The sequence below is a fragment of the Gordionus sp. m RMFG-2023 genome, chromosome 5 (genome assembly GCF_954871325.1).
Source record: "Gordionus sp. m RMFG-2023 chromosome 5, tfGorSpeb1-WG-v2, whole genome shotgun sequence".
NCBI classification, from domain to species: domain Eukaryota; kingdom Metazoa; phylum Nematomorpha; class Gordioida; order Chordodea; family Parachordodidae; genus Gordionus; species Gordionus sp. m RMFG-2023.
In genome coordinates, this window is record NC_088779.1 from 15076080 (window position 1) to 15185304 (window position 109225).

At 26.2% G+C, this 109225-nt stretch overlaps 3 protein-coding genes and 3 long non-coding RNA genes across 6 annotated transcripts; 2 read left to right on the top strand and 4 right to left on the bottom strand.

Moving 5' to 3' along the window:
- The first annotated feature begins 5944 nt into the window (after window positions 1–5944).
- Window positions 5945–88900, top strand: LOC135930386 (sodium leak channel NALCN-like). Its single transcript, XM_065467181.1, has 38 exons — window positions 5945–6066; window positions 45041–45347; window positions 45447–45530; window positions 45574–45713; window positions 46851–46982; window positions 48202–48347; window positions 51432–51679; window positions 51727–51810; window positions 52184–52312; window positions 58329–58499; window positions 60751–60939; window positions 61491–61628; window positions 61684–61758; window positions 62703–62806; window positions 63036–63304; window positions 63345–63447; window positions 63514–63690; window positions 63740–63922; window positions 63966–64160; window positions 67783–67903; window positions 68775–68906; window positions 69059–69226; window positions 69313–69417; window positions 69459–69562; window positions 69619–69739; window positions 70964–71062; window positions 74497–74590; window positions 74636–74739; window positions 74781–74975; window positions 75015–75083; window positions 75134–75282; window positions 77364–77587; window positions 77700–77815; window positions 77862–78019; window positions 79691–79841; window positions 79883–79996; window positions 88511–88727; window positions 88778–88900. Exons 1-38 carry the CDS (start codon window positions 6041–6043, stop codon window positions 88861–88863), a joined length of 5427 nt encoding a protein of 1808 aa, XP_065323253.1. The 5' UTR covers window positions 5945–6040; the 3' UTR covers window positions 88864–88900.
- LOC135929973 (uncharacterized) lies at window positions 14530–15202 on the bottom strand. The gene is made up of 3 exons (XR_010572685.1): window positions 15079–15202; window positions 14749–15036; window positions 14530–14685 (listed from the first exon to the last, which is right to left on the bottom strand). It is a non-coding gene; the product is annotated as an uncharacterized LOC135929973 (long non-coding RNA).
- On the bottom strand, window positions 21210–22158 carry LOC135929277 (uncharacterized). Its single transcript, XR_010572549.1, has 3 exons — window positions 22054–22158; window positions 21370–21481; window positions 21210–21322 (listed from the first exon to the last, which is right to left on the bottom strand). It is a non-coding gene; the product is annotated as an uncharacterized LOC135929277 (long non-coding RNA).
- LOC135929708 (uncharacterized) lies at window positions 23351–29704 on the bottom strand. The gene is made up of 5 exons (XM_065466412.1): window positions 29565–29704; window positions 29387–29449; window positions 28724–29094; window positions 28450–28645; window positions 23351–23416 (listed from the first exon to the last, which is right to left on the bottom strand). Exons 1-5 carry the CDS (start codon window positions 29595–29597, stop codon window positions 23351–23353), a joined length of 729 nt encoding a protein of 242 aa, XP_065322484.1. The 5' UTR covers window positions 29598–29704.
- LOC135929709 (uncharacterized) lies at window positions 35147–39754 on the top strand. Its single transcript, XM_065466413.1, has 4 exons — window positions 35147–35229; window positions 38493–39165; window positions 39249–39584; window positions 39626–39754. Exons 1-4 carry the CDS (start codon window positions 35147–35149, stop codon window positions 39752–39754), a joined length of 1221 nt encoding a protein of 406 aa, XP_065322485.1.
- On the bottom strand, window positions 46534–64710 carry LOC135930387 (uncharacterized). Its single transcript, XR_010572755.1, has 3 exons — window positions 64612–64710; window positions 48171–48316; window positions 46534–46721 (listed from the first exon to the last, which is right to left on the bottom strand). It is a non-coding gene; the product is annotated as an uncharacterized LOC135930387 (long non-coding RNA).
- Window positions 88901–109225: the final 20325 nt, after the last annotated feature.

Consider the following 109225-nt stretch of genomic DNA (forward strand, 5'->3'; position numbering starts at 1 on the left):
GAAAACTTTCCATATCATTACCATGTTGACAAACTTTTTATTAAACCCGTCTACATTGAACTATGATTTTAATCGAAAATGACCAACAACCCGTCTATATTGAACTATGATTTTTAATATGACCAAATATATATCATTACCATGTTGACAAACTTTTTATTAAACCCGTCTAAATTGAACTATGATTTTAACTGAAAATGACCAACAACCCGTCTATATTAACATACTTACAATATGACCAAATATATTCGGAAACCGATTTTATTAAACCCGTCTAAATTGAACTATGATTTTAACTGAAAATGACCAACAACCCGTCTATATTGACATATTTTCAATATGACCAAATATATTCGGAAACCAAACCCATACGAACCCCCCCCCCCCCAAAAAAAAAATAAGACGCTTCTTATTTATCCCAATCTTACATGATCGTGATGACGAATCACAGTCACCCCTGTTATTAACAACAATCGGGCCCAAACCTTTTGTCACACGGCAAACCGTACCCCTAATTTTACTTCCATTGAGGTAATAGTTTTCTTCTTTGGTTTTAAGAAATCCAAAGGACCCCGTGTTCGCCTACCTAAAAATAACTCGACAGGCGTAACTCCCTCTCGATTACGAGAATTGAGGTAATATAATTGACATGTAAGCCTCCTCTTTATGGGTTCCAGCCTTTTTGATCCAATTTTTAACAATGGCTACCATCCTCTCAGCTTGTCCATTCGAGCTGGGATGATATGGTGGAGCTAGAATGTGTTTTGTCTGTGACTCAACACAAAACTGTTTAAAATCTTCACTGACAAAGGCGGGACCCCCGTCAGACACTATCTTGTCCGGAAAACCGAACCGAGCATATAATTCTCTTAATTTTTTAACAACAATTTTTGTGGTAAATCCATGTACTTCTGCATATTCTATCCATTTAGAATACGAGTCTACCACTAAAAAATATGTTTTATCAAGATCAAAGAAATCGATGTGGATACGTTCCCAAGGTTTCTTTGATTTAGGCCAAAATTGCCCTACCTCTTTACGGGGCATAGGAGCACAGGCATTACAAGGAACGCATTTCCTGGTAATCCGTTCAATATCCTTGCCCATACCAGGCCACCATACTGTCGTAAATGTGACATTTTCTAATATAATGTCAATCAATTTATATATATATATATATTAGTTTTATCAATTGTATATAATTAATGAAATGTCAGTCATTTCTGATAAATATGTTGTTGATTTTTTTTGACAAATAATCACTTTTTAATTTTTCATGTTACAATAAAACTTTTGAATTTTCACTTACTGTGACTTAATAAAAATATAGATCCAAGTTTCAGTTCCGTGTTTTCTTTTAGATTTTTCTATATTTTAGAATTTCGTTAGTTTTAGTAATTTTTTATATAGTTAACATTTGAAGCTTCCTTTTTGTTTTTGTCACATACATATTCTCGAGCCCAAGACTTCATCTTGTCTTGACCTTGATGACCGGCGTGCAATAATTTCATAATTTTACTCCGTAATTTATAAGGAATCTATAATGACATATTTTCAATATGACCAAATATATTCGGAAACCGATGTTATTAAACCCGTCTAAATTGAACTATGATTTTAACTGAAAATGACCAACAACCCGTCTATATTGACATATTTTCAATATGACCAAATATATTCGGAAACCGAACCCATACGAACCCCCCCAAAAAAATAAGACGCTTCTTATTTATCCCAATCTTACATGATCGTGATGACGAATCACAGTCACCCCTGTTATTAACAAAATTTCACTTAATTTCGAACCCCGGTTCAATATGACCAGGGCCGTGATTCCTTATAAATTACGGAGTAAAATTATGAAATTATTGCACGCCGGTCATCAAGGTCGAGACAAGATGAAGTCTTGGGCTCGAGAATATGTATGGTGGCTTGGTATGGGCCAGGATATTGAACGGATTACCAGGAAATGCGTTCCTTGTAATGCCTGTGCTCCTATGCCCCGTAAAGAGGTAGGACAATTTTGGCCTAAATCAAAGAAACCAACGTATCCACTTCGATTTCTTTGATCTTGATAAAAAGACATATTTTTTAGTGGTAGACTCGTATTCTAAATGGATAGAATATGCAGAAGTACATGGATATACCACAAAAATTGTTGTTTAAAAATTAAGAGAATTATATGCTCGGTTCGATTTTCCGGACAAGATAGTGTCTGACGGGGGTCCCGCCTTTGTCAGTAAAAATTTTAAACAGTTTTGTGTTGAGTTACAGACAAAACACATTCTAGCTCCACCATATCATCCCAGCTCGAATGGACAAGCTGAGAGGATGGTAGCCATTGTTAAAAATTGGATCAAAAAGGCTGGAACCCATAAAGAGGAGGCTTACATGTCTCAATTATATTACCTCAATTCTCATAATCGAGAGGGAGTTACGCCTGTCGAGTTATTTTTAGGTAGGCGAACACGGGGTCCTTTGGATTTCTTAAAACCAAAGAAGAAAACTATTACCTCAATGGAAGTAAAATTAGGGGTACGGTTTGCCGTGGGACAAAAGGTTTGGGCCCGATTGTTTGACAATCGGGCAACCAAATGGGAAAAGGGTTGGGTCATATTGAACCGGGGTTCGAAATCAAGTGAAATTTTGTTAATAACAGGGGTGACCGTGATTCGTCATCACATGTAAGATTGGGATAAATAAGAAGCGTCTTATTTTTTTTGGGGGGTTCATATGGGTTCGGTTTCGGAATATATTTAGTCATATTGAAAATATGTCAATATAGACGGGTTGTTGGTCATTTTCAGTTAAAATCATAGTTCAATTTAGACGGGTTTAATAAAGGTTTCCGAATATATTTGGTCATGTTGAAAATATGTCAATATAGACGGGTTTAATAAAAAGTTTGTCAACATGGTAATGATATATATTTGGTCATATTAAAAATAGGTCAATATAGACGGGTTGTTGGTCATTTTCGATTAAAATCATAGTTCAATGTAGACGGGTTTAATAAAAAGTTTGTCAACATGTAATGATATATATTTGGTCATATTAAAAATAGGTCAATATAGACGGGTTGTTGGTCATTTTCGATTAAAATCATAGTTCAATGTAGACGGGTTTAATAAAAAGTTTGTCAACATGGTAATGATATGGAAAGTTTTCTTCGGTTTGGTTCGTTAAGGAATGTTCTTTGTCTGTTTTGTTAAATGAATAACAGATTTGTGTTAATGTTATCTTGTATTAAATAAAGTTTTGTTTTCAATGTAATGAAAAGATGTTTGTATATTGTCTGTTATTAAATGAATAGAAAGTTTTTTTTGTGTAATGAAAAGATGTTTTTATCTTTTATTAGATTAATAGAAAATTTTTTTTTTAGTGTAATGAAAAGATGTTTTTATCTTTTATTAGATTAATAGAAAGTTTTGTTTTAAAGGGTATTCAAATAGTTAGTGATTTTAATGTTGATCAACTTAAACATTTGGTAAGAAGATGGTTGATGTATTCAATATTTGTTTCTCCTAGTTCTATGGTTGCAAAATTTTTCCTTACTTATTTTTATTGGGGGATTCGCGTGAATGAGTTAGAAAGTATGTTATTTGTTTCATTTGACGCTCACACCAAGGGATATTGTAATAAAATTATTGAGAAAATTGAAGCACATGGGAGAAATAGTTTTTATTTTGATATAATGTGCTTTGCGCCGTGGGTCTAACTTAAGTGGAAGGGTGTTGCATTTTTGCGTTACAAAAAAATGCATTATGCAAATCGTAAACAAAAATAAAATCCCCGTCTATGTAAATGAGAAAAAACGCGTGATATTTGTAGATTTTTTCATACTTTAACAGTAGAACTTTTTATTCTTCGCTAGGGAGACTATGTAAATGTTGATTAAAGAAAAAGGATATATAATGGATAAATTATGATACGAAAAATGATCAATTTTTTTAACTTAAATTTACTTTTTAATTTTTTACTTTTATTTTTCTTAGATTAATTTTAATTTTCTTTTATTTTGATTATGTTTCACTTTGTATTTAATTATATTTATTATTATTTAATAAAGGATTCAACTATAACATTATATATAGAAGGTGTTTCTATATTTTTAATCATAAAATTTTTTTTTTAAAAAATAAGATAAAGTAATTTTTTTTTAGATTTTAATTATAAAATTTTATATAAAAATTAAAATTTTTTAAAAAATTAAATTTTTTTTTTAAAAGAAAATATAAGAAGATGATTTTTTTTATTATCTCCCGTTGCATCTGATATCCAAATATTCCAGACTATAAGTCACATGGAAACTACCAGCCGCTTAGTAGATCTGGGATCATGTTACATTCAGGTCACCTTGATACCCAAGAACACCGGCATGACGATACAAGCCCCGATGTCGCAAGATAATTCTATGATGTCTGGGGGTCTCCGTATAAAGAAATGCTTCCATTGTCGTAGCGATGACCACATTCGAAGTCAGTGCGCGAGCTTAGGAAGAGATGGACGACCGCCTCTAGCCCCGATCAGTGACAATGCCCTGGGACGATCGACCAAACATCATCGAAGGAGAATGGTGGGCTCAACACAAGGGCCAACTCCCTTTTCTCAGATGCAAACGGCTCCGTCGGCCAACCGGGGTGCTCTAATTGGCACCTTCAATGGTAGTTTCAGCAGTATATCAAACCCCCCCCATCGACAATATTCTGCAGCGAGCCGTCGATAGTATCCACGGGCCTGCTCCGACGACGTCCGCCTTTTCTGCGGAAGCCCCTCGTATCGACGATATGGAGTTGTGGGAGAACCAATTGCTGTCGTGAGGACTCCCACAAGATCCGTGCATCCTAGCTTTGTTAAATATCTCTATATATATATTTTTTTGGCGAGCCCCAGCCCATAAAGGGGTGGCATGTCGTAAATGTGACATTTTCTAATATAATGTCAATCAATTTATATATATATATTAGTTTTATCCATTGTATATAATTAATGAAATGTCAGTCATTTCTGATAAATATGTTGTTGATTTTTTTTGACAAAGATTGACTTTTTAATTTTTCATGATTTTTTTTAATTACAATAAAACTTTTGAATTTTCACTTACTGTGACAATAAAAATATAGATCCAAGTTTCAGTTCCGTGTTTTCTTTAGTTATTCTTTCTGAGTTAATTCTTACTTTAGAATTTCGTTAGTTTTAGTAATTTTTTATATAGTTAACATTTGAAGCTTCCTTTTGTTTTTGTCAGGTTGGTTGGAGTTCCTGAATGGATTATATCAAGTGATGCTAAGATTAAAATTTTCAGGTTAACAAGATAGCATATTTTAAATTTACCTTGATTAGTTGGAGTTCCTGAATGGATTATATCAAGTGATGTTAAGATTAAAATTTCAAGGTTAACAAGATAGCATATTTTAAATTTACCTTGATTAGTTGGAGTTCCTGAATGGATTATCAATTGAAGCTAAGATTAAAGTTTCCAGGTTAACAAGATAGCATATTTTAAAGGATTATCAATTGATGCTACGAAGAAAATTTCCAGGTTAACAAAATAGCATATTAGTAATATATCTAAGAAGAAAATTTCCAGGTTAACAAGATAGCATAATAGTAATATATTCTATAATTTACCTGGGTTGGTTATGGTCTCAAATGATGCTGGAGAAAATATTATTGAGCAATCAGCTTGTTAAATTGAGCATACAAATTTTAAGCTTAAGCAAAATTTAGCAAAAAGTCACGCGACAAAACATCAAAACACAAAAAAAAAGTATATCATGCGGCACGATACGTAAAAATCGAGCATAAAACTAAAATTTATTAGCATTCATATCTATAAAACATATGATCTGAATTTAAAAAAATCGATATATCGATGATTATTATATCATCAAGATAATCAAACATATGGCTGATAGGTATAAAATAATATAAATTTAGCTAATTTAAGAAAAATAAAACTTGTAGAATTTTACAAAGCTTTATATATTTTTTTTTATCAAATTCATTAATAACACAATTTATATATAAAATATATATTATGACTAATTCACATGTTTCGATAAAGTATAATTATTATTAATATTTTAACATATAACTTTAAGATAATCATTAATATTGGGATGAAATAAAGTTATTAATTTTCTTACAATATTATTTTCTAACCTTAATATATATTATTAAATTTTTTTTTTCCAATATTTTCTTATTCCAAATGCTTACATATGATCTAATTATTAGCAATAAATTCTCATCTATACAGTGTGAAAATAGTGAGATAATCTCTGAACAAATTTTTATTTTTCTGTACCATAGATACTCATTTAACAACAATTAATATATATATATATATATATATATAAAGAGGAGGATCTTTATCTAAACTTTTATAAAAATATCAAAATAAGTTTCATTTTTTTTGACTAAGATTTATTAACTACAATAACCCTGCAGGGTGATTTTTTTTAAGGCCCAGGCTTGTTAAAATATTTTTGTCAGAACCCAACTTGAGCATAAATTTTTAGGCCAACTCAACCTAAGTTTGACTAAATTTTTTTTATAATTTGGGTTTTTTTAAGAAACAATTGAAAATTATATGTATTTATTTACATATTGCCATCTTAATAAAAATATATTTAACCCCCATAATCTAATTAATAATTATATAAAGTTGCATTTTATTTAATTAGTATACACATAAATTTTATTTAGTTAAAATATTTAAAATAAAGTTAAAATACAATTAAATTTAAAAATTATTGTGTTTATATAAAAATAATTTCCATGATTAGTGTCAATAAAAGATGATATTATTGTTTATATAGAGATAAAATTTCTAAAAAATATAGAGACATAACAATATAATTTTTATGAAACAAAATGATCATAAAGGATATTTGTTTTATTGAGGATATTTGTTTTTTATTATTTATTAATCGGGTTAGGCTTTTGTTCTGACACTCTTACAGCCCAACCCAAGCCTGAGAAAAAGGTCTTAAATGTCAAACCTGACCTGAGGCTTGAACAGCCCAAATAGGATTAACAAAAATTTAAAGACATATAATGATAATTTAATCATAATTTTTAATCGAAAATAATTTTCAACATGTTTCATACATGATACTAAAACAATTATATTATTCAATTTAGAAAATTTGATTTATTGAAAGACCTAGAATTATTCATTTTTAACAATTTGATGCTCACTTCCTGTCAATTCTCATTTAGCATCACATGTTCTTCTTTTTATGAAAACTTTTTGTATTATAAAAGGGACCCGGAGTGAACCATAATGAACTGTTAAACCATTATAAACCGTTATAAATATCTGAACCTTAACCGAACCAATATAATTATTTTTTGAGTCTAAAATTTTTTACATGCCCTCCCATTATTTATAAAAAATTTTTAACCCAAGCCCGCTTATAAAATTTAATTATGGTCATTCTTTCATTTTTATAAGCATCTAATAAAAATATTTCATTACTCCTCTACAAAAGTTTATAATTTAGGAAATTAATATAAGTATAAAAATAATCAATGTAAATTATGGACAATTTATTTGATCAAATTGAATATTTATGAAAAAAATATAATTGTAAAATTAATATTATATGATGCAAAAATAATAATGAATCGACATTTTCTGGATTCAAACACGTTCTTCTTTGTTCTAAAAATCTTCCAGCAATGCTAAATCCGCGTTCGGAAGAAGCACTAGTTGCAGGAATTGGCAATATTTTTCTTGCTAATCTTGATAGCTTTGGCAAATCTCTTTCTTGTCGTTTCCACCAAAGTAGGATATTCGGTTGAAGTATATCCTCTTTCTCAAGTGAGATCTTTAAATAAAAGTGAAAAAAACAATTTTAAGAGAAAAGTTTTATTACATTCCCATAAAAGGAAATTTTTAATAGACAAAAATGTTTATTTATTCTAAAAAAAAAGTTTTATTGTTGTGTTTATTACATAATTTAGTTAGGTAAATGTTCTCCACTTAAAAAAAACGATTGGTATAATAAAAAAAGAAATATTGTTATAGTTCATTTAAACAATTATTTTTTTTAGTTTATTTTAAATTTCCTTAACCCGCCCGCCCATTGTTCAAATTTCTTAACCCGCCCGCCCAGCCCGCCCATAGTTTCAATTTTTTTTAACCCGCCCGCCCAACTCGCCCATATTTTCAAATTTTTTTAACCCGCCCGCCTGTCCATTTTCGAAAAATTTTTCACCCGCCCACTGTACAAACTTTATATTTTCAGGCCCGGCCCAGCACGGATTTTTTTAGAAAATAATTTTCAAGCCTGGCCCTGATTTTATATATTTATTTTTAATTTTTATAGCTAATAATGGCGATTTAAAATATTTGGTCTTAGGTATTTAATAATTTTTTTTAGGCCCTGTTCGGGTATATTTGAAAAATTAAAACGGCCCAGCCCATGTACCCGTACCAGGCGGGCTTAGGGCCGGGCCTGCACGTTCTGATAAATCTATAAAATAATACTATAATATAATTAGACGATTTTGATTTTTAAATTTAACATAAATCAATTAAAAGATAAATTTTGCGTTATTTTTTTTCATATATGCCATTAAAACTAAACTTTGTTTTTGTCTATCTTTCATTGACTCTCTAAACAATTGGAAGTACAACATTAAAGATCAAATATTAAATAAGTTACTAAGTCTTATGGATGTAAATAATTATTCTAATGTAAGGTGTTTACCTATCCGCCCGGTGCCTGAGGGTGGTTCAGTTACATTCCACTACGAAAATTGGTATTTTAAAAGATTCATTCACTTCATAGTAAAATATTCGCCCTCTTTATATAAGTTTTCATCCTCTTCAAATTATATATATATTATTTTAATATTTGATATGTATTGATCCATAATTAACTTTTAAGGATGATCGCGTGAAATACAGGAAGTAGTTTGTCAATTTCAATATCTTGAACTTCACTGGAAAGATAGGTACTTTGAAAAAGTATAAGTCTTCTTCATGTCATAATACTTATTCTCTTTCAACTTTTTGAAACTATTATATTATAAATTAACACTTTTGTTTAAGTATTATCGCTTGAATAGCAGGAAGTAGTGCTGTAAACGTTACTACAAAAAAGAAACGCGTTACCATTACTCGTTACATCTGAAAAAGGAACGCGTTATCGTTACTCGTTACCTTTTCAAAAATGGTACCGACTTTTCAAAAAAGTAACCGGCTACTCGTTACTTAAAAAAATTAAATATATACAAAAATAATATTTATTGTTTTCCGACAATATATATAATAAAATAAAACTATACAAAAAGAATATATAAGATCATTTTATAAAAAAAAATTAATTTATTTAATTATAATATAAGTATAATTATACAAAAATAATATATTATAAGATAACATCTTTATGTAACAATTTCTTATTTATTTTTATCAACAATTAATTTCAAAATTTGCTCAGACAAACAAGAGCGCTTAGTGCTCAACACAGCTGGTTAAATAATGGGATGTTATATTTTATATATAGTATTTTAATAATTAAACAAAGTTTTTTAAAATCCCTATTTTTTATTCTTTAAATTTATTAACAATTATAGTCAAAATAGAAGATATAAAAAACTCAATATAATATTTTGAACCAATACCAATATTTTGTTAATCTTGGGTTTTTAATGTTGGTTCCCAGCTCAATACTATAGTATAATTTAATTGCTTATATTTAGAGCTGTGCCGATCCACATATTTTTCACCGATCCCATCCGATATTACTTCAAAACCGACCCGATACTGATAACGATTCGATATTTATATTGATTTTTCACCACCCCCCTTGAACCATATGTAGTTAAGAAATTATTATAAATCATTATTTTTTATGCAAAAAATCAAATTATGCATTTTAATTTAATTTTTCTTATTTCTACAATAAGACTATAATAAAAAAAACATACATTTGATAATATATTTATTTTATGTTGATATGAATTATAAAATTGTATTTAACATATAAAATTATAGTATATTAGATTTTTTAAAATAAATACGAGATCCTCTAGATTTTCTGGCAATAAGCTTCTACGATATAGAGTATCTATATCTCCTGCCGTAAAGGTAAACTCAGATGACTCCGCAGATAACGCATTTTGCAAAATTATTTTTGTCTTTTGTAAAATATTTCTATAATTCTGATACCATATTTAAAAAAATTCTTTTATTTAAAGTAAAAATAATAAAATTGGCGTTATTAATTAAAAAGATTTAAAACAATAAAAACTTTGGGTGTTCCTTTCTATTTTTATAAAAATTGAAGTTGGCCGAACATTTGGAAGCACTAACGATGAATCATATGTCATTTTTTAGTGATTCGTTAGTGCTTATTAGTGCTTCAATCCGTATAGTAGCCGAATTTAAGGAAAAAGTTATAAGCAAAAATAAAAATTTGTGCCAACTTCACGCTTAAAAGTTGACTGAAAGCACTAACGATGAAACTTATATCATTTTTTAGTGCTTAGTTAGTAGAGGTTAGTGCTTCAATCACTTTTGTAGCCGAATTTAAGAATAAAAAGTTATTGGCGAAAAAAACAAAAATAAACAAATATTGGCGATGTGCCAAAACAAAAACTAGAGTAGTACTAAACATCCGGTTTTCGCCATTTAGTGCTTAATTAATGTATTTAAATTCCGTTATTAATTTGGTTACCGCCATATGGGAAAAAAGTTATAAGCGAAATAAAAATTATGACGTCACGATTTAAGCGTGAAGTTGGCCGAATTGGAAGCACTAACGATGAAACTTATATCATTCTTTAGTGCTTGTAGGTAGAGGTTGGTGCTTCAATCACATTTGTAGCCGAATTTAAGAATAAAAAGTTTTTAGCGAAAAAAACAAAAATAAACAAATATTGGCGACGTGCCAAAACAAAAACTAGAGTAGTACTAAACATCCGGTTTTCGCCATTATTTAGTGCTTAATTAATGTATTTAAATTCCGTTATTAATTTGGTTAACCGCCATATAGAAAAAAAGTTATAAGCTAAATAAAAATTATGACATCACGATTTAAGCGTGAAGTTGGCCGAACTTTTGGAAGCACTAACGATGAAACTTATATCATTCTTTAGTGCTTCGTTAGTAGAGGTTAGTGTTTCAATCACTCTTGTAGCCGAATTTAAGAATAAAAAGTTATTGGCGAAAAAAACAAAAATAAACAAATATAGGCGACGTGCCAAAACAAAAACTAGCCATTATTTAGAGCTCAATTAGTAAATTTGAATTCCGTAAATTTGGATAACCGTCATATGAAAAAATCGTAATACGCTAAATAAATATTTAGAGGTCAAATTTTGGCCAGAAAATTATGAAAGCACTAACGATGAAATTTATATCCTTCTTTAGGGCTTCCTTAGTAGAGGTTAGTGCTTCAATTACTTTTGTAGCTGAATTTTAGAATAAAAAGTTATTTGCGAAAAAACAAATAATGGCGACGTGCCAAAACAAAAACTATAGTAGTACTAAACATCCGGTTTTCGCCATTATTTAGAGCTCAATTAGTAAATTTGAATTCCGTAAATTTGGATAACCGTCATATGAAAAAATCGTAATACGCTAAATAAATATTTAGAGGTCAAATTTTGGCCAGAAAATTATGAAAGCACTAACGATGAAATTTATATCCTTCTTTAGGGCTTCCTTAGTAGAGGTTAGTGCTTCAATTACTTTTGTAGCTGAATTTTAGAATAAAAAGTTATTTGCGAAAAAACAAATAATGGCGACGTGCCAAAACAAAAACTATAGTAGTACTAAACATCCGGTATTCGCCATTATTTAGTGCTTAATTAGCAAATTTGAATTCCGTAGTTAATTTGGTTAACCTTCTTTATAAAAAATTGTAATACGCTAAAGAAATGTTTAGAGGTCAAATTTTGGTTTTAGAAAATTATGAAAGCACTAACGATGAAATTTATATCCTTCTTTAGGGCTTCCTTGGTAGAGTTTAGTGCTTTAATTACTTTTGTAGCCGAATTTAACATAAAAAGTTATTTGCGAAAATAACAAATAATGGCAATGTGCCAAATCAAAAACTATAGTAGTACTAAACATCCGGTTTTCGCCATTATTTAGTGCTTAATTAGCAAATTTGAATTCCATAATTAATTTGTTTAACCGTCTTTATAAAAAATTGTAATACGCTAAAGAAGTGTTTAGAGATCAAATTATGGCCAGAAAATTATGAAAGCACTAACGATGAAATTTATATCCTTCTTTAGGGCTTCCTTAGTAGAGGTTAATTCTTCAATCATATTTGTAGCCGAATTTAAGAATAAAAAGTTATTTGCCAAAAAAACAAAAATATACAAATAATGGCGACTTGCCAAAACAAAAACTATAGTAATACCAAACATCCGGTTTTCGCCATTATTTAGTGAGTTAATTTGAATTCCGTAATTAATTTAGTAAACCGTCTTTAAAAATTGTAATATACTAAGGATTATGAAAATAAATATGTAATAAAACCTAATTAAAAAAATTGTAATTTATAAATTTATAATTATATAATTAAAAATAAAATTCTATAATTGAGTCCCCAAAAAGGAACCATAATTGTGTCTAAAAATTTCTATTTGAATTTTTTGTCTAATAAAAAGAAATTCTCTGGGTTCATTTGTGAAAAGTCGTATTTTATTACCCAAATTTTTTAAAAACATAAATGTTGAAGGCGAAAAATGCCCGTTAGTAGAAGTCACTACTGGAGTGAATATGAAGTTTTTAAAATTTTTGTATTTGTTTGCCTTTTTAATTTCTGCCTGTCTTATTAAATTGAAATTTATGTTTGAAGGGAATGATGAGACACACGTGTAGTCCCAAGAGTGATTTGCCGAGGGCCCAAGGTATGGTTGTCATACCACCAGGTCTTAAACCATCTACTTGAGATAAATTTGATGGTTCAAGATTGTTTGGAATGTGTTCAGCTGTTAGGCTTCTATTTATTATATGGTTTGCAGCTGAGTGTTGATTTATTAATCACATGTGGAAAATTCTGTGGTTAATTTTTTATATTACTCAAAAAATTTTTGATTACTTGTAAATTTTTATAGTATGTAACACATTTCCGTAATGTGAAACATTCTTATATAGCTAAATAACTTTCCATAATTATTGTAAAAAACATTTTGATTTTGTGATAAAATTTTTAAAAAAAATTTTTTAATAATTAAACTTTAATAAAGACGAACGTCAAATTTATGAATCGAATATAATTTTTTAATGTTTTGGTCTAAAATTTTCTTAGGCGTCGAGAAAGGTGTCAGAAAATTTGAAGGATTAATATGGCAATAATTTATCGAATCAGGGTAACTCTCAGAAGTCCTGCATAAGTATTAGTGATCTGCATCGAGCCTAATTTTCCAAGCCCGGCCCGGTCCGAAATTTTTTAAAAAAAGTTTTGCCGGCCCGGCCCGAACCAGAAATTTTTTTAAAAAAATTTACCGAACTAGTAACGGTACCTAGTTATGTTTCAAAAGTATAATAATACTTCTTTTTATTAATATCCGTCGATTCAAAAATTTTAACAAAGTTCTAAAAAAAGGATGTCTTTCAAAAATTATATTTATCGTCTGCCATTTTATTTACTTAATTTTTAAAATATTCCATTTTAAAATATAAGATAAGTAAGTAATTTTTTTTTCTCACAATAAAAGTTTTCATCTATATTATTTTGGGTTAGGGTACCTTTTCAGGGGCAATTATTTTTGTTATTTTTTTATGTTATTTTTTGTTATTTTTTTATGCGATTTTTTGTTATTTTTTATGCGATTTTTTTATGCGATTTTTTGTTATTTTTTTATGATTGGTTCATTTTCTTATTGGTTAATTTTTTATTTAAGATATTTTTAAATTAATATATCTTTTTTTATTTAAGATATTTTAAAATAATTTTTTCTAAAATTTAAAATTCGTACAATTATTTAAAGGAAGTGAATGGGGGCAAAGGCTAGGGGTAAGGGGTAAAATTATTAGATTATGTACAATGCGGGTAGGTTTGGGGTTAAATTTTTGATAGATGAAACTTCGCTATTTAAAATTTATTTGGTTGATTCTTTCTATACAAACTTAATATGATTTCTTCTAAACAAACTTAATACGATTCCTTCTATACAAACTTAATATGATTCCCTCTATACAAACTTAATATGATTCCTTCTATACAAACTTAATATGATTCCTTCTATATAAACTTAATATGATTCCTTCTATACAAACTTAATATGATTCCTTCTATACAAACTTAATATGAATAATTTTTTCTAAAATTTGTATAAAGAATTTAATTTTTTTTAGTGATAACACTATAATTAAAGGAAGATTCCAAAAATAAATAAAATTTAAGCATAACAATCGAAATAATTTATTCATTAAATTGAAATATACTATTAAAATTTATACAATCATTAATAAAATGAATAAAAACATCAAAACGATTTAATAATCTATATTTTCGAAAATATCTATATTCAAGAAGATATTCATGAATATTATCCCGATCCCCATGTCTTTTATAATTTGCCTTTAGATCCCGCCACAGCCTCTCGACTTTTTGAGTGTGGATCGATCTGTCATTTGGATCAACAAAATTTTGCGAATGGTTGATCCGATAGTGGAAATAGTTTGAACTTTCTAGCCGATTATATCTAAGATAAATATATTTACATTTATCACCACTTTTGCTTTATTGAAAAAATAAATTCACATACCCTAACCACGAGTCAGTCATTATCGTGGAATCTTGCATAACATTATCTTTAACCACACGATAGGTGGTATCTTGATCTCTTGTTGTGGTGGCACTTAAAAATATCTAATTTGTTTCCCGACATATACCACCAATAATCCATATAGCCTCGGAAGTCAAATGCCGACCACGGTTATATTTACGCTTCCATACATGAGTTTCATCAATTTCAATAACGTGGCCAGGCCCCCCGATCTTTGAATGATTCGAGGCTATATGGAATCCACATACCTTTCGAAATTTTTTAAACCTATATAAGTGAAGTAAAAAACCATATTATACTTTAGATTACCATCTTGAAATTGCCTTCTTATCATAATCTAACTCTTTCGAAGCAGTTAAAATTTTATAACGGCCTAAAAATAATTTTGTTTAATATTTTTTAAAGAATTGGTACTTATGTACAAGTACACTAGTCTTAAAAATCTCCCAACATCATGAATTCCTTCAAAAATGGAATCTAAAAATTCGTCATTTATGATATATATATATATATTAATATTACCTTTCCATATTGAATACGTTCTACGACACCTACTGCATCGATATCGTAAACTCTTATTGTTTTTTTCAACCCGCATTACGGAATTGCAACAAGTATGTTGTATTCCAGGCGGTATAAATTGATTATTTAGACAAAAATCATAAGCTTTCTCATCATTTTGAGTATAAACACCAACTTCAAAAATATTCATTTTAAAAAAAATGGAAGGAATTATATAATATATATTGGAACTAAAAAAAAGGGAACCAAAAAAAGATTTATACCAAAAAAAAAATTAAAAATGGAAAGTTTCGTCTACTAAAAATCTTACCCCTAGCCTTCCCCCTTATTTGCCCCCATCACTTCCTTTAAATAATTGTACGAATTTTAAATTTTAGAAAAAATTATTTTAAAATATCTTAAATAAAAAATTAACCAATAAGAAACCAATCATAAAAAAATAACATAAAAATAATAGCTTTCATAAAAAAATTGGTATCGTCCCTCTAATTCGTATGAAAATTTAGGAAATAGGTTTTTTGTCGTATTGCAATAGTTCGTTCCCAAAAAAAAGCCAATTTGCAATAGTTCGTTCCCAAAGTAGTTTGTTCCCAAAATAATTATGAAAATCCAAGAGATTAAAGCTAAATCGCAACAATTATCAATAAGAAAATTGTAAAGTATATATTATTTAATTTGCATATAATAATTAATTTTTTTAGAAAACTAGGCAAAACAAAGAGTGCATATAAACAAAGCTATTATTCAAATTCTAATAATCAAATGGTTCAATATAGTTTGATTAAATCAAAATACAACAATAATATTATCTATTCTAACAAAATTTTAATTCAATTTATACATTATCATGCAAAAAAAAGAGATTGCATTTTTATATATTAATTAAAATTTTTATTATGAGATATTTCATATAAATTTTAATAATGTTATATCAAAGATATATTTATAATAAAGAGTTTGCTAAAATATTGTAAATTATCTGCTATTTATATCATTTTTAAACAAAGCTATTATTCAAATTCTAATAATCAAATGGTTCAATATAGTTTGATCAAATCAAAATACAACAATAATATTATCTATTCTAACAAAAATTTAATTCAATTTATACATTATCATGCAAAAAAAAGAGATTGCATTTTTATATATTAATTAAAAATTTTATTATGAGATATTTCATATAAATTTTAATGATGTTATATCAAAGATATATTTATAATACAATTGTGCTGTCTATTATATATTAATGGATCTAGAGCATTAAGAGTTTGCTAAAATATTGTAAATTATCTGCTATTTATTTTTTAATATATACTGTTCTTGTATTAATATAAATATTAATTACCATTTAGCCATTTAAATTTAATTTAAAATAAAAAGAATTTTTTAATTTTGCCAAATCTGTTACAACGTTTCAAAATTATACAATTTTATATCGCTTCAAATATATTTGTGGCCATTTTAGGTCATTTGACGTTTTTTCACAAATGTTCATACGATCTAGTGGACCCTAACCAAAAAATTACATAAAAAAAAATCGCATAAAAAAATAACAAAAAATCGCATAAAAAAATAACATAAAAAATAACAAAAATAATTGCCCCTGAAAAGGTACCCTAACCGATATAAATATATGCGTAATTTTTACGAATAAAATAAAACTATGTAAATAGAACAATTTGAATTAAGAATAAAAAATTTCTGAGAATGTTTTTAACCATATCATTCAATGACACCTCAGAATAATAGATGCTGGAGAAAAAATGTAGTTGTTACAATAAAATAATAAAAATTATATAATTATTACAAAAGAATGGGGTTCAATGGACCCATTTAGGCAGTAGTGGAAATAATATTTTGTGACTTGGTTATAGCTATTCATGTATTTTGGGAACCTTAATATATATAATCTTCTGAAACATTATATTAATCAAATGTGGCAGATGATCTACGGAAACATTGATAGGTTTAGTGCAAAAAGACAATATGCATTTTTTAATTACTTGGGGTTTTTAATCAAACTAATTAGGGTTTAAATTTTACAAAATAAGTACTAAATAATGGTGAAAATAAAATGTTTGTCGCTGATAGATTTTTTGTTTATTTTGTTAATAACTTTTTTATTTTAAATTAGGCTATTAAACTGTTTGAACCAACCTCTACTAAGGAAGCTCTAAAGAATTATAAAAATTTCATTGTTAATGCTTTCATAATTTTCTGGCCAAAATTTGACCTCTAAACATTTCTTTAACGTATTACATTTTTTTATAAAGATGGTTAACCAAATTAATTATGGAATTCAAATTTACTAATTGAGCACTAAATAATAACAATACCGGATGTTTATTACTACTATAGTTTTTGTTTTGGCACGTCGCCATTATTTGTTTTTTCGCAAATAACTTTTTATTCTTAAATTCAACTACAAAAGTAATTGAAGCACTAACTTCTACTAAGGAAGCCCTAAAGAAGGATATAAATTTCATCGTTAGTGCTTTCATAATTTTCTGGCCAAAATTTGACCTCTAAATATTTATTTAGCATATTACGATTTTGTCATATGACGGTTATCCAAATTAATTACGGAATTCAAATTTACTAATTGAGCTCTAAATAATGGCGAAAATCGGATGTTTAGTACTACTCTAGTTTTTGTTTTGGCACGTCACCAATATTTGTTTATTTTTGTTTTTTTCGCCAATAACTTTTTATTCTTAAATTCGGCTACAAATGTGATTGAAGCACTAACCTCTACTAACGAAGCACTAAAGAATGATATAAGTTTCATCGTTAGTGCTTCCAAAAGTTCGGCCAACTTCACGCTTAAATCGTGACGTCATAATTTTTATTTAGCTTATAACTTTTTTTCCATATGGCGGTTAACCAAATTAATAACGGAATTTAAATACATTAATTAAGCACTAAATAATGGCGAAAACCGAATGTTTAGTACTACTCTAGTTTATGTTTTGGCACATCGCCAATATTTGTTTATTTTTGTTTTTTTCGCCAATAACTTTTTATTCTTAATTTCGGCTACAAAAGTGATTGAAGCACTAACCTCTACTAACTAAGCACTAAAAAATGATAGAAGTTTTATCGTTAGTGCTTTCCGTCAACTTTTAAGCGTGAAATTGGCACAAATTTTTATTTTTGCTTGTAACTTTTTTTCCCTTAAATTCGGCTACTATACGGATTGAAGCACTAATAAGCACTAACGAAGCACTAAAAAATGACATATGATTCATCGTTAGTGCTTCCAAATGTTCGGCCAACTTCACGGAGCTTTTAAAATACTATATATCTATTTAAAAAAAGAATAAAATTTAGAGGGTGTTGTGCATTTGCATTGTTTAAAAAAAAATATTTAGAAAATATTATAATAATGTAAAATAAATATACATAACATAAAATAACAAATAAAAAGACCGGATCGGTATTTTACAGGTATGGAACCGATCCGATATTTTTGGAAAACGCTAAATATCTGAGCCGATTCGATATTAAAATTCATCTTTTTACCTTGAAATGCTTTTTTAAGTCTGATCTGTTGGACATTGAGGTTGAAATAATTGTGTTGGGATTATAATTTACATTTACAAAGTGTAGACTTCCATTAATTTTCTTTATTGGTTTTAAATATATTTCAAATTGGGACCAGAGAAGGGTTAAATCATCATCTGAAGAAGTACTATGGACATAATATTCTTAAAATAAATTATAAGAATAATAATATCTTTATTAACATTTACTTTTGAATTTTGATTGAATATTAATTTTGACAGAAAATTTAACGAGAATTTAAAATAAATATAAAAGAAGTGGTTGATATGAATTAAAACTCGACTTAAATTATTAATATTAAGAATTAAAAAATAAATAAAATAATACAATAAAATATGTTTTGCGTTACCGTTACTCAAAAAAAAGAAATGCGTTACCGTTACTCGTTACCTCTAGAAGAAGATAACGAATGACGTTCCTTTTCTTCAAAAAAGTAACGTTAGTACGACATTACTTTTTTGACGTTACTTCACAGCACTAGCAGGAAGTAATTTGTAATTATTATCTATAATTTATCTTAATATTTTAATTAATAAAAATCTCGCTAACATTGACTGACTTACCATGTTCAATAAGAGGTTGAGAAGAATGATCACGGGAACTGACGAGTTCACCAACACTAGCGTCTTTTTACCGAGGAATAATATTGTTCGTTATTTTTTCATTTAATGGTTAAGGAGTGAATGGATATTTTATAGCCAATATTTTTATAAGTATTTTTTTGTTTGTCCAATTAATTTGGCTAAATAAAATTTTAACTATAATTTTTCTGTGAATCTTCTCTTCTCTTCTCTTCTCTTCTCTTCTCTTCTCTTCTCTTCTCTTCTCTTCTCTTCTCTTCTCTTCTCTTCTCTTCTCTTCTCTTCTCTTCTCTTCTCTCTCTCTTCTCTTCTCTTCTCTTCTCTTCTCTTCTTCTTCTCTTCTCTCTCTCTCTTCTCTTCTCTTCTCTTCTCTTCTCTTCTCTTCTCTTCTCTTCTCTTCTCTTCTCTTCTCTTCTCTTCTCTTCTCTTCTCTTCTCTTTTCATTTAGATTTAATTGTTATTGGCTTATTATAATTCAATAACTAATATTTTTTAAAATTTGGTGCCCCTGCCCATTTATGGGGGCCGAAAATTTTTATCAATGGGCCACTGGGGGCGAATGGGGGAGTAAATTTTACTTGGCTCTCTAATCATCCACACTATTCAAAAGTTCTGTTATTTTCTTTACATACTAAAATTGGCATGTTTATCCCTTTTTTAAAAATTTGTTTTAGGGTAAGTAATTTTTCCAGGAGAAAACAAGTGTCCTCTTGGTAAAGAGTATAAAAAAAAGGTTATCATCAGAGATCGAAAATTTAAAAGCACAAAATGAGTGACCGATTACTCCTCAAATTACTACTGTGAAGAGTGATACCAAAGCAATTATAATAAAAAAATTAAATAATCGAAATATTTAGAAAAAAAATTTACTGTCTAAAAAAATCCTTTTTATCATTTTTCAAAATATATGATTTGATATGGCGGTATTGATACTTTAATAGCGGTGGCATAAAAAATTAGTCAAAGATACTTGTGATATATTTGGAAAATTTGATACCAATATAAGATAGAATATTTGTAAATGGAAAACGGTTACAATAGCTGATTTTTAACCTGCAGGCCTAAAGCCCGGCTCGGGTACACGGGCCATGACATTTTTTATATTTTTTAAATATGCCCGGCCCGGGTCAGCCCTGAAAATATAAAACTCGGGCCGAATAAAATTTTTGAAAAAAAATTTAGGTAGGGCCGTGTAAATGGCAGAGTTGTTAAACGCTATTTTTAAAAGTAGCGCGCTACCGCTATAGCTATTTGTCAAAAAAAGTAGCGCGCTATTAGCTACTTTTTTTCAAAAGTAGCTTTAGCTACTTTTTATAAAAAAAAATTTAGAAACAAATGAAACAAATTTTTTTTATTTTTTTTTTGCTTATAATGTAAATGTATAATAAATAATATATAAAAATCAACATTTATAAATATAAAAATATAGTTAGTTTAGATTATAAAAAAATAAGCAATATAAATAAATATTTGATTTGGAAATGAATCATTATTAATTAGAATTACTTCTGTATACTCTTTTATAAATGTATGCTCTTCATCGTTAATATATTCAATTTCAACAAGATCACAGAGATAATTAATCTCTAATCTTCTTTCCTCCAGAAAAAAAGCGATTAGTTTTATTGCTTGGTATACAGAATTCCATCTTGTACGATTAGGGGTTAATAAATACCTCCCTAATTTTTTTTTAAACATGTCAGAACTTTTAGGAGATTTATTCTGCTTATTCCATAAAGTTTGACATTTATAAAATGTCGATCTTGACACCCTTTTAAAATCTTCATCATTTAAAGCTTCTTCAGCATCTACTGTTGCTATCAAATTAAAATTATGACAGGAGCATCTCTGATGGCTGGGTAACATTGTGGAGTTAGTTGAAGATCCTATAGAATATTGATTAGATTAACATGTATTATAAAATAATTTAAACCTTCTTCTAAGATCTCATTAATATCATTGGTATCAACACCTATTTCCTCCTCTTCCAATACATGTTGACTATCATTCTGTATCTCATCTTCAGCATTATCCTCACAAATATTCTATATTCATATTAAATATGACAAATTAAATTATTCATCCAGTTTTAATAGAAATGTCTAGTAATATTTATCAAAAATGGTGTGGAAAAATCATTTCTTAGTATTCTAAATTTTGAACCTCAGGAATTATAATGAAACTAAGCAAAAGTATTTTATCAAATGAATACATTGAATGAATTCCCTGTACTGTATATAAATTGATGGCAATTAATCAATAAGAAATAAATATAGTAAAAATCTAATCATCCATGAAATATTCAATAACCATATCTTATTAAATGTTAGATTAGCTCAATGACACTGTACAATAAAAATTAATGAAATAATCCACCTCTGTTTTATATTTTATTAGTTAATTTCACTAATTTTATTTATAATTTGATATAAATTATGATAATCATAATATTACTAAAATATGTGTGTATTTAGTTAATAAAAATTCTATAAATAATGTGAAATATTAAAATACTAAATATTTTATAGATTAAATAATAACCATTCCATTCTGATTAATTTACTGCCCAAAAAATCATAACTTAAAATAAATATTATAAATAAATTTGTGATATAACCTAAATGCCTTCAGGTAATTAGACCCATTATCAGTAACCATCTTGTAAACTTTATTATGAATCCTAAAAGACTTGTGGATGTCAATAATTTTATTTGCAAGTACGTCATATGTCTGGCATCCTATAATCTTTTTAAGGGCTAAGGCTACAGATCTTCTTTTTAAAGTCATAGGGTCTAACCAATGGCCTGTGATTCCCAAATAAGTTCTATAAATATTTAATCAGATCAATTTATAAATATAAATAAGTTTTTACCTTCTGTTATGTGTCCAACTATCTGCCGTGGTACATACATAAGATATATCTGATAACTCTACTATTAGAGCATCTTTCATCACTTTGAAGTTGTCGGCTATTTTATTCATTTATGTCTGGCGACATTAAACTGTTGTGCCAGCGGATAAAGTTTTAATCATCATAGTAAATGATGGATTATCAACCAATGGCTGAACTGTGTCAATAATAAAATCAACAATTACTTTATCAGCCAATTTTTGTGAAATATTGGCATATTTATTATCAGTTAATTTGGTTTGGATAGTATTTGTCTTTTTGAATGAAGATTCTCCTATACCAAATTTTTTTTATATGTTTCTCTATTTCCTTATAGCAATTGGCGTGAACAGTCTAATAAAATAAATAATATTATAATGTAAAAATAACAATTTACCTTTAAGTGTTTCTTCAGGTTATAGCTGCTCGATTGATTTGATGATATATTTTTTTTACATTTTAAGCACAGGAATTTGAATCCAGATTTTGTTTTAATATTTATTTTAAAAAATTTTTCAAATTAGGGAATGGGAAATCGTTATTAGAGCTATTAAGTACATTTTCTTCCATTGAATCTTCCATGTCCGAATCACTTTCAAGGATTTGGTTATCCATGGGCGATGCCATTTTAGATTATTAACACAGATTGAAAATACAAATTAAAAATTGAAAATATATTTAAATTTCAAAATTAAATAATATATAAAAATTATAATTAATTATGATATTATATTTAAATTATCATGTTTATACTTACATTCATTATATTTTTTTAAAGTAGCGAAGTAGCGCGCTACTTAGCCACTTTTTAAAAAAGTAGCGAAGTAGCGCGCTACTTAGCCACTTTTTAAAAAAGTAGCGCGCTAAAAAATTAAATATTTAAAAAAAAGTAGCGGCTATTAGCTATAGCTACCAAAAAAGATAGCGCGCTACTTTAACAACTCTGGTAAATGGTACCTCTGGTATTTGCCTCAAGCTCTGTTGAGCGATTGTTCAATAAAATAATATTAATATCAAGTGCCCTTTACAATTGAAATCCGAAAAGATTAAATGTCAATCCCATACCAATTATAGCCTCTTTGGGAGGCGTCTTTTTTAAATTTTTTGTGCATTAAATATTGTTAATTCAAAAATAAATTTTTTACTCACTTTTTTAAAAAAGATGAAATTTCCTATTTTATAGAATTTGAAATGGATTTTATCAATTTGAAATGAAAGCAAATTTTCGTATCAATATAAATGTATTTAATCATATTTTTTTATTCCCCCTCTGTCTACACCATTGACTAGAGTACTTTTTCAAAGTTGGACCGGTAAAAAAAGCCAAATAGATTTTTAAATAGTGTATTTTTGCAACATCACACCGGACTTAAAAATGAAAAATTTTAGAATTTTGACTTTTGCAGGTCTGTAAAATATTAATAATTCTTTGCAAAGTTAAAAAAATGATATTTTGCTATTTCCACATGACATATAAAAAACGTTGCCTTTCAGCAGGAATGAGCTGGTTTGTTTAAAAATTTGAGCTGCGGGATTAATTTTTTTCGCCAGCATGATGAGGCGGGAACTGAATAAATTATTATGCCTGCCCCCCCCCCCACATCTAATTACAACAACGTTTCACAAAATCAATTAAAAAAATTTTGATCTCGTAAAGAGCTCAAACAGGATTTTTGATCAAATTTTGCTTAAATTCAAATTTTATAAATATTATTTACGATTTTTGTAATTACAATTTTTTAAAAAGAAAATCTTTATCTTCAAAAAAAATATTCAGTTTTTTTGAAAGATTTTTGCTTAAAATTTTGGGGAAAAAATTAACCATAAAATTTTTATTTTAAATTTTTTGCATATCATTATTTTCTCAAAGTACTTGTAGGAATATCAGAATTGGAAACCATTAACATTTAATTCCCAATTTAAAGCGAATTATTATTATTTTTTTTAAATGTCTTCGAAAATTAAAGAACTTTTTAAATTTGATAAACGAAAATAGTGTATATTTATGGTATTTCAAGATCGCTAATAAAGAACGTTAAATTACAAGTCTGCAACGGGCGGGTTATTATTAAACGGAATGTCGGGCGGGTAAGTTTTTACTTTTTTCATCATTAAATATGAAAATTTTATTAACTAAGATCATTTTTATTATAAATTAAAATATAAGGCTGTGTCCTAAATAAACAAAAGTTTTAAGAAATGCACAACCTTTGTGAGTTTTTAGAGATACTAAACATGTCCCGAATCTTCCATTAAATTTTCAAAAGTATTGTTAAATTCTCCATTTCTATATTCAATTTTAAGTCGCTATTACCACAGAAATTTGTATTTTATCATATTCATTTGCCATTTTTCTCGTAAATATTTTACAAATGATAAGATTTTAATGATAAAATGATTAAATATTCACGATTTGTAAAACTTTTAAGAATCACAAAACATTCGCGGATTATAAAAAATTATTTAGGCCAATATTTTAATTTTACATTAAAAATGGTTTATATATTTGTTTTTCACTAAATTCGCGTAATTTTCGAGATTTAATTTTTAATTAAAATTCTTGCGAAATTCAATCAGAATCACACTATTATTTTTAATCTTACATAATTTATTCATTTACGTAATTTCCATTTCCTAGTTCTAAATTAACACTTTGTGACTACTTAAATATTATAACAATTCATATTCTGATTCTAAAGATATGTCTCTTTAATATTTTCATTATTATTATATATAAATTAAATTAAATGTCATATATTCGGTTTTGCAACTTTATTTGACAATTTAGGTGGCAATTTGTGAATAAATATACACAAATTCTAATTCTAAAATAATTTGAATCTTTGGGCTCCATGCGCTTGCGAGGCGGGGAGGGGGCAGGGGGACAATCCCTATCCCAACCAAAAATTTCAGATGCCGGCTAAAATATTTTTCTAAAATATTTTTCAAAAATATTACTAATTTCTATCTCTTTTCGCATATGTATTCCAATTTACATCACATTTACAGCAGAAATAAATACGCTACTAATTTATTCTATCAATTAAAATTTCTAATTTTCCTTGGTTCTCACCTTTTCATTTGAATTTTTTCACTGATCTAGTCAAAACTATGAGAATAGCTCAATTGAAACTTAAGGAAATTAGGGAAAATGTAATAAAATATGTCATTGTTGAGCCAAAAGCAAGTTCTATGAATTTAATATTTGTCTAGCAGCAAGGCAAGCCTATCGCTCCAATATTAAAATAGGGTTAGTAGTTATAAAATAAATCTCCTTATTTCCATCTTGGATACCTCAAATGAATTAAAGTTTCTTGGTTAATAAGGCAGCACTTACAAATCTGCAGATATTATTACCTCAGAATCCTTCCGAATCTATTTCAAAATTTGATAGAAATTTTTTAAAATATTTGACAGATTTTTGAGTATGTTAAGGTATCCCATGATACATTACTAGCTTTAAACTATAGTATGAAAGGTTAAATATGATTTAAAATGTTCTAAAAAATCTAGACTATTTTCCTAATATATCAAAATCATTACCATTTTCTTCTCTAACGGATAAATACATATAGGAGAATTAGTGTTGTAAATAGCTAAAGTTTGTTAGAAAAATATTGCCTAAGCAGCGAGATTTCGCTAATGGATGTCCAAACATTTGTGCCATCTATGAGCAAAATCTTATGACTTGTGTAATATTTTTCTGGATGAAATATTGCTCTAAGTCTCGAGTTTTCGCTAAGAAATCTCTAAAATTTTGTACCATCTATGAGCAAAATCTTTAGGCTTGCATAATATTTTTCTGGATAAAATAATAAGTTTGTCATTAAGTTGTTCAAATTGACCCCTTTAAAAACACTACTGAGAAGTTCTATCTCTGAAAACAGATTGAGCTGTTAGCCCTTTTTAATACATAGGAAATTGATACCAAGCAATGATCGATCTTTGGAAAATTAGCTTATCCTAAAGAAGATTGAATTTTACATTATAAATTTATCACATATATCTTAATTCTATTTTTTCACATTTTTTAATACACCATATTTTTTCCATGAATAATTTGAAAGTTTTTATAGTTGCAATAATTCTTAAGAATATTTTTTACAAAGATATAATATACATTTAATATTTTATTATTAATTTATATTTAAATTTGTTTATTAAAAATTGTCAATATTTTAAATTTTCTGAAACTTAAAATATTCTTAAATAACTCTTAGAATAATTCTAAAAATTCCTGCTTACGCGGGCTAGGGTCGGACTCGTATAGCGAAATTTTTTTAAAGTCGGGACCATGAAAATTACTTTACAGGATTTTAGCTGCAGGCTAAGGATAATTAATGTACCAAGGTTCTTCATTTATAAACTCTTTATTGAAAACTTAAATACAGGGCCGTAGCCAGGGATTTTCACTTAGGGGTGCCAAGTGCTTACTGGGGGGAGCACTATTTTTTTAAAATCAAACAAATAATTACGCATTCATAGAAATTTTTTCCTATTTTTATTAAAAATTTAATAACAAAATAATACTATATATGAATATACAAAACAAAATAATACTATAATATGCATATACAAAACAAAATATTACTATAATAGAATACGGCGATTTTTATTTTTAAATTTTAATATAAATGAACTAAAAGATAAATTCTGCGTTATTCTTTTTTCATACGCCATTAATACGAAATTTTGTTTACGTTTATCCTTCATAGACTCTCTACTGCTCGATAAAACTCTCTTTAATGTAGAGAACGAGGCCTCACAAGAAGCCGTTGATATCCCAATGATTATCGCTGCTGAGTAGCATTTATATAATTCTTTAAATGCATGATTATATTTTTTTTTATACATAATATGTAAGATATTTTCAAAATTATGATTTTCTTTAGCTTCCGAAGCTAGCAATCCTTTTGCTATCTTCATTTCATGATGCAGTGTTTCCATATTTAAGTTTAACAGGGATTTTAATGGGGCCATTTTATCTGATAAAAAATAATCAGGGTCAAGGGGGGACAATGTATTAAAAGATGAAAAAAGATTAAAATCATCTTCTGTAAATCGATCTAAAAAACGATCCACAAAGTTATCTATAATTTCATAATATATCCTTTTTAAAGAATTCCAATTGGAGTCTTTTTCACAATTGAATTCTAGTTTGCTATCAACTAAAAAATCTTGGAAATTTTTAGCGTTTTACGTAGCCGTGATGATTTTTGGGGAGTAAGATTAAATTTTGATAAAAGTTTTTCAGCCTTAATCATAATCAAAGCAAAAGAATTATCACTTCTTTTATTTTTTAATATATTGATAGTAGAATCAATACAATTTTTAGCATCCACTAGATTAGTACCTACTGATTGTAGATACTTATTTAGTGGATCTATAGTAATTAATATCTCATAAATTATGATGGCTAATATAATGTAATTTATATTAATACATTGAGATAAAAGACCAGAAGCTTCGACTGAATCATGAATTAAAACCTCTGAATTAAGAGTTCTATTAGAAAAGTAAAATAATACTTTACCAATAGCCTCAAAATTCTCATAAATAATGCGAGATGTTTCCAAATGACCTGTCCACCTCTGGTCTAAAAGTCTCTTAAGGGTGTGGCCTGTATATTTACAGGATACGTTAAAACGCCTGAAAAAATTATACAATGCATTTGATAAATTTAAAAAATTAGAAATAATAACAATATTATTATACCAATTTTGAACCACAAGATGCAACTTGTGGTTGTAGCAATGTATAAAAGGAACATTTCTATTAATTTTTTTTTGAAGAAGTGTTTGCACTCCTCCATTTCGGCCAGACATAACGTTTGCACCATCATATGCCTGGCTTATTATATTAGCTGAATTAATATTTAGATCATTAAGTTGCTTTAAAATGCAATCTGTAATGCTTAATCAGCATAAAGACACTCTAAATTAATGATTCCTATTAAATTTTCTTGGATTTCTCCAGAAAAAATATAGCGAATTATTATGCTCAGGTTTTCACAACCTGAAGCATCTTTTGTCTCATCAGCCTTAAGACAAAAAAAAGGCATCCGCTTTTATTATATTTGTCTGAAATATGTTCAAGCACCATATCTGCCATAATGGATATTACTTCGTTTTGAATCTGTGGTGATGTATACTGGGCGTTTTGGGGTATCAATTTCATAATTTTATTTAATTCAGGGTCTTTTTGGATGGTGTAGGAAAACATTGCTATAAATAGCCCAGAAGAATAAATTATGCTTTCATCTTTTGCAGCATCCGTAATATTTGTTGAACCAGTCCCACGGAAAGGTAGCTCTTGTATGCTAAGAAATAGCATCAAATCAAATATTGATTTAATATAATATTGATTACGATTAATTTGATCACCCCCCCCCCCCAACATTTTAGTTATTTCTGTACCTTTGTTTATATTATGATTTTTATCATGCCATATTGTAATTGAATTTAAATGAGCTTTTGAGCTCTCGTGTTTTAGCAGTCCCTTCTTGGCAGCTAACGCATTTTTCCAATTTCTGAATCCCGTTTGTCCAAATTCATCACTTGGATTACACAAGTATTTCCTACATGGAAAACAAAAGGCAGCGCCAGCTTCTACACTATACTCCAACCAGTCTCGGCCTCTATACCATGATTTTTGAAATGATCTTTGCCCATGGATATCTTTTTTCGCGTAATTGTTTAATTTGATTTGGTTTATTCTGGCCAAGGTCACCTGGGATTTGAATTGAACCATTAGAGGACTTTTTTGGCACTAAAAATATTATAATTAATAAATTGTAATGAGGGAAAGGGTTATAAATAATAATGGTCATCAGGATGGGCGAAGGAAGGGCATGCTGAAAATGAACAAACACAAAATTTATCTTGTATTTAAGATACAAGTATTTGCTAACTGTAGTGCCCAACCCTGATGAAGATTATCAGTAAAGTTGATCAGTAAAATTATAGATATTCAGTATTAAAAACTAGAAAAAGGTCATAAACATTATATCTTTAAAGATTAACAAAAAAAAATAATATTTTGATATTTATAAATCAATTACTAGTTGCCTCTTGACAATGATAGACTGAGCTGCTAGATGAAGATGATTGAGTCTCTTCTTCGTCTTTATTTGTTTTAAAATCAAAATGTAATAATGAAACACCATAATCTCCTACTCCTATTGATATTGTCAAAAATATATAAATAGAAAAATTTGGGTTAAATTTTAAACTATTTACCATCTTCCTCCTCCTGAGTGTAGTGAGGATCATTTTCTAGATTATTAGTTTCATTCATATCTTGAAATATGAGTGAATATATTTATTTTAATAATTAAAATTATTATACAAAAATGATAATATTAATAATAAATGTCTGTTTCTTATCTTATATAAAATAAATATATATGAAATAATAATATATAGGTATTGCCCTATATCAATATCGTATAAGTCATGAAATAATAATATAAATTTATACTAACTATGAGAAGAATAAGTTTCTGAAATTTCTGATGTAGTATTACTAGTAGTTTGTAGAGATGATGTTGTTTGACATTTGTTTAACTTTAACTTAAAATAAGAGTTAATAACTGATTGTTTCTTCTTTTAAAATAAACGCTGTAAAATAAAATAACTGGTTATATATTATAATATAAATGTGATACCTATAGAGAATGTTATACACAACAAAAAAAAATGAAAAAAAAATGAATGAATGATAATTTAATATTGGGTAAAAATAAAACAGGATAGAAAAAAATTTACAAACTAGACATGTTTGTAGAATAAATATTCAAAATTTATTTTAAAAATATAGAAATAATCAATTCTAAATAGACATGTTTTTTGAATATTTTTGAATAAATATTCAAAATTAATATTAAAAATATAAAAATAATCAACTCTAAAAAAAATTTTCAAATTGGGGGGGGGGCAAAAAAATTTTTGGGGGCCACTTTTGAGGGCCAAAGATTTTTTCTGGAAACCAGCCGTTGCAATTTGCAGATCTAGATTATTGGATTGCAAATATTTTAAAACGGCGTTACTATTTTTAATAGATCATATTAACAATGTGAAGTTGCGAGGCTTAAGTTAAGGGTAGTATAGTAGGTGACACCTCACCAGTTCATCAGGGGCGGACAGGGAGACTAAAGGCCCCGTGGGAGATTTCTAAGAGAGGCCCCATAGTTGGGGGCTTCGCCCTCTAACCCCCCTTCGCAGGCCTACGGCCCGCTTTTACCCAGCCTGCACATTTGAAATCTACTGCACTATGTTAAAATTTAAAATAATTTTTATCTTTTTAATATTTATGTATGATCCATTTAAAAGAATTACTCTTACTTTGAGTTGAATTTAATTTATGAACTTTTGTGATTATTTTAAGGTTAAATTTCCATCAAGGTTAGCTTAACAATTTTCTCATTAATGGTGAACATTTGCGCAGATATTCATGAACTCACTTAATTTTATTTCTTCTAATAATATCCATTCTACCATCACAAAAGGCTTCTAAATAATCCTGTCCAATATTTGCTCGCAGTCTATTTTTAATTTTCTAAAGGTTTGTTCACACTTGTGAAAAAGATAAAGTGAGTAGATATTCATATACTATATATAAATGTGTTTATGCAGATCTATGCATATTACATCGGCATAACGTCTCATATACACATATCAAACATTGTTTGCATTTTAAATTGCATTTTGTTAAAAAATCTCCATTGCAACTTTTTTTCATAGAGACATGTAATCACTATCATAGATGAAATTTTCTGTGAGTAAATTGCTATATATTCTAGAGAATGAAATTAGTTCTTCTCGCAGTTTATCCCTATCTACCTTGCTAACGAAGAGATTCTTTTCAAAGAATCGTTAATTATACCTTCCCTGTTAATTTCATCAAAACTTCTAGGATGGAAATATTGAGCATCAATTATTAAATGTTGATTTTTCGAAAATCTTTCTGTAAAACTAGTTACTATCTTATCAATGATATCGCGAAACACTTCAATTCTGTAAATTTTAATAGAGTCATTAGGACGTTCATCTAAGCATTCCTCAAAACACATCTTCTTTACGACTAATTCTACACTGCGGTATTTCAGTTTCCACGCACATGTTGATTGATAATGCCATATTTGTAGGTTCCATATGTATTGGGAGGAAATTTATAGAATTTAAAGAAAATCTAGAATCTTCAACCATTTTCCAGGCAGTCAAAATATCTGTTTTTTGTTTGTAAATATCTTGATAGAGGCCCAATTATTTCAAAAATATTTGTGCCGTTAGGAGTGTTTTAAATTTGCATAACTTTTCTAATAAAGCCTCGGATTCTTAATGCATCAAAAGAATGTTTGTTATATATATAATGTAAGGCACTTATTGTAGTAGATATTAGCGCATCTTTTTTATTAACATTCAGAAAAACTGCTTTCTCGCGTGCCCACCAATTGTTTCCCCAATTTTTTGAAGCCTTTTTAATTTTTTTAAACCAATAAGCGGTCACACTTGCATTCGTCCAAGCTTCCATTCTTTTATATGATTCATGAAAAAATGTCGCAAGCCTATTTAGTAATCCAAATAGATTTTTTTGCCTCGAGATTACCACAAGATTCTACATTATATTATTTAATTGTAGCCCTTGTTTATAGAAACAAAAACTTAATAAATCAAAAAGTCCTTTATCTGATAATGATGGATTATTTTTTTAATATGTGATTTATGTGGACTTTTTATGGTATGAATTACAATGTCGGGCAGCGTTGTATTATTGCTTTTTTTGTAGCATAAAGGAGAGTCTAAAGAAATTTCAAGAATTGAATATGTTTCTGATAAGTTTGTAATTATATTGAAAAAAGTCAACTTTTGCTGTTTTGGATTTTCACCAGCTATCTTTAGTTCTTTGCAAGATTTATCATAAAGTTTTCTGCTGCCCTTTTGTATTTTCTTTTTTTTATTATATATTTTTATGCAATGATAAATATAAAAAATATAGATTTTAATTTAAAATTGGAATTTATTTAATAAAACTGCTGTCAAGGTTATCTATATATTTTCTATTTATATTAAATGATCTATGTCAGATAAAATGTTGATGTTATGTTTGAATTATAAGATCATTAATAATCAATATATTTTAGGTAAAAATTCCACTCTAGTCCAGAAAAATCCTTAAACATTTACATTGGATTATGTTTGTGAAACAAATATGACTCATTTTAGTTGGGGAGGAGGGGCATAAATTTTCTTAATACTTATACTTAGATCTGGGTTAGAATAGTTAATTTCATTTTAAATTAAGATAAATAAATAAAATGATATGGATATGAAAAAACATAAATTATTTTTATGGTGTTTATATTTACTTGTGTTATTTATTATTTTCATTTTGGTCCATTTTCAATGTGTTTTATATATATAAACATAAACTTTAAATAAAATGAATGATTTTTTTTATAGTGCTTTTAATAGGTTTAGATAATTAAATTAATAATTATTTAAATTTCTAATTTTTTTTTAAAAAAATTTGTATTTAAACATATTTATATTTTATGCCAATTTAATTAAAAAAAAATTTCTTTACTAAGGAGGCCTCTAAATTTGTAACTCGAGGCCCCGTGGGAGATTTTCCCACTAGGATTACTGACCAGTCCGCCCCTGTAGTCTATCCATGGGATCGAGTATGAGTCATAGATTATTTAAGAAAACTAAAACGCTCTAATACACTATAAAGACAAGTAAAACTTTTTTATTAAAAAAAATAAATTAATTATAACAATTTATGAACCAAAAATATATTGTCTATAGCAGAGTTGTTAAACGCTACTTTTAAAAGTAGCGCGCTACCGCTATTTGTCAAAAAAGTAGCTCGCTATTAGCTACTATTTTTTAAAAGTAGCTTTAGCTACTTTTTATAAAAAATATTTACAAACAAATTTTTTATTTTTTGCTTATAATGTTATTGTATAGTAAATATATAAAAATCAACATTTATAAATATTAAAATATAGTTAGTTTTGATTATAAAAAAATTTTATGTAATAAAAATAAATATTTATGGTAATTTGTTGCATTTTAATAATAAAATCATTTCAATATTATCATCCCCAAGTCTAGAGCGACGATCAGAAAGTATAAGTTTTGCCTTTTTAAATCTCTCGACACTAGAACTTGAGGGTAAGGACGTATTTAATCTTATATACATATTTTTAATATAAGACAGATTATCAATAATTTTATCTGCAAGTACATCGTATGTCTGGCATTCTATTATCATTTTGAGGGCTAATACCACAGATCTTCTTTTTAAAGTTCTGGGGTCTAGCCAATGACCTAAATATAAATAAGTTTTAACCTTCTGTTATGTGTTCAACTATCTCCCGTGGTACATATATATGATATCTCTGATAACTCTACTATTAAAGCATCTTTCATCATTTTAAAGTTATCTACTATAAGTGTCTGGCGGCATAAAATTGTTGTACCAGGGAAATAGAGTTTTAATTATCATGGTAAATGATGGATTATCAACTAAGGACATTGGCTGAAATTATAAAATCAACAATAACTTTATCAGCCAATTTCTGAGAAATATTGTCATTTGCATTATTAATTAATTTGGTTTGAATTGAATTAGTCTTTTTGGATGTAGAGTCGCCTATACCAAAAATATTTAGATGTTTCTCCATTTCCTTAAAACTCATGAACAGTCTTATAAAATAAATATTATTAGAATGTAAAAATGACAATTTACCTTTAAATGTTTCTTGAGGTTATAGCTACTGGATTGATTTGGGGAAATATTTTTTTTTACATTTTAAACAAATAAATTTGAAACCAGTTTTGGTTATATATTTATTTAAAAAAAATTTCAAATCTAGGGAGTGGGAAATTTGTATTATAGCTATTAAGAACATTTTCTTCCCTTGGTATCTTCCATTTCATTAATATCATTGTCTGAATCACTTTCAACGATTTGGATATCCATAGGCGATGACATTTTAAATTAACACGTGATTTAGGTTTATAATACAAATTAAAATATAAATTACAAATCGAAATTATATTTTAAATTCAAAATTAAATAATAAATAATAAAAATTATAATTAATTATGATATTATATTTAAAATATCATGTTTATACTTACCTTCATTATATTTTTTAAAAGTAGCGAAGTAGCGGCTAATTAGCTATTTTCAAAAAAAGTAGCGCGCTAAAAAATTAAATAATTACAAAAAAGTAGCCGCTATTAGCTATAGCTACCAAAAAAGTTAGCGCGTTTAAAAACTCTGGTCTATAGTAATAATATGATTTTTTGTAACACATTTTCATAATGTGAAAAAACATTCTTATATAGTTAAATAACTTTCCATAATTATTGTAAAAACATTTTGATAAAATTTAAAAAAAATTTTGATATAATATTTTTTAAATTTTTTTTAATAATAAGAGTTTTTAAACTTTAATGAAAATTAACGTCAAAGTTATGATTCGAATATAATTTTTTTATGTTTTGGACCCAAGTTTAAGTGGGAAAATGAGAATAAAAATTTTCTAAGATTTTTAAAATAATTTTTTTTTTAAATGCATTGTAAATTTTTTAAATTTAAAGTATTATTACAATACAATATATTGATGTTACTTTTAGTTATCTAAAGAATGGAAATCAGGATAAGAAATTTGATAATTTCTTAATAAACATAAGTGAAAGAAAATTCGAATTTAGGGTTTTCAGATAATTCTTATTTTTTTATATTTTTTTTTTGGTTTTAAAATTAAATAAAATTTAATTGTTGTAGTTGCTTTTATTAACCTAAAATGACGCATTCCAAAAATCATCGAGATGTGCCATCAACCATTCTACCCATAACGGAAGCCCCGACACTTCAATTTAACTTTCCGTAATTATTGTAAAAACTTGTTGAGAAAAATGCATCCTTTTTTTAAAAAACTTATAAAAACTTGAAAGAAAATTTTGAGAAAAACATTATATTTTAAAAAACTTCCGGTAACCTATGCACAATAGGAATAAGTGGATTGAAAAAATTCACAATAATAGATGGGGCTTTTACTGCGATAAAATTCAAGGCATACCTGGATGAATTATTCGCACTTTTACCATCAAATCCATTACTTATAATGGATAATGCTCCTAAACATCGAGCGAGGATAATTTGTGAGAATTATCCAAATATCATATTTTTGCCACCCTATTCGCCGCAATTAAATCCGATAGAAATTTTTTTCGGAGTAATTAAAAATCAATATAGATCAAATTCTCCTAAACCCAATAACCGAAATGAAGTTATTTCAATTGTTACGAGTAATTTAGGCAATTATTTTACATATAATTTTTTAAATTTTTATTCTCACATCATAAAGTTTATTGAAGAGAGAATTCGATGCATTCCTTTAAATGATTGCATTTGTAATTGATTTATATTGTGTAATATTTTATTAACAAAGAATAAATAAATAATAAATGGTTTTTTATATTTTGGTGTTTCGAATTCATCATAAAAAATTCTAAACAAATAAGAATTATCTGAAAACCCTAAATTCGAGTTTTCACTTATATTTATTTAAGAAATTATTCAAATTTCTTATCCTGATTTCCATTCTTTGGATAACTAAAAGTAAAATTAAAATATTGTAATAATGCTTTAAATTTAAAAAAGGTATTGTAAAAATCTTAGAATTTTTTTTTATATAATATCTTTTAAAATTCTAATTTTTCCACTTAAACTTATGTCCATAACATAAAAAAAACTATATTCGATTCATAACTTTGACGTTAGTCTTCACTAAAGTTTCAAAACTTTATTATTAAAATATTTTTTTTGAATTCTCATTTTTCCACTTAAACTTGTGTCCAAAAAAAACTATTTGATTCATAACTTTGATGTTAGTCTTCATTAAAGTTTAAAAACTTTTAAAAATTTAAAATAAAAAATTTAATTTATATTAAAATACTTTTTACAAAAATTATGGAAAGTTATTTAACTATATAAGAATGTTTTTTCACATTATGAAAATGTGTTACAACAAATCATATTATTACTGTATTTAAATATAAAAATTAGTCCCTTTTATGGGGAAAATAAAAGCTCAATAATTGGGGATAAAACCTACCCTCCCCCCTATACTTTTCCGAACTCAAATTATAACTTTGGATTCAGGGCGATCTCCTGGACCTTAATATCTAATTTATATTTATTGAACACCTTATTAAGGAATCCAAAAGTATGAACTACCTATGATTAAAAGAAAACACAAAAACCATATGTTTTACTTTTAATGTGATTAAATCAAACAAAAGAGAGACATAAAAAAAACTTTATTTAATTTTTATGTACTTAAGGCAAAACAAAAGAGGGATAAAGAAAACTATTTTTAATTGATGTGTACTTAAGGATAAGCAAAAGAAGGATAAAAAAGCTATATTATATCAGTAAATATTCAAATAAAGTAACCCATGATCGGAAAAAAAAAATAAAATAAAATATGGAATAACATATTTAACATTTTGAAACATCAAAATACAGTCCTACATATATTTTTTTTAAAAACTTTATCACAAATTTTTTTTAAGCATAACAAACGAAAATCGCGAATCCTTATTTCCTAAACAAAAACTTCAACTGGAAATTTTTAAACACAATTATACTTGTTTTTTGGGTACATTTTCATTATTAAATTAAGCTCTTTTTAGAGCCTTCGATACTATTTATACATATTTTTATTTAGTAATTTTATATATTTTTACATATTTTTATATAGTTGTTTGAATATTTTAGTGTTTTATCCAGGGATTCGAACCGAACCCGAACCCGGAGAAGTGAACCCGGGTTTTTAGAAAAAAACTCTGAACCCGAACCGAACCTGAACCCCATTTATAAAATTTTCAAAACCCCGAACCGAACCCAAGAATTTTATTTGAACCCGGGTTCAACCGGGTTCAGTGTATTATTTAAAATCATATATTAATATATGTAAATACAAATATTATATTTTCAAATTTCCAATTAAATGAAGTGTTAATAAATTTTAAGCAACTTAATTCATTTATGCCATTTTTAAATTTATTCTCGATTCCTATTGGAGTGTTAAAAAATTTTAAACAATTGAATTAATTTACGCCATTTATTTTTAAATTTTTATCTTATTATTCTTAAAGATTATTAATTAGAAGAAAATGGTTAACAAATCAAAGTAAAAATTATTATATTGTTAATTTAAAAAATTCTAAACATCTAACTTAAAAATTGTTAAATGTAGGGCAGTTTTTGTGAACTTATTAAAATGATTTTAAAATTTATATATGCTAATCATTTATTTTTGGTTCAGTTTAATTTTTACAAGATATTAATGAAGTGCATATTGTAAATGAAATTAAATTTATAAATATCTCTTTTTTAATTCTGAAATCATTGCTATTTAAAAAAATTGTTCTCTTTTTATAGATTTAAGATTAAAGATAAAGTCATATTTGATAATCATTTTACCCTTAATACAATAGAAAAAAAATCAATATGTTCATATTGCAAAGTAAAAATGTCTGGTAATCACTTGTCAAATTTAGAAAGACACCTGGAAAGAAATCACAACAATGAATATTTAAATTATTTAAATGAAAAAACCAAATATCAGGAATTGTTATTGGCAAAAAAACCTAAAATTAATATAGAAACCTTTTTTCCAAAAAAGCATATAAGTATAAATATATCATCTAATGATTTGATGAGTTCTATACTAGAACTTGTTACTGTAAATGGCCGGCCTTTATCAATTATTGAAGATTCGGGATTTCAAAGAATTATAAATCCACTCCTATCTGGGCTCAATTTAGTTATAAACAAAGAAAATTTATCCAGAACTATTAATAAAACAGCCCAATCAATTAGAGACAAAATATCGAGAGAGGTAGAAGGAAAATTAATAAGTTTAAAAGTTGATGCAGTTCGACTAGATAGGTCAATTCTTGGTGTAAATATTCAATTTATATCAAAGTCCATTATAAATTTGAGGACTCTTGGAATTGTAGAGCTGAAAGAGAGATGTACAGGAGAATATAAGAGAATATATTAAAAACTTTACTAAAATTTAAAATTAATATTGAACAAATATACACAATTACTTCTGATAATGGTTGTAATTTTTTAAGAGCTATAAAGCTCCTGCAACCTGAAACTGATTATGATATAAGGAGTGAATCAGCAGATGAGGAAAATATGGATGTAAATGTATATAAATATGATATTGATGATATACAAAATACTTTTTTATCAACTATTATATCATATCCGATTTATAGTGTACGGTGTGCAGCTCATACACTTCAGCTGGCACTTCAAGATGCTATAAAATTATCACCTATTATGGAAACCATTGCAAAAGCTAGGAGCCTAAATTTAAAATTAAGACATCCCACTTACCAAAAGTTATTAAAAAATATGAAACTCCCTAAGCCTGTGTTAAGCTGCCACAGATGGCATTCAACCCATGATATGTTAGAAAGGCTGATTTTACTAAAACCCAATATCGAAGATTTTTTTACAGAGCAATCTGATTATTTATTGACTGAAGATTGGAAAGAGATAATAACGATTGTTGAAATTTTAAAACCGCTAAAAATCGCAACCAAACAATTCCAATCTGAACAGTTAACACTGACAGATTTTTATGCAGCATGGTTAAGATGCTGCATCGAACTGGAAAAAAATCCAAACCATTTTGCTCAATTACTATATTCTTGTCTTAAGAACAGAGAAGAAAGGTTTATAAAGAACGAAATTCTCTTAGCTGCCATATACCTGGACCCAAGAATTAAAAGCTTAGTAAATTAATTATTTTAGATTTATATTAAAATTGTTATTTTATGAAATATTTAAATATAAACAATAATCCTTAAATATTACAGGTATTACTTAGTGATGATGATAAGATTTGTGCGAAAAAACATCTTGTCAATTTATGGAGACGAATTAAAAGCTTAACAACGCCGATTTTATCTGATGATATTAGTTCCGATGAAGTTATTGAACAAGAAGAGGATTTAGAGAAATTGATACAACTTAAAGAAAGGCAGGAGAAAATACTTAAAAGAGGGCCAACGATTGCTGAGAAAAGTATTGGAACAATAATTACTGGATTTAGCGATTATAAAAGATTAGATAAGAAGGAAAATATTTTGCATTTTTGGGCCCTGAATTATATATTTTATCTAAAATCTTATTTGCTGTTCCTGCAACCCAAGGTAATTTTTCATATTTTCACATATAAATACATTTAACATAGGTTGGCGTTGAAAGATCTTTTTCACATTTGAAATTCATTCTTTCACCACATAGATCGAGGATGAGTAAACAACTCTTGGAAGATATTATGCTAATATGTCTAAATAAAATTTTTAAAATTGATACATGACTATATGCTTTGTATTTTTAACTATATTTGCCTATAAATAAAATAAAAAATTTATTTTTTATATCAAATTTATGTCTAGTTTTTTATTATGATTTAAATATAGAATTTTTTTTATCAACTCAAAAATTCTTGAACCCAACCGAACCCGAACCAAACCCGGGTTCAAAAATATTTCCCTGAACCCGAACCGAACCCACCTTTTTTTTTATACCCCGAACCGAACCCGGGCAAAAATTTTGTCGGGTTCGCATCCCTGGTTTTATCATTTTTTTAAAATTATACCAATCAATATCAGAGACCTGCAGAGGTACCATTTGCACGGCCCGGCCCGGTTTTAAATTTTTAGGCCCGGCCCGGATTTAAAAATTTCAGGCCCGGCTCGGAATTTTTAAAAATGACCTGGTATATACAAAAATTCACCTATGAGGTATTTTACCATATTTTTCAGCGAGTATTATCGCTTATTATTTAAAAAATGCATGTAAAAAGCTAATATTTTGAGAATATTATATTGAATTTATAAAAATTATAAAACAGTTATTTATAAAAATGGATATTTTGAGCATACTATATTTTATATTGCATTTATAAAAATAAAACTAATATTCATAAAAATGGTAATAATATTTGTCATATACTATATTTTATATTACATTTAAAAAAAATAAAACTAATATTTAATTTATAAAAATGGAAAATATTTTGAGAATATAATATATTGTATTTAACAGAGTTGTTAAACGCTATTTTTAAAAGTAGCGCGCTACCGTAATAGCTATTTGTCAAAAAAAGTAGCGCGCTACCGCTTTCGCTATTTGTGAAAAAAAGTAGCGCGCTATTAGCTACTTTTTCAAAATAGCTTTAGCTACTTTTTATAAAAAAAAATTTAGAAACAAATGAAACAAATTTTTTTAATTTTTTTTTTGCTTATAATGTAAATGTATAATAAATAATATATAAAAATCAACATTTATAAATATAAAAATATAGTTAGTTTAGATTATAAAAAAATAAGCAATATAAATAAATATTTATTTTAATTTGTTGCATTTTAATAATAATATCATTTCAATATTATCATCCCCAAGTCTAGAACGACGATCAGAAAGTATAAGCTTTGCTTTACTAAATAATCTCTCGACACTAGCACTTGAGGGCAAGGGGGTATTAAATTTTATATATAAATTTTTAATATATGAAAAATTATCAAAAATATTCATTTCAATATTTTTTGTTTGAAAAAAAAGATCAATTGGATTTTCTATTAAATCATCTTTAATTTCAAAAAAATTATTTGAGGATATCTTCGTGGTAGATACTCGGCAATCTATGTTTGTTGGAGTAAGATTATTCAGCTTAGCCATTAGCCTATCGCGTTGATGTTTTTATCCATATACTCCTAATATAAGCTATATTTAAAACAACACAGAAAATAACCTGCAAATTCTAATAAATCATTTGATTTAATTTTTTTTCTTATTTGCACATTTTTAACTTCAAATAAATATACTACTCTCCCTTCCCTGTTTAAGCTATTAAAGGGCAAAAATTAATATTATTAATCCCTGGTTATTATGATTAATTCATCAATAAATATTTTATTAATTATTGCAAATATTCATTCTTATATGTGTATGCTATGTTCTTCACAAATAAATAATGAAAACTGTATTTTATAAACTATTCTAATTTAATTGGTAATGATAATTTAAAAGTATCTTGTATTTAAGTTACTCTAATTTAGTAAAAGATACAAGAATCTTTTATCTTGTATCTTTTTGATTATTTGAAAAAGATACTAGTATCGTGTCTAAGATTCATTTTTTTAAAAGAATCTGTATCTGTATCTAGATTCTTTTTCTGGAGGACCTGCCCAACTCTGTCAATAACCATATCTTATTAAATGTTAGATACTTTACAATAAAAATTAATGAAATAATCCACCTCTGTTTTATATTTTATTAGTTAATTTCACTAATTTTATTTATAATTTGATATAAATTATGATAATCATAATATTACTAAAATATGTGTGTATTTAGTTAATAAAAATTCTGTAAATAATGTGAAATATTAAAATACTAAATATTTTATAGATTAAATAATAACCATTCCATTCTGATAAAAATCATAACTTAAAATAAATATTATAAATAAATTTGTGATATAACCTAAATGCCTTCAGGTAGTTAGACCCATATCAGTAACCATCTTGCAAACTTTATTATGAATCCTAAAATACTTGTGGATGTCAATAATTTTATTTGCAAGTACGTCATATGTCTGGCATCCTATAATCCTTTTAAGGGCTAAGGATACAGATCTTCTTTTTAAAGTCCTAGGGTCTAACCAATGGCCTGTGATTCCCAAATAAGCTCTAAAAATATTTAATCAGATCAATTTGTAAATATAAATAAGTTTTTACCTTCTGTTATGTGTCCAACTATCTGCCGTGGTACATACATAAGGTATATCTGATAACTCTACTATTAGAGCATCTTTCATCACTTTGAAGTTGTCGGCTATTTTATTCATAAGTGTCTGGCGACATAAAACTGTTGTGCCAGGGAATAAAGTTTTAATCATCATAGTAAATGATGGATTATCAACCAAGGACAATGGCTGAATTGTGTCAATAATAAAATCAACAATTACTTTATCAGCCAATTTTTGTGAAATATTGGCATGTTTATTATCAGTTAATTTGGTTTGGATAGTATTTGTCTTTTTGAATGAAGATTCTCCTATACCAAAATTTTTTATATGTTTCTCTATTTCCTTATAGCAATTGGCGTGAACAGTCTAATAAAATAAATAATATTATAATTTAAAAATAACAATTTACCTTTAGGTGTTTCTTCAGGTTATAGCTACTCGATTGATTTGATGATATATTTTTTTTACATTTTAAGCACATGAATTTGAATCCAGATTTTGTTTTAATATTTATTTAAAAAATTTTTTCAAATTTAGGGAATGGAAAAACGTTATTAGAGCTATTAAGTACATTTTCTTCCATTGAATCTTCCATATCTGAATCACTTTCAAGGATTTGGATATCCATGGACGATGCCATTTTAGATTATTAACACAGATTGAAAATATAAATTAAAAATTGAAAACATATTTAAATTTCAAAATTAAATAATAAATTATAAAAATTATAATTAATTATGATATTATATTTAAATTTTCATGTTTATACTTACATTCATTATATTTTTAAAAGTAGCGAAGTAGCGCGCTACTTAGCTACTTTTAAAAAAAGTAGCGCGCTAAAAAATTAAATAATTTTAAAAAAGTAGTGGCTATTAGCTATAGCTACCAAAAAAGATAGCGCGCTAAGTAGCGCGCTACAAGTAGCGCGCTACTTTAACAACTCTGATTTAATTTACTATTTAATTTATAAAATAAAAATAAATCGCTATAATAAATAGTATTTTGAAAATATAATCTAATTGCACAATATTAATATAATTTATTTTATAATATAAATTTTTAACAAAAGAAGATAATTGTATTATATAATATTGTAAAAAAAAATAATGAAAAATGTTGGATTAAAAACTTTCATGACTCAAGGTAAATATAATAAGTGCAATAAATATTTGACAGTTTGCAAATTAAAAAACCAGCATGATTGACGAAACCCTATACTCAAGAAAGATATTAAAAATTCACAAATTATCATGAAGAAAGAGAAGCATATCTACCTTTTCAGGTTGAAGATTACTTCTTCTTTCTTCAAGAATTCTCCCAGTAGTGGAAAAATTCCGCTCACAGCTTGCACTTAAAGCAGGAATTGCCAATTTTGCTAAAATTGGAAATTCGCTTTGATGAGCCGCCCACCACTCTAACAAATTATCCACCTTAAATGTTTTATCTATTATTTATGTAATTATAATATTCATCATCGGGTATTGACATATTACCAGAATTACCATCGCCCCATTTGTCATAAAACGATTCAGTTTGATTAACAACAGTCGTAATTTGACTGGTCGATGGTATTTCATTTACTTCCTGAGCCTCTTGTTTAATATAATCTTTTATATAGTTTTCCGTCATTTTGCGATCTGTCCCTGACTACATACGTAATTGCTTGAATTTGGGACAGAGAAAAAGAGAAATAAAATGATACTTGTGTAAAACAAATTTTTCAATTAAAAAATGCTTTATATTAAGTAAAATCAATTACAAACTTTAAGAAGTGATAATCCTTTATTTGATTGTTTTGGTAAAATATATTCTAAAAATTTAGATATGAATTATAAAAAAATATATTAATAATACTTGAATATTGGGGCTTATTTAAGATATTCCTTTATTTGATTGTTTTGGTAAAATATGTTGTAAAAATTTAGATATGAATTATAAAAAAATATATTAATACTTTTAATAAATTTGCAGGAAATTAATAATTAGATCGATCTGCGGGTTGTTAGGTAGTGTTAACCATCACCCAATATTATATTAATCATAACTATAATATAATATAATCTTCATTAACTCATAATGTAAAAATTTTTATAAAAAATATTAAGGCCCGGCCCGGGTTTAACAATCTTAAGCCCGGCCCGGATATATTTAAAAAAAAATTTTTTAAGCCCGGCCCGGATATGTTTAAAAAATTTTTTTTAGGCCCAGCCCGGCCCGGCCCGGCCCGGGTATATTTAAAAAATTTAAAATACGGCCCTGCCCGGGCCGGGCTTAGGGCCGGGCCTGCAGGTCTCTGATCAATATTATCAAAATTAAATTTTAAAATTATTTTAAAAAAAATTTATGAAGTAGTTTCATTTAGTTTTTCTCTTTTCTGACTGGTTTATGATATAGTTGAAATTTCAAAATCATATAATTTAATTTTTTTGTTTTTGAATTAGTTTTATTTTTATATATTTTTAAGAAATAAAAGAAAATAATAATAATTATTAATTCTTATTTATGATTAATATTTATCATTATTGATTATACATAAATAGACTAAATTACTCTAGTCTATTAAGTTGACTTAGATGATAAAAATTATATCTATTTACATTTTTCCAATTGTATCGATATCTAGATAGGTTTTTAGCCGATGTACCTGTATCTAGATCCATTTTTAGGTGATGTTTATATCTAGAGCTATTTTAAAAATATCTTTAACAACTCTAATAATTAGGATATACAATAATTTTTGCACATTTTTTTAAAATGTTATCTTTATCTTTATGTAATCGTAACTATTATTTTTTAATTGAAATTACTAAAATATATTTAATATTATCCCTTTATGATGATTTTAAGGGCTAGTGCTGCAGTGTTTTCCGCCTTGGCTAGAAAACAAAGCTTGCTTCGTGAACCAAGCATCTACCCTGAATTGATTGGTTTAACCGAAAATTTTAGGGATTTTAAAAACAATAACTCATGGATTAAAGGTCCCATTTATAGCGCAATAATACGTGTATCAGCCATTTTATCGCTTCTATCAGTTTGTATAAACACTCCAGTAACTCTAACACATTATCCGTTTCTTACCTATTTGACATTTGGCGTGGATATCTTTTGTTCACTCATATTTACAATTGAGCTTTTTCAAAAGTTATCGGAAAAGGTAAATAAATAATAAAGTGAGTATTAAAAATTTAAACGAATATCAAGATCATTAACTATTTTCTAATTTTTTTATTGTATCTTTATTAAATATCAAAAGAACCCTACATTATGCTGGAAAAATAAATGGACTCGTTTTGATTTAGTTATGGTTATTTGTCTTTGGTCATCACTAATTCTACAAGTATGCTTAATTATTTAAAAATATATTATAGCTCTAAATAAAGATGGTGGAAATAATGAAAATAGTCAAATTTGGCAAACCATGGTCAATTTTAAGATGTCCAAGACCATTAATAATAATAAGATTGTTTAGTCCATTGTTAAAATTTCAACTACCTAAAAATAGGATCAATCAAATTTTCAAGTTATTTATCTTTTTAAAATTTTATACATTTTTTAGCGACCTGGAGAAATACCCATTTCAGGCCTTGCCTGGTCTTGCCTTCCTTGTTCAGTTCATAACTATAGATGAGGGTTGACTAGTCGCTTTCAATAGGCGATAGTTTTTCTTTTGAAAATTTAAAAAAGCTAATAGCCGATCTATAAAATTGATTATGGTTATTAGTTATAATTATTTTAATTGACTATGGCTATTATTCATACTTATTTAAATAGCCATAGTCATTTTTTGCGACAGCAACTATTTAGATATTTTTGTTGGCTAATAGTACTAAACCTTGGTTAAGTAGGTTAAACTTAGTTATTTTTCCATCAACTTGGTTTTTCAAATGTTAACTCAATACGTTTTGCTGTAATTTAACTCTCTAAATGCAGTCAAATTTTTACAGTCTTCAATTCTCTTATATCAGCATTCAACATATTAGTTCAAGAATGGCCAAGGCGAATAACGTAGACCTAATTAGTTTTATTGTTACTCCTAAATAACAACACCCTAAATATTTTGGAGAATGAGCTTTCAAACAGATATAGCGATACACATTTTTTAGCAGATATCTAAACCGATACTAAGAAGGTATATCGATCTGGCATACCTAAAAAATAAAAATATAGTATATTTATAAAGCAAAGATGTAATTCAACATTAAGATTATTTTTTATTTATTTGTAGTTTATTATTTATTATGAAATTTATAAAAGTAAATAAATAAAAAGAAATAGGAAATAAAATTACCAGTACCTACTTTCCTTCCTATAAGGTTATAATTTATATAATATATATTCATAGCTAATGTGAACAATATTTTGTTAAATATAAAGGTCAATTATTATTTTTAAGTCAACCACTCGGGTAAAATCGAAAGTATCGTCCAATACCGATACTGAACAATGCCACTGATACCAAACTGTGTTATCGGTGCACCTCTGTTTCTGCTCTTGGATAATCACCGCTTTTTTATGTATCATTTTTAGGCTATTGTATTAAAATATAAAAGAAGCAGTTTAATTCCAAAAAATTATCAATATAATATAATATAAGAAATCAGATAAGATAAGATATAATATATAGTACCAATCTAATATGAATATTTGCTAAAAATAGACGATCAAGTCAACAAGTTTACAATGTGACATTATTCTTCCTATTTTTTATGTCGTTATACGCTATGAACGGTGTTCAATTTTTTGGTAAAATAAAACATCACTGCGTAACAAATGATACCCAGCCAGATAGGTAATTGAATTTTAAATATATTAAATATAAATTGAACGTCACTAATATTTTTTAACCCCATTCAGTTTTGCCAAAATTCAATATATTTTGACAATTATTTCTAAATAGTGGTCTGCCTCGACCTCACTCACTGATCCGATCCGTAGGTTGGGTCGAGTTATTATAATTAATTTTTATTTAGGGTTAGGTCTATTCGGGAAAATATTTTTTTTTGGATGAGTTGGGCTTGGAATATAATATAATTTTGAATTTAAAAGTTATATCAATAAATCATGGTTTCATTGTATAATAATTTACAATTTTTTGATAACTTCTTATTACATACTAAAAAAAAAAAATTTTAGGCTAAATTTTTTTATATTTTGATTTTCGGGTTGAGTTAGTAGGTTATGGTAATTCAAAAAAAAAATTATAGCCGGGTTGGGTCAGTAATATTTTTAAAAAGGGTTCAGTCAAAATGTTCTCTTGCAGGTTTCCTAAGGCAAAGGTTTAGCCCAAGGGGCACAAAACGGAAACTCCCTATTGTAAATATCGGGTGATATAAAATATCCCACTACCCCCCCCCCCCCTCCCGTTCTCCTCTTCATCATAGGAGCACTATATATCATTATAAACAATAAAATATTTTGTCAAAATAAGGATTATAATTAATTATTTCATAAAAATGCATTAAAAGAAGTGTTAAATCAAAATTACCCGCAATTGGTCCTATATTCTCCAATAAAATTTATGAAGGGCACCCAACTCCCAAAAAATCTTAGCTCTGCCAATGACTAAGTATAAATACAAAATATATTTCTTTTCCTAATCCAAACTTTCAAAAATAATCAAATTTAAATATCTTAAAAAGTTATAATTAGAAAACCCAAAAAGTAAAAATTTTAATTTTTTAAAAAATCCTTCAATACAAATAGATAAATAACTCCTAAACTATATGGGCAAAAGTCCGATATGGTAGTGTTGTCTGAAAACCTCAATTTAAATGCTTTTAAAAAAAATAACGAATCAAGATTTTTGCTAAAAATATTTTAATTAAGCCTCGAAATTTCATAATTTGGTCTTCTTTCCACCATCTCGAGGCTTAGCGAAGTTTTTTTTATATATCTAAATTTTGATTAGATTTTTAACATACTTATTTACCAATTTTAGTTAAAACATATATAATTTATAGCATAATTCCTATCGTACTCATAAAATATATTTCCCATTTGTATTTAAGCGTCATTACGATAAATTCTTTTTCGATTCCTCATTCGTATTGTTCACCAAATCCAAATTTCGGTTATCATTGTCCTCGTGGAATGAAATGCATGGAGTTAAATTTACCATATGGTCTTGGGGGATTTGATGGATTCAATAATTTTTGTAAAATTATATACATAAAACATTTTAATTTAAATATTGGATTTCTCAACTCAACCAGTATTATATTAATCAGATAACTCTGATTTTTTTCTCTTAAATTAAAACTTCAATTATAATTTAGAAAAAGTTTTACATTTCGACTTAAAAATTTGTGAATTTTTTGTTATTAACCTTATCATAAAATATAGTTTTTTAAACCATATTTGAAATTTTATCATTTAAGCTCGAATTAAATATAGGCGTGCTTAGCAGACTTTCGATCATTCATTGCGATATTAATGTTTATAAACGAGTTTTTTATAACAACTTTATTTCAGTTTGGATCTATATAAAAATCATAAACTTGGAATGTATTATGTAATCTTTTTCAAATTGTCATTTGAAATTTGAACAGTTTACAAAATTTTTAAAGTAAAATCTCATGAAAGTTATAAAATATAAAGTGCAAATTAAATTATGGTAAGAATATAAAATACTATTAAAATCTCATGAAAATATATTTAAAATGATGGGTAAATAATATAAGAAAATAAGGACGAAAAGTTCGGGCATAAAAAGTTAAACTCCTTTTGTGAATTTTGGCCTTTAGGAGTTTTATGGTCAAGGGTGCTGGCTATTAGCCAGACGGAATATATATTAATTTTGTTGACTTCCTGTTGTAAAATTAGGTCGATACTGAGGTTTCGGGGAAAAATCTCATGTTTTGATATTACTGCTTTTCAACTAAAGAAGTAGCTAAATCGGGCCTTTTACGATCGATGAGGAATTGATAGAAGAGTTCATTCGGGAACTCAATCCGGCAGAAGAAAGATATTCAGATAATATTAAATTCACATGTTTTTAAACACGTTAATGGCGCCTTAACGAACCCTTGCAGTTTATGCAAATGTGAGTGAAAATATTTTTGTAAATCAGAGGCCAATAACAACTCATAATTATTTATCCTGGATAAAAGAGAGAGGAAGGTGATTTATGAGCGAAAAACGATTGGAACAATCATAAGAGAAGATAACATTTCTTCTCCATGGTTTGGTGGGGTTGTCGAAAAGTCTGTCATTGTTTGGATACTTTTGACAAATATAATAAACGATGAAAGGAAATAATATATAGGCTCTGCTATGGGAAAAATGTATGACACCTAGACCTCCCATTTTTGGAGAAATCGACTGCCAGTTCTTTTCTGAGAAGTTTAAATTGATTATACGTTTAAATTTTTTTTGAAATTATTTTCAAAATCGAATAGTAGGGAGGCGTTATTAATAGCGGCGAGGTCCGAGATATAAAAGTGTTCTTGGGCAAAAGGTAGGATTTTTAGAAGGTAAAATATTTGATTATGCATATTTAGAACCTTAAAAGGAAGATCAATAATAGACCAAATATGTAAAAAATTGTTATCAATTCTGATGTAAAATGATTCGAGGTGAAAATGTATTGTAGAATCTAAGAGGATTAAGTTTTTGGGATGAGGTGAATCTGAAGCCTGGGATTATATGAAGAGCAAGAAGGTTGAACGAGAGAAAAAAATATTTATTTATTTATTAATATTTAACCCTTTTAGGCGATAATGAGTTTGGAAACCACTTACAAAATATTAAATATGAATTTAATACTTAAATGATTTTTATTGAAACCATCAAAATGTTAAATTTAGTATATTTTTAATAATTACAATTTAATACACGTAAGTTATACACTATTTAAACTTGAAACAGGAGTTCTGACATTTATTATTTTCAAATTTTCCAATGTTAAATTTAAAAAAATAAGATTTTAAATCATTATTTAAAAATTTCCATGACTCCTGTTAGAAGTGGGGAAGGTGGTCCATATGATACCACTATTTTTTGGAAAATTTTAAGTATATTTTATTTATATAGATAAAAATAAAATTTTTTACAATAATAAAAAGAAAAATTACCAACAACTCTCAGTTTGAAAGAATAATTGTCTATAATGATATTGATATCTAGAATATTGGCGAAGAAACTGCAAAATGCGCCATCATCCAGATACCATAAATTTAATACCATAAATTTACATCTGAATTTAACCTATCTTTTGAGATAGATATTATAGTGTTAACACCGAGATGCCCTCTTGATGATATGATAACCGAACTGTAGGTATTGGCTATAAAAATAAAGGAGGAAAATATCGCGACAAGGTGTTTTAAATCAGATAAACATGAGGCCATATTTGAAAATCCCAATAGTATGGGAAGCGATATCACATCAGCCTTAACCAAACTGATTAGGATTTATTCTCTATGATTCTCTTAGCTACTATTTTTTCAAATAGGGAACTGGCAGTCATGGAGCGCATCCCGCTGGGTTAGTTAAGACCATCAGACGAGCCCCATTAAATAAAGGGCTAATAACAGATGGGAAGGTATCGGTTAAAATTTTATTGAAAAAAGGTAAGACCTGTTAATAAATTATTAGTATTTTTCTTTATCTTTTCAATTAAATTAAGAAAGAGGGAAGGACGCAGATCAAAGCCAGTGGATATGCATTTGTAAAGGATTTGAGTGAAAATTATCGGGGGGGGGCACAAGCAGAGTCAGGAGAAGTCATATTATTATCTGGGCGATACACAGAGCTATATAGGTGAGTAAATTCATCCAACGAAAGCAATATTTCCTGAAGCTGGCCAAACGGAGGGTACCAATAACATCGCCAAGAATAGAATTCGTTTATCTTGAGCTGACTTTATATGAGTTTGAATTAGAATTTTTGAAGTTTTTTAAAGTTATAAATATTTAGTTTAAAGAATACATTTACATTATTATTTAAAATATACTTTACAAATTTCATATGATATTCTTCAAGTCTCATATGATACTCTATAAATTTGGTAGGATTTTTTTGGCCTTTTTTTAAAAAATTGACTATTTTATACAGTCAAATATTTCAAATATACCCATTAACAATTAAAGACTCTACATATACACTATTTAATAAAAACGATATAAAAAACAAAATTATGTTAAAAGTGGGGAGTGCCTGTATATTTAAAAGACGAATAATAAATAGTCAAGCAAGCGCTAATATATATTTAATTTTTTTTAAATCTATAAATATAAAGTCAATAGCTTCTTCACTGTTTATGAGAGTGGATCTCAAGAAGGATGGGCTTTTATAATGTATAAAATGATAGATAGTTTGCCAGCTTGGAGAGCCATACTTTACTTTGTCTCTTTAATATTTTTTCTTGCTTGGCTGGTGAAAAATGTGTTTATCGCCGTTATCACTGAAACTTTTGCAGAAATAAGAGTTCAATTTCAACAAATGTGGGGTTTTCGTGCTTCGAATCAGTATACTACCGTTGATCATGTATAAATATTATTGTTAATTTCATAAAACTCTTATTTTTATAATAGCACATTGTGATAGTTAATAATCAATGGAAATTAGTCAAAAATGGAATGGAACAAAATAGTGGATATGCTCCACATATTTTTAAAGTATGACAAAATTTTTACATTTAGACAGTTTCGTGAAGATATTCCTATTCTATCATATTTTTAATAGAAAAAGTTAATAATTATTACTATATAATAAATTAATTCCTTTATTTTATCTAAAAAACGAAAATTAGGCCCTATAACATATGATTATTTTTTCCCACTAGTGTCAGTAGGGGAGGGCACTGAGGCTCAAGCCCCCTTAGAATTTTGAATTTTTTTAAAAAACACCTAAAAAAGGAAGGTCATTTTGAAAATGTTCTAATAAAAAGGCGAAATAATTTTCAAAAATAGCAAAAAAATTTTTTGAGTCCCCGGAGATTGTAAAGGCTAGTGACGCCACTGTTTTTTATATATATTTTTCTAAAAATAGATTGTTCTCCATACACCTTATTTCAACATCGGAATCATATTATTTATAATAATTGACGCTATAATAGCAGCGGGTATTCTAGACAAAACCTATTTATTTCGACAACACAAAAATAAATATCTAGCTCAAGTTACAATACTATACTAATTACATATATAAAAATCTTACAACTTGTGTATTATATTAAATTTACAAAATAAAATTAACATAGTTCCCACCCACCATTTATTACCTTAATAACAAATTTAAAAAAAATTATATTTAATATCTAAAAGTATATTCTTTTATAATTACGATTCTTTATAAAGAAATATCGTTTTAAAATGATTAGTTTAACATAAAAATCTTACATTATAAAGGTGCAAGTTAAAAAGAAAGCACTAAAATTTTTAGATCCAATAAAATTTACTATTTAAAAAGTTAGCGACATTTCGGATAAAGATTGGAATGCTTTATCTAATAATTAATTTAAATTAAATAATATTCGCAGTCAAAGTTTAAACTTCAACTTTGTTTGCATTTATAGAGCAAAAGGAATTTAATAATAATTAAAAAAAATAGCAGTGATTTTAACTAGTGTCGCACCTATCCACAATTCTTCACCGATCCGATTTATTTTAAACGGAACCGATATTTATATTGATTTGTTATCCATTATTTTATATGATATAAGGTAATGGGATAATAAAAATTTGTGTGCAAATTTTTTTAAAGTTTTTTAATCAAAATATTTACTTATCCCGGCTCTTAAAAGTTAAAAAAAAGTCTAAGGCTGTATCCTAGGTTAGCTTAATACTTAATAACAGGTTATTTAGCCAGCTTTTAAATATCGGCTAAATAGCCAAAAACGTAAGAGATTAAGATTAAGTAAGAAAAAATTAAGATTTTAAGCATGCCACTCATGTAATTTTCTATAACAATTGTACATATCAGTTTAGATTATATTTATATGAGCAAACTTGCAAATATACCGTAGAAGAGAAATAGCAACTCTTTCTTGATTGCATTAAATATCTTATAGAGATATATGTTGCATGAATGATGCAATCATATAGAATATAATTAAAATTTTAAATGTCCATCCTCATATATTTATAGAATTGTGTCATCATTTAATAATTCCTTAAATGAATTTTGAAACCATTTTTATCATTGCGATTCTAAATCTAATATATTTTTTCTTTATTTGGGATATTTCTTAATCAGCACAGATGATTTCCTCTACTTTACGTTATAAAGAAATGCGTCTCTGAGAGAGAGAAAGAAATTGTTAAAAAAATTGTTAAAAAAATTTACATATAAAGCTCACTATAAAATTGCAGGTAAAATTTTAATATGGGATATCTTATAAATGAAATATATTTAATAAGAAACTTGAAAAGTAACAAGTAATTCGGTCGTTATATTTAAAAAAAATGTCTCCTTATTGTGTCTTTCTGCATTTTATCAAATTCAACAACACTAATTAAATTTTAAAAAATTATACAGATCCCATATTATTATAAAATTTTGTATCTTTTAAAATAAATGTGGAAAAATTTTATCTTGCAAAGTATGAACTCTAAACCTCGGATTGCTAGGCAGACCATAACAGTACTGGGCTAGGGAGTTATTGGAATACAATGTTTTATATTATAAGTTAATCAAATGAGATTGGTTGCTTACTTATTATATCACGATGTTTAGGTTTATTTATGCTTAGAAATTAAATTTAATACAAAAATATTTATATGCTGTATATATTTCATATTACTAATCAGAGTAGCATCTTTATTCTATAATTATTATCTATTTTCTCTCTATTTAGATCTAAAATCAATTAAGACACATACAAAAAAATTGACATATTATGGCTTTTAAGTATACTTAAAAAAACGAACTTGTTCCTACTTAAAATAAGCCAAGTGCCTCGTTCAAATATTTTTTAGCCTGTACTAAAAGGGAATTAAGTATCCAAATTAAGCCGACCTAGGATACAGCCTCAAAGCTTTAAAATTCTAAAAATAGTCTTTAAATTTGTAAAAAGGTTTTCATTTATAAGATATATAGTAAAGAAAGTCTTATATTAAGTTATAACCCTTAGAGAAATATTATACATATAGTTCCATATTATTTATTTTAATGATGATCAAAATTTTCACTTTTTAATTTTAGCCTTAATGCAAATAATAAGTATAAATTTATATGCTAGTACACTATATATATATGGTGAATTCCATATCAAATCAACCAAAAAAAGTCGATTCTCAACCCGACCCCCTTCAATTTTTCTTAAATTTTGCATAATGGTAGTATATACTATAACTAAGAATAAAATGAAATTTTACCTCCCAAAAAGGTTTACTCGCTAAGATATGGGCGTTTAAAGCGCGGAAAAATAGTACATTTTTGACAAAATGTGCCTCATTTATTTTCAAATATCTCGAGAAATAATTAAGTTAGAAAAATAATTTAAATTTTATTATGTAGCTTAATAATAGTTCTTTAATATGACATAAAAATAAATATGATATAAATTTGATGAATGTCCAAAACCGGATGTATAAAACCGGAAATGGCCATAGAAAAAAAAGGTATTTTTTTTTTCAAAATTTTTTTTCTGTAGATAGATATAACACTTCTTTATATTTGTGCCAAATCCTAACCTGGGATGAAAAAGGGTCTAGGAGTTATGACTCTTTATATGGCTTAAATTGATCAAAAATATCTTCATTTAATGAATACTTATGAAATAATGTTTTTTTAAAAATTATGTCTAAATGATAGGCCCTAACTTTTTTTTATTTTTAATTGTTAACATATTGTGACTGAAAATTACTTAACAAAATAATTCTAAACCAATTTATAACTTTATTTTTCTGAAATGCATAATTACATATAATATAATAATTCATAATTATGTTTACAATATATCATATATTAAATTATCTAAAGAATTGGAATAAATTTTGAATTTAATTTTATTTTCGTCAAGGGGAATATAAGCATGGTATATTTGTGTTCCCGGAATTCTTTTTCCTCTCAAAAATCTGCTTTCTAGATGATTTTCCTTATTATTGTATTCATTATTGCTTACAAAAATGTAATTTACTCCATGTATATTATTTGTTGCAAAGTCGAATAAATCCATTGGTGTCAAAATATGGTTTTGATATGGCCGTTGCAAACTAGCTCGAGCTGCTAGCCGTTTTTTAATACTTACTAAACTGTCGCACGGACTTTTTCTATGAGCTGTAGCAAAAAAATGCCACTCGGCCTTTATACCAAAATCACATTCATGATTATAGAGATTTATGAAATTTTTTTTATTTTTATATTGGGTTACGGCCCATCATAAAAATAATAAATTGTATCAAATCTTTCTTTTAAAAATAAGATCATTGTGCTTTAAGCAATCTGATATCACCACTAAACTTATATGTTTTATAGTGTTGTCCTGACTATAATAAATGATAAAAGAGTGAATAGTGGACTGATTATTTGTCCAATGAAATCCCTGTGCATGGTCTTGCATTTTTTCCCAATAATATAATATGATTTTATTATTTTTTTAGTTTATAATAATTTAGTTTCTTTTTCCCAATAATATAATAATTTTATTATTTTTTCCGTTTAAGAATACTATTTTCGATTCGGAGAATTCATTTTTCTTTAATATAAATGAAAATTGTGATTATGATTTTAAGATGAAGTAAAAGTTATAGAGCTTACACATTAGGGGTTATGAAAACTACAATATGAATGTGAATTTATCAATTAAATATGATGATATTTGTTGAATTTAATTATGATAGATTGTTTTATGGTAATAAATAAAAAAAAGTAAAGGCATATCATTTAGACATAATTTTTAAATAAACATTATTTCATAAGTATTCATTAAATGAAGATATTTTTGATCAATTTATTAAGCCATATAAAGAGTCATAACTCCTAGACCCTTTTTCATCCCAGGCTAGGATTTGGCACAAATATAAAGCAGTGTTATATCTATCTACAGAAAAAAAATTTTGAAAAAAAAAATACCTTTTTTTTCTATGGCCATTTCCGGTTTTATACATCCGGTTTTGGAGATTCATCATATTTATATCATATTTATTTTTATGTCATATTAAAGAACTATTATTAAGCTACATAATAAAATTTAAATTATTTTTCTAACTTAATTATTTCTCGAGATATTTGAAAATAAATGAGGCACTTTTTGTCAAAAATGTACCATTTTTCCGCGCTTTAAACGCCCATATCTTAGCGGGTAAGCCTTTTTGGGAGGTAAAATTTCATTTTTTTCTTGGTTATAGTATATACTACCAGTATGCAAAATTTAAAAAAAATTGAAAGGGGTCGGGTTGAAACCTTGGTTGATTTGATATGGAATTCACCATAGTCTGTATAGCAAACTATATATCTTTATTTGAGTAAAAAGTAAACAAATTAAATATCTATATAAATATAAAATGATGAAATAATGAAAATTATAATATTGGATATTTTTCTTTATACCCTCAAGTTTATATGATAATAAGTTTCTCCTATATGAGGGCTATCTATATCTAGTTTTATTAAGCGGCTCGATTTGAGTATATTCTTAAAAACGCCTAACCCAAATTTTATCTAAAAAAAATTTTAAGCAAGTCTGAAAATTTTGGCCTTAGATGGCATTGATTTGGATATCTATTAACGAAATCTCGAGGCTTAGGCGATGTTTTTATTTAAAATATTGAGTTCGCCGTTTTAAAAATAGGCTCAAATCGAGCCGTTTAACAACACTAGCTATATCACCAGCTGTGCTGAAGGCTGATTCTGATGGAACGCTTGTGGCAAAAGATGTCAAATACTTAAGTGGAAGGTTTGTCAAAGTTTGAAATCTTTGAGCATTAATCCTCCAATAATCAAGACGATCAATCGGAGATATAATCTTGATATTGTTAATTAATCAAAAATTCGCAGACTTTTATTTACTATAAGTTCTGGAATATTCAAATAATGCACAAAAATATGAATAATTTCTTTTATATTAGTTTATTAATATTTACTTCTTCTATCGTTAAAAAATGCAAAAACATAAACATTTTTATTTTATAAAACTTTTTTATAGGATTTATGAAAATTTATTACCAGAAAGGGAAATTAGTTTAAAAAAATATATAATATATATATATAAATAAAAATATGCATAAAATCTATTGTTAAATTTAAAAAAATATATTAGTCGATCCGATATTTTTCATAAAAGTCCACTAGCGGTACAGCCTAACAATTCTATAGTTTACTCATTTCTTTCAGAGACCTGCAAATGTACTATTTGCACGGCTGCTCGGTTTTTTTTTTAAAAATTCACAGGCCCAGTCCGAATTTTTTAAAAATGTATTATTTTAATTTTTATAGCTAATGACTATTTAAAATATTTGGCTAAATAGATTTTTGCCCGGCCCGACACGTGTATATTTAAAAAATTAAAATGGGCCAGGCCTTCAGGTCTCTGATAGAAATATTGATCTTTAACTATTTTGTTTTTGTAATATAAACTCGGACATATTATTAAATTAATTACAAATATAATAGTATCTAGATACTTACAAATCCTTTTTATTAAAATATATCTAGATACAGCTACATTTTTGTGTCTAGATACTCCTCTGCTATCTCAACATAAATTATTAATGATAATGATGCATAATCGATAATTGAATGGTTCCTAAACATTAAAAATAGTTAATAAATGAAAATATTTTTCCCTGTGTATATTAATTATTCAGGGCCGCACTTCAGGTTTCTGATTTTTTTTTAAATATAGATAGAGCACTTCAATACTTGTTAATTTAAAAACAGACTTCTTCTGGTGGCCTAGCGTCACCTAGGTCCTTTTAATGAAAACAACGGTTATTTAGACTATGTATGAGGACTAGTCCCGTTTTTAACGTCTTAAAATACATGATGCAATAGAATAATATACTCATTTGATATGGTTTTTGGTTCCCATTTGGTAATTTTATTAACCTTAGGCATGTATAAATGATCCACCCATAGACCCCGGACCTTAATTTTATAAAAATTCTTACAAAACTATTTAAAATTAATTATCTAGTCTACTCTGAATATTACAACTATTTGCTAATTTTATTTATTCATTTTAAATATTTAGGTCGTTTTTACACTGATATTTGACATTGAAGCGATATACAAAATATGGTGCATAGGAATTACTGGATATTTTAAAAGATCAATTTTTAAATTTGAATTTATACTCGCTCTGGGCAGCACGATACATATTTTACCGATTTTTTACCATACTCAATTTTTCACTGTTTTTCAGGTTCATTATTATTTCAAAGATATGTTAGATTTCCAATTTATGAAGCTGTTGCGCCTCCTCTAAGGAGTGGCGAAGGCTCCATCACTCAGCATGCTTAACATTTCATGGATAAGATGATTTTTTTTGTAATTATATAAATAAGAATTTTAAAGATTGAATTAGAGATAAAAATTTTATAAGAAATTTATTAAGGTTGCATCTAAAATCTGTTTTAAAAGAAAAGTTTCAGAAATTTTAATTAAAGCGTAATGTTAAATTTTTAAACTTTTCTAAAAATATATTTTGGGCACGTTTTTATTTTTATATTAAAAAGCTTACTTTTAATTAATTAATTCCCCACAAAATAGTGCAGGTTGTGGGTCATTTTTTGATCCTTTGTTGTGATTTATTAGAATCTTTTTTGTAGAAATAAGTTGTAAACACAACTACTCACCAGCTAAAAACTCTATCGAGTTCAGAAATATTTATTGAGTAATTTGAGATTTATAAATCAAGATAGTGGTGAATTTGAATATAAAGGCTTATATCTCCAGATCTATATGAGTTAGAGCTATTAAATTTTGATACAAAACTAAATCATCATAGAAATTTTAATTGCTTTATGAAAATCGGCCTTTTTATCTATTTCATGGAATGAATATACAGGTGCCAATCTATCCTCGATAATATATTTTAATAACGATTGCGAGAAACTTTCAAAATAAATATAATATAAATAGGAGGCTACTGAAAAACCACGTCAAAATATCTAAACATATCTGCATGAGATCTGTTTAAAAATGAATAAGAATAAAATAGGAATATTAGATTCGTTTAAATCGAATATATTACTATTTGTAATATTTTTACAAATAAAATTTTTTATATTTTTGTAATAGTATTATTTAATCGAATATTTCCTATTTTTAAAAAATCATAATTGCCATAAAAGTAAAATAAAATCATATAACTTCCAAAATTAGAAATAATACCGGTTTTTACTTTGTGCAATGCAATACTAAACACTTTATTAAAATAGGATGAAATGTTTTATTTATTGTCATAATTATAATAAATATACATATAATTGCACATCTAAACAAGAATTTGTTTTAAAAAAAGGTTGAATATGTCAAATAGCTTGATTCATTGATATAACATATTAATATGGGTCAAGTCAATATTTAGAATTGTTCTTTTAGTTCTAGTAACTAACGGAACTCTTATAGGCGTTGTCTCGAACATTCCCTGGCAGTGCTAAGATATTTAATTTTCCAAACCATTTATAATTTATCAGGATAAAATGCTTTATTTGCCTTGCGTACCACATAATTACGAATACCTCTCAAATTCCAATGCAAACTTAGACCGGTCAGAAACAATCTTGACCATTTAGTAATAGCCCACTTTATATTTCTATATCGTTGCTTCTTTTGGTTAACTGTTGATAGAGATAATGTACAGTAAGTTATAAAAATGAAAATAACTTTACAACATTTATGTAAACTTCGTTTATCCCTGGTTGTTCACATTTTGAGGCCATTGCTAGCAGATTTGATGGGATCAGTTAATTTATTAAATTGCCTCGGATCGTTTCTCAGCTTAGGTGGAGTATTTCGGCTATGGCTAAATTATTCATTCATGCAGATATATAAAAGCAGATGATATCATTCACTCTGACATTAATGATGACCATTTAAACAATGATTAAAACGCAAAATTTAAAACGGTGTTATTTAAATATTTTCCTATATATTGCAACATCTAAATTAGTTATCCAAGATAAATGATTAAATCATTGGAATAATCTTAAAGCTAATCTTTTGTTTAAAATATAACTACATATAAAATTTTACGTACAAAGATTGATAGAAGAGTCAAAATGTAAAACCGACGATATTTTTCATTTTGTTTAAACAAGGCTATTATTGAAAATGAACAACGATAAAATTAGTTTTAAAAAACTTTTATCTATATAATATTGCATTGTTGTTATTTAAAAATCAAGTATTTAATAAATTAGTCTCTAATTGAATAATTTACTATTCGTATTTATTACTATAAACTTTAATTAGATCATTTGAAACTATTCTAATTCGTTGTTTTTAAATAAATTTTTAAATTATATGTTGTGCAACACCTTACCACTGACATACTAAATGTAATCTGAATACTATTTGTATTGTAAAAATATATATACATGTTCAAATAAAAAGAAGACTATTTTATTTTATATTTAATAATTGTTTAATATCAATTTATTTTGTTTAAGGTTCTAAGAATAGTGAGATTAATTAAAGCATCTCCTATGTTAGAAAATTTTGTTAACAAAATATTTGGACCTGGAAAAAAACTTGGAAGTTTAATATTATTTACCGTTTGCCTGCTTATAATAGCCTCAAGCATTAGTCTTCAACTATTTTGTTATTTGGATCTTAAACAATTTAGCACCTTTCCTTATGTAAGAAACTTAATTATTTGAAATTTAATTAAAAATTAATGATTATATCATTAATATGATAATCTTATTAACGAGTTATTGATATATTTAAAATTTTATATAATTATAGTCTAATTGGATAGTGTCGTGGATATAACGGCCAAAACGGAGCGGGGGGGGGGGGGATGGAACTAGGGTGGCAATGAAGGGCCGCCAATCAAATCCCTTTTCTTATGCTTCAAAGTGAATTGTAATTTTAAAAAAGTATAAATTATATATAACATTAAAAGCAGATTATGTTTTCAAGGTTCCTATAAATGACTAGCTTTTCCCTTTTCCTTCCACTCCCCCCCCCCTCCTATTTTACATTTATTTACTTGTTTTGTTCATTTTCCAATATTCTTTTTATATTTCGTCGACATATGATTTATATATATCATAATAGGAAATTTTTATAGTGTGGTATGGAATAGATTTTTTTTTTATAATATGGCCAATTAAATGGAGTGAATAAAATATTTTTATTTAAAACTAATGAAATCGGAGATAATTTTCTATGCATTTATTTTTAGGCTTTTATGTCTATGTTTCAAATTTTAACTCAAGAAGGATGGGTTGAATTATTAGATGAAATTTTATGGAGTATCGGATCCACTTTTGCACCCTTGGTCGCAATATATTTTACATTTTATCATCTCTTTGTAACCTTGGTAATAATTGTTCAATTTTATTAATATATTTAAGATAATATTTTAACTATTAAAGATAGTCCTTTCATTGTTTGTCGCAGTAATTTTGGATAATCTTGAGCTTGAAGAAGATATCAAAAAAATGAAACAAGTTAATTATTCTTCATTATGTTCTAGTTCATTATATTTATATCAGAGGGCCCGGACTTTGAAATATTTACAGTGCAGTTAATTATCTAAAATTTATATATTTAATTCATGCCAAACTTAAAAAATAAGGTAGTCTGAATGAATTTATATTCAAATCCGGACCGGGTATAAAATGTTGACTTCTGATTTCTATATTATAAAGCAACGGCTGTGCCGAGCTACTAATTTTTCACATTCTATCCGATATTTGTACAAATCTGATAACCATACCATAACCTTGATCTTTATTTACCATCCATCTTTGAACGATCAATATTTTATATGTAAAAATAAAAACAGTTCAAAAATGTCCACGAACCTATTCGGGACAGGCCGCAACGACCTTTGTCTTAAATTATAGGTTAAACAAAAAAAGTTTAAATTTTCCGTTTTTATAAGCCAAGGTGAATCACGAATGATTAATTCAATTTTATTTTTATTTCTCAAAAGTTGATCATTTCATTAAAATATGGGTAATGTCTATAGCTGAATGTAAAATAAATATCTTGTTAATATTATTTTTTTTATATTTTATAAATATGAGAAAAATAAAATAGACTGAGATGTTGTCCCTTAAATTATTTTTACTCACCCCATGAATGCTCGCATTATTTTTTCCCACGAATGTTCTCATGGTTAGGCATTCAACTATTAAGTGAATTAAATTATGAAAAATTAATAAAATACATAACGGAGGTCGTAAAATTGTTATAAAAGGGTTCATGTTCCCTTTTTCAAACTCTTTACATAGTACGACTCAAAAATGATTATATTAAATATTCAAATCGGACCAGTTAGCTTTTATTCTAAAAATTATATTTGGTGGTTTTTTTAGAAGATTTTCTTTTCGAAGAACTTTTCCAATTACTCACTATAATTTTTAAATTTAAATCATAAAAATTTTAGCTAAAATTGAGTGAACAAACAGCAGGCAAAGAAGCTCAATTACCTTGGAGATTACGAATATTTGACAAATTTTCACCTCATCCTCAACTTATTAAACTGCACAGGTATTAAAATTTTTGTTGTTTGTTATTTAACAATTATATACATATAAGTGTTATTTTTTTACAAATTATATAAAATACATGATTTAAATTATTAATGATATGATTGATGGCTTCATTATAAATAGCTGGACGTAAGTTAGTTCCCGGATTATTTTAAACTCTTATACACATTTTTTAATTTACGTGTATAAATATTGTAATATATTGAAATTGATTAATATTTTTATAGGATGACCTCAGACTTTTCACTACCAAAAATACGAGAGAGTTTCTTACGAAAATTTATGATTGATAATTCTGAAATATCAATCTTATTAAATCCTGTAAAAGGACTTTTTGTAAAATGCAATCAAGCTTCTACCAAAACTATCCAAATTGACATGAACATTAAACGTAAAGAAGAAAAATTGTTAGGGGAAGATATATTTAAAATAACATCAAATGAACAAAAAGAACAGGATGATATTTTTTTGCCCTATAAGCGCTTTAATAAACCAGGTAATATTTTAATATTAATTTAATATTAAATATTTTCTAGCGTTTCAAACAGTTATGGACGCTAACATTAACAGACCATTCTACGATCAAGATTCTAATACAGTTTCCTTACGAGATCCATCAATTTTGGATGCATTTATCAAGTTAAAAATTATATTTAATTTAAAATAATATAACTTAATATGTATAACTGTTTATGTGCCCATCAGAAAATACGAGGATATGCGAAATACAATAATAAAATTTAATTCACCGATGAAAGAATTGTATAGGGATGGACCATCAGATCAAAGTTCGCAATTAAATCAGTCCTTTTACAACAGAGGTAGTAGGTCAAAATATCCAAGAATCGGTACTTTTAAAGACAAAAAAGAAAAAAATTTGAGGTATCTTGAGAGCTTTTATTTTATGTACTTATAAATATTTTTGTTCTAGGAAAAATACACTGCATTTAAAACAACGTAAATATAGATCTGATGAGAAAGCGGGGCTGGAAACGAACAAATTGAATAGAGATGAGGCAAATGCGAAATCAAAAATATCTTTAGGCACAGGCGAAGACCGAAATTTTGATATTAAAGCATTTCAACATAAAAAACAACAAGCCGAGATGAAAAGGTCCATTTGATTATAGTTAAATTTTATGTTTATAATTATTTAGAAATTTAAAAGAAGATGAATTAAGAGAAAATCATCCTTTCTTTGATTCGCCATTATTTATTATAGGAAGGGATAGTATGATACGAAAAAAGATAATAACAAGATTGGTATATGCGCGATTCGATTATTCCCCTAAGGATTTGTTATCAAAATTTAGTTTAAAATGCCTCAATACTTCATTCTGTGAAAGAATTTTGTAAACTTTTTATAATTTTCAACTATTGAAAGTTTTATTTAATATTAATATTACCTTATTAATATATTTAAATAATTGCCATATTCTTAACCACTTTTAAAAGTTCAACAATACTAAATTATTTATTTTAAATTGAAAGGCACTCATATTAATTACAGGGAGTCAAAATAGTTCTTAAACCTCTTTTTTTATTATAAATTTTTCACCGATCCAATTTTTTAAGCATTCTGGATGAGTATGAAAATTTTATGTTCAATATATTTTCGAGGAGTTTCTTGATTTGGATAAACTAGCAAATCACTGCATTTGAAGAACATTGTAGATTACAGGGCATAGAGGAGTTTGGGAATAATATTAAAATAGTTTTTAATATTTTATTTTTAAATTGGAACCGTTTTTAAATTTTGTTATAAAAAAATGTAAAGAAATACACCTATTATAAAACAATCACCTTTATTTGCATGCCGTTTGATAATGTCTTCTTTGAATTTATGAATCATGTGAACAGTACCTTTAGAAATATTAAATCTTTTAGCACATTCTCTTTGAGTATGATGATTTAGAAATTTAATAACCTCAATTTTTTTTAATTAACGATAACCCGTTATTTTATTTTTTATTCATTGAAGTTATTATTAAAATACGAGTTTAAAACCAAGGTCATATAAGAAATAATTCACGATTATAAAAATATAGCATATATATATAAATTAAAAAAAACAAACAACAGAAATTAAATTTAGAGATCGGTTTACTTGTATTGCTATAAACCATGAATATCAATTCAATTACTTTGATGAATAGCCATCGTAATAGCTTGTATTTCATTACGATCGCCACTTATTTGGCTTAATTTTTTTTCCTAATAATATAAATTTCATTAATTCCTCACCAAAAACACCTAGAGTATTGAATTACATAATTAGTCTTAGTATTTTTTTTATTTTCAAGATTTCTGCCGAATTAATTACTGATTTCTGTTGGATCTTGCCGAAAACGATGGATGTGTAAAGACCAGAGGACCAAGATTTAGTCTGATATCATCGGGTCTTCTGTTGATACTGGGCATAAATTATTGCGCTCTAAGGTATTTGGGAAGCAGGCCTTTTTAAGAGCTTTTGAGATTAAATTATTTATGTTTGTATGACGAGGGAGGTGACCTTTGGAATCTACAATGTAAAAGATGGTGTCCTTTGGAATCAATTATAAAGAATATAATACATTTAGAAGGAAGAGATATATGGTACCAAGACGAAGTGAAATAGCTATACTAAGTTCTTCTTTAGCGAGAAGACCGAGATTTTTGCCTGGAATAGACGACAACCATTTGTAGCCCAATTTAGAATTTAGAATAATGGCTGGGACATTGATAAGAGATAATCATGGAGTGGGACACTAGAGGAATATCACATTTCTGAAGGAAGGATATGGGTCTGCTAAGCTAATAACGCTTTCTAGGTCAAGATCATGACCAGTAGGTATTAAACTTGAAATGTTTTGAGGAGAAAAATGAAGTGAGAGGAAAGATGGGGGACGGAAACCAATCCCATCATTTTTACATGGAGGCATGAGGTCACGGAAAATTTATATTGACGATTGTCCACAGTATTGTGGGGATATGAAACTCATGCTTGTAGAAGAGACCTTTGTAATGATAGATTGGGGGTGATCTCATAATGATCTTGAGTTTGTTAGAAAGTTTTTAGAAAGGACTCCTGATATTGGCTGGTAATTCATATGAAATTGGTTGTATTTCTACCATATTAAAATATTTGTTTTTAATTGTTAAATTATTCCTTTTATTACTACTATCAAATAAAATAATATTAAAATTAACATATCAAATATAAAATAAAATAAAACATTATTTTATAAAAACGGAGGTAGGACTACAAGTTCCCAAAAAACATGAATAGTTATATTTTAAAATAGTTATTTGTAGATTTTGTTTTAAAAAATAGTATTCTTTTGGTTCTGATGTAAGGGCTCTTATCTTATCGCCTATATTTTTTAAGAATTTTAAAGTTCCGCTTGGCATATATCCAAGGGAAGAGATAACGATCGGTGTAAAAATATAATTTGTAAATTTGGAATATTTCATTGTTTTTTTTTCTCGGCTATATCAACCGGATTAGAATTTAAATTTTTTGGCAAAGAAAATATGGATGTGAAGTCACAAATTAAGAATTTCCCTATAGACCAAGAAAGGTTTTATTTGCCGTGACACCACCAATTGGAAAGTTGAATAAGTTCCTGGTTTGAAATATATTTTAAAGAGGATAGGGATAATAGAATTTGTGAGAGAAAATTCCTATTTGGACACGTTAAGAGATAAACCTATAATAGACACAAGATTATTAATATAGGGATGGTGTTTATTAAAGAGATCTTTAGCTATGAAGTAACCATCTATTCCATTATTTGACATGAATAAGTTAAAAAAAATAATAAAATTTTATATATTCAGCAAAAAATAACAAGTGCCCACTTTATAGAGGTTTTATGCAAATGGACAAAAGAAGACAGTTGCCCTATTTATCAAGGCATTCTAATAGTAGTTAATAAGTTATTTGATTAGGACTCAAAATTTTAGTCAAATTAGGAAATTTCACGTGCGCCTAAATTAGACAGGTTTAGTTTAAATAAACTACAATATAAAAAGGCAAGAAATTTTAATTAAAGAATGGACTAATTATTGCAGCACTGAATAGATTAACTTGCAATTTCTTCGACCTGGGTAGAAAATCGTATCGAATTAAGAAATATTCGTATTCAAAAATTTTGAGTTAAATAATTTAGTATTCTTATTTGTTAGTAGTACCCAACAAAAAAGATATAATGTAGACATTTTATTATATAATGGATTTAGAGTTCAATAAATAACGCTTTTTTTCCCATTTATTAATTTTTTATTTACTCCATATAAACACCATTTATTTACTAGCAAAAAAATTAATTTATATTTTAATTTTAAATGCTTTATTCAATCCAACAATCATAACATGTTCCAAAATATCATTTTTAAGTTTAAATTTAAATTGAGTAGCTAAAAAAAATTGTATTTTATTTTACTTTATTGATTGTATGTTTTTATCCCAATAATTTAATTTCTAAAATAGGCAAAGTATTCCTATTTATAGCATATTAAGTTATTTAATAGCTGATGGCTCTTCAAGAGTGATAGGGACTCAGAATTTCCTTCTTTATGATGGTTGAATTAAATTTCACCTTTATTTGATGTTGGGTGAATCAGAAATTTTCCTATCTTATGAAATGTGATTCAGAAATTTATTTTTATTTTATGAGGGGTTTTTCTTAAATTTCCCATTATTTAAAAAAAATAGATTAATTAAGTATATATTTAATACTTTTAATTAATGTGCACAAAAAAAATCTTTTCAATGTGAGGTGGGGGAGGTGAGGCGGCCGTCAAATGTCCCCTCATAGTTGCAGCCCTAAATATCTAATAAAATACAAGTTAAATTTTACTTGAAAAATTTATATAGCAGGTAAAAATGGTTTGAACCAACTAAGTATTTTTTTTAAATTTTAAAACGTTTAATCTGCATAAATAAATTATATATCGATTAATTTTGCATGATATAATTTTTTAATCAATTAGCAATCTCATAGGTATGGTGACTTATTTGGATTGGATTATGATTTTATTCACATCCTTGTCATGCATCTCATTAATGATGGAAACATCAGAGAAAAGAATTATGAATACCTACTTTTTGAAAGTTTAAATTATACACTTTTATTGAAATATTATTTTTACGTCCCCTATCAATAACAAAATTTTGACTACACTTAATGATAATATACAAATAAATATAAATGAGCTGTTTTAACAATCTTGTTTCTTTTCTTTCCAATGTCTGTGCTGTACCTCAATCTGTAATCTAATAAATAAATCATCATACAAAATAATTGATGAAGAAATATTAAAATATTGTGGTTCCTTGTTAAACAATATTTATTAACGAGCTGCCTTTAAATTTAGTGAAAGTTAGTTTTATCTCGAATCTAGATAATTTTATAAATTTTTAATATTTTGAAATCTTATGTTATGCCTATCATAACATTTCAGATACTCCTTAATTTGCCTATCATCTTTCACCTTAAAATTTATAATATTAGTCTTTTTAAAGGTTAATCGAAATTTACAACCTTGAATTGGAGCAATAAAATAAACTATAATTGTTTACTATGATTTGTGGCGGGGACACGCTGAGCTGGAGAACCAGAGATAATTATACATATAATATTTTATAATTTCCTACAAAAATTTGAAACGCCCTATTTTAAATAATTACATAACAGCTAAAAATGTAATTACACAACTATAGTTGTCGGATTTGCGCCACCAGATTGTGTTTAAAATATAATGGAGATTAATTTCATTACACGTAGGTTCTTTGATGTTATCATTATTAGCTAATCGTTCTTGCCTGTAACTTTAGAGCCACCTGCCATATAACACTGGTATCTTTCATACATTTCACTTAACCTGCCTTCTAATGTTGTGTCTCCAAAGTTTTATTTAACCAAGAAGATATTCAAATTATTTTTAACTCCCCAATAAAAAAATCCATCCAATTTATATTTTAGATCAATGATTACGTATTTATAATGGCAATGTCCGTTGAACTTTTGTTGAAGATAACTTGTAATGGATTAATTTTTACTCCTAATGCATATTTAAAGGATTTTGGAGGCTTGTTGGATTTGTTTATATACATGGTAACACAATGACAAGATTTTAATTCATAAAATAAAAATCAAACAATCAATTAATTTTATTATTATTAAAATTCAACAAAAATTTAATATAATGTTCTATATATTTCTTTATTTTAATATATTTCAATATTTTCTATTTTTATCATTAACAGGTTAATGTATGTTTTTTAATCTGGATGCCAACATCTGTCCCCCAAGCCTCTTTAGCCCAAATGCTAATGGTCTTTAGGGCTTTTCGACCACTTAGAATTTTTGTTTTACTCCCCCACATTCGAAAAGTTATAAAGGAACTCTTTAGAGGATTCAAAGAAATTACATTAGTAAGATAACATTATATGTTTTCTTTTTCATGATAATAACTTTTCCTATATTATAATTTTATTTTTGATCTGTGATTTTTAATTAGGTGTCTATATTATTGATTGTCTCACTATTTATATTTTCATCTTACGGAGTTCAATTGTATGCAGGGAAGTTAGCTAGATGCAATGATCAATCTATTAAATTGAAAGTAAACTGGTCATGAGTTTTATTATAATTTTTTATTTTAAGGTAGAGTGCAAAGGAATTTTTTTAAAAGAAATATTTGTTACCAAATTAAGATTTCCAGATAAATCTCAAAATATTCATCCAAAAATAATGGTTCCTAGAATATGGTAAAAATGAATTTTATATATTATCTTGTTAAAATAATTAAAATAATATATTTTAGGGCTAATCCACGCAATTTTAATTTTGATAATGTTCAAAATGCAATGTTAGCCCTTTTCGAGATACTATCATTTAAAGGTTGGACTGATATAAGAGATATGCTCATCATTCAAGTTGGACCTGTAATTTTACATCTTTATTCAATTTTTAATTCTTGAACTATTATAAAAAATTAGTTGCTTCAGAAATCTGCATGTCCGGTACCCGGATTGGGGTGTAAAATAATTAAAAGTTTAAAAATGATAACCGGGTCAATTAAAAAAAATGTAGGCCAAGGTTATTTAATTTCTACAGGTCTTTTTTATAGACCAAGACCAGGCTTAAATCCCGGTCCTGGATTTAAATCATATCGGGCTTAAAATAAAAATATTTTTCACAAAACTCGACCGTTCTTATTATATAAATCGAAATCATTATGTAGATCTTCCATCAATATTTATTTTATAGTTATGATTTTAATGAACATGTGTACAGGTTTTAAATCATTACGATATATATTTGGCGAAAAGTTTAAAAAAAACTAATTTTTAAATTGAGTAAAAAAATAGGTTCTTCTGAAAACATATCAAACCAAAGATATGCTTAATATTATGTGCTTAACCTTATAAGCTGTAAATTCAACATTGCAACTCTTAGTTCTCTCAAAATCAAAACCCAAATAGGAGGAGAATTAGGGAAATAAATATGAGATCCACAATTTTTGAACAGGTCTAGTTACCTGTACTCACAAAAATTAATCTTTGCTTAAACGCCCACGAGAAATAATGAGATAGAAAAAAGCCCGGACCACATTAAATAAGAAGTTTTTTTTAAAGGGGTTTCGCCAGGATAGGATAATTCAGTTTATTTACCATTATGATGTAAATGTAAAAAAATAGTAATATGATTAAACAATAAGCCAAAGCGAAACAGACAATCAATATCAATTCAATCAATTAGAGCATTTAATCTTTCATTATTTTGAATTCATGATAATTTTCTACCATAACATTATTGGGGGAAGCTAATAAATTGCATTTTGTTTCGCAATAACGAAATTAACTGATCGATTTGATTTTTATAATTTAAATATTCAAATTTACTCTTAACTTTTTTAAAAAATATATTTTAACCGAATATATTATGCTTAGTATTATAAATTATATATGAAAGTACATTTTGACTTGGTATATATGTTTAAGGTAAAAAAAATTTCTAGTGAACTTTTTTTTACACCATCAATCTTCCCTAATCCCTACTATAATAAATTTAATGATCTGATGTTTATTTTAAAAAAATCACAAAATATATACTATAATATACTGATTACGATATAATAATATTATATTTTCTTTTTATATTGAAAGCTCCATGCAATCTATGTTCATATATTTGTATTTGTCGCTTGTATGATTGGTTTGACTCTGTTTGTAGGCGTTGTAATTGCAAATTATATGGAAAACAAAGTATATAATTTTATTGAAATATGAATAAAATAAGTTATTTATGATTGCATTTTTACCGATTTATTTATCAGGGCTGTAATGTAAACCTCCGAACCTTCATTATTATATTAAACCTTTTTTAAAAATTTAGGAGATCTACTTTTTAAGATTTATTTTTATAAGAACTTTTCGATGAAGTTTTCTTTCATGGAATATTTATTTCATTTTACGCAATTATTTTAATTTTTTATCTGCATTTTTTAAAAGTTTACATAATTTAATATAATATTTGTTTTTGTTTGTTTTATTAAGATATTTATTCCACCTACACACATCCCACTCCCCTCTCTTCCAAAAATTTATACAAAATATCATTATAAAGAAGAATTTGAAAAAAATTGGTAAAAGCTAGAACTGTAAACATTTCTAAAATATCTAGCGCATTCAATGTTCATTGACAAAAGTTGAACACGTTCAACATTCACTTTCAAAAAATGGAACGCGTTCACCTCCTTTCAAAATTTTATGAATACATTTTTTTAAATTTCTTTTAATATTTAATTTAATATACCAGTATAACTTTATAATTGAAAAATAAAATTTGAGTTGTAAAAGCTAGTAAATATTCTTTTTTTCAATTAATATTTAGTAAAAATAGAATTATATATTATTTGCTATTTAATCTCAATATTTTATAAATAAATTTAAATATGTTTCAAACTTTCTGAAAATTATTTTTAAAAAAAGATTATACATAAAAAATTTTTGATTGATTATGATTAATTGCTTTATAGCAATGCAGTTTTTAGTAATACCTATTTTAATATTATGATATCATATTTAGAAATTAGGCCTAGCCCGAACAAATAACCCAGGCGGGGCCGTGTTTTACAGATTTATAATAGCATTGGTTGTTCGCAATAAGAATTCTTTATTAAATTAAAATGGAAGATACCGAATAATTGAAAATTTTTATTAAAAAATAAATAATTAAAAAGTTAAAAATACATTTCTTTAAAGTTATAAACCTCAAAATCACGCCAAAAAATCATAATTATCACTAAAAATAAAATTATATAAAATAAAAATAACTCAAGAATCGCAATAATGACTTCACAAAAATCAAATTTTATAATTCTAAATATATAATATAAATAACTTAATAAATCCAACACACGATGATTTTATAAATGTTTACATTCAACTATGACAAATAGGAATACAATTTTTTATGCTACTCCTGTCCTTGCTGGTAGTGTTGTTAATTAGTTGATATCTTCCGACTAAGACTAATAGTCGTAGTCGAGGAAATCGACTAAAAACTTTAGCGACTAAATTAGTCAACTAAAACGACTAATTAGTCGACTAAAAAAGACTAATTAGTCAAAACGACTAATTAGTCGACTAAAAACGACTAATTAGTCGACTAAAAAAGACTAATTAGTCGACTAAAAACGACTAATTTAGTCGACTAATCAGAGAAGATAAACAAAAAGAAGTAAAGTGAGAATTTGTCATTAAAATAACTATATGAGTTATATATAACTTTTTTTTGAATTTATTTTTCTTTGAAGGAACAGGTTAAAATTATAAATTGTTATTTTTGAACTTTTTTTAAATTATTTTAAAGCAAGGTATAAATATTTGTAAACATGTTGAATCAAAATTTCAGTGAAGATGTACCATAGAAAAGTGACAATTGTCATAATCGTCATTTTTAAGTTTTTTTGAAATTTTTTGAAGCAAATAGATAAAAATATATATTGTAAACATGTTAAAATAAAATTTAAGCGAAGATGTACCATAGAAAAGTGACAATTATCATAAACGTCATTTATAGGTTTTTTTTGAAATTTTTTGAAGCAAAATGACGATTATGAGAATTGTCGCTTTTCTATGGTACATCTTCGCTTAAATTTTATTTTAACATGTTTACAGTATATATTTTTACCTATTTGCTTAAAAAAATTTCAAAAAAACCTATAAATGACAATTATGACAATTGTCACTTTTCTATGGTACATCTTCGCTTAAATTTTATTTTAACATGTTTACAATATATATTTTTACCCATTTGCTTCAAAAAATTTCAAAAAAACCTATAAATGACGATTATGACAATTGTCACTTTTCTATGGTACATCTTCACTGAAATTTTAATATAACATGTTTACAATATATATTTATCAAAAATAACAATTTAAAATTTTAACCTGTTCCTTCAAAAAAAAAGAAATTCAAAAAAAAATATATTAAAAATAACTTATATATAACTCATATAGTTATTTTAATGACAAATTCTCACTTTACTTCTTTTTGTTTATCTTCTCTGATTAGTCGACTAAATTAGTCGTTTTAGTCGCTAAAGTTTTTAGTCGAATTGTTCGACTAAAACTATTAGTTAGTCCTCTGTTAGTCGACTAAATTTAGTCGATTAACAACACTACTTGCTGGAGTTAAAAGATATTTTTTAAAATGGATTTAAATATGTCGTCTAAAAATAAATTTAAATATAGATATATCTAGTTCTGCAAAATATCCCCATTTGAGCTGATTTTTAAAAGGTTAACTAATTATTTTCATCAGGAAAATATTACCTAAGCCTCGAGATTTCGCGAATAGATGTCGACTTGCATAATATTTTTCTGGATAAGATATATTAAGCCGTTTATAAAACCACTAGATAGATTGTTTAAAAATGTATATAGATACAGATACAATCTACAAATGTATCTCGATACAGATTAGTTAAAATATTTATTAAGCTGATATCACATCTATATACAAATATATATTTAAAATAATGATAGTTAGATTTCAATAATTCATATACAAAATATATAATTAAATTATGTTAGATTTTAATAAAATATCCAAAATTTTTATCACATAAGAAAACGCGGGTTCTTATCCAAAATAATTAAAGCAAGTCCTCCTATATTCTTAATTTTATTTCTAAAAAAACGAAAATAAAAATCATTTTTTAATATAAGGTAATTATTAAATATTATTTCTCTAGTTCATAGCTTGAGTTCACGACTCTAGGTGTGAAATAGATTAGCCGTCTAGATCAACTGCCGACTCTGAGTCGCGAATTAATCGACTATTTAACAACACTAGGCGAAACATTTAAATAATATTAAAACAAATGTTTAATAAAAACATAATCTGAATTCAACAAAATAATGAATACTAACCACAATTGAGACAGTTTTAATAAATATATGGTTGTTCTAATTAATTTTTAAAGTTTCATAAAAAATTAGACCCCCCCCCCCCTCCCCCGAATCCCCTTCCTTAAAAAATTCTAGACTTGGCGCCTGGTTAATATAATTAAATCAAGGATAAAAATAATGCAAACCAATCGATTTGATTCATTACATTTGTTTTGTTGTATTTAGCAAGAACAAACATTAATATTTTAAATACTGATGCTTTATCTTATTTATTAAAAGGGTACTGCTTTGCTTACAGTTGATCAACGACGATGGTGTGATCTTAAAGCTAGATTAAAAATTGCGCAACCTTTGTTTTTGCCTCCAAAACCATGTATATAAATTGATATTTTTAGCTGTTTTACTATAACTATTTTAGCCTCCTGCTTTGGTTCTCGATTATATGATATTACTCAAAGTAAATATTTTAAAAGGATATTTGTTTATCTCATCATATTTCAAAGCAGTTTGTTATCAGTTAAAGTAAATTTTAAATGTTATATTAAAAATTAACCATATTTTAGTGGAATAAAGATTCGAAATATAGTTTATATTTAGCAATCATTTCATCTGTCTTCATATTTTTATTTGTAATTGAAATAATGATCAAAATCGGGGCCTTTTCAATTAATGGCTACTGGCAAAGCAAACGAAATCGATATGATTTTATAATTACTTTGATATCTGTCATTTGGATTTTCCTATTTTTTGGATTTAACGTATATTAGTTAAATTAACCTTTTACATATTCATTATAGACAGACACATTTTACTATATGGGTTATTTCGTAATAATTTTACGATTTTTTTCTTTGGTTGGAAAGCATGTATATTATTAACTTAGATAAAAAAATTAATTCTTATATAAATTTACCAGCCTATTCTTCAAATGTTAATGTTAACAGTTGTTATGACATTTTTTAAATCGTTTTTTATTATAATGGCGATGTTTCTACTTATAATATCATATGCCTTAATTGGAGTAATTTTATTCGGAACCGTAAAATATGGTGAAAATTTAGGGAGGTATAAAATATATTTTTTTAATTACCAACCTTTAATATTTATTATTTTTTTAAAATTATTACTCACATTAGAATTTCATATTTTATAAAGATACAAGTAATATTATATTATAATGCCACTCTCCACTAAAAAAAATTATAATAAAACATCTTATCTTATTCTACAAATACTAATATTTTTAACAATTGTTAAATATATTCATATTTAGTAGTATCAAAAAAGCATAGCCTTTAAAAATGACATAGATAAATAGCCTAAATCCAAGAATACCATGATGGGGGGGGGGGAGTGGATATACTTGTTTTCCCTTGAAAATTGCTATGATTTTTTTAAAATATTTATTATTTTTAAGGATTGTTATTTGAAAGTTTTGCCTCCTCTTGCAAAATAAAATTAACAGTATATTTATATTTATGCAGAAGATTTACCCTTCCCCAAATCTGGAATACTTTAGAATATATTTTTGTAACCAATTATGTTAAAAATGTGGAAATAAAGAGAATAATCAGGATTTCTATTTTCCTCTTGGTTCATTTTGTCATAATTGTGTTTTGTTTTTATGAAGGGGAGACTGGGGCTAGTCGAACTGATTTTTACAAAATCGGCTATAAATCCTGTGTTTTTTTAAAATATTATAAAGAACAATATATGAATCGATGCTTATAATTATACTCTATAAAGGTGCCTTATAAATATTTTTGAAAATATAAACCTATTTTTGAAATTATATATTTTTTATAAAAGTTGAAATTTTGCCCAACAAACCCCAATAACGGGGTTGGGCAAACCACTGCAAAGGCTTCCTAAACCATTAGTTTTTTTAGGCTATAATGAATTGAAATACATCTATATTTATTGATACGGATAGTTTAATTTTATGTTCAAAATATCATAATACTTTTAAATTGTAGCTAATTATTGAAACTTAATTTTGTTTAATTTAATAAATATTTGGGACCAAAATAATGATCTTATGAAGTAATTATGATTTCTTAGCATAAATCATAAATACTAATCATGCACAGCAATGAAATTTTCTTTCCATGATTTTGAAATATTTTTTTCATATTAACTGCCATAATTTACATGCATGGTTTACAAAGCCCCACTAGCTCTAACTTGACTAATTATGATTGAAATAATTTCTAGACAAAATAAATACTCTTAAAACTTGCTCAAATTATAAAAAAGAATTAAAACTTACTATAAAATTTTATTTAAATATAAATGATTATATAACTTAATAAAAATTAAAATTCTATCATTTAAAAATCTTTGAATTTTGCATTAAAATTTATTCCTTAAATAAAATATTTAGTAATTATTTCAAAAGATTTTTTGCTAATAGATGCATACTAATAAAAGCTATATTAAAATTTAAACCTTCTAGCCTATTTAATTTTAAAATGAGATTAAGATGTTTAGCAAGCCCCAGGGTATACCTAACCTCAGTCTCCCTACATTCTTTTTCGAAATATAAAAATAGCTCAACTCTAGTAATGTTCATCGGAAGAAATTTTTTTATTGACTGAAATAGATTTAAGATTTTTAAATAGGATTAAAACGTGAAGGGATATAGGATGGAGTAGATCAACTTCCTCTTCTAATTTTAATTTAACTAATAATGATGCAAATTTCTGAAAAAATAATATGAAATATATTAATAATTTCGCAACATCCATTTTTATGTTAAATTGTTCATTTTCCATAATGCAACATTTTGGATGAAATTATTTCAATCTTTAAAAACAGCATTTAAAATGCCTAATTAGAAATTTGTTAAACAGTGAATATGAAAGAATTAAAAATGTAGTAACCGAAAGTTAAGATATAAATAATTTCAAAACAATAATTAAATTAATATTAATAGTCTATGTATTTTTAGAAAAAAAAATCAATATTTAAAATAAATTTTTAGTTGTTTCCCTATTTTCCAGTTATTTCACTCAATTATAGTTTCCTGGAAATTTACATCCCTACAAACAATTTACCATAATTAAATGATATAATGTTAGTAATCTAAAACACTTATGATGAATGTACATTTTATAATGGTTGATTTTATATTTTCTTATTAAAAGACAAGCTAATTTTAAGACAGCCCCGAGAGCGATGTTAGTATTATTTAGAATTGTAACAGGAGAAGATTGGAACAAAATACTTCACGATACAATGATTCAACCCCCTTATTGTACACCCGCAAAAAACTATTGGCACACTGATTGTGGAAATCCCACGGCTGCATTATTTTATTTTTGCTCTTTTTATGTTATAATCACTTACATCGTCCTCAATTTATTAGTTGGTAATTACTTATAGTATATTATATTAATATAAATTGTTTGGCCTAAAATTTTAAATATGTATAAATAAAAATTTGATGAATTTTAAGAATAAATATTTTATATTTTGTAAAGCCATTATTATGGAAAATTTTTCTTTATTTTACTCAAATGAAGAGGATGCGCTTATAAGTCATACAGATATTAGAAATTTTCAAATGATTTGGAATATTGTTGATATAAATCAAAAAGTTAAATAAATTTTTCAATATAAATTTGTATATTAAAAATATATAGGGTGATATATCTAAATGGAAAGTAAAGTTTTTGCTTCGATTGTTAAAAGGCCGTTTACAAGTAGATTTGGAAAAAGAAAAAACTTTGTTTCAACATATGTGTTATGAAATTGAAAAAATGAATACATTGGAAGAAGTCTCATTTCATGATGTTTTAAAGTTTAAAACATTTCTTTTGACTATTTATAAAAATGAACCTCACCTCCATCATTTAAAAATATTTTTACAAGCTATGAACTTTTCCAGAGTGCTGATCCGATACTTAACTTTAATATTTTTTAAATACCGATATGATCGATTCTTTTTTCTTACGATAAAAATAGTTTAATCATTATATTGTTATTAGAAACAAATTTCATTTTAAATATGAAATAATATAATTAAATAGCACATTTTTGATTAGCATATTTACTTCAGATCAAAAACTGATTCCCTAAAGATATTGGACAAAAATACCCTTTTTTTATTATTATTTTGAAAAAATGCTCATCATTTTGTATTAAAAAAATTAAAAATATCATTTGTATATAATTAAAACAAATAACATAATTAGCTAAGATAAGGGGAGGAAATATTACTAGTTAAGTCGAATAGAATCCATAAATTAACATGCAGTTTAAAACAGATAAGATTTTATCTGATCTTTTTAAAGCTATTAATAAATTCTCAAATTCTATTATTATTAATTAAGATAGATGTTTAATCAATGGAACATCTCTTTAAATTTTTTGCCCACTGATATAGGTGAAGGATATCATTAATTTTTTTAAAATATATTTGAAATTTTAATTATATATAAGTATATAGTAGATAAAAACTCTTTACTATAATAAAAACAAAGACTATAGGGGAGACCGCGGAGCATGCGAGCCCTAAAAGGCAAACGTTAATAAAATTAAAATTACTTGATAATATTGAATAAATAATATCTCATTTTATTCCACTTATTTTTTTTTTGCTATGCATAAAAATACTTTTTTAACAATATTAAATTTTCCAAAAACAAATATTTGGGAAAGGATGAGCTATAACCGGGGTGAGCTTTCCCACTAGGCGTTTTTGAGCTGTTAATATTAATTTTTTTTAAATATAAAAATGATATGTATATTATTGCGATAAAAACCATAATGGAAAATAATTATAAGAAATTAGTGAAATTTATTGACAATTTAAACCAAAAAAATGAATTAAAGTTTTCCGTAACGACTGGCAAGGACGGATTTTCATTAAATTTAGTAATGATCTCATTATTTATTTGTTATTTCTTCTTTAATATAATTTTTTACCATTTTCAAATTTCAATAAGCAAAAAAAAATTTAAAAATAACGCTCAAAAAGCTCATATGAGTCTCTGAAAAGTAGCCCCAGACCCTCAATAATTTTATGGTAATTTACACATTTTTTGTTCAAGTATAGAATATTTTATTTAGAGTAGGGTTTAATCCATATAAGATAGTTATTGGATAATTAAAACGTTTATTATTTTTTATAAATTGCAGAATTTAAAAAAGTAACTTTTGAGGGTATAAATCATATTATAAAAATATGTGATCCAATATTAAAAAAATTATAGCCTTTATGCATAATGTAGTTTGGTTAAAAAAGAATCTTGGGCTCATAAGATCCACAGTCTCCCCTATTATATAAATCTATGGGTAAATTATATAAAATTAACTCCCATATAATCCTTTACAGTGAATTATTTTCTTACCCAAAACTCTTTTTCATTGTTTTATTATAATAAATGAATATGAATTTTTAATTATTCATAAAATAAGGTATTTTTCTCTAGGACATCCGATCATTTCAAAAACTATATTTTATATTTAGTGTTTTGGCCTACCGTTCAGTGGATATACAAAAAAGTTTACAAATAGAAGAGCTACTTGAACGCGAGGAATTAGAATTTTTAATTAGGGAAGAAGTTGCCAAACAAACTATACGTAAATGGTTGGAAAAATGTTTGATGAAAAAACGTTCGGTATAGTTTTATCATTTTAATACTTTTTAAAAAAATTCAAGAAAAACAAAACGGATTTACTTACATCGATGCGAGCTACACAAGAGTCCATTCTATTAGAAAATTTACATAAATTAGATATTGGACCCTCAAATAAACTTCAAGACCAAATACAAGTAATTATCTAATATTGATAAAACAGCTCTTTTCGAAGTTTGCTTTAGCTAATTTGACGGATCAAATATAAATATATTTATTTTTTGTAGAAATCCATTCTACACATATAATTAATTATAATAATTATTTTTAAATGAATTTTTGAAAATATACCCTTTCAACTTTTTCAATTGTTCACTTAACCCAAAAAACTTGTTTTTCTCTTTAAAAAATTGTAATAGGCGAATAATTAAAACTTCCAATATTTTATAAAATTCTCAATATTTTTTAATCAGTAAATTTTTTAACTTTTACCATATATTTAATTAGTATAAATACAAATTTAGATATAATTAAATAATGAATTTATTTTAATGGAAAATTAATTTTAATATATACTTATTTTAGTGTAATATTATTAAAATAATGGAGAAAAATAAGTTTCAAATCAATTAATATACTGAAAAAATATATATTTATGGCATAAAAGAATTTGCTAAAAATTTTAAACTGAATTCTAAGATGCTGACATTATTTTTACTGGTAAATTAATAAAATATTTGACAATTCTTTTCTTATTATACTGAAAAACATTCATTTCGAATAAAATACTGGAGAAATAAGTAACAGCCATTAGAATATAATTATAAAAAAATATAAATTTTTTTATTAATTTTGTCTGAGAGGATATATAAATGGCTCCTATTAATAAATTAAAATTGAAATGCTAAGAAAAAAATCCTTAAATGCTCGGCTCTGTCCTAGATCGGCTTAACCCATTAATGGTCAACGTACCATATCTGCAACGGTTATTATTTATTGATCTTTCACATATAAATCTTATGAATTGAGTAATTTCACATATGTCTTATAACTCAAAGATTGTACTATAACATAAAAAACAATTTTGAAAAAATATTTATTTATGAGTGCGCTAGATGCCATTTAGGTTCGACTATTTTGGACTATTCAAATGGCAAAAGGTTCCCTCGTTGAAAGAAATTTTTTTTTAATGCAATTGACATAAATTTATTTCTTATAGATGCCTTTATCATTCTAATTAATTTTGGACCATCAATTCTATCTATTCCTAGATTTATAATCATATGTTTTTTTACTATAACATTTATGCAACGTTAACCACATAAGGGTTCAAAAAAAATTCTAAAAAAATATGGCATAATATTTTATTATAAATTTTTGTTCATATTCCTACTAAACAAAAATGCTAATTTTTCATCATAATATTTTTATTATATATAAAAAAAAATCAAGAAAATTCATAATTTTATTCTTATTCTCATTATATTTTTTCATTTGAATATAAAAATTATTTGTAAATTATTCATCTTATATTTGCCAAATTTTTAAATAATAATCAAATATTATTATGACAGCAATTTTTAAAAGTTGATGAAGCCATATCCATGCTTTTCGTTGAAGGTCCTATTTATAAAACAGATATTGTAATTATACCCCATAATGTTTCTTTAGTTAGTGACGAAGAAGATTTCTATGAAACGATCTAACTGACACACCTAATCTTCCACTAGATACTGCAAGGGAGATCGAAATCCAATATCCAGCAGACATTGATTGTTTCAGAAACCTCAATAACTACAAAGTAAATTATATTTTGGAAATTATTTAAAATGGAGAAAAATTGATCTAATTTACACATTGAGACCTACTGATAATGTAATAAATTATTATCGAATTTCTATTTGAATGTGGATCAATCACATAATTATTCCAAACAAAACAATTGGAAAATTTTATTACAACCTAGTCAGATCAAAAGATTTATAGGAATTATTTTGCTGACTGAATATCATTCCTTGCTGCAAGTAAGAATGTATTGGTGAATGACAATGATATTACTATACAAATCGTTAGAAAAATAACAACATACTTTCGAAAGATCAAAAGGAATCTACATTTGTCTAATAACTCAACTTTTGATGAAGATAATCTTAAAAAATTACTAAATAAAAGTTTCGCCAATTCGGTATATGTTTACATAATTTATGCATAGATGATACCGTATCGAAGAAGACATTCCTGTAAAATGTTTATCAAAGGTTAACCCATTCGATTCAGATATAAATCATTAACACTTTCTTCCTCCGGATATATATTTGCATTTAATGTAAACAGGGAAAAAATAAAAGCCAAACATCTTCGGATCTTGGATTAGGAGGTACGGTTGTTACAAATTGTACCTTCTTAGCTTTCTATTCACTTCGATGATTTATTTTATATCTCTAAGGCTTTTATCGTATTCGAAGCATCTTTGATTTTTCGCAACTGGGACTACTATAAGAGAAAATAGACTTAAAAAAATTATCCTTTAAAAACAATTAAAGTTATGGCAAAAAAGATGGGTAGCGTTGATCTGCACGATAACCTAGTGTCAACATATAGAACAAATATTTTTTTTCTCTTTAGCTTTCACCTTTTCTGGTGGTAAGCTCCTTCAATATATCTCTCCATTTTATGTTATTCATACTATCTCTTTTATCTAATTTATACTTCTTCATATTGGCTCTAACTTTATGGCCCCATTGAAGTTTTGGCCTTCCTCTTTTACGTTTGCCCATCACTTCGAAACTCTCAACCTTATTTCCTATGTAGTTCATAGGCCTTCTCATTGTGTGCCCATATTACCTAAGTCTATTTCACCATTACCTTAGTCTTAACTTCCTAGTATTCTTGTGGTGGCCTAGTGGGTTATGATGTATGCTTCGAAACAGAAGGTCCCAGGTTCAATCCTGGTAAGGAAAGTAAAAATTTTCAGGTTTTTCTTCAATGACTGATGTGTAAAGACATATGGTAAGATGAATTTCGGAGCTGAGATGGCACCCCGGTCACCGACAGGATTTGACAGCCGGGTGCTAAGGATACTTGTCAAATAAACCAAAATAAAGGAAACAAATATAGAATAAATATATGAGGTAAAAAATGGTGGTGGCATAAGCAATTTTATTGATGTAGCAGTAGTAAATTCATGGAAGTTATGGAATCTAGGAAATCCTGATGATCAAAAATCTTTATTCAAATTTCGGCGTGAAATAACTACGACGCTTTTGAAAACTCCCCTGGCAAATAAAAAGATAAGCAGAGTCCACCCTAGTCAAATATCCTCACTAAGTGAAACACCTTAAAATTCTTATGGTCATTATGTTACAACTATTATCGATAACAAAAGGCGACGTTTAAGCTTTGTCATTTTCAGACAATATATTGTGTCAAATACCAATACATAATGATTGTTTTAAAAAATTTCATAAAATATAAAAATTACCAAATTGTATCTTATAAATATAAAATAAATAAATAAATATTGTAATTATATCGTATTTCAAGCAATAATATAATGTTATCATATTTTATACCCCTAATGGTAAACGTTACAGATATGTAACGGTTCATATTTCCTATTTAAGATGATTTTTTCATGCTGATTTTTTATTATTTCTCAGTTAGACTAAAATAAATAAAATTTGAAAAAATCAAGAATTTTCATCGGCTGAAAAAAGTGTGACCATTAATGGGTTAATACTTAATAGCTAGCTTTAAGTATCGGCTAAATAGCCAAAAAAGTAAAAAGAAATTAAGATTAATAAGAAGAATTTAAGATTTAAAGCATGCCACTTATTTAATTTTCTAAATTAACGATTAACATATCAGTTTAAATTATATTTATATGAGCAAGCATGCAAATATTACCATAGAAGTTGATTGCATATTATTATCTTATAGATATATGTTGCAAGAATGATGCAATCATATAGAATATAATTAAAAATTGAAATATTCATCCTTATATACCTATAGAATTGTTTCATCATTTAATAATTCCTTAAATGAATTTTGAAACCATTCTTTATCATGGCGATTATTTTATTTATTTGGGATCTTTAAATGATGCAATCATATAGAATATAATTAATTGAATATTCATCCTCATATACGTATAGAATTGTGTCATCATTTAATAATTCCTTAAATAAATTTTAAAACCATTCTTTATCATGGCGATTATTTCATTTATTTGGGATCTTTCTTGTGAATCATAGGCTGCTAGAACATGGATTAGCGCTAACAATTCCATGAAAATTATTTATTCTATAACTTATTAAAAAATCCATCTATGAGAGAGAAATTAAAAGTATTTGTTATTATAAACAAATATAAAATAATTTATATATAAAGCAGGCGATAAAATTACAAATAAATTTTTAATTTGGGATATATTATAAATACAATGAATGAAATATATTTAATAAGTAACTTGAAAAGTAACTAGTTAATTCGGTCGTTATATTTAAAAAAAGTGCCACTCATTATAGTGTCTTACACTAATTATATTTTAAAATATTATACATATCCCGTATCATTATAATTTTGTATCAAATTCATTTTTAAAAAAAATGTAATTTTACCTTGCAAGATATGTAACCTAAACCTCAGATTGCTAGACAGACATTAACAGTTCTAGACTAGGTGATCTATTGGAATAATGTTTTAATTTGTATATATTATAAATTAATCAAATGAGATTGGTTGCTAATCTACTTATTATTCCATATAACAGGATGTGGCAATGTATACTATAACACTTTTATATAAAAATTTAGGTTTATTTGTGCATAGAAATTAAATTTGATACAAAAATTTATAATATATACTGTATATATTATTACTAATCAGGAATTTGGTGTGGGGGGGGGGGGGGATAATTAAAATTTTTTAAAATAAAATTATTGTTATTTAAAAATATCAAGCATAAATTTATTAGAACTAATAACTATTTCTAATATACAAATTTAAATTAATATGAATTATAAAAAATTAAATATATAAACCGATATATAATAAATATAAATTTGATTTAAAAAATATTAAACGAATATAACCGGCGGCATATAAATACTTTAAATAAATCTGAATTATAAAATATTAAGTGGATATAACCAGGATATGATGACTATAAAATAAATAATCCATAATAGAAATTTAAATTTTTTTGAGCTTTTAAAATTTATATATAAAGTATAAAAAATCTAAATGTTGGAAATATAAATAATTATATTTTTTATGTAAAAGAAAAATATATAAGACATTAAAAAATGATAGCACAAAAAATATTATAGAAACATTATATTTTTATAATGTAAAATCCAATCTTCGTTGGGAGGGAGCTTATTTTTTATTATCTCTTTGGCGTCAAATGCCTATGAATATTCAAAAGGGCCAGACCATTCAACCTACTTTCAGAAGTTGTACTTCTTCGTTTTTAATCTTCTTAAAGAAGAGAATGTTCTCTCATTAGTTGCAGTACTAATGGGAAGAGTTGCTAATATATATAATAATTTCAATATATTGGGAAAATAATCTAAAAGATGTTTGAAATGATGCAAAGCATCATAGCATTTTTTGGGACTATATCAACCATAGTTAATCTTTTATACCATAGTTGGCATCAGCTAATAAAGCATCATGAGCTACATTAATGTCTTTATGATAAAAATCTTCCAAATATTTTATTTTTTTTCTATCACCATCTGAAAAAGGTTCAGAGGGCTTTTGCGGAAGTAATATCTGCAGATTGATAAGTGTTTCTTGATAAATTAAAAACCTTTCATTTACTTGGGTTATAAATGTATCCAAAAGAGGTATAAAGACATTTATTTTATAATATTCTTCTATTGACCCTATATTAATATTTGTACGATAAGTTTGCCTTACTGTAAGTCGAGGGAGACAAATTTAACTCGTATGGTTTTCTTTTGATTCAACATTAACATATAAAATATGAAATTCCTCATCAGCATTAGCTCTAATTTCTTTGAGTTCTAATAAAATTGTCTCTGCTATTCTCATCATCTCAATCAAATCAATATCAGGTTTTTGAAAAGTATTACATAAAATAGTTGTATAATTAAATAATTTATTAATACATTCTAATGCGAAAAAAAAATTTGGTATAAGTATTGAATCCAGTAACTTGCTTGCTTCTGAAGAAATATCTTTTTCAGACATTGTGATATTTCTATAAGAGCATTAATAATCGACTCTTCTAACTCGATAAAAGCTGTTTCTGCTTGATGTCGAAGACTCCATCTTGTTGGACAAGCTTTTTGCAATTTTTTTCTCCTTGTTGGGCAAGGAGTTTCAGATATAATTCTGTTCAAAATATTTTGACGCTTGGGATATCTAAACAACTCATAGATGCTAGATATTTTACCTGATATAAATATAAAAAATTTAATTTAATAATTAAAAACCTAAGCAATTTGATATCAATGGTAAAGAACATGAATCCGATATTGCTAAGTTGAGTGAATGGGCAGCACAGTGGACATATATAGCTGTTGGGCATTTTTTTTTAATAAATGCCTGAAGCCCATTGAATTGTCCACTCATTGCACGTGCTCCATCATACCCTTGCCCACGTATCATATTTATATTTAGCTATATTTTTTAAAATAATTATATAATAAGATTAATTATTACTTTTAATTTTTTAAGATTCACAAATATTACATCAGCCCCAGTCATGCTTGAAACAGGAATAAATTGGAGAAATCCTTGATAATGTTTTTATGAGTATCTACATATCGCGCACACAACGACATCTGCTCAATGCCAGCAATGTCCGTGGTCTCATCTGCCAAAATTGAGCATGGGGCAGAATTGATTTCAACAATCAATTTTTCTAAAATGATATTGTTGCAAATATCAATTATCTCATTTTATATCCTAGGGCTGAGATAAGTAGCATTTTTATTGGTACTAATGAGGCTCTCCATTAATACAGGATCTCCTAATGCTTTAAATTTTAAAAGTCCACGGAAATTACCTTCGTTATCATTATTATTAAAATTTAAGCTTCCTGAATCCTTGTGGCCACGAAGTGCTAGGCCTTGCAAGCCACAATATAAAATAGCCTCAATAGTTAGTTTTATCTTGCCTCTATTTTCTTTTGCAATTTCAACCCTATTTCAATCATTGATGAAATGGAAATCATATCCCCCTTTTGAATTGATTCTTTTGAGGAAATCATCAGTTCACAGCTTTTGTTTATTAAATTATCATACTTTACTTTTTTGCTTTTTGGCATGATTTTCACCTTCAGCGTTTTTTAAAAAAAGTCTAATATCCATGACTAGAAATTTGAAAATTATAATACCGTGAAATTTAAAAATATTAGATAAATATTACGCCACAAGGAAAACTTGAAAACGAAATTAATTGATAAAGTAAATTAGTGAATGAAAAAGGTAATAATATAAAAATTTAAAAAGAAATAGATATGAATAATTATAATAAAATATAAAAATATAAAAAATAATATTTTTGAAAAATATGTCCGTCATCTGTATTTTGGCTTTGGGGGGGGGGATTTGTCCCCCTGCCCCCCCCTCCCCCCGCTCCGTACGCCAATGGAATAACATCTTTATTCTTTAATTATATTATTTACTATTCTATTTTCTCTATTTAGATCTAAAACAAATTTTGAACTATTAAGGCCTCATTTAAAGTAAACGTATTATCTTCAAGCGTTGCATTATTTAACGCAGCGTTATGTCAGCTGATTCAGTTTTTAAAACTAAAAGTTAAAATAGATAATTATGTTACATAATATTTTTAAAAAAACATATATCTTTTTATCGAATTCTATTATTTTTATAATCTTATCGCATATATTTTAACAACGCATCGCAACATATTTTTTTCATATTTTATTATAAGTTATCATAACGCTTCATATTTATAGGCTAATTTTGTAATAACTTTGCGTTAAATAACGCAATGCTTGAACTTAACGTGTTTACTATAAATGAGGCCTAAGACAGATACAAAAAAATGACTAATTATGGCTTTTAAATATACTTATTGAAAAAAAGACCAACTTTAAAATAAGCCAAATTTGGTCCTTGTTCAATTACTTTTTAGCCTGTACTAAAAAGCTATTAAGTATCCAAATTAAATTGACCTAGGACACAGCCTTAAGCTCAGAATAAATACTTAACGTTCAGAAAAAATATTGAATGACCAGAATTATTTTTTAATACTCAGATAAAAAAAACTAATTGCCCAGGTATAAAACGGAAACTATTAGATTAAAATGAATCGCTCCGAATATGTGAAATGCTCAGAAATTGATCTTTTTAAGAAAATATCTGAATAGTAAAAATTATGAGCTTTAAATTTTTTTTAATTCTGAGCAATTAAGGAAAAAAATTCTGAACGTATCAGCTTTTTTTTGAGCTAAATAATGTCTATTTAAAATTTTAAAACACTTAGTCCTATGATATTCTTTGCTGAGTTATTTTGTCAAGACATTTCTCTCTGATTACCAAATTTTTACATTATTGTCATGATTACATTTTTTTGGCCCGCCCAGATCAATTTATTTTTTTCAGCCGACAAAAGTATAATGTAAAAAATGGTTACATGCTAATTTTTATGAATATTTTTCCATAATATTTTTATAGAATTCTAATTAATAATTATTTTTTATTAAGGATTATTATTTATCAAACAAAAACGACATATTTTTAAATACTAATCCGATTGTTTCATCCTTAATGAATCCTTCTGCATTTAGTTTGGAATGCCCATACTTTCAAATATTGGACAAATCTAAAAATTCTTCAGATATTAATTTTAACAAAACTAGAATTACCACGGCATGTTTCATTAATGAAATATCAACGCCAAATTATTCACAAAAACTTATAGGTACAATTATATAATAGAGTTTATATTAATATTTACATTTCCATTCTTAGATTATTTTTTGATCGTGCACTCAGAACCAAAATCTTCAATTGAAAAAATTACCAATTTAAATTTTTTTGCCAACACTCAAATGTAAAATTTGTTTGCCTTGAACTACGAATCTCATAAACAATCGAAAAATATCTTAAATCAATTATTTTTTAAAAAATGAGATCTTGTATATTTTTAGAAATCGATGTAGATTTAGAAAATATGAAATTAAAAAATAATATTTTTAAAATAATAGAAAAATAAAATTTATTTGTGTATTATACTATGGAGATTTTTTGTGAAATGTAAAAGTTTACTAATACAACACTCTTAAAAATTTTCATACCCAATCTATAATACCAAAGATTGTTATATGAAGCATAATGATTATATATTTGTTTAAAAAACATTTATAAGATTTCTTTAAATTAAATCTACTTTATTTTACTTTGTCTATATTTGCTAATTTATATAAAATCTTTCTAATGTTTAATTAATATCAGAGACCTGCAGGCCCGGCCTTAAGCCCAGCCCGGATTTAGGGCCGGGTATGTCTCCCCCTATTGCTTAATGTGGGTATACTAGAATTGAGAGTATTTTAATTTAAAATATACCCGGGCGGGGCCTGAAATTTTTTTTAAAAAAAAATCTGGGCTGTGCCTTGCAAATTGTACCTCTGCAGGTCTCTGATTAATATCAAGGGAAAAATTAACATAAGAATTTAATGAGGAGAATACAAAATTTTTAAAATTTAATGGAAAATAAAGTACCTTGCTTAATATATTGTATCAGAACAATTCATAATAATGTTTTTTAAAAAATGAACATTAGCTTTTGAGCTCTTACAATACAGTAGAGTCGCTAGGGGGGGGTGCGGACAGGGGCTCGAGCCCCCTGAAAAATTTGAATAGCCCCCCTGAAGCGAATTTTTTTTTTAAATGACTCCTTAATATCCCCGAATTAAAAGTAAATTGTTTTAATTGCTCTCTGAACAATTTCTTTTATAATTCTATTGAGTAATATATAGATTTAATTTTATTATAAAAAAATTAATAAGACTACTAAATTTTTATTAAATGAATACTATTTTAATTATTAGATTAGATTAATACATATAAATTATATTTTCACTATGTCAGTTTGCGATCAAATTCTGTGTTAAAAATATATCAACATTACTCACTAAATATTAATATAGCATTAACAGTTGAATCTTAATTGACTTTTATTATTTAAATTATTATATAACCCTAATTAAATTAATATAATAATTTATTAATAGAAAATTAACAAATTTAATTGTAATTAGCCGAGTTTAACATCACTAATCAACTATATTATTGATTTTTAAATTTAATTATCATGTCTCTTTCTAAAATTATTTTCAAAGTCCAAATCCAAATAAGTATAAGAGATTTATTTATAAAAAGTAAGTAGACATATTGTTTATAATCCTCTATTATATATAATTATTTATAGGTAAAATGCTACTTTTGCAGCGTATTTGACAGTTTTATAATATATTACAGTTAATATTTTTAAAATTTTTCTAATCAATGCTTTTGATAATAAATATAAGTAACAATTTGCATTCAACTATTTAACGCCATCTATTTATTTAAAATATTATTATAATTAAATATCTTATTATTCATCCCACAATGGATGTAATAAATTAGATATCTTTTTTTACATGTTTTTAGGCAAGCTATTTTTTTCTTCTTTAAAAAACAGTTTTGAGTTAAATTTTTAATAGGAATATATTTTAGATATTATTAAACTACTATTATTTTAAGATATAATATACCAACTAGAGATGGTGCGATAATAATATATAAAATTTTAATTGCTTTCACTATATCTCTGGTTCTTATTTTATAGTTACAAAATGTTTCATTTCTAATATGTCATCCTTGCCGTGTAAATAACTCAAGGCTTCAATTTATTTGCATAATTTCTTCTAAATATTTTTAGTGTTTTTGTTTCATCAATTCTAACATAATAAATTCTGATATGGGTTACCATCGTGAGTGTCATGGCTATGACTGTAAATTAACCAGCATCTATTATTTGTGTGGCTATGTAATTTAAGATTATTACTACAGCTGCTGAGAGCATATAATTGCATGTTTTAGATATGCAATAATGGTCAACTGTGTAGTCGTTTATATATCATTAAAAATGGAATATAATCTTTTAGAAATTAAATATCTTACAATAATTTTCTATATCTTACAATAATTTTCTCGATTACTTATCTAGCTTCCAGGGCCGTAGCCACGGGTTTTTGGCCCCCATAAAAATCTTTGGCCCCCAAAAGTGGGCCCCAAAAATTTTTCTGCCCCCCCTCCCCAAATTTGAAATTTTTTTTTAGAATTGATTATTTTTATATTTTTAATATAAATTTTGAATATTTATTCAAAAATATTCAAAAAACATGTCTATTTAGAATTGATTATTTTTATATTTTTAAAATAAATTTTGAATACAAACATGTCTAGTTTGTAAATTTTTTTCTATCCAGTTTTATTTTTATTTTACCCAATATTAAATTATCATTCATTCATTTTTTTTTCATTTTTTTTTGTTGTGTATAACATTCTCTATAGGTATCACATTTATATTATAATATATAACCAGTTATTTTATTTTACAGCGTTTATTTTAAAATTATAAAGAAACAATCAGTTATTAACTCTTATTTTAAGTTAAAGTTAAACAAATGTCAAGCAACATCACTTCTACAAACTACTAGTAATACTATATCAGAAATTTCAGAAACAGATTAGACTGATTTACAGAAGATGATTTTAATCTTTTTTCATCTTTTAATACATTGCCCCCCCCCCCTTGACCCTGATTATTTTTTATCAGATAAAATGGCCCCATTGGAAACACTGCATCATGAAATGAAGATAGCAAAAGGATTGCTAGCTTCGGAAGCTAAAGAAAATAAATTTTGAAAATATCTTACATATTATGTATAAAAAAATATAATAATGCATTTAAAGAATTATATAAATGCTACTCAGCAGCAATAAACGGCTTCTTGTGAGGCCTCGTTCTCTACATTAAAGAGAGTTTTATCGAGCAGTAGAGAGTCTATGAAGGATAAACGTAAACAAAATTTAGTATTAATGGCGTATGAAAAAAGAATAACGCAGAATTTATCTTTTAGTTCATTTATATTAAAATTTAAAAATAAAAATCGCCGTATTCTATTAAAGTAATATTTTGTTTTGTATATGCATATTATAGTATTATTTTGTTTTGTATATTCATATTATAGTATTATTTTGTTATTAAATTTTTAATAAAAATAGGAAAAAATTTCTATGAATGCGTAATTATTTGTTTGATTTTAAAAAAATAGTGCCCCCCCCCCCAGTAAGCACTTGGCCCCCCTAAGTGAAAATTCTTGGCTACGGCCCTGCTAGCTTCCATCATGTCATCTAAGAGGAAGCTCTAACTACCATAGTTTTATGATTTGGATTGGTCGTTTATATTCTCTTCAAGAATTGTTAATTTGGTAAGGCCTATAAATTTTTTCTTATTAGTTAATTCTATAAAACGTTGTCTAAAATGGTAACAGAGAGTTATATTAGTTTGATGACCTTTTGTCAATGTAAGTTGCTAAGAATTATATAGTTTTATGTGGTTTTTAAAAAAAACCATTATCAATTGAGGCATATGTAAGAATTATTTAACCTTTTTTATCACTTGTAATTCTTTAGACGCAAATATTTTTATAACAACCATCGAAAATATTTAATACTCTAATAAATAGATTTTGTATTAAAAAATATTATTTTTAGATATGTCTGGTATTGTTTTAATTATTTATATGTTAGTTTATTTTGTATGCAAAATATAATAAATGACAAAATATGAAATTCAGAATAATTGTTTAGAGTTAGCAAATTTTAAAATAGTATAATATATTAATATAAACCCGCAAATTAAGAGTATGGGGGGCTTCGGCCCCCATAAAAATTTTTGTAAAGGCAAGCGACGCCCCTGTTACAATATATTAAATAATCTTAATAAACTTTGACATCGATGCATAGAAACTCAAAAACAAACTCCATTTTGTTAGTTCATTTAATTTTTAACCCGTTATATTAATAAATTTTAATTTTTTTTAAATTATGGTGTAAAAAAGAAAAGTAAATCTTATTTGTAAAAAAGAAAAGTAAATCTTATTTGTAAAAAAGAAAAGTAAATCTTATTTGTAAAAAAGAAAAGTAAATCTTATTTGTAAAAAAGAAAAGTAAATCTTATTTTTTTTAAAAAAAAATTTCTTATTGTTGTGCTTTTAAGGGAACATCAGGAATATATGTTAAGCGACAAAAAAAAACAAAAAATAATTTCGCTTCAATGAAACGTAATAATGTATACAGTTTTCAAGATAAAATATTTTATAGCATGTTTCCTAGATGTTGCTGATTTATATATAAGTCATAATCTTATGAAAATAAATTAATAAAATTCAATGGTTAATAAATATGTAAAAGAGATCAGTCAGCAAGTGAATAAAAATTAAATTTCATGGTATCATCGCACATAAACTCTTATTATGTTATTATAAAATACGTAAACTTTATATTTTGTTATCATTCAATTCGAACATCATATAGAATAAATGTCAATACCCCTATCTTATCGTTTTTTCGAACAAATTTTTATTTAAAATGAACATTTATAAAAATAATATTTTTTACAATTTTATATAAATTTCTTAAATGAATCAATAGTATTGCAAAAAAGTATATATAAAATAATCAAAAAAACTTAATTAATTATATAAAAAAATTTTAAATAAATTTCTTAGATACATCAATGGTAATGCATAAAAGTATATTATAAAATAATCAAAATAATTTATAGCTTAATAATTATTATTTAATCATATAAAAAAATTTATATATTGTTATTTTAATAATAATGGGCATCATGGCTTATTTTACATGAGGTAAATATCCTTCACAATCTTGAACACATACCTATAAATTTAAAAGAGGAAAAAAATATTTGTCAAATGTTTACCTTTGTATTTTAGAAAATTCCAACTAATTATCCACATACGATTTACATTTTTTATTATATATAATTTTTATATCGTTTCACAAATTTTTTTTAAATTTTTTCATTATGACACAATAATAGATATTTTAGAAAAGAAAATTAGTTAATGTCATTCTTAACCTTCTTCATTTAAAAAATTTGATTCTATATTACTTTCCAAATCTTATAAGGCAAAATTATCCTCGTAAATAAAAAATCAAGAATATTTGACTATTCTTTTCTATAAATAAATTACTATTTTCTTTTTATTCAAAATTTATAGATATTCTTTTTTTAAAAAAAATATATTATTTTATATATTTTTAAGCAATCTGATGCGCAAAATTATTTTAATCAAAAAATTATAAGTTGTGTAAAAAATTATTTTTTTATTGAATAAGAATGGTATGGGTCCTCCCTAAAGAAAATTCTTATCTAAGCCACTTGCTTGTTCATATATGAGTTGATACTTTTTTAGTTAGTATTTTGGATAATATGAGGATCTTCCATCGTTTATTTGATGATTCTTGAAAGCTTTCAAAAAAATCCACTTATACATAATTTTTTTTTACATCAAGCATCTACATGATAAAATATTTGTAGGCAAATATATAGAGCTGCGCGAGATTGGGAGACAGATTCTGAAAATTTAATTAAGAGATAATTTGTAGATATACCATTTATTAAAGTTTCATAAGACAATGTTAGGAAGGCAGACGAAAAGCAGTTTCGATTGAGTAAGACCAAATGCCCATAATGAAATAGAAAAGTGGCAAAATCTACAAAAAATGAATCGCGATCCAAAATGTATCATACTAAATTTTAGATATTCACAACCGGTATGGGTACAAAACGAAGTATCGCAGACTGACGGAAAGGAATGATTAAGTTAAAAAGTTCTCATTATTCATATAGTTGATTCTGAGGATAGAACTATTAGGAAACATGCTTATCAATTGCGAGAAATGGGGTATTATCGCCGCTACTTAATAAAGCAGGAAAAGAGAATCATGTAGAGAGGAATTTTCTTTACGAGAAGTCCATACTTCTAAAAGCCTGGGTGCTTCGCCCTCAGACCCTCCGTTAACGGGCCTTTTTTCCGGTTTTAGGTCGTGTTTATCTTTAAAATCATGCTTCTTTCTTCTTTACTTATACATAGATTTTTTAGAAATATTGTTCAATTTAATTTAAATAATACAAAATTCTACCTTTAATAATTTTTATTATCGATTAATATTTCAAATTATTATGTTTTTTTAAATATCTTGATGATAAATATAACAACTAAAAAATGAGCCAAAATATGATTTCATAGATGCTAGGAATTTAAACTTGCATTTTATACTAAAATTTATTTAAATAATTATAATTTAAAGTTGATCTTGTTTGATTCTAAACAAAGAAATTACTTTATTAATAAAATTATCGTCGGTCTAGAATTGGAGTGCTCCACTCGACATTTTCAAAATTTTTGAGTTAGAAGTGGATAATAACTTATATATTCCCAATATATATATAAATAAAAACTAGATTAAAAAATATTAATTTTTGCCAAAGTTATAGCTCTCTCAAAATTGATCAATAAGCTTTTCCTATATTTGATTTTAAACTTTAATGTTGATTTTCTCATTTTAAACATTTGCGCAAGTGGGGCACTCCAATTCAAGGCCGACGATATATAGGAATTGCATATGATGAAAAAATGTAAATGATATCATTAGCGATGAAATATGACATCAAGATTATAGTTAAGAATAATGATGGAAATTAAATTAGACTGGAAATGTTTATAGATTAAATTATGCACCTAGTTTTGGATTAGTAAATACATTAATTGATTATGATATTTTTATTAATTGAATGATTGTTGATTTAAGCTTATAATATAATATGAATACAATTAGCTTATCTTTTCTTTAATCGAATAGAGTTTATTAGATGCAAATGACAGCCAAATAAGCAAATAAATTAATTTTCTAGAATACTTTGCCAGTGTACAGATAATATTGATAAAATGACGAGACCAATTTTTTAGCAAGCATTGATCTTCCAAAAGCAGAATAAAAATTTCAGAGTCGGGGTAAAAACATAGACACATTAAATGTTACGTCTATCCAAATTTAGACTTAACATTAATTAATGAGAGGGTAGATCAGGAGATAATCAAATATCAAGGGATAATAAACGGGACCCGAACCGTTATTTATAATGGTTTAGTTTGGTTACGGTTCAGTATGTAAAAAATTATAATGGTTACGTTTTGATTACGGTTCTTAAGAAAATATTTATAAAGGTTCGGTTCGGCTCAGCAAATTGTAAAGGTTTGTTCATCACGGTTTTAAATTTTTATTTAATGAAGCAACACCATCGTATATTATAATTACGAATATTTATTAAAATTTTTGCCAACAATAATTTATTTTTATTATAAGCATCTATGAATTATATATAAAAAAAACTGGTTTTGCTTTTATATATTTTGTATTTTACATTATTATATATTTACTAGCTAATAACTCGTCAAGAATGACGGGGTTGAGGGGTAATTAGTTAGTTTGTATATATGGTACTAAATATACTTTATAGTAAAATTTAGGAGAAAAAGAGATAAAATTGTTGCAATGTAACCCGTGAGCATTAAGGGTATTGGAAATATCAAAATTTAAATTTGTGATAGAAATCATAGTGTGTAAAATCAAAAATAGAGATGCTTCTAAATTTTTGAATTTTAAATATGGGCTAGACATTGGTTACAAAATTTTGTTTTGCAAACAAAGCAGACCTGATCAAAAAACCACGTCCCATGCAACTTTCCCAATATTTTGCCATTTATTTCTATTGTAATTTAATAATAATGTCTTAAATTTAATTTTATATTTAGAATAAAATTTAAATTTGTGATAGAAATCATATTGAATAAAATTTAAAATAGAGATGCTTGGGAATTTTTTAATTTTAAATATGGGGTAGACATTGACCTGAAATTTTTTTATGCAGAAATAGCCAGGCCTAATCAAAAAACCAAGTCCCATGCAACTTTCATAAAATTTTGCCATTTATTTCTATTGTAATTTAATAACAATGTCTTAAATTTAATTTTATATTCCATTTATTTCTATTGTAATTTAATAATATCTTAAATTTATTTTATATTTAGAATAAAATTTAAATTTGTGATAGAAATCATATCGGATAAAATTTAAAATAGATATGCTTGAAAATTTTTTAATTTTAAATATGGATCAGACATTGGCCTGAAATTTTTTTTCTCAAACCTGGCCAACCCATAATAATTTTGTAATTTTTTCCCAAGCCTGGAGATAGGTAAATCTCTAACCATATTGTTGGGAAAATTTTCTCAAACCCGCCAAAGATGTTAATTGAAAACTGAAATAAAATATATAAAAGTCATCATTCAATTAAAAATAAAATCAATGAAAGTTGCATTGGCTTGGTTTTTTAATCAGGCCTGGTGATTTCTGCAAAAAAAAATTTTCAGGCTAATGTCTAGCCCATATTTAAAATTAAAAAATTTTCAAGCATTTCTATTTTATATTTTACCCAATATGATTTCTATCATAAATCTAAATTTTATTCTAATATAAAATTAAATTTAAGACTATTACATTGATCATGATTTTCAGTACTACTACACTTTGATATTGATGCAATAAGACTTTGCTCTTGTCTTTTCTTTCTTAGACAAAGTTCCTGTCACCGTCTGGCTTTCTATTTATGCTGATATATTATTAAAATTTATAAATATATACCTATTAAATAGTTTGAATTTTAATACACTAAAAAGTTATGCATAACTCAATTTTGTAAATTATCATTTTTAACCCCAATAGAAGAAAAATCCAAGAAACTCTTGTATGTTATAATAAAGATTGTCTATTTTAATGCTTATCAGATATCCTTAATAAAACTTAGTTAATATATATCTATTTATTATATAAAATGTAGAGAAGGCAATAAAACAGGACCTTCATGGCAACAATTTTTAAATTTTCTATGAAATGGTTTTTCAGAAAAAAATTATTAAGCATTTAAAAATATAATAAAAATAAGAAATTTTCTTGGTTTTTTTACAGTACAGACTTGTAAACAGTTTATATAATAAAAAATAAAGAGATAATAGAATTTACTATTAATGATGTTGAAGCAATATTACACTGATCTTGATTTTCAGTACTACTACACTTTGATGTTGATGCAAGAAGACTTTGCTCTTGCCTTTTCTTGCTTCAATAAAGTTTCTGTCTCCGTCTGGCTTTCTCCTGGGGCTGATATGTTATTAAAATTTAAAAATATATACCTATTAAATAGTAAGAATATCAATAATATATGAGTTAGTTCTAGTATATATATGATGATGAGATGGTAATGGTTTTATGGTAAAAAAACTTATTTAATATATATGTATTAATTATATAAAATGTAGAGAAGACAATAGAACAGGACCTTCATGGCAACAATTTTTAAATTTTCCATGAAATGGTTTTTCAGAAATAAAAAATAGCATTAAAAAATATATTGTAAATAAGAAATTTATTTAGGTTTTGGTTTTTTTTATCAGGAAAGATTTATAACCAGCTTATATAATCAAAAATAAAGAGATAATAAAATTTACTGTTAAAGATGTTGAAGCAATATTACATTGATCTTGATTTTCAGTACTACTACACTTTGATATTGATGCAATAAGACTTTGCTCTTGTCTTTTCTTGCTTCGACAAAGTTCCTGTCTCCGTCTGGCTTTATCCTTATGCTGATATGTTATTAAAATTTAAAAATATATGCCTATTAAATAGTTTGAATTTTAACTTATATACACTAAAAAGTTATGCATAACTTATTTTTGTAAATTATCATTTTTAGCACCCATAGAAGAAAAATCCAAGGAGTTGTATGTTATAATAATGATCAGTTATGTCTAAATTTGAGACAAAAATTTACTGTACCTTCCTGACAGCTAAAATTTAAAAATATAAGAATACCTATTTAATAGTTTGAATTTTAACTTATTTAAACTTAAAAGTTATGCATAACTTATTTTTGTAAATTATCATTTTTAGAACCCATAGAATAAAAATCCAAGGAGTTGTATGTTATAATAATGATTGAATAATGTAAAATGTAGAGAAGGCAACAGGACCTTCCTGGCAGCTAATATTTAAAAATATAAGAATACCTATTTAATAGTTTGAATTTTAACTTATATACACTTAAAAGTTATGCATAACTTATTTTTGTAAATTATTATTTTTAGCCCCCATAGAAGAAAAATCCAAGGAGTTGTATGTTATAATAATAATTGTCTAATATATATGTGATGGAAACAGAACCTTCCTGGCAGCTAAAATTTAAAAATATAAGAATACCTTATTAATAGTTTGAATTTTAACTTATATACACTTAAAAATTATGCATAACTTATTTTTGTAAATCATTTTTAGACCCTATAGAAGAAAATCCAAGGAGTTATATGTTATAATATTGATCAGTTATGTTTAAATTTGAGACAAAAATTTACTCTACCTTCCTGTCTACTAAAATTTAAAAATATAATAATACCTATTTAATAGTTTGAATTTTAACTTATATACACTTAAAAGTTATGCATAACTTATTTTTGTAAATTATCATTTTTAGCCCCCATAGAAGAAAATCCAAGGAGTTGTATGTTATAATAATGATCTTTATGTCTAATTTTGAGACAAAAATTTACTGTACCTTCCTGGCAGCTAAAATTTAAAAATATAAGAATACCTATTTAATAGTTTGAATTTTAACTTATATACACTTAAAAGTTATGCATAACTTATTATTGTAAATTAACATTTTTAGTTCCTATAGAAGAATCCAAGGAGTTGTATGTTATAATAATGATCAGTTATGTCTAAATTTGAGACAAAAATTTACTGTACCTTCCTGGCAGCTAAAATTTAAAAATATAAGAATACTTATTTAATAGTTTGAATTTTAACTTATATACACTTAAAAGTTATGCATAACTTATTTTTGTAAATTATCATTTTTAGCCACTATAGAAGAAAATCTAAGAGTTGTATGTTATAATAATGATCAGTTATGTCTAAATACAAAAATTTTCTGTACCTTCCTGGCAGCTAAAATTTAAAAATATCAGAATACCTATTTAATAGTTTGAATTTTAAAGTAGCTACAAACTTTGAATCGTATCTTCTATTTGATTAATTTTGTCAGATTAAGAGAAAAAAAAATCCTTTTGCCGAACGAATTGTTATTTTCAATATTAAAAACATTTTTCAAGAAAAAAAACCTTTGCGGGATTCGAACCTAAGCGACGTTCTTGCCGATTGGGCCACAGGCACTTTTCAAAATTAACGATTTTTTAAATATATATTATAGATTGAAAGTGTGACAGTGTCGGCGTAACGGCATTTTTGTGTCAAAGCTTTTATATATATTATAGATGCTCAATATTGTCTTTTTGTTATTATAATTAATTTTTTTTTTCTAATTCGTAATCAAAATAATTTTAGCATTATTCAATATACATGTTAATTATTTTTATAATATTTTGGAAAAATGCATTATTTTAAATATTAATTATTTTTTTATCTAAAATTATAACATATATTATTTATAGAAATAAAATAAACTATAATGCAAAATTAATAAAAAAAAGATTCAAAATAACTCATTTTTAAATATATTATTTGAACGTATAAGTAATATATTTTCTAATTGTGAATAACAAACATTTTAGCCTCTAAAAGGCCCTTTCTACATAAACTTGTGTTGCGGGAACTGCCAGTACTATAAATATAATTCTGGATAAATTTTTTCGATTCCCAAATATAAAAACTTGATTTTTTATCGATCCTTTTAATACCTTCAAACGAATCAATAATATTTCTATATGTTTTTTGTGTGCATTTGAAGTAACTTTTCTAAATTTCGATTTTGATCATTTAATAATTATAAATAACGACAGAGATATGGTAAAATATGTAAATACACCACAAGAAAATAATGTAAAAAAATTAGAATTATTTTTTTATTTTTCTTTAAACCGGTTTAACTTTTTTATAAAGGTTCTCTTCACTAGAGGTCTGCATTGGGCTGGGTTTAGGCCCGCCTGCCTACGCTAGCCTATCCAAGGGTAAAAATTTTGTTAAGAACGGATTGGCGGGCTGTTTAGAAAAAATTTTAAACTGTGGGCGGGTTAAGAAATTTAAACATGGGCTAGCAGGTTAAAAGATTTTAAAATCATTTAAGTAAATTTTAATAAAAAATTGTTCTTATTAACTTTTCTGGATATTAAAATTTAAAATATACTTTTTTGGTATCATAAAAACAAGTACCTTGCAAAAAATGTGACGTATATTAATGTTTTACGCCTAAAAATAATAGTATATATTTTCATAAAATTAAAAAGTATAAATATTTGACATCTAATACATTAAAAAGAAATTGTAAAGTTTAGTGAATTTTTTTATAAGAGGTGAATTTTTTTATAAGAGTATCATAGTTAATTATTTAAAGGATATCGCAAAGATACTCCTAAATTTAGAATAAAATATCCCTCATTCTCATTTATTTGGCCGGTTTTTCATGTTGATATTTTTTTTAATTTGCCTATAGATATTTTTAAAATAAGTTGGTATCTTTATTTTATAATAACACTAAATTAAATTAAAAGTTAAAAAAAGCGCTTATAATTATAAAATTCTCTTTAAAAATGTATAAATTTAACATAAATGTATAAAATACTTTATTGAAATATATAAATAAAATTATGGCATATTTGTTGAATAAGACATTAAGATATTGCCTTAATAATTAGAGTATTAACTAAGAAAAAATATTAGTAAAGTATATAAAAAAATATTTATTTATACTTTAAATTTCTAAATAATCCTGGTGGTTAAATATTATTGATATTTACGTGACAAAAATTAAATTCATATGTTTTACATATAAACATAATTTCAAGATTTATGTTTTTTTATCGTTTTGAAACCTATTCATATTTATATTTATATTCATAGTTGTTAAATCAACTAAAAATTGTAATTATAACAAGGTTTGATGATTAGTTAATATACGTAAAAAAAATATATAAATACTTTCATAACAACACAAATTATGATAATATGAATAAAAATAATAAAATAGGAAACGACCATCCTTACTCACATTTTTTGTCAAATCTTTAATTAACCCTAACCCATATCTTTCTAACCTTTAATCCTACTTGTGTTTTTTAATATATTTAATCCAATTGAAAAAAATCTTTGAGTTGATGATATGTGAATTAGGTTATTATAGAAATAGTATAAATTATACTTTAGAATATCATTTTACTGACTTTACTAAATAATAAAATATACCGAATAATTAATAAAAATTTTATAGTAATATAATATCAATCCACAAAGACAATTTAAATGTATAATTATATTAAGGCAATTTGGCATATAAAATAAATTTTAAACCTTTTATGCATAATATACTTATTTTTCGGGGGAATCGGGAGGGGAGTGGGTCTAAATGTCAATCACTCTCCACAGTGGCTACTAGTGTTGTTAAATTGCTGGGTCGGGTCGGCTTGGCCGAAAACCCAGCAAGGTTTGAGCCTAAAAAAACGACCTTAAACCCGAGCCAACCCATTTAGCCATAGATCAGACCCGACCCAATGGGCTACATGAGCCGACCCATTGGGCCGACTCGATGAGTCGGCTTGTTGGGTCGGCTTGATGGGTCGGCTTGCTGGGTCGGCTTGTTGGGTCGGCTTGATGGGTTGGCTTGCTGGGTTGGCTTGCTGGGTCGGCTTGATGGGTCGGCTTGCTGGGTCGGCTTGCTGGGTCGGCTTGCTGGGTCGGCTTGTTGGGTCGGCTTGCTGGGTTGGCTTGCTGGGTCGACTTGCGTTAAAATTTGTCATAATCGTCATCTTTAGGTTTTTTCGAATTTTTTTGAAGCAAATAAGTAAAAATATATGTTGTGAACATGTTAAATTAAATTTTTAGTGAATATGTACCTTAGAAAAGTGACAATTGTCATAATCTTCATTTTTAAGTTTTTTCGAATTTTTTTGAAGCAAATAGGTAAAATATATGTTGTGAACATGTTAAATTAAATTTTCAGTGAATATGTACCTTAGAAAAGTGACAATTGTCATAATCGTCATTTTTAAGTTTTTTCGAATTTTTTTGAAGCAAATAGGTAAAAATATAGATTGTAAGCATGTTATATTAAATTTTCAGTGAAGAAAAGTGAAAATTGTCATAATCGTCATTTTTAAGTTTTTTCGTTTGAAGCAAATAGGTAAAAATATATATATTAACGTGTTATATTAAATTTTCAGTGAATATGTAGCTTAGAAAAGTGACAATTGTCATAATCGTCATTTTTAAGTTTTTTTGAATTTTTTTGAAGCAAATAGGTAAAAATATATATTGTAAACATGTTATATTAAATTTTCAGTAAATATGTACCTTAGAAAAGTGACAATTGTCATAATCGTCATTTTTAAGTTTTTTCGAATTTTTTTGAAGCAAATAGGTAAAAATATATATTGCAAACATGTTTAATTAAATTTTCAGTGAATATGTACCTTAGAAAAGTGACAATTGTCATAATCGTCATTTTTAAGTTTTTTCGAATTTCTTTGAAGCAAATAGGTAAAAATATATATATTAACATGTTATATTAAATTTTCAGTGAATGTGTATCTTAGAAAAGTGACAATTGTCATAATCGTCATTTTTAAGTTTTGTCGAATTTTTTTGAAGCAAATAGGTAAAAATATATCTTGTAAACATGTTAAATTAAATTTTCAGTGAATATGTATCTTAGAAAAGTGACAATTGTCATAATCGTCATCTTTAAGTTTTTTTAAACTTTCTTTTAATCTTAGTGGTTTTTAATATTATAAAGTTCAAAAATTTTATTTTTTTTAACACCACGCTTGAAATGTAAAAATTAAAAAAACATTTTATTTATGTTTAAAGTCTTGTAAAAAGTTTTGGATATTTATAGATTTTCTAAAACCATTGGATCTAGTAATAAGGTGTCACTGCAATTATATTTTATTCCAATGAGGAAAATTTTATTTAAAATTGTTTTAAGCCTATTTAAAAAAATTTTGATATTGGAAAGATGTTATAAAATATTTGGATTCAGTAAGAAATTTTTTCTTTCATTACTTTTTGACTCCACCCTTAAAAATCTAGAAATATAAAATAAATTATACTTATTTTCAGACTAGTAAAAAGTTTTTATAATTAGAAAAATATTTCTAAATCTCTAATATTGATACTGCTATTATATTTCATTCTTTTTTTTTTTAACTTGAACTTAGTTTATAATATTTGGTATTAGATATGAGTGGTATATCATTTGAAACTTTTTAAAGGATTGGTAGATAATAGGAAAATACAGGGAAAATTGAGCAAGGAATTCATTTTTAAATTTAAGACATTCAGATATATTTTTTCTAATCTTATAAAAATATTAAGTAATATGTAACTACTATAAATTTTTTATATCAAATTTGATTTGAAACACAAGATTTTAATTATTATTTGATTTAAGATCATGGATATAATTCTTGACAAATTTTAAATTATTTTGCATAATTTCTGAGTTTTACAAATTTGTTTACATATCACGATTGTTAAAGCGAGTGTTAGCGGGCCTTGCTAAACCCCCTAAATACTTTCTACCACTATTGCATCATTATAAATTTTAATTGATTTTTTTTCTTTGGTAATTGTGTGGATGACTTATGCAAAATCCAAATATTCATACTTAAGAATGAATATCATAGAAAAAATTTGGAAAACATTTAGATCTTCAGAGATACTACTAATTAGGAATTAAAATTTTTTTATCTATAAACCCCCCCCCCCCTTTTCTTTTTAGAAATATTAACTATTATTTTTTTAAAAATGATATATTTATTATTCATTTATCGCAAGTAGGCTCTTATATTTTATAAGTAAAAATTTACAAATGCAAAATAAATAAGGCACATTTTCATATCTATATTATTTTCATAAATAAAAAATAAAAATTATATGAAATCAAATAACAAATAATTGAAAAATAACAAATTATACAAAAAATTCGCCACGCAAATTTAAAACATTAACATCCCATGAATTTATACATAGGCATTGTTTTAACGTTGAGGCTGACATCCTATTCCTCTTCTTAGTAATGGTTGCGCCGGCTCGAGAAAAAATACGTTCGCTTGCTACGGACGTAGTTTGTTCGCATAAGTAATCCTTGGCCATTGTCGACAGCTTTGGAAAATGATTAGCGTTTCGAGACCACCAATCTATAATATCAACAGAGGTTTGAGCAACCGGATCTGTTAAATATTCTTCGATTTTTTCTCCGTCTAAATTTGGCATAATGTATGATTTCCTTAATATAAAATATTTAAATTAAATTAACTATTTATTATATAATCAAATCCATTGTAAAACCTTGTAACAAACATATTTTAAAAATGCCTATTTTGCAACTATATGCTTTATTAATTTTATAAGTTCTTAAGTCTCTATTTTTAAATGTTTAATAAATATTTATATTAACTCAAATAACTATCATAATTTTTGTTTAATGTAAGCGTAATATTTAAATTTAGTCACTCCAATATAGCTTCAAAAATGTTTGTTAGAAGTTTTTATGAGTATTCTATATAATTAAGTATTTATATTTACCTTCTTAACTCATTCAGAATACTGACAGACATTAGATTGGATTCATTATTATCCTCCTCCTCGAAATCATATATTGATTTCGATGTACCATAATCATCAAATACTTTTTTGAATTTTTAATAAAACCCAAGGTTATTTATGAAATTTGGTAAAAATGTTTTCTTAATTCTTGGATCAAGAAATGATGATGCATAATTTGAAAATGTGGTGAAATATTCGATATAAATATTACATTTTTCTTTCATTATATTAGCAGCACTTTTTATAATTATATTTTTATGTGATTGGGCATTAAGCGATAAAGAATTCGCTATATTATCTAAATATAATGCTGACATCCCAATTGTAGATGTTGACGCCGAACTTATTTCACACGTGATTTTATAGAATGGATATAAAAATGACTCTAGCTCAATCAATAACTTAGCCTCCTCTTGGTTCAAATTATCTTTATTGGGTAAATATCGCCTACTTATATTAATGATGGCATCTATATTCTATTAAAATATGATTATAAAAAATATCAAATAATAAAATATTACTTTATTAACAGTAGTTATCATTAAATACATACTGTTCCATCTAGTGGCTATATCTAGTGGTATCCTACAATCTCCACTTAAATTGATATACTCTTGCATAAACTTTGGGCTTTTATGCATTTTGCTAATTAAAATATGTATTTTGGCAAGATGAGTAGATAAGCTGTCTAAGCCCGCTTGAACGATAATATTAATTACGTGTGCTAAGCATCTATTATTATTTGCATTGGCGTTACCATTATTTATGAAATAATCTACCAACAAATCGGCAGCTATTATAACATTTGCAGCATTATCATGGGTTATAGATAATATTTTTTTTTCAATTTGGAATTCCTCAAGAGTTGATATTATCAACTCAAATATATCTATTCCCGTGTGAGGATGCGGGAATTCTATTATATCTAGTAGAAAAATTTTCAACTTCCAATCCTTATTTATAAAATGGACTGTTAGTGCACAATATGATAGAGAATTTAGCCCAGTCCAGATATCTGTAGTTAATGATAACTGACATTCTTCTTGATTCAAAATGTTTATTATATTGTTTTTGGCACAATTATATAATGAGCCTAGGTGCTTGATGGCAGTTTGCCTGCACCATATTTTGACATTCTTATTTAAATATCTAAATATGTCCTTAAAATATTGACTATCTATTGTATGAAAGGCAATATTATTTTTTATCAAATATCGAAGTATTAATTTATTACAATACAAATTTTCATCAGCAATTAATTTCCTAGAACCATATAATGTATCGGGTACTTTAACAGATACAGTGGATAGGGATTCTGGGTGTGAAGTTATTATGTGTTTTCGCAAATTGGCTAAAAATATAAATAAACTTTAGACATTAAAAATTCATTATTATTTTTTATATCTTATTTAGTAATTCAATATTTTGATCAAAAAAAACCAAACAAGATCTTATTTAGTGTTGTACAAAGGCCAAGTCGGCTCCGTTTATTTATTATTTAAATATTTTGAAATAATTAATTTAAATATATATATATTAAAAAATATTAAGAATGCTATAAAAAAAAATTATGTATAAAATATTAAAACATATATCAGAGACCTGCAGAGGTTTTATTTCCACGGCCCGTCCCGACCGATTTTTTTGAAAAATTTTTTTTAGGCCCAGCCTTCATTTAAAAATTTTTTTTGGCCCTGCCTGGATTTTTTAATTATATTCGACCTGGTGTTATATATAAAAATTCACCTATTCGGTATTTTACCGTATTTTTCAGCGAGAATTATCATTTAATAAGCATATTTGTTTTATCTTTTAAACAAATATTTATATTACAAATTGATACTATAAAAAATTTGTTATATAATAAATTGTATTTGTGGTAATTTTAATTAGTTTATAAAAAATACATGGTAAAAAATAGTGTTGTTAAATGGCTCGATTTGAGCCGATTTTTAAAAACGGCTAACTCAAAATTTTATCCATAAAATTATTAGGCAAAACCGGAAATTTTGATCATAGATGCCACAAAGGTATGGAAATCTATAAGCTAAATCTCGAGGCTTAGGCAATATTTACCTGTCTAAAATATAGTTAGCCGTTTTTAAAAATCAGATCAAATCGAGTAGTTGAACAACATTAGTAAAACGCTAAAAGTTTGAGAATATATAATATTGTATTATAAAAGAAATAACAATGTTATTTATAAAAATAAAACTAATATTCATAATATTTTAGATTACATTGACAAATATAATTCATCGGGTATCTAAAAAAAATTTCAGGCTTAAAACAAACAAATTTTGATATTACAATCTATTCAAGGTATCTGTCATTTTCAATAGAATTGGTTAATTTTATTTTATTATACTAATTTTTAAAATTTATTTAGATTAATATTAATAGTGACAAAGAGGAAGAGAAAGAAGTAATAATCAATGAAGCATCAACAAGTTCCGACATTGTTTATCCATGACAATTTATAGAGCATATTTTAAAAAATATTTCAAAATAATGAAAACATATCTGCCATGTCTACCAAAAAATATGAAAATTTTAGTTAGCATTACCTCAACTTGCAAGTTGCAACACTGCAGCCATTTTCAGTTGTTGAAAATCTTTCATTTATAAAAATAATCAAAACATTAGCTCCACAAAAAAATATAATTTGCCGACATACAGTTGTTGGCCGATTTTTTCAGCAACCCATAGCAGCAGATATGATTGTTTAATGATTTAAATTTTGATACAAATTTTAAATTATTTTTTCAAAAAGTCGAGATTTTAGTTTTTTAAGCGCCGAAAGACTTAGTAGTATAGCTAAAAATGTCTTTACAAATAAACGAGGGTGCTTTAATGACCAAAATTTTGAAAATATTTTATTACTGAAATAAATAATTATTTATAATCATATATTTCCTAGTGATGTTAAGGTAACTAGTTATAAGTAACTAGTAACTAGTTACATTTTGGCTAAAAAATAACTGTAACTAGTTACATTTTGGCTAAAAAATAACTGTAACTAGTTACATTTTGCTAAAAAATAACTGTAACTAGTTATAATTTTTGAAATGTAACTGCCAAAAGTAACTAGTTACTTTTAAAGATATATTCAAATAATTAATTTTATTTTTAATATGTTGTGATAAATTAATTTTAAATTAAATTTATTTTTTAAATTAAATTTATTAATTTAAAATTTTGTGAAAATTTCCCGTTCAAATTGATTTTCTTTACTTATATTGTTACATTCCTGCTGGGCTTCATAATTTTGTAAGCAAAAAGTAATTTAATAAATTTTAATATTATATTTATTTACAAATGTAGCACAATATATTTTTTTCCGTCAAGTAACAAGCATTGGAACTTCATATCATACATAATAAAAAAAAATTTAAATTTAGTATAAGGAAAAACAAAGACAGATTATTTTAGAATTTAATATTAATTATTAATCATTACTTACAAGAACCAAGTCTAACAAAATTATCATGTTATAGGTTTAATAATCTTTATGATAATGACAACATCATTGCTGCAATTCTTCACTCTTTATTTAAAACTGACTTGCCTTGGATTAGGCAAGAAAGGAATAAAGCAAAAAAAGGAGGAAATTTTATAATTTAATAAATACCTTAATACCTCAAAGTGAATCCCAGACGAATG

Bases quoted from the DNA above. Each gene is read 5' to 3' on its own strand.
- LOC135930386 (XM_065467181.1), top strand. From the start codon at position 6,041: ATGACTAATTCACATGTTTCGATAAA. The intron at 69,740-70,963 runs GTAATTTTACAT...TTATATTGAAAG, and splicing joins TCATCATTCAAGTTGGACCT to CTCCATGCAATCTATGTTCA. The intron at 79,842-79,882 runs GTATAGTTTTAT...AAAAAATTCAAG, and splicing joins GTTTGATGAAAAAACGTTCG to AAAAACAAAACGGATTTACT.
- LOC135929708 (XM_065466412.1), bottom strand. From the start codon at position 29,597: ATGATCCTCACTACACTCAGGAGGAGGAAGATG. The intron at 29,450-29,564 runs GTAAATAGTTTA...AAACAAATAAAG, and splicing joins CACTCAGGAGGAGGAAGATG to ACGAAGAAGAGACTCAATCA. The intron at 29,095-29,386 runs GTAATTGATTTA...TAATATTTTTAG, and splicing joins TCATTGTCAAGAGGCAACTA to TGCCAAAAAAGTCCTCTAAT.
- LOC135929709 (XM_065466413.1), top strand. From the start codon at position 35,147: ATGACGCATTCCAAAAATCATCGAGATGTGCCATCAACCATTCTACCC. The intron at 35,230-38,492 runs GTAATTATTGTA...TAATTTTTTAAG, and splicing joins ACACTTCAATTTAACTTTCC to AGCTATAAAGCTCCTGCAAC. The intron at 39,166-39,248 runs GTAAATTAATTA...TAAATATTACAG, and splicing joins ACCCAAGAATTAAAAGCTTA to GTATTACTTAGTGATGATGA.